General features: G+C 42.9%; 2 protein-coding genes and 1 non-coding gene across 5 annotated transcripts; 2 read left to right on the top strand and 1 right to left on the bottom strand.

Annotated features, from left to right (window-relative positions):
• Positions 1-32,980: 32,980 nt before the first annotated feature.
• On the bottom strand, positions 32,981-71,393 carry tti1 (TELO2 interacting protein 1). 2 transcript variants are annotated; one of them, XM_063041985.1, is made up of 8 exons: positions 71,321-71,393; positions 55,126-57,477; positions 51,369-51,533; positions 44,887-45,038; positions 40,452-40,592; positions 40,026-40,230; positions 37,655-37,742; positions 32,981-36,812 (listed from the first exon to the last, which is right to left on the bottom strand). In XM_063041985.1, exons 2-8 carry the CDS (start codon positions 57,431-57,433, stop codon positions 36,632-36,634), a joined length of 3,240 nt encoding a protein of 1,079 aa, XP_062898055.1. In that variant the 5' UTR covers positions 57,434-57,477; positions 71,321-71,393; the 3' UTR covers positions 32,981-36,631. The 2 variants fall into 2 exon arrangements, 1 of the variants encoding a protein (XP_062898055.1); XR_010017156.1 differs by lacking the exons at positions 32,981-36,812; positions 37,655-37,742; positions 40,026-40,230 and adding an exon at positions 42,150-43,250 and having other exon boundaries at positions 40,505-40,592.
• Positions 71,394-71,495: 102 nt separating this feature from the next.
• rprd1b (regulation of nuclear pre-mRNA domain containing 1B) lies at positions 71,496-104,792 on the top strand. 2 transcript variants are annotated; one of them, XM_063041983.1, is made up of 7 exons: positions 71,496-71,867; positions 73,918-74,047; positions 75,132-75,265; positions 95,277-95,386; positions 98,526-98,652; positions 99,243-99,418; positions 100,093-104,792. In XM_063041983.1, the coding sequence occupies exons 1-7, from the start codon at positions 71,717-71,719 to the stop codon at positions 100,240-100,242; spliced, it is 978 nt and encodes a 325-aa protein (XP_062898053.1). In that variant the 5' UTR covers positions 71,496-71,716; the 3' UTR covers positions 100,243-104,792. The 2 variants fall into 2 exon arrangements, with proteins under 2 accessions (XP_062898053.1, XP_062898054.1); XM_063041984.1 differs by lacking the exon at positions 71,496-71,867 and adding an exon at positions 72,561-72,585.
• A 31,262-nt stretch (positions 104,793-136,054) lies between these two features.
• Positions 136,055-136,126, top strand: trnaw-cca (transfer RNA tryptophan (anticodon CCA)). The gene has a single exon. It is a non-coding gene; the product is annotated as a tRNA-Trp (tRNA).
• Positions 136,127-144,179: the final 8,053 nt, after the last annotated feature.

Genomic DNA, 144,179 nt, shown 5'->3' with positions numbered 1-144,179 from the left:
ATGGCCACAACATTATAGGTCCAGGTACTGATACATGCTCTAAGCTCATGCACTTTGTTCATAATACTCCTTGCATTAAAACAGACACATCTCAAGCCATCGGTCTGAGTGCGTCCCTTCTCGATCACCTGCCTATCCTCCCTCTCGCACTGTCTCCAAGCTTTCTCTATTTGTGAGCCAACCGCCTCTTCCTCCGTCACTTCAGTTCTGTTCCCACCCCCCAGCAATTCTAGTTTAAACTCTCCCCAATAGCCTTAGCAATCCTCCCCACCAGGATATCGGTCCCCCTGGGATTCAAGTGCAACCTGTCCTTTTTGTACAGGTCACTCCTGCCCCAAAAGAGGTCCCAATGATCCAGAAATCTGAATCCCAGCCCCTGCTCCAATCCCTCAGCCACGCATTTATCCTCCACCTCATTCTATTCCTATACTCACTGTCACGTGGCACAGGCAGTAATCACAAAATGACTGCCTTTGAGATCCTGCTTCTCAACTTCCTACCTAACTCCCTGTAGTCTGCTTTCAGGACCACCTCCCTTTCCTGCCTATGTCAGTGGTACCAATTTGTACCACAACCTCTGGCTGTTCTCCTTCCCACTCCTGGATATCTTGGACATGATCAGGAACATCTTGGACCCTGGCACCAAGGAGGCACACTACCATCTGTGCTTTTTTTCCTGCATCCACAGAATTGCCTGTCTGACCCCCTAACTATAGAGTCCCTTATCACTGCTGCCATCCTCTTCCTTTCCCTACCTTTCTGAGCCACAGGGTCAGACTCTGTGCCAGAGGCATGGCCACTGTTGCTTCCCCCAGGTAGCATCCGTGACACTTCACACACTCTGGATCTTTTTAATGATTTCAATTTCCCTGGCCCCCCATCATCTTATTTTGACTATGGATGTCCAGTCCTTATACACCTCTATCCCCCACCAGGAAGGCCTCAAAATTCTCCATTTTTTTTCTGGACATCAGACCCAACCAACACTCTGGACATGCCCTACACCACCACTCTCCTCCACCCAGCGGAACTTGTCCTCACTCTAAACAGTTTCTCCTTTGGCTCCTCCCACTCCCTTGAAAAGGTATAGCCATATACAATCACACAGATCCCAGCTATGCCTGCCTCTTTGTCAGCTACATGGAACAGTCTATGTTCCAAACCTACACTGGTGAGCATCCCACACTTTTCCTACCCTACATCAATGACTGCATTGGTGCTGCTTCCCACCCCACTTTCCTTCACCATTTTCCTCTCTCACCTTCCCTTCTTGCCCACCCTTGGCCTCTTTCTGATGCTCCTCCCCTTTTCTTTCTTCCATTGTCTTTTGTCTCTTTCGCCAGTCAACTTCCCAGCTCTTTACCTCGTCCCTCCAGGTTTCACCTATTACCTTGTGTTTCTCTCTTCCTTTTCCCTACCTTTGAAATCTACCCAAGGTTTTTTTTCTCCAGTCCTGCCAAAGGGTCTCGGCCCAAAACATCGACTGTACTCTTTTCCTCGATGCTGAGTTCCTCCAGTGTTTGTGTCTCTGGCTCTGAGTTCCTCCGGTGTTACAATCATAATGAATTCCGGCAAAGAGCCACCTGCTTAAGAATTGGTGCCATCAATGAGGATATCAGCAGTAGTAAGTCAAGGCAACTGGACTTGCTGTGTTATCACCACTCAGCCAAGGGGCTTCTTCAGTTCTGATCCACAGTGGCTAGTTTTCCAGCTGAGAAACTCTGTAAGTGGTTTAAAGATATAGCAATCACATGAGGGTCGTTAAGAGTCGTAGAGGTAATGAGAGGGTTGTTAGTCTTATCTTTGCATGAATGAAAGTGTGAAATGTTGCGGAGACACTGGGGAAGAGATGTTAAGACTACACTGTAAGTTGCTGATAGGTGGTGTCTCCACAACAGTTGCAGTTTCTGAAGATTTTTTTGTAGTACCGAGGGTTCTTCAGAAACTGCAACCGTACTGTTAACTGGGGAATTGTAGGATGATGTCGGAGTCACTGAGTCATAAAATACGACAGCATGGAAACAAGTCCTTCGGCCCATCTAGTCCATGTTGAACTGTTACTCTGCTTAGTCTCATCAAGCTGCACCTGGCCCATACCTTGATACTCCTACCATCCATGTACCTATCCAAACTTGTCTTAAATATTGATATCGAACCCACATCCACTTCCATTGGCAACTCATTCCACACTCTCATCTCGCTCTGAATGAAGAAGTTCCCCTCATATTCCCCTTAAATATTTCACCTTGCACCCTTAACCTATGACCTCTAGTTCTAGTCTCATCCAACCTGAATAGAAAAAGCCTGCTTGCATTTATCCTATCTATACCTCTCATATTTTGCATACTTCCATCAACTCTCTCCTCATTCTCCTACTCTCTAGAGATTAAAGTCCTAACTCATTTAACCTTTTCCTTTCACTCAGGTCCTCAATTCCCGGCAACATCTTGTAAGTTTTCTCTGTACTCTATAAATCTTATCGATATCTTTCCTGTAGGTAGATGTTATGGTTGGTATCAATTCTGTGCTAGCTATCACCTCCCCATTCTCCCAAATGAGCTGAAGGTCATCCAGCTGCAGCTCCAGTTCTCTACTGCGGTCAGTAAGGAGCTGCACCCATGTGCACTTCTTGCAGATGTAACAAAAAGAGAGCCTGAAGGTCGCCCAGATCTTCCACATCTTGCATGAGTACAGGAAATGTTGTGAAGATGCAAGAGACTACCAGATGGTACGTGCATTAGACGATATCAGCTCTTCGAAAGAGCTATTCAATTGATCCCATGCCATGGATTTTCCCCTTAGCTATAGATGCAAAGTGAAGAGTACCCTGACTGGTTGCATCATGGCCTGATATGGAAACACCAATGAAAAAGACTAGAAAAAGTGGTGAATACAGCCCAGTTCATCACAGGAAAAGCCCTCCCCACCTTCCAGGGCACCTACAAAGAATGCTACCCAAGAAAGTAGCATCCATCATCAAAGACCCTACCATCCAGGCCATGCTCCCTTCTCACTGCCGCCGTAAGGAAGGTGGTACAGGAGCCTTAGTTCCCATGGCACCAGGTTTGGGAACAATTATTACCTTTCAACCACCAGGCTCCTGAACCAGTGTGGACAACTTCTCTTACCACAACGCTGAATTGATCACTGAACACAACTGACTTTCAACTCATGTTCTCAGTATTATTTATTTACTTATTACGATTATTTGTTTCTTTTTTGTATTTGTACAGTTTGGCTTATTTTATACTTTGATTGATCGTCAGTCTTTGTGTGTAGTTTTTCATTGATTCTATAGTATTTCTTTATCCTACTGTGAACGCCTGCAAGAAAATGAATCTCAGGGTAGTATATGCTGACATACAACTACTTGGATATTAAATTTACTTTGAGCTTTGAAATTTAATATTTTTCAGTTGAGTGTTACCAGTTTCACCATTCACTTTAATGCACTTCTGAGGTTCAGATTTAGTTACAAGATATTTTCTGGACCATTCATGATGATAAACACAAGAGATTCTGCAGATGCTGGAAATCCAGAGCAACACACACAAAATGCTGGAGGAACTCAGCAGATCAGGCAGCATCTATGGAGAAGAATAAATAGTCAATGTTTCAAGCCAAGCCCCTTCATGAAGACTGGAAAGGCAGGGGAAAGAAGCCAGAATTGGGAAAAGTACAAGCTGGCAGATATTAGGTGAAGCCGTGTGAGGGGGGAAGGTCGGTAGATGGGTGAGGGGATGAAGTGGGAAGCTGGGAGGTGATAGGGTGAAGAGGTAAAGAGCTGAAGAAGGAGAAATCTGATAGGAGAGGAGAGTGGACCTTGGGAGAAAGGGAAGGAGGAGGGTACCTGACATCTGTAAAATTCTGTAATCAAAAACACTCCCAAATTCTATATAAAGAAGAACTAACTTCCATTTCTAAATGGTCAAAACTGGCTTATCTTCCTGTCACATCCTGAATGATTCCTGTGGAGAAGCTGAAGCTGAAATCCAACTTCTGGGAAATAGCTTCAGAAGTAATCATCACAGTAGTCTAGCTGTTAGCCTAGCACCATTACAGTGCCAGCGGCCTGGGTTCTTTTCCACTGCTGTCTGTAAGGAATTTTACATTCCCTCCATGACCAAGCGGGTTTCCTCCAGGTGCTCTGGTTTCTTCCCACATTCCAACGATTTGCGGGGTAGTAGATTTGGGGGTAATTGGGTGATGTGGGTTCGCTGGGCTTGAAGGGCCTGTTACTATGCTCTATCATTAAGTAAATAATTTGAGGCACAACTCACAGTCAGATAAATCATAGATGGAGCGGAACAAACACGTTAAATGAAGCAACACTCACAACACACTAGAGGAACTCAGCAGGTCGGGCAGCAACCATGGAAAAGATCGGTCGATGTTTCGGGCCGGAACCCTTCATCAGGACTGAAGAGGGAAGGGGCAGAGACCCTATAAAGAAGGCAGGGGGTGGGTGGGAAGGAGAAGGCTGGTAGGTTCCAGGTGAAGAGCCAGTAAGGGGAAAGATAAAGGGGTGGGGGAGGGGAAGCAGGGAGGTGATAGGCAGGAAAAGTGAAGAAGGAATAGGGGAAAACAAAATGGGTAGTAGAAGGAGGCGGAACCAAGAGGGAGGTGGTAGGCAGCTGGGGGAGTTGGGCAGGGTGACATAGGGATAGGGGAAGGGAGGGGGAGGGAATTACCGGAAGTTGGAGAATTCTATGTTCATACCAAGGGGCTGGAGACTACCTAGACGGTATATGAGGTGTCGCTCCTCCAACCTAAGTTTTCTCCAGCCCCTTGGTATGTACCGTCTAGGTAGTCTCCAGCCCCTTGGTATGAACATAGAATTCTCCAACTTCCAGTAATTCCCTCGCCCTCCCTTCCCCTATCCCTATGTCACTCTGCCCCCTCCCCCAGCTGCCTACCACCGTCCTCTTGGTTCCGCCTCCTCCTACTACCCATTGTGTTTTCCTCTATTCCTTCTTCACCTTTCCTGCCTATCACCTCCCTGCCTCCCTTCCCCCACCCCTTTATCTTTCCCCTTACTGGTTTTTCACCTGGAACCTACCAGCCTTCTCCTTCCCACCCTCCCCCCACCTTCTTTATAGGGCCTCTGCCCCTTCCCTCTTCAGTCCTGACGAAGGGTTCCAGCCCGAAACGTCGACTGATCGTTTCCACGGATACTGCCCGACCTGCCGAGTTCCTCCAGCGTGTTGTGAGTGTTGCTTTGTCCCCAGTATCTGCAGATTATTTTGTGCTTACGTTAAATGAATGAGTTCCGGTTTTTCTTGCTTCAGTCAGTTCTGCAGAACAGGCCTAAAATTAGATCCTAAGTAATGAAGACATATCTTTGAAAAAGTGTGGGAATTTGAAAATGAGAAACATTCTGGCCAGAGTGAAACTAATTACATAATAGATGCAGGAGGAGTAATGAACCCCTGTGTGACACCTGCATGCTTCAAAACTTCATTAACAGTCATCAGTTACATTTACAGCATGGCAGCCCTGCTAACTACTGAACAAATAAAGCAGAAATCAGATGCTCCATCATCACTGGGGGACTGGAGCTGGTTGATAATTTATTTGCTTGCTTTTGTGCAAAATGGCAGTAAAAGAGATGTTTTAAGTCCATTTTCTCAAATGCAAGATTTCGGTATTATTAGTGACAGAAATTTAGCACCGTTTACCCTCAAGTTTAGAGTTTATTTTCTCATATTTTCCTTTTCTAGTTACTTTGCATACTTTCACTTCATTTAATGACCTCATCGCATCATCGAGGCCTGACATAGTGATTTTGTCAGCAACATCAAAGCGGGTGGTCATGGTAGAACTGACAGGGCATGAGGAGGCATTCGAGCCTAAAAGGCCAAATTCCAAGAGCTGGTAGTCTAGTGCCAGAGATAGGGGTGGAGGGCATGTTGTCAGCCTATAGAGGTGGCTCTAGAGGTTTAGCTGGCTGTTCACTCTGAAGAACCTACTGTCCTTAGCATCACCGAGGACTGAAGAGAGAAGAGTCATCACAGAGGCTGCTGAACATGCCTCCAGATGGCTATGGATCAAGTCTGGCCCTTAGACCAATGCTGCTGGGATACAAGCTGAGGTCTGATCAACCCTGTCTGGATCGCCTGGGTGAGTGTGTCTGATATTGAAAGATCCAAAACACACAATCACCCCAGGTTACATCAATGATGATGCATCTCAGCATATCCTAGATGTATCTCAGCATTAATTACTTACTCTTTATTTTTCTATTGCCATGGTAGCTTGGTAAATACACATCTCTAGCAAAATGATCACACATTTCCTGTCATGTCACCTATCCCTTTTAGAAGAAATTCAGTAATCTTTTACAAAGCTAATCATGGAAATATCATTCAATAGAAAGAACTGGCTATGTACAACATTATGTTTACAAAATACAATTAAAACTGCAATTACAATTGAAATACATTTGTGGTGGCACGGTTAATGTAGTGGTCAGCATAATGCTATTACCGCACCAGCAACCCAGGTTCAATTCTCACCTCTGTCTGTGGGGAGTTTGCTCCTTCTCCTTGTGACCATGTGGGTTTCACCTCGGTGCTCCAGATCCCTTGCACATTCCACAGTAGGTTAATTGGGTGGAGTGGTTTCGTTCAGACATGGTGCTGCATTTTTAATTAAAACACAAATAAATAAAAATTTAAAACCATTTGAGATCTAACGTAGATCCAAAGGACAATAGATCACCCATGAAGTGGATGAACAGTCCACGTTTCGGGCCACAACCCTTCATAGGAGTCCTATTCTTCTCCACAGATGCTGCCCGACCTGTTGAGTTCCTTCAGCATTATGTGCATGCTGCTTGGGATTACCAGCATCTGCAGACTCTCTTGTGTTATGAAGAACAGCAATGCCCTGATATTCTTTTAGCTGCACCCAGATATTTCCTTTTTTGCCAGGGATTTTGTTGCAAGAGGTCAGAGAAACAGAGTTAAAGTGCATGATGTAACGTTGTGAAATACCAGAGCCCCTAACTGTTTGCTACACAGTCATCATAATCCATAACAATCCATTTGTTTATTTAGGGATACAGCTGGAACAGACCCTCACAGCCCTTCCAACTGTGCAGCCTAACAACCCCCATTTTAACCCTAGCCTAATCACAGCATAATTTACAATGACAAATTAACCTATTGACCGGTACACCTTTGGGCTGTGGGAGGAAACTGGAGCACCCAGAAAAAACATGAGGTGGACTTACAGATATTGTGGGAATTGAACTCGGACTGCGCTGCCGTGAGCAGTAACAGTGCCATTCTCACCCCTATGCTAATGTGGAATGATTCATTTCATGATTATTACCATAATCATTTAAAATCGTAGAAAAATACAGCACAGAAACAGGCCCTTCGGTCCATCTAGTCCATGCTGAAAACATTTAAACTGCCTACTCCCATCAACCTGCACCGGCACCATAGCTCTCCATATCCCTACCATCCATGTGCCTCTCCAAACTTCTCTTAAACATTGAAACTGAGCTGGCATGCACTATTTGTGCTGGCAGTTCATTTCACACTCTCACAACCCTCTGAGAGAAGAAGTTTTCCCTCATGCTCCCCTTAAACTTTTCACCTTTCACCCTTAACCCATGACCTCTGGTTGTCATCCCAACTAATCTTAGTGGAAAAAGCCTGCTTGTATTTACTTCATAATTTTGTATACATCTATCAAATCTCCTTTCAATACTCTACATTCTAACGAATGAAGTCCTGACCTATTCAATCTTTCCTTGTATCTCAGGTCCTCCAGACCTGACAATATCCTTGTAAATTTTCTTTGTACTCTTTCAACCGTTCTTCCTGTAGGTAGGTGTCCTAAACTGCACACAATACTCCGTTAGGCCTCGCATAGTCTGCATCAAATCAAATCAACAAAAATTGGGCTTAGCAGCCCACAAGTGTTGCCACAGGTTAGTGGGTTGTGAGCATGCCAACATAACATGCCTACAACTCACTTAACCTAACTGCACATCTTTGGAATATGGGAGGAAACCAGAGCACCTGGAGCAAACTCATGCAGTCACAGGGAGAACTTATAAAGTTCTTATAAAGAACTTATACAGTCACAGGGGAATTGAGTATAAGAGCAAAGAGGTCCTTCTGCAGCTGTACAGGGCCCTGGTGAGACCACACCTGGAGTATTGTGTACAGTTTTAATCTCCAAATTTGAGGAAGAACATTCTTGCTATTGAGGGAGTGCAGCGTAGGTTCACAAGGTTAAATCCTGGGATGGCAGGACTGTCATATGTTGAAAGATTGGAGCGCCTGGGCGTGTATACTCTGGAATTTAGAAAGCTGAGAGGGGATCTTATTAAAACATATAAGATTATTAAGGAATTGGACACGCTGCAGGCAGGAAGCATGTTCCCGCTGATGGGTGAGTCCAGAACCAGAGGCCACAGTTTAACACTTAGGAGTAGGCCATTTAGAATGGAGTTAAGGAAAAACTTTTTCACCCAGAGAGTGGTGGATATGTGGAATGCTCTGCCCCAGAAGGCTGTGGAGGCCAAGTCTCTGGATGCTTTCAAGAAAGAGATGGATGGAGCTCTTAAAGATAGCGGAATCAAAGGTTATGGGGATAAGGCAGGAACTGGATACTGATTGTGGATGATCAGCCATGATCACAGTGAATAGTGGTGCTGGCTTAAAGGGCCGAATGGCCTACTCCTGCACCTATTGTCTATTGTCTAAACTATTTACAAACAGTGGGAGGAATCAAATCCTGATCCTACAATTGGCACTATAAAGCGTTACACTGACTGCAATGTTACCGTGCCAGTTCTGATCTGCTAGATCATTGTAGGCAAACGATGGATTACAGGGTCATCTCAGGATCAATTAGTTAGTAGAAGAGAATTCGATGATAATGGTGCCAGAATTTCTTATTTTTGATAAAATGGACAGAAGAACATAAGAGATCAGAATCAAGTTTAATATCACTGACATATGTTGTGAAATTTATTGTTTTGCAGCAGCAGTATAGTGCAGTACATAAAAATATTGAATAAATTACAATAAGAAATATATCTAAAAATTAAATTTAAAAAGTGCAAAAAGAGACAAAAATAGTGATGAGGTGTTCATGGTTGGTTCACTGGCAGTTCAGAAACCTAATGGTAGAGAGGAAGAAGCTGATCCTAAAATATTGAGTGTGTGCTATCAGGTCAGGCTCCTGTACCTCCTCTCTGACGGTAGTAATAAGAGGAGGGCATGTCCTGGATGATGGGGGTCTTTAATGATGAATGCTGCCTTTTTGAGACCTCGCCTTCTGAAGATGTCCTCGATGCTGGGAGGCTAGTGCCTGTGATGGACCTGGCTGAGTTTGCAGTCTTGCCTTACAAGGCGCGAAACGAAAGACTGTGTGGCGCGCCACTCCTCACACAGGCAGTAGGTGGCCATTGACTCACGAAGAGTTCATCCGCCCTTTGACAGGTTTTGCTTTTAGTCCTGCTGGGTGCCTACACACCCTCCTCCCTGGTTAACCGAAGTGCACCGTGGGTGTGCCGGTCGAGTCACCGACAACCCGACCCAAGGCAGGCAGTACAGGGCTACGTGGTACCAGTAGCGAGGCAAGGCCCTGACCTGACCCCCCCCCCCACCCCCAGGCCTGAGTCGATGTAGTAGTAGTAGTAGTAGAGTTTGTAGTTCTCTGCAGCTTTTACAACTCCTGTGCAGTGGCTTCTCCATACTAAACAGTGATTCAACCATGGTACTTCTGTAGATACTTGCTGGTGACTTTGGCATCGTACCAAATCTCCTCAAACTCTGAATGAAATATAGCCCCTGGCATGGCTGTCCTGGCCCAGTATGTAAACGAATTTATGAAGAAAGCTTAGCCACACCTCTTCATCTCAGGTTTGCAAAGATTCGGCATGACATCTAAGATGGTGACAAGCTTCTATAGATATGTAGTGAAAAGTATATTGACTGGCTGCTTCACAGTATGGAATGTTACAGAAACACCAATGGCCTTGAATGGAAAATCCTACAAAAAATAGTGGATACACCCCAATTCATCACCAGTAAAGCCCTCCCCATCACTGAGCACATTTACACAACATGTGGTACAGGAAAGCAGCATCCATCATCAGGGAACAGCAGCCACCAAGGACGTTCTCTCTTCTCACTGCTGCCATCTGGAAAAAGGTACGGGAGCCTCAGGACTCACGCCACCAGGTTCAGGAACAGTTATTACCCCTCAACCGTCAAGCTCTTCAACCAAAGGGGATAACTTCACTCAACTTCACTTGCCCCATTATTGAAATGTTCCCACAACCTATGAACTCACTTTCAAAGATTCTTCATTTCATGTTCTTGATATTGATTGGTTATTTATTTATTAGATTATTAAATTGTTTAAGATGGCACCGGTAACTGGCGACTTTGCACGTACTCTCCTGAGCAAACTGCCCTCTCCACTATCCTATACCTGAGAAACCCTTCTAATCCTCCGATCTGCTACATCTAGCAAGATCAACAACACCCTGGCGAAGCTACTAACCCGGCTGGAGACCACCGCGCCAGAATTGCTTCTTAAACTCCAGACTGCACCTGGACCCGACCAGCAAGGCCCACCACGTTCCCGGAGACCAGCGGTCTGCTACCGTGCCGGAGCGCTTGGAGACGCAGCCCATTCCGACCAGCACCTCTCCGGAGCAGACGACCACACAGAAGTGACGACAGAGACCTCAAGATGCCCCAGACGCTTCCCCGGAGCGACCACCGTAAAGCCCATCCACAGCTGCTGGAAGTGAGGCCTCTGCCACCGACCTCAGGAATCGAGCCCGAGGCTTGGCTGGAGCAGAGGCCTCCACAACAGTGACTCAGCTCACGGACTTGTTTCAGCCAGGAGCCTGGCCCTCCGGGATTAAGTGTCAGCATTGGGGCCCGACCCAATCGACAGCCTGGGCCCCTGGAAGCTGGAAGTGGCAGTGGAGCCTCCCCCGTCACTCAGCCTGACCCGGAGCGCCCAACGACGCGACCCGCCAATCGGACCCTGTGGGACGCGTCCACCTACCTCAAGGAGCTGACAACAACACACTGCATCAATGGAAACCTGGAAAGGTGCACTATTTACCGAGGAAGCATGGGAAAAGTGCTGGGCTGCTGGTCAGATTGAAGCTGAGGGGCTTCGGGGTCCCTATGCCCACCATCCTACTAGCTAATGTGCAAGCCATAGAGAACAAGGTGGATGATCTTAAAGGGAGACTCACCTACTGCAGGGAGATGCAGAACTGCTGTGTATTCTGTTTCACCAAGACCTGGCTCTCCCCTGCCACCCCCGACTGTGCCATCCGACCAGAGGGATTTTCAATCCATCGGATGGACCGTACGGTGTCTTCGGGCAAGACGAGGGGAGGTGGTGTCTGCCTACTGATCAACACTGCGTGGTGCTCGGACACAGTGGCACTGACAAGCTCCTGCAGCCCAGACCTGGAACACCTGTCGGTGAAGTGTCGTCCCTACTATCTGCCACGGGAATTCACCTCTGTCATACTGACAGCGGTCTACATTCCCCCCCCAGGCGGACGTGGAGTGTGCTCTGAACATACTGTATGCCAACATCAGTGAATTTGAGACCAGGTATCCGGAGGCTTTGCTCATTACTGCCGGGGATTTTAACCAGGCCAACCTCAGAAAGGCGCTGCCAAAGTTATACCAACATGTCTCCTGCCCCACTGGAGGTCCGAATATACTTGACCACTGCTACACAGCAGTCAAGGATGCCTACCGTTCCGTTAGATGACCTCATTTCGGAAAATCAGACCATCAGGCCATACTCCTCCTCACGGCTTACAAACAGAAACTGAAGCAGGAGGTCACGGTGTCAAAAGTAGTGTCGCATTGGACAGAGGAAACGGATGAGGTCCTCCGTGACTGCTTTGAATCGGTGGACTGGTTAGTATTCAAGGACTCGGCAGGTAACCTCGATGAGTATGCCTCAGCTGTCACGGACTTTATTTGGAAATGCACTGTGTGTCTCGCAAGACGATCTGGGTATTCCCTAACCGGAAACCTTGGATGAATTATGAGGTCAAGTCCCTTTTGAAGGCTAGTGCTGCGGCTTTTAGGTCTGGGGATACCAGTCGGTACACGGAATCCAGGTGTGAACTCCGGAAAGCCATTAAAGGTGCCAAGAGACAATATCGAGCCAAGTTGGAAGCCCAGGCTAACCAGAGGGATGCCAGTAGACTATGGTAGGGTCTAAATGAGATCATTGGGCGCAAAGAAAAGGCTGGGAATATCAATAACTATGGCGCTTCTCTTCCTGACGAACTTAATGTATTCTACGCAAGATTCGAACAGAAGAGGAGCGTCCTGCTCCCTCCAGATGAACCGGACCTGGTGGCATCGAGATTCATCGTCACCGAGGAGGACATTAGAAGGGCCTTCCTGAAGATAAATCCAAGGAAGGTGACGGGCCCATATGGTGTCCCAGGACGGGTTCTCCGGGCCTGTGCAAGCGAGCTAGCTTGAGTGTTTGCAGACATCTTCAACTGCTCCTTGCTTCAGTCTAAGATCCTCTTGTGTTTTAAGAAGGCAACGATAATCCCAGTGCCGAAGAAGAGCAAGGTGGCATGCCTGAATGACTATCGACCTGTGGCTCTGACATCAATTGCTGTGAAGTGCTCCAAGAGATTGGTTATGGCACACATCAACCACAGCCTACCGGTCAACCTCAACGCTTTGCGATTTGCCTACCGGAGCAATAGGTCAACGGCAGGTGCCATTTCTCTGGCCCTACATTCCTCCTTAGAACACCTGGAGAATAAAGATGCATACATAAGGCTCCTTATCATTGACTATATCTCTGCCTTTAATACCATCATTCCAAATAAACTGATTCCTAAGCTTTGGAACCTGGGCCTCAGCACACAGATCTGCAGCTGGATCTTCAACTTCCTCACAGACAGGACCCAGGCTGTAAAAATAGGGGACAAGCTCTCCTCTACAATCACTCTGAGCACCGGTGCCCCACAAGGCTGTGTACTCAGCCCCCTGCTGTACTCACTGTACACCCATGATTGTGTAGCCAAGTTTCCATCAAACTCAAAATATAAGTTTGCTGATGACATAACAATTGTAGGCCGTATCTCGGGTAATGATGAGTTTGAGTACAGAGAGGAAATTAAGAACCTGGTGGCATGGTGCAAAGACAATAACCTATCCCTCAACGTCAGCAAGACGAAGGAATTGGTTGCTGATTTCAGAAGAAGTAGTGGACTGCACGACCCAATTTACATTGGTGGTGTGCAAGTGGAACAGGTCAAAAGCTTTAAGTTCCTCGGGGTCAATATCACAAATGACCTGACTTGGTCCAACCAAGCAGAGTCCACTGCCAAGAAGGCCCACCAGCATCTTTACTTCCTGAGGAAACTAAAGAAATTTGGCCTGTCCCCTAAAACCCTCACTAATTTTTATAGATGCACTGTAGAAAGCATTCTTCTAGGGTGCATCACAACCTGGTATGGAAGTTGTCCTGTCCAAGACCGAAAGAAGCTGTAGAAGATCATGAACACGGCGCAGCACATCACACAAACCAATCTTCCATCCTTGGACTCACTTTACATCGCATGCTGTCGGAGCAGTGCTGCCAGGATAATCAAGGACATGATCCACCCAGCCAACACACTTTTCGTCCCTCTTCCCTCCGGGAGAAGGCTCAGGAGCTTGAAGACTCATATGGCCAGATTTGGGAACAGCTTCCTTCCAACTGTGATAAGACTGCTGAACGGATCCTGACCCGGATCTGGGCCGTACCCTCCAAATACCCGGACCTGCCTCTCGGTTTTTTTGCACTACCTTGCTTTCCATTTTTCTATTTTCTATTTATGATTTATAATTTAAAATTTTAATATTTACTAATTTTTCTATTTTTAATATTTAATATTTGTAATCCAGGGAGCGGGAAGCACAGAATCAAATATCGCTGTGATGATTGTACCTTCTAGTATCAATTGTTTGGCGACAATAAAGTATAAAGTATAAAAGTATTTCTTTCTTTTGGCACAGTTTGTTGTCTTTTGCACAGTAACTGAATGCTCAAGTTGGTGCGGGCTTTCATTGATTCTGTTATGGTTATTTTCTTGCAGGCATTCACAAATCCAAAGAATAAGAAATCCCAGGGTTGAATATGGTGACATATATGTACTTCAATAATAAACTGACTTTAAACTTTGAACTTCTTTGTAAATGCCTCAATATGTTGGGCCTAGGGCAGATTTGAGATACACCCAAGAATTTGAAATTGCTCACCCTTTCCACTGTTTAACCCTGGATGAGGATTGGTGTGTGTTCTCCCGATTTCTCCTTCCTGAAGTCCAGAGTTAGTTCCTTGCTCTTGAGTGTAATGTTTTGTTGCAATCTATCTCACTCCTCTACACCTCCTCGTCACCATCTGAGATTCTGCCAACAACAGTGGCATTATTGGCAAATTTACAGATGGCGTTTGGACACACGTGCAAAAAGTGGTGCCTTGGTATTGAAATGCTGGCTGGAGGGCTGGGAAATCACAGCAGCATGAACACCATTACTAATTCAAAATAAAAATAAAGGTGGTGTTGTTGATGTCTCCAAAAGAGAACATTCTATTGGTAGTCATACTAATAAGCACAACATAGCATATCATTGGGGTGAAAGATAATTATACATAGCAGGTTATGAATAAAAAGTGAAATGTACTGGTGACATTTATCTAACTAAATTAAGTATGAAGTTGCATGGAGCATTTTTTGCCTCAATAATTAGGGAAGTTACTTTCTGAATGTTAAATGCTAATGTTAGATAAGAATCCTACTTGAGAGGATGGCGATATATAGAATGAAATCTCATTTGGACATTTTGAAGAACTTGTTGTAATGCAATGTGATGGTTCTTTTAAATTGAGCCACAGTGTCCAAGAGACCTGGTTAATGAAATAAGCAAATTATCCGCATAATCAATAGCAAACGGTAATTTCAATAAATACAAAACAGTGAATTTCTTCATCTTCTGCATGATATAACATACAGAAGTTACCATGTCTAAAGTTCAATTAAACTTGACAGGTCAGAAAATAATTACGTGCAAATGCAATCACATCCAGGATTTCATACAGAAACAAATCATATTAAAGCAGCTTCAAGCCAGCAGTAATGGATAATTTTATTATTGTAGCCTCTGTGGATAGTACCAGCAAACCTATGTACTGACATTGTACAAAGATGTTGGTATACCTCAGGATAATGCCTGGGTCTGTTCAGTAATAAGTTTATTACAGTCATTATTCTGAATTGACTGCTGCTTTCTCATGTCACATATTTATCTATATCGCACCTCACACTGCAACATTCTTCCATTAATCTGAATAATGTGGATCTAAGCAAATCTTTCCCAACAGAGAACATTAATTTACTGCCAAGGGCAGAACCACATCTCAAGTGTTTCACAATACAGAGCTGAAGAGTTCAAGTGCACAGAAGGTCACAACCTCCATGAATAATAATATCAAGGTTTAAATTTGACTCAGTGTAAGACGTTAGTTGCTCAGATGGAGACAAAACATGCTGAAATTGCATTGAGAGAAGACAACCAATACAGGATTTTTAGCACAAAGACAGGTTGTGTTCAAAATTTCAGTCTTTGCTTCTGCCGTGGGAAAATGTGGCTTGAAGTCGCTGTTATAATTTGATTGATTTAAATCTGCTAACATTTTTGCCCATCCATCCATCTCTTCTTATTTTCTTGGCACCCGCCTCCGTAAAATATTTTATCACACAAGAAAGGTCAAGACCATTTCCTGACAGTTTTAAATCACTTGTCCAGGCTGGCATACATTTTGTAAACAATCCAGTTCTAAATTCTAGTACTAATCCTACTTCCAATAATAAATTTTAGAACATAGAATAGTACAGCACAGTACAGGCCCTTCGGCCCACAATGTTGTGCCAACCCTCAAACCCTGCCTCCCATATAAGCCCCCACCTTAAATTACTCCATATACCTGTCTAGTAGTCTCTTAAACTTCACTAGTGTATCTGCCTCCACCACTGACTCAGGCAGTGCATTCCACGCACCAACCACTCTCTGAGTAAAAAACCTTCTTCTAATATCCCCCTTGAACTTCCCACCCCATTTAGTATTAAGCTTAATAATAAACAGGGGTGTGTGCTCAGCCCACTGCTCTACTCTCTCTATATCCATGACTGTGTGGCTAGGTACAGCTCAAATGCCATCTATAAATTTGCTGATGATACAACTATTCTTGGCAGAATTTCAGATGGTGACAAGGCGGCGTACAGGAGCGAGATTTATGAGTTACTTGAGTGGTGTCACAGCAACAACCTTGCACTCAATGTCAGCAAGACTACAATGCTGATTGTGGACTTCAGAAAGGATAAGACGAGGGAACACAAACCAATCCTCATAGAGGGATCGGAAACAGAGAGAGTGAGCAATTTCAAGGTCCTGGGTTTCAGTATTTCTGCGGACCTAACCTGGACCCAACATATTGATGCAGCTATAAAGAAGGCAAGGTAGTGGCTCTATTTCATTAGGAGTTTGAGATTTGGTGTGTCAACTAAAACATTCAAAACCTTCTTCAAATGTACCATGGAGAGCATTCTGACTGGCTGCACCACCGTCTGGTATGAGGGGGACTAATGCAGAAGATCAAAGTAAGTTATAGAGACTTGTAAGATTCGTCAGCACCACCATGGGTACTAGCCTCTGTAGTATCCTAGACATCTTGAAGAAGCAATGCCTTGGGGTTATTGTCAGGAAGGAGATACAGAAGCCTGAAGGCACACACTCAGCGATTCAGGTACAGCTTCTTCCCCTCTGTAATCTGATTTCTAAATGGACATTGAACTAGCTCACTACTTTTTTATTTGTTTTGTTTTTGCACTACTTATTTTAATTATTTAAAAGACATATATATAATTACTGTCATTCAGCTTTTTCCTCAATATTTATTTATCATGCATTTCATTGTACTGCTGCCGTAAAGTTAACAAATTTCATGACATATGCCAGTGATATTAAGCCTGATTCTGAAGTACTAAATTCAGTACTTAATGCATGCTTTACTTTTGAGTTAGTTGAAAATAAAATCTTCAAGCTCATGAGACTGGAATTCAAGGCCTAGTATCCGGGGTCCTGACAATGGAGAGCCCAAAGTTCGAGGCCTAGTGTTGGTGATCAGTGTGTCCTGGGATCAATGGTGAGGGTCGAGCCCAAGGGTCATTTCAGACATGGGGAAGTCTGCATCGCCATTCAGTATGATCATGGCTGATCATCCAACTCAGAATACTGTACCAGCCTTCCCTCCATACCTCCTGATCCCTTTAGCCACAAGAGCCATATCTAACTCCCTCTTAAATATAGCCAATGAACTGGCCTCAACTGTTTCCTGTGGCAGAGAATTCCACAGATTCACCACTCTCTGCGTGAAGAGTTTTTCCTAATCTTGGTCCTAAAAGGCTTCCCCTTTATCCTCAAACTGTGACCCCTCGTTCTGGACTTCCCCAACATCGGGAACAATCTTCCTGCATCTAGCCTGTCCAATCCCTTTAGGATTTTATACGTTTCAATAAGATCCCCCCTCAATCTTCTAAATTCCAACGAGTATAAGCCTAGTCGATCCAGTCTTTAATCATATGAAAGTCCTGCCATCCCAGGAATCAATCTGGTGAACCTTCTTTGTACTCCCTCTATGGCAAGAATGTCTTTCCTCAGATTAGGGGACCAAAACTGCACACAATACTCCAGGTGTGGTCTCACCAAGGCCTTGTACAACTGCAGTAGTACCTCCCTGCTCCTGTACTCGAATCCTCTTGCTATGAATGCTAGCATACCATTCGCCTTTTTCACTGCCTGACATTCTGAATGCTATTCCTGAACTAAATCCCAGGAGATCAGCAGTCTCTGAGATACTCAAACCATCCTGTCTGGCACCAACAATCATCCCACAGTCTGTCATTTAGATCAAATTTCTTCCTCATTCTGATGCTTGGTCTGATCAACGACTGAACCTCTTGACCCTGTCTGCAATTCTTTATACATTAAGTTGTTGTGACATGACTGGCAGATGTATAGGTGTAACTAATGAAGTTGCCAATTTGTAAAGATATATAGTAGTCTTCTGAACATTTATCTAGAATGTCCACTGAAAGCCAAGTCTAAAATAAACATCAGGCCTGTCTTTGATTGGACAGTAGTGCAGACACACTAGAAGCATTCCATGCAGATCCGGAGCAGAGCTTGGAAAACCAAGTCTCCATAAAAGAGAGGTACCATCTAGTGAAGCAGTCATCGTTGGAGTGGTCTGAGTCAGAGTGGTAAGGCTTTTGCTCAACAGGCTTTCGGAGGGTGGGGGGATGACCTACCTGGGAAACAGTGGTGTGCTTCTTGCACTGAGTCTGGCCCTGTGGCTCAGAGGGGTAGGGAACCGAAGAGGATGACAGAAGTAACAGGGGACTCTATAGTTAGGGGGACAGATAGGTGATTCAGTGGATGCAAAAAAGAAACACGGATGGTAATTTGCCTCCCAGGAGCCAGGGTCCGCAATGTTTCTGAATACAATATCCTGGAAAGGGAGGGTGAGCAGCCAGAAGTCATGGTACATATTGGTACCAACTACGTAGGTAGAAAAAGGGAAGAGGTCCTGTAAACAGAATACAGGGAGTTAGGAAGGAAGTTGAGAAGCAGGTCCTCAAGGGTAGTAATCGCGAGATTGCTGCCTGTACCACACGGCAGTGATGGTAGGAATAGAATGAGGTGCCAGATAAATGTGTTGCTGAAGAATTGGAGCAGGGGGCAGGGATTCAGATTTGCGGATCATTGGGACCTCTTGTGGGGCAGGTTTGACCTGTACAAAATGGACAGGTTGTACTTGAAACCAGAGGGGCAGCTATATTCTTGCAGGCAGGTTTACCAGAGCTTTTTGGAGTGGTTTAAACTAATATGGCAGGGGGATGGGAACTAGTATGATAGAGCTGAAGATGAGCCAGCAAGGTTTACAAGTAGATGACGGGTGTGTAACATGAATGCAAGGAAGGACAAGCTAACGAATACAGACAAATACAGACAGTGCAAACAGTTCAATTGTGCCACTGAAGCAAAATTCAAAATGGTGAAGAACTCAGGACTGAAGGTGCTGTATTTAAATGCACATTCTATTCGGGATAAGGTGGATGAACTCGCGGCACAATTAGAGATTGGTCGGTATGATGTTGTGGGCATCACTGAGTTGTGGCTGAAAGAAGGTTATAATTTGGAGCTTAATATGAAAAGATATTGTATCTCAATGCACACAGAGTATAAGAAATAAGGTGGATGATCTTGTTGCACTATTACAGATTGTCAGGTATGATGTTGCGGCCCTTACTGAATCATGGCTGAAGGGTGGTTGTAGTTGGGAGCTGAAGGAACAATGTCACATATTGTATCGGGGGATAGGAAAATCAGCAGAGGGGAGTGTGGTTCTGCTGGTAAAGAATGGCATCAAATCAGTAGAAAGATGTGACATAGGATCGGAAGATGTTGAATCCTTGTGTGTTGAGTTAAGAAACTGTATAGGTATAAAGACCCTAAAGGCCTCCTAACAGTAGCTGGGATGTGGACCACAGATTACAACAGGAAATAGAAAAGGCATGCCAAAAGGGCAATGTTATGATATGGGAGATTTTAACATGCAGGTCGATTGGGAAAATCAGGTTGGTAATGGATCACAAGAGAGTGAATTTGTTGAAAGCCTATGAAATGGCTTTTTATACCAGTTTGTCATTGAGCCTACTTGGGGATCAGCTGTACTGGATTGTTGTTATGTAACGAACTGGAGGCGACTGGGGAGCTTAAGGTAAAAGAACACTTAGGAGGCAGTGATCACAATATGATTAAGCACAATTTGAAATTTGATAGGGATAAGTAAAGTCTGATGTAGCAGTATTTCAGTGTAGTAAAAGTTATTACAGTGTCATGAGAGAGGAGTTGACCTCAGAAAACTGGAAGAAGCTGTTGGCAGGGATGACAGAAGAGCAGCAATGGCATGAGTTTCTGGGAAAAATGAGGAAGGTGCAGGATAAATGTACTCCAAAAACGTAGAGATACTCTAATCACAATATAGTACAACCGTGGTTGATAAGGAAAGTCAAGGCTAATATGGAATTAAAAGAGAGGGCATACAACAAAGAAAATATTAGCGGGAAGATAGAGGATTGGGAAGTTTTTAAAAACCTATGGAGAGCAGCTAAAAGTATCATTAAGAGGGAAAAGATGAAATATGAAAACAAGCTAGCAAAGAATATCAATGACGATAGTAAAAGCTTTTTCAAGTATGTAAAAAATAAAAGAGAGGTGGGAGTGGATATTGGACCGCTAGAAAATGAGGCTGGATAAATTATAATGGGGGACAAGGAGATGGCAGATGAACTAAATGAGTATTTTACATCAGTCTTCACTGTGGAAGACACTAGCAGTGGGCCAGATGTTGAAGGGTGTGAGGGAAGAGAAGTGAGTGCAGTTACTATTACAAATGAGAAGGTGCTCAAAAAGCCAGAGGGTACATAAGTCACCTGGACCAGATGAGCTGCACTACAAGGTTCTGAAAGCAGTGGAGACAGAGATTGTGGATGCTTTAGTTAATGATCTTTCAAAAATCATTGGATTCTGGCATGGTGCCAGAGGACTGGAAAAATTGCAAAATGTCACTCCACTATTTAAGATAGGAGGAAGGCAGTAGAAAGGAAATTATAGACCGGTTAGCCTGACCTCAGTGGTTGAGAAGATGTTGGAGTCAATTGTTAAGGATGAGGTTATGGAGTACTTGGTGACACAGAACAAGACAGGAGAAAGTCAGCATGGCTTCCTTAGACCATAAGACCAGAAGACATAGGAGCAGAATAAGGTCATTCAGCCAATCAAGCCTGCTCCGCCATTCCATCATGGCTGATCCTAGTTCCGACTTACCCCATACACCTGCCTTCTCACTATATCCCTTGGTGCCCTGACCGATCAGGAAACAATCAACTTCTACCTTAGATATACCCACTAACTTGTCTTCCACCACAGTCTGTGGCAGAGCATTCCACAGATACACTACACTCTAACTAAAAAAATTCTTCCTTACCTCTGTTCTAAATGGTCACCCCTCAATTCTGAGGCTGTGCCCTCTAGTTCTGGATACACCCACCATAGGAAGCATCCTCTCCACATCCACCCTGTATAGTCCTATCAACATTCAGTAGGTTTCAATGCGATCCCCCCACATTCTTCTGAATTCCAGTGAGTACAGGCCCAAAGCTGCCAAACGCTCTTCATATGTTAACCCCGTCATTCCTGGAATCATCCTCGTAAACCTCCTCTGGACTCTCTCCAATCACCACACATTCCTTCTGAGATATGGAGCCCAAAACTGTTGATAATACTCTAGGTGCACCTGACTGGTGTCTTATAAATGCTGGGCGTTATCTCCTTGCTTTTATATTCTATTCCCTTTGAAATAAATGCCAATATTGTATTTGACTTTGTTACCATACTCAACTTGCAAACTAACTTTCTGGGAATCTCTGAAGTTTGAAACTTCTGCCGATTTAGATAATAGTCTGCACTATTGTTCCTTTCACCAAAATGCATTAACATACATTTCCCAATATTGCATTCCATCTGCCCACTTTATGGCCCATTCTTCAATTTGGCCAAGTCCTGCTGCAATTGCTTGCTTCCTCAGTACTACCTACCCCTCCACCTATCTTTGTATCATCCGCAAACTTTGCTACAAAGCCATCAATTCCATTATCCAAATCATTGACAAACAATGTGAAAAATACTAGTCCCAATACTGATCTGTGAGGAACACCACTAGTCACTGGCAACCAACCAGAAAAGGTCTCCTTTATTCCCACCCGCTGCCTCCTGCCTGTCAGCCATTCCGTTATCCATGCCAGTACCTTTCCTGTAACACCATAGGATTTTATCTTAAGCAGCCTCATGTGTGGCACTTTATCAAACGCCTTTTGAAAATCCAAGTAAATGACATCCACTGACTCTCCTTTGTCCACCCTGCTTGTTACTTCCTCAAAGACCAGATTTGTCAGACAAGGTTTCCCTTTACAGAAACCGTGCTGACTTTGACTTATTTTATTATTAGTCTCCAAGCACCCTGAAACCTCATACTTAATAATGGACTCCAACACTTTCCCAACCACTGAGGTTAGGCTAAAAGGCCTTTAATTTCCTTTGTCTTCCTCCCTTCTTTTGTCTTCCTCCCTTCTTAAAGAGTGGAGTGACGTTTGCAATCTGCCAGTCCTCCGGGACCACATCAGAATCAAGTAATTCTTGAAAGATCATGACCAATGCATCCATTATCTCTTCAGCAATCTCTCTCAGGACTCTGAGATGTAGTCCATCTGGTTCAGGTGTCTTACCCACCTTCAGACCTTTGAATTTGTCTAGGACTTTTTCCTTTGCAATAGCAATGGCACTCACTCCTGCTCCCTGACACTCACGAACCTCTGTTGATGGCTTCCATAGTGAAGACTGATGGAAATTACCCATTGAGTTCATCTGCCATTTCTTTCTCCCCCATTACTACCTCACCAGCATCATTTTCCAGTGGTCCAATATCAACTCTCAACTTCCTTTTACTCTTTATATCAGAAAAATCTTTCAGTATCCTGCTTTATATTATCGACTAGTTTGCTCTCACCTTTCATCTTTTGCCCTCTAATAGCTTTTTATTGCCTTTTGTTGGATCTTGCTTGATGAACCTGTTGGAATTCTTTGAGGAGATTACAAGTAGGATAGATAAAAGGGATACAGTGGATATTTTATATCTGGACTTTCAGAAGACCTTTGACATGGTGCCATGCATGAGGCTGCTTACCAAGTTAAGAGCCAATGGTATCACAGGAAAGTTACTGGCGTGAGGTTAGAATATTGGCTGATTGGTAGGAGGCAGCGAGTGGGAATAAAAGGATCTTTGTCTGGTTTGCTGTCCGTCACTAGTGGTGTTCTGCAGGGGTCTGTGTTGGGACTGCTTCTCTTTATGCTGTAGATCAATGACTTAGATGATGGAATAGATGGCTTTATTGCCAAGTTTGCAGATGATACAAACATTGGTGGGGGGGCAGGTGGTATTGAGGAAACAGGTAGGCTATAGAGGGACTTGGTCAGATTAGGACAATGGGCATGGAAGTAGTAAATGAAATACAATGCTGGAAAATGCATTGTCATTCGCTGTAGTAGTAGAAATAAATGTGCAGGTTATTTTCTAAATGGGAAAAAAATCCAAAACTCTGAGATGCAATGAATTTGTGTGTTATTATCACAGCTCTGTATATTCCACTGCAGGCTGATACTGACCTGGCTCTCAAGAAACTGTATGAGACCACCAGCAACCTGAAGACTGCAAACCCAGAGGCTGCCTTCATTGTCACTGGTAATAATAGAGTGTTGCTGACTAAGGTTTCTCCGAAGTTTTGCCAACACATCCTGGTGAGCACGCGGGGAGATAGCATACTCGACCACCGCTACTCTCCCTTCTGCAACGCTTACAAAGTGCTCCTCAGCCCTCTGTCTGGAAAATCAGATCACTCCTCCATTTTTATTGGTGCTAAAGTACAGGCAGAAGCTGAAACAAGAGGCAGCCATAGTAAAAACCGTCTACTGCTGGTCCGACCAATCAGCCTCCATGCTGTTGGACTGCTTTAATGACATCATCTGGAATGTCTTCCATGACGAGGATGTCTCCGAGTTCACGGAAGGGATCATGAGTTTCATCTAGAAGAGCATTGAGTATGTTGTCCCCAGAAATTGGTCAGGGTCTTTCCAAACCAGAAACCCTGGATCAACAGCTCTGTGCGAGCAGCACTTACCACATGACACAGAGCTTACATTGCCAGTAATCAGCAAGATCTCAAGAAACGCAGCTACAATCTGTGCAAAGTCATCAAGGCAGCGAAACAACAATACAGAGACAAGATTCAGACTCAGCTTTCCACCAAAAACGCACACAGCTTATGGCAAGGTCAGCACACCATCGCAGACTTCAAAGTTAAATGCAGTGGAGTTTCCAAAATCGATGCCTCTCTCCCAGACGAGCTAGATCTTTTTTATGCTCAATTCAATGTCGCCAATATTGAGCCCGAGGAGATCTGCAGATGATGCCACCGGCAGCTTGGTCATCTCTGAGGCCGAAGTAGGCCGGTGTTTCCAATGGGTGGACAGTCGCAAGGCTGCGGGACCGGACGGCATCCCAGGGGGAGTACTCAGGATGTGCATGGCACAACAGGCAGGTGTGTTTTAATCTCTCTCTCTCCCAGTGTAGAGTGCCCTCCTGCTTCAAAACATCCACCATTGTCCCTGTACCTAAAAAGACCAAGGTAACATGTCTGAATGACTGGTGTTCTGTCGCACTCACCTCAATAATAAGCAAATGCTTTGAGAGGCTGGTCAAGGACTACATCTGCAGCACCCTACCACCCACACTGGATCCCCTACTGACACAACCGATCAACAGATGACACAATAGCCGCAGCTCTACATATCATCCTTATACACCTGGAGAAGAAGGATGCTTATGTGAGAATGCTGTTCTTGGACTACAGTTCAGCATTCAACATCGTAATTCACTCCAGACTCAACAAGAAGCTCAGAGACCTCGGCCTTCACCCTGCCTTGTGTAGCTGGATCCTGGACTTCCTGTCAGATCGCCGGCAGGTAGTAAGAGTGGGCTTCCTCACCTCTGCCCCTCAATATAGGTACCCCTCAGGGCTGTGTACTAAGCCCCCTCCTTTACTCTCTGTATACCCATGACTGTGTCGCCACCCACAGCTAATTAGATTTGCTGACATCACTACACTGATTGGCCTAATCTCAAATAATAATGAGGCAGCCTGCAGAGAGGAAGTCATCACCCTGACACAGTGGTGTCAAGAAAACAACCTCTCCCTCAGTATCGCAAAAACAAAGGAGCTAGTTGTGAACTACAGGAGAAATGAAGACGGGCTAACCCCTATTGACATCAATGGATCTGGGCTTGAGAGGGTGAACAGCTTTAAGTTCCTCGACATAAACATCACCAAGGATCTCACGTCATCTGTACATACCGGCTGTGTAGTGAAAAAGGCACAACAGGACCTTTTTTTACCTCAGACAGTTGAAGTTTGGTATGGCCCCCCAAGTTCTAAGAACTTTCTACAGGGGCACGATTGAGAGCATTCTGACTGGCTGCATCACTGCCTGGTATGGGAACTGTACTTCCCTCAGTCACAGGGCTCTGCAGAGAGAGGTGCAGACAGTCCAGTGCATCTGTAGATGTTAACTTCCCACTAATCAGGACATTTACAAAGACAGGTGTGTAAAAAAAAGCCCAAAGGATCACTGGAGACTCGAGTCTCTCCAACCAAAAACTGTTCCAGCTGCTACTATTCGGGAAATGGTATTGCAGCATAAAAGCCAGGAGCAACAGGCTCCAGGACAGCTTCTTCCACCAGGCCTTCAGACTGCTTAATTCATGCTGACGCAACTGTATTTGTATGTTATATTGACTATCCTGTTGTACATAATATTTATTATAAATTACTATAATTGCACATTTGAAAGGAAAATTAATGTAAAGATTTTTACTCCTTAGGTCTTTGAAGGATGTGAGTAATGAAGTCAATTCAATTCAGAGGGACTTGGGAGTCGTTGTACAGAACACCCTAACAGTTAACTTGCAGGTAAAGTCAACGGAGAGGAAGGCAAATCCAATGTTAGCATTCATTTCAAGAGGTCTAGAATACAAGAGAAGGGATGTGATGCTGAGGCTTTATAAGGCACTGGTGAGGCCTCAGTTGAGTATTGTGAACAGTTTTGGGCTTATCTAAGAAAAGATGTGCTGACATTGGAGAGGGTTCAGAAGAGGTTCACAAGGATGATTCCAGGAATGAAAGGGCTATCATACAAGGAATATTTGATAGCTCTGGGTCTGTACTCACTGGAATTTAGAAGGATAAGGCCGGATCTCATTGAAACCTTTCAGGTTTTGAAAGGCCGAGAGATGGAATTACATCTGTAGAAAGAGGTGACGTAATGTGTGAGAATGTCGAATCTTCCTGGGTGGAGTTAAAAAACTGCAAGGGTAAAAAAAAATTACAGGAATCATATATAGTCCTCCAAATAGAAACCAAGATGTGGGGGTGAGATTGGAAAGGCATGTAATAAGGGTAATGTCATAATGTCACAATGGAATAAAGGGAATTACAGGGGCATGAGAGAAGAGCTTGCCCAAATGGATTGGAGTGGGATACTGACAGAGAAAGCTTAAGTTTCTGGGCAAACAACAGGAATTCTGCAGATGCTGGAAATTCAAGCAACACACATCAAAGTTGCTGGTGAACGCAGCAGGCCAAGCAGCATCTCTAGGAAGAGGTGCAGTTGACGTTTCAGGCCGAGACCCTTCGTCGGGACTAACTGAAGGAAGAGTGAGTAAGGGATTTGAAAGTTGGAGGGGGAGGGGGAGATCCAAAATGATAGGAGAAGACAGGAGGGGGAGGGATGGAGCCGAGAGCTGGACAGGTGATAGGCAGAAGGGGATACGAGAGGATCATGGGACAGGAGGTCCGGGAAGAAAGACGGCGGGGGGGGGGGGTACCCAGAGGATGGGCAAGAGGTGTATTCAGAGGGACAGAGGGAGAAAAAGGAGAGTGAGAGAAAGAATGTGTGCATAAAAATGAGTAACAGATGGGGTACGAGGGGGAGGTGGGGCCTTAGCGGAAGTTAGAGAAGTCGATGTTCATGCCATCAGGTTGGAGGCTACCCAGACGGAATATAAGGTGTTGTTCCTCCAACCTGAGTGTGGCTTCATCTTTACAGTAGAGGAGGCCGTGGATAGACATGTCAGAATGGGAATGGGATGTGGAATTAAAATGGGTGGCCACTGGGAGATCCTGCTTTCTCTGGCGGACAGAGCGTAGATGTTCAGCAAAGCGGTCTCCCAGTCTGTGTCGGGTCTCGCCAATATATAAAAGGCCACATCGGGAGCACCGGACGCAGTATATCACCCCAGTCGACTCACAGGTGAAGTGTTGCCTCACCTGGAAGGACTGTTTGGGGCCCTGAATGGTGGTAAGGGAGGAAGTGTAAGGGCATGTGTAGCACTTGTTCCGCTTACACGGATAAGTGCCAGGAGGGAGATCAGTGGGGAGGGATGGGGGGGAACGAATGGACAAGGGAGTTGTGTAGGGAGCGATCCCTGCGGAATGCAGAGAGAGGCGGGGAGGGAAAGATGTGCTTAGTGGTGGGATCCTGTTGGAGGTGGCGGAAGTTACGGAGAATAATATGTTGGACTCGGAGGCTGCTGGGGTGGTAGGTGAGGACCAGGGGAACCCTATTCCTAGTGGGGTGGCGGGAGGATGGAGTGAGAGCAGATGTACGTGAAATGGGGGAGATGCGTTTAAGAGCAGAGTTGATAGTGGAGGAAGGGAAGCCCCTTTCTTTAAAAAAGGAAGACATCTCCCTCGTCCTAGAATGAAAAGCCTCATCCTGAGAGCAGATGCGGCGGAGACGGAGGAATTGCGAGAAGGGGATGGCGTTTTTGCAAGAGACAGGGTGAGAAGAGGAATAGTCCAGATAGCTGTGAGAGTCAGTAGGCTTATAGTAGACATCAGTGGATAAGCTGTCTCCAGAGACAGAGACAGAAAGATCTAGAAAGGGGAGGGAGGTATCGGAAATGGACCAGGTAAACTTGAGGGCAGGGTGAAAGTTGGAGGCAAAGTTAATAAAGTCAACGAGTTCTGCATGTGTACAGGAAGCAGCGCCAATGCAGTCATCGATGTAGCGAAGGAAAAGTGGGGGACAGATACCAGAATAGGCACGGAACATAGATTGAACAATCTATGTTCATGCCATCAGTTTGGAGGCTACCCAGACGGAATATAACGTGTTGTTCCTCCAACCTGAGTGTGGCTTCATCTTTACAGTAGAGGAGGCCGTGGATAGACATGTCAGACTTCGCTACATCGACGACTGCATTGGCGCTGCTTCCTGCACGCATGCAGGACTCGTTGACTTTATTAACTTTGCCTCCAACTTTCACCCTGCCCTCAAGTTTACCTGGTCCATTTCCGACACCTCTCTCCCCTTTCTAGATCTTTCTGTCTCTGTCTCTGGAGACAGCTTATCCACTGATGTCTACTATAAGCCTACTGACTCTCACAGTTATCTGGACTATTCCTCTTCCCACCCTGTCTCTTGCAAAAACGCCATCCCCTTCTCGCAATTCCTCCATCTCCGCCGCATCTGCTCTCAGGATGAGGCTTTTCATTCTAGGACGAGGGAGATGTCTTCCTTTTTTAAAGAAAGGGGCTTCCCTTCCTCCACTATCAACTCTGCTCTTAAACACATCTCCCCCATTTCACGTACATCTGCTCTCACTCCATCCTCCCGCCACCCCACTAGGAATAGGGTTCCCCTGGTCCTCACCTACTACCCCACCACCCTCCGGTCCAACATATTATTCTCCATAACTTCTGCCACCTCCAACGGGATCCCACCACTAAGCACCTTTCCCTCCCCGCCTCTCTCTGCATTCCGCAGGGATCGCTCCCTACACAACTCCCTTGTCCATTCGTCCCCCCCATCCCTCCCCACTGATCTTCCTCCTGGCACTTATCTGTGTAAGCGGAACAAGTGCTACACATGCCCTTACACTTCCTCCCTTACCACCATTCAGGGCCCCAAACAGTCCTTCCAGGTGAGGCAACACTTCACCTGTGAGTCGACTGGGGTGATATACTGCGTCCGGTGCTTCCGATGTGGCCTTTTATATATTGGCGAGACCCGACGCAGACTGGGAGACCGCTTTGCTGAACGTCTACGCTCTGTCCGCCAGAGAAAGCAGGATCTCCCAGTGGCCACACATTTTAATTCCACATCCCATTCCCATTCTGACATGTCTATCCACGGCCTCCTCTACTGTAAAGATGAAGCCACACTCAGGTTGGAGGAACAACACCTTATATTCCGTCTGGGTAGCCTCCAACCTGATGGCATGAACATCGACTTCTCTAACTTCTGCTAAGGCCCCACCTCCCCCTCGTACCCCATCTGTTACTCATTTTTATGCACACATTCTTTCTCTCACTCTCCTTTTTCTCCCTCTGTCCCTCTGAATATACCTCTTGCCCATCCTCTGGGTTCCCCCCCCCCACTTGTCTTTCTTCCCGGACCTCCTGTCCCATGATCCTCTCTCGTATCCCCTTTTGCCTATCACCTGTCCAGCTCTTGGCTCTATCCCTCCCCCTCCTGTCTTCTCCTATCATTTTGGATCTCCCCTTCCAACTTTCAAATCCCTTACTCACTCTTCCTTCAGTTAGTCCTGACGAAGGGTCTCGGCCTGAAACGTCGACTGCACCTCTTCTACAGATGCTGCTTGGCCTGCTGCGTTCACCAGCAACTTTGATGTGTGTTGCTTAAGTTTCTGGGAATAGTTCACAAGATGTAGGATAGATATGTCCCACAGAAGAAGTTACTTTCAAATGGCAGGGGTAGGCAATGTGGATGACAAGGGAAGTTAAGGACTGCACTAAAGCCAAGAAAAGGCTATATAATGTAGCAAAAGAGAGGGGAAGTTGGATGATTGGGAAGTTTTAAAAATCCAACAAAAGGCAACTTAAAAAGCCATAAGGGAAAAGATGAAATATGAGGGCAAACTAGCCAATAATATAAAGCAGGATACTAACAGTTTTTTTTTCCAGTTACTTATTGAGTAAAAGGAAGGTGAGAGTTGATATTATACCACTGGAAAATGATGCTGGTGAGGTAGTAATGGGGGACAAAGAACTTAATAAGTACTTTGCATCAGTCTTTTCTGTGGAAGACACTAGCACTGTGTGCCAGAGGTCTGTGAGTGTCAGGAAGATATGAGTACCATTGCTGTTACAAAGGTAAACGTGCAAGGCAATCTGAAAGGTGTTAAGGTGGAAAGTCAGCTGGACCAGATGAACTGCATCCAAGAGTTTTGAATGAGGTTTCTGAAGAGATAACAGATGCATTGGTTATGATCTTTCAAGAAACACTTGATTCTGGCATGGTTCAAAAGACCAGGAAAATTGCAAATGTCTTTCAGAAAGGAGGAAGGGAAAAGAACACTGAGGCTGTCTACAAGGGTCAGAACCGTCGCTATTTCCTGAGGAGACTGAGATCCTTTAACATCTGCCGGACGATGCTGAGGATGTTCTACGAGTCTGTGGTAGCCAGTGTGATCATGTTTGCTGTTGTGTGCTGGGGCAGCAGACACCAACAGAATCAACAAACTCATTCATAAGGCCAGTGATGTTGTGGGGATGGAACTGGACTCTCTCACAGTGGTGTCTGAAAAGAGGATGCTGTCCAAGTTGCATGCCATCTTGGACAATGTCTCCCATTCACTACATAATGGACTGGTTGGGCACAGGAGTACATTCAGCCAGAAACTCATTCCACCGAGATGCAACATAGAGCGTCATAGGAAGTCATTCCTGCCTGTGGCCATCAAACTTTACAACTCCTCCCTTGGAGGATCAGACACCCTGAGCCAAAAGGCTGGTCCTGGACTTATTTCCTGACATAATCTACATATTACTATTTAACTATTTATGGTTTTATTACTATTTAATTATTTATGGTGCAACTGTAACGAAGACCAATTTCCCCCCGGATCAATGAAGTATGAGTATGACTATGACTATAAAAGGAAATTATAGGCCAGTTAGTCTAACCTCAGTGGCTGGGAACATGTTGGAGCCCATTATTAAGGATGAGGTTTCAGGGTACTTGGAGACTATTGATAAAGTCAGTCAAAGTCAGCTTGGTTTCTGTGAAGTGAAATCTTGCCTGACAAATCTGTTCTTTGAGGAAGTAACAAGCAGGTTGGACAAAGGGGAGGCAGTGGATGTCATTTATCAGACTTTCAGAAGGCATTTGATAAGGTGCTTCACATGAGGCTGCTGAACAAGATAAAATCCTATTGCATTACAGGAAAGATACTAGCATGGATAGAGGAATGGCTGACAAGCAGGAGACAGCGAGTGGGAATAAAGGTTCCTTTTCCGATCGTCTGCCAGTGACTAGTCGTGTTCTTCAGGGGTCAGTAATGGCACCACTACTTTTCACATTGTTTTGTAAATGATTTGGATAATAGAATTGATAGTTTTGTGGCAAAGTTTGCAGACGATACAAAGATAGGTGGAGGGGTAGGCAGTGCTGAGGCAGCAATGCGAATGCAGCAGGACTTAAGACAGATTGGAAGAATGGGCAAAAATGTGGCAGATGGAATACAGTGTTGGGAAATGTACGATAATACATTTTGGTAAAAGAAACAAAAATACAGACTTATCTAAATGGGGAGAAAATTCAAACATCAGAGGCGCAAAGGGACTTAGGGGGTCCTCATGCAAGACTCCCAGAAGGTTAATTTATAAGTGGTCTGTGGTAAAGGTGGAAAATTCAATGTTGGCATTTATTTCAAAGGGAATAGAATATAAAAACAATGATAATGTTGAGGCTTTATAAGACTCAAGTCAGGCCACACTTGGAGTATTATTAACAGTTTTGGTCTCCATATCTCAGAAAGGGTGTGTTGTCATTGGAGGGAGTCCAGAGGAGGTTCACAAGGATGATTCCGGGGATGAAAGGTTTAACATAGAGGAGCTTTTGGCAGCTTTAGGCCTGTACTTGCTGGAATTTAGAAGAAGGTGCGGGGGGGGGGGAATCTCATTGAAACCTACTGAATGTTGAAAGGACTAGGTAGGGTGGATATTATGAGGATGTTTCCTATGTTGGGCGTGTCTAGAACTAGAGGGCAGAGCCTCCAAGTTGAAGGGTGACTCTTTAGAACAGAAGGAAGAAGGAATTCTTTTAACCAGAGAGTAGTGAATCAGTGGAATGCTCTACCACAGAGAGCTGTGGAGACCAAGACCGTGGGTATATTTAAAGCAAAAACTGATAGTTTTCTGATTGGTCAGAGCATCAAAGGTTATGGTGAGAAGGCAGGAGTATGGGATTGAGTGGGATCTGGGATCAGCCATGACTGAATGATGGAGCAGACTCAATGGGCTGAATGGCCTAATTCTGCTCCTATGTCTTATGGTCTCATGGACAGATTGTAGCTTGGAGGAGTGAACAAGAAATTGCAGAATAGTCTGCAGAGACTGGAAATCCTGAGCAACAAACAAACTGTTCGTGGAACCCAGCAGGTCAGGCAGTATGTACGGAGAGATATAAACAGTTGACGTTTCAGGCCAAGACCTTTCATCAAGACTGGGGAGGAGCCAGAATAAGGTGGTGGGGGAAAGGGAAGGAGTACAGGCTGGCAGGTGAAATGATGGGAGGGGGAACGTAGGTGGAAGAGGTAAAAGGCTGAATGAAGAAGCAATCTGATAGGAGCGGAGAATGGACTGCAGGAAAAAGAGGAGGAGCAGCACTTGGGGAGGTAATAGACAGGTGAGGAGAGGAGATGGGGTAAGAGTGGTGCCAGAAAGGGGAATGGAAGATTTTATATTGGAACAGAAGAGCTTGACTCTTTTAATCAAGAGTTCATTGCATTTTCCAGCATGTCTGAAATAAATAAAATTGGTACTTTACTGTGTCTGGTAACACCTGCCACTTGGAAGTCACCATGTGATGTTTCATCAATTAACATGACTGGAACTGCAATAAATATGTTAGCCAACTGTTTCCCCGTCTTGACACTGTTCTTTTAGGGATACAAAAGATCCTGCAGTGGCATGAAATCTTCAGCAACACACACACACACACAATGCTAAAGGAACTCAGCAGGTCAGGCAGCATCAAATAAAGGGAAATAAATGTTTGGGATGAGACCCTTCAATCAGGCCTGACTTTCTGAGTTCCTCCAGCATTTTGTGTGTACTGTACTTTAAGGCATCTTTTTATGATTACAAAAAATGTACACATAAACAATTGACTAAAATTTAAAGAATGGAAATTTTACTTTTTTTAATTATAAAACATCATTTCAATATACAACCAGAATTGGGGAAGAAATATTTATACAATTTTAATAATCATCTGTTTGTTAATATGCATTTATTTTTATGCAGTCAAAATATGATTCACAAACCCTCTTCAGAATCTGATGCAAGAAAAAGTTTTTTAAAAATGGATGGCTATGAAGGAAAGGTTAGATTAATCTTGGAGTAGTTTGAAAGGTCAGAAGATTGTGGGCTGAAGGGCCTGTACTGTGATGTAATGTTCCATGCAACAGTTTTGAAATTAAACAAATTACAACTTATGACTTCTTATAGGCAGGAGATGGCATTTTATTTTGTAGGGGTTACATCAAAAAGGTAACCCCTACAAAATAAAACCCCAGCTTGAGTATCTCCTCAGCAGATGAATCCAGTGTAAACTCTGTACTGAGCTGTTAAACATACAGTACCTACAAATGCAGTAAGTAAAATAAATAACTTAAGAGATTAAAAAATGTAAGCTAGTACTCATAAGGAAGCAAACTGTCACTTAGGAGGCTTTAGTGGGATGGCGAATTAAGTATTAAATGGTCATAGTTCTAAAACTAGTTTTAAAAACTACGAGATGTGCACTTTGCTAGTAAAGACAGAGTTTATTGTCCAACCCTGATTGCTCCTGCATAAAAGGCATTTAAGAAACAACTACATAGAAAGGTCTAAGGTTACATGCAGTAGGTCCCCATGTTAGAGGGTTCTGTTCCCAAGATCTGTTAATCACCCAGAATGCTCATGAATTGGAAATGAACAAGATTGCTGTAGCAGGAAAATGAGCAGCTGCCAGCCAGCTTCACTGACTCAGTGTGAGTCTTCTGATTACTCCCAGCTCTGCTTGGCTCAGTCAAGCCCCACTGTTGTGATGCAGGAGATGAGGGAAAGGGCGAAGGGGCAGCATGCTGCATTTCTATCTAGCGGGTATCTGCAGCTCCGTAAATCCACTGCCATCCAACCTACCAGTCCACCAAATGCTTGTTTGTACACAGAAGTGCCCTCAAGTCGGCCTTCATCACCAGGGAGGAGTTTGACTGGGTACCATCACAAGTTTACTTTCATGCTGCTAGTTCTTTTTCTCTTAACTTAAAATCCAGTGCATTAATCTCCGTTGGTGTTTTCAAGATTATTTCAAATTTCCTTACTGCTACAGTGGGATTTGAAACTCAAGTACCAGCTGGAACAGACATAATCATTTTTTCTTTTTACTTTTGACACTGCAGAAGAGCCTTGGGATAGGGCTTGTATTTGACAGCTGAAAACTTGCTCCTAGACCATTGTATTAAGCATGCTGTAACCGTATCAGTGCATGGCAATCTGCCTATAAACCCACTCCGTTATATTTCACTTGCCACCATGCTAGGGGATGAACCTACAGAGATTTATTTTGTTTTGAAAGCGAATGCAAGGGTTGAGAGGATGCAACATCACAAGGATCAGTCATTTTGAACACAGACCATACATTTCCTCTGAGAGGCTTGCTGGCCTGTCAGAAGCCCCTAACCAATGATGAGATTTTTGTTCAGCACCAAGATATATTAGAGCTGAGAGGTCTTGATGGAACATGATTGAGATGCTTTTATGGGAAAAATAATTGAAATGGTCTAATTAAGGTCAAAAAATTATTGCGATAGATAACGCTTGATCCAACCTGCTCTATGTACATTGACATACTTTTCACAGTGCCACATCGTCCAAGCATCCTCTGGATTAAGCTGCTGTAGTTCTGTTCCATGATGCAAGGTCAGGTGAATTGCAGTGAGGGGTCAGGCAACAGACCCTACAGTCCTTCACCCATACCACCTTCATGGATTTTCCGCTGCTTGTACTGTTAAAGCCCTGTACATGAGTTCAAAGAGCCTCAGTTAAAGGCTCAAATTTTTAAAAATAATCTTGCTCCAATACATACAAATTTAAGTAGTGGAACTTAAGTAAATTTAAGAGTATTGGAGGAAAGTATAGGGGATGTCAGATTTTTTTTTTTAAACAGAGTGGCAGGTACGTGGAACACATTGCCAGGGATAGTGGTAGTAGGAGAGGCCACTTGATTAGGTACCTCCACTTGATTAGGTATGTTGGTGGTCTTCTGGTGCTGTATCCCAAGGTTTGACATGCATGTTCGGATATGCTCCTCTGACACCACTGCTGTAATGTGGGATTATGTGAATTACTGTCGCCTTCCTGTCAGCTTGAACCAGCCTGGCCTTTCTCCTCTGACGTCTCTCATTAACAAGGCACATTTTCACAGAACTGTAGCTCATGGATGTTAATTTTGGTTTTAGCACCTTTCTTTGTAAATTCTAGAGACTGCTGTGCATGAAAATCCCAGGAGATCGGCAGTTTCTGAAATACTCATACCAGCCTGTCAGGCATCAACAATCATTCCACAGTCAAGCTCACAGAGATCCCATTTCTTTCTCATTCTGATGTTTGGTCTGTGCCTCAAGCTGTAATAGCATCACGCTAACCGCTCCACTGCCCTGGCACCCACTATGATGGAATGGTGGAGCAGACACCATAGGTAGATTGGCCTAATTCTGCTATGTTTTCTGGTCTTGAAAGAAAAACAGCTATCTCCACCCATCACGTTTTGAAGGAACAGAGTCGGATTGAGCAATCAAGAATGTCTTTAACTCCTATTCTTTCTTGCTACCTGTACCACAGTGCAGTTAACAATTTATACATTCTGAAAAAAGGCCAAGTATACATGATACACACGAGGAATCTATTATGTTCCTGGTTCAAGCAATTCTGTAGATAACTAGTAGGACATACAAAATCCTAAAGATATGACATTCAGACTTATTAGTGGAGCAACCTTCGTTGCTTAGACTTGCAACAAGTAAGACAGAAAGTTGCTGCAATAACTCATGGCAGTTTGTACTTAATTCTCAATAGCTCAAATTTCAGCTACCTATCAGTAATGTACTTCCCTTCAGACTCTCTAAGGTGGACCTCTTGGGAACTAGTCAAGAATCGATCAATATCAAGTCACCAGCCTAAATGTGAAAAAAGCACATCTATGCTTCTGTGGTTTCTCCAAGGTCAGCAATACAGATCAGTTTCAGCAATAAACACATTATTATCCACAGCTCTTTGGTAAGAATCCTAAAATTGGTGAAATAGCTTTGAGACTCAACTCTATTCAAATCTGAAGTACGCTCAAGACTTTGAGTGCATATTCAAGGAGTTTGACAGGGTTAATACAGCTGTAAATCTCAACCCAACTACTCACCAATCAACTAAGTTCTTTGTGACTGCCTTGGGGTTCTCTAAAGTGCATGATTTATTTGTGGAGACAAGCAGAAGACAGCAAGCGTGTTCTAGCCTACCACAGGTCCAGCCTCTGCAGTAAACAAGATCACTATGACAGTTGTTTAATGTGTGAAATCCTTCTATGAGTCACAGATCATGAAGTCTGTGTACTTACATCTTTGGTGATGACATAAAATAAGCCGAGGAAGCTGGTGTTAAGTCCATCAGATAAAATTATGTACTGCAGTAACTAAGTTCCTGCACTCAATGCATTTCTTACACCAAAATGAATGTTCATGCAAAGCACCAAATGAGAGGATTTTTATGTTGAGATACCCAACATGTTTACAGGTACCACAACTTGTGTCATAAGCTCTTCAAAAGCCGAATCACATTATCAGTGAATTCGTTCCTTGGTTTTCCCATTCCAGTGAGCCGAATTGGTGGAAGGCTGGTGTGTGGTGGATTGTAAGCATCTGGACAATAAAGTTCATTCAGAATCAGCCAAATGGCATCAGGGTCAACTTCAGACAGATGGGAAAACACACTGGTGAAACAAAAGAAGGCATTAAACATTCGTAAGTGCCTTTGATACCAAGTGAAATAATTTTATATTGTAAGTGATTGTCATATACCGTATTTTCCATCAAATTTCTTACATTTGCTTTGATCTCAGCCAAAGACTCTTTACTATCAGTTCTCCCCTCTCCAACCCCAGGCATTGAGAACATTTGCAGAATCACTCCATCTCATGGAAATCAGACAATTTACCACAGGCTAAGATGCTCCTTGTCCAATTGGCTCAGCTATTTAGTCTTAATTATGGCGCCATTATTGGGTTCTTACTTTCAATTTTGATGCATGTGAGTGGGAATGTTAAACATACCTACAAAATACTTTGCGGGGGATGAATTTACATGTAGGCCAACCACGTAACACTCAGCGTTGTAACTTCATTCTTGGGGAGGCAAGTTGATTAGAAAGAACAATGGAATTTACAGCACCATTTACTATGTTTAACATGAGACCCAATAAATCTAAATTGGAATGCCTGAAATATACATTATGCCTTGATGCTGTCCAGACACTTAAAATGTATCCAATACTTAAAAAGGATATTAAAAATTAGAATTTATTTAAATATTATATCCATCCCACAATTTGAGGGGAGTAAGAATCTTTGTGTTATGATTCCGTCGCAATGTACAGACATGTTGATTTTAAAAAGTCGAATGGCTTGTAAAAAATAAACGTTCTGGCTTTAATGCTGCAGTACCCTTTGCCAGATGGAAGCAGCTGAAACAGTTTGTGGTTGGGGTGAATGCAATAAAAGTAGTTACAGGCAACAATTTCCTTATAATTTATTTAAATCTGTGACATATAAATTACCTGCAGGCTGCTTCCTGAAGTTTTATTGGCTGCCTGCTGCTCAGATATGATAAACAACTGCTAGCCACCATATCCAAGTCAACTTCACCTGCAATAAGAAAAACTGTGCTTTTATCCCACATCAAGAAGATCAAACCATTTTTATGCCACTTTTATACCTCAAACTCAGTCAAGTTTATTATCAAAGTACGAATATGTCACCATACACTACCTTGATTCATTTTCTTGCAGGCATTTACAAGAAAATTGTGAGAAACAATAGAATTTATGAAAAAATATACACAAACAAAAACAGGCAAACAACTAATGTGCAAGGCAGATTGTCCAAATAGAAAAGAAAATACTGGTAACACGACTTAAAAAGTGAGTCCATAGGTTGTAGAATTAGTTCTGAGCCGAAGTACTAGATATTAACGAAACTGAACAGTTGCAGCAGCTACGCCAAGCCGAGTTCAGATTTTAGAGCTGGCTGAAGACTGAAACCAGCCATCCAAATTCAATATGGTAATCTGCCATTTGTTACATCTGCCACTCTGTAACCACTGAGTGAGAAGCTAACTAAAATTATTTGAAAGCAAAAAAAAACTGCAGATGTTGGAAGTGTTCAAGAGATCAGAAACTATCTTTGGTTTGAAGCAGAAGTTAATGTTTCAGGTTGACAAAAAAGGTCATCAATAAAAAAAGTTAACTCAGGAGGGCGCAGCAGACAAGTTGCTTGACCTTCTCATTATCGTTTTCATTTATAGGTCCCTATTTCAACTACACAGCTAATTCAGCATTTAAACAAAAAAATAAAATCACCTTTCTGATAGACCAAGATATATATTAGATACATAGTCCTCAATTACAAAGGATAACATGGTGTGCATTTTTAATTCTTGATTGTAATAGAAATGAGAATTGGCATACAATTAGTGTTGCACTAACAACTACACAATCCTATATTACCACAGCCAGAAGAACAAGTAAACACCTTACCGAAATGACATGGATTAGATACTTCTAGTTTTAAAGTTAATGAAGAAAAACCATAGAACATAGAATAGTACAGCACAGTACAGGCCCTTCGGCCCACAATTTTGTGCCAACCCTCAAACCCTGCCTCCCATATAAGCCCCCAACTTAAATTCCTCCATATACCTGTCTAGTAATCTCTTAAACTTCACTAGTGTATCTGCCTCCACCACTGACTCAGGCAATGCATTCCACGCACCAATCACTCTCTGAGTGAAAAACCTTCCTCTAATATCCCCCTTGAACTTCCCACCCCTTACCTTAAAGCCACATCCTCTTGTATTGAGTAGTGGTGCCCTGGGGAAGAGGTGCTGGCTATCCACTTTATCTATTCCTCTTATTATCTTGTACACCTCTATCATGTCTCCTCTCATCCTCCTTCTCTCCAAAGAGTAAAGCCCTCGCTCCCTTAATCTCTGATCATAATGCATACTCTCTAAACCAGGCAGCATCCTGGTAAATCTCCTCTGTACCCTTTCCAATGCCCCCAACTTCTCTTACTTCTGTATACTTTATACTTTGAAAAGTACAAATCAATATGATCATTGATGAATGTGGATTTAAATAGGTAGATATCACTGTTTCAAATTCACTGAATACAGCCAGACAAAATGGCGTTTCTCCAAACCAAGGTGCACAATACATATAACTCACACAACACAAAGTAATATTACTACAAATAAGTTACCTAATATATATTCCAGAAGATTGACATTTTGCATAATGTGAATTTATGACACAAGTAAAACAGTAAACAGTATAATGCTACTGTACACATATGAAGAAACCCACTTCAACCACCTCCTAAACACGAGGAAATCTGCAGATGCTGGAAATTCAAGCAACACACACACACAAAATTTTCTGTGTGTGTTGCTCAACCACCTCCTAGATGAATAGTTGCACAGTTTTAACCATTAACAGATTATTTTAAGTAGCTATCTCCTTACAAGTTGTAATCTGAAATGCATAAATTTATCAAAATATATAGGCATCCGTTAGTCTCTTGAGACCATGGATTTGTGCCTTGGAAGGTTTCCAGGGTGCAGGCCTGGGCAAGGTTGTATGGAAGACCGGCAGTTACCCATGTTGCAAGTCTCCCCTCTCCACGCCACCGATATTGTCCAAGGGAAAGGCACTAGGGCCGATACAGCTTGGCACCAGTGTCGTCGCAGAGCCATGTGTGGTTAAGTGCCTTGCTCAAGGACACAACATGCTGTCTCAGCTAGGGCTCGAACTAGCGACCTTCAGATCACTAGACCAACGCCTTAACCACTTGGCCACGTGCCAACACAATCAAAATATAGCTGCATTAATAGCAATAGGTCACGCATTGACTTCAGAAGTATATACTTACTAAGTTCCAGTTTCTCACATAATTTTCCAAGTCCTTGAAGCACAGCTAGCTGAAGTTTATAGGCGAGTGTGTGGCTATAGATGGGCCCAGCCTTGACACTAACCAGGGCTTGACTTACTAAAGTTTTGGTCACCTTTGGCAAAACATCTTTAGAAACTCGGCTCCTCAGGAAATCACCACATATATCAGCCAGTGTGCACAGCACCTAAACAAGATAGAAACAATTCAATATCCTTCCCTATACATACATAACCAGAGAAAAAAAAATCGCTATGAATTTCTGATATCCAGAACATTATTTTTCATTCATAGGCATGCAAATATATGGTAATGAAGTCAGCCTAAAGCATCTTGCTCTAGTTTAATCTAAATCATGCGAGCTACATAAATTCACCAATAACAGCTGGTAAGAAATACAATTTTTACCTTGAATGCCTTGAGGACAACAAGGGCTTCATCATTGGTCAATCTCTGTACAAGGGGACTCCACGCACGGTGAACCATTGGAAGTAGTTCATTCAGATTATTCTGGAGAACAATTACACACAGCTCCAAAACATCCAAGATCTATTTGAAAACGAAATTCCATAGATGCAGATGAGGCAGTTGAAAGGGTTACAGAAAAAGCAGAGGCTTTTATATATTCATTCTAACTATCTTGCATTAAACACTTCAAACACTTGTTATTAAGAAATTTTACTGTGCTAAGACATGTTGATTAAAAAAACATTTATTGTTACAATTATCTATTAGATCTATAGGGCTTGTGGGTTCAATTGTTTTGAAATTTAAGTACTTAAATAAATTACACCTCAGTCACATAAGCAACTGGGGGAAGAGCAGACTGCAATTGAAAATGAAGATTTTAATAACAATATCTCTATTATTGCAAACTGTTGATTGGGGTGTAGAATTCATATTTTCCCTTGCATTTTTCTTGTAGTTTAACTTTGCTATGTTTGTTTGTGTTTTTATATAATCAATTATATACATGTAATTGTTCAGTGTATTTTCCAGTAATTATGGTACAACTGCTCCTGTATTTTTCTAGAAACTTCTGTTTTCTGCAGCAGGTATCACTCTATTTGAATCCAGCTATTCCACAGCTTAATTGCTATCACTGGAATTTTGTTAGATCTAGTCTGAGTACGAGACGACCATAACTACTTTTTCCTTTTTACACATCTTTGTTCTTTCAGCTCCTCTTTCTTGTTTGTTTCCTGCTCTTGTAATACTTAATGAAACTATTGTAAGCAGTAATCTTAATGCCTCATTATTGACTTCTGAAGAACCTCTGGATCACACAAGTAACAAGATCCAACAAAACCAATTCATCCCTCCCCTCCACCCACTTCCTCTTATGACATTCAGAACTCCTTGTGAACACTAAAGTTGCAAGCTTGTCGGCTGAGTTATTCCCATCTTCTGGTGTTGGAATCCACATAAAATCCAGTGCGGCAGGAAGAACCTGTTGCATTATAGCAGAGGATTTGCTAGCTGAACCAGACCCAGATTAGCGTCATACAGAAACAGACCCTTTGATCCACCATGTCCATGCCAACCAACAAGTTTCTCTGTGCGCCAGAGAAAGCAGGATCTGCCAGTGGCCACACATTTTAATTCCACATCCCATTCCCATTCTGATATGTCTATCCACGGCCTCCTCTACTGTCAAGATGAAGCCACACTCAGGTTGGAGGAACAACACCTTATATTCCGGTCAGGGTAGCCTCCAACCTGATGGTATGAACATTGACTTCTCTAACTCCCGTTAATGCCGCACCTCCCCTGTGTACCCCATCCATTATTTATTTATTTATTATTTAAATTTTTTTTCCCCTCTCTCTCCTTTTTCTCCCTTTGTCCCTCTCACTATACTTCTTGCCCATCCTCTGGGCTTCGCCCCTCCCCCTTTCTTTCTCCCTAGGACTCCCGTCCCATGATCCTCTCCCTTCTCCAGCTTTGTATCCCTTTTGCCAATCAACTGTCCAGCTCTCGGCTCCATCCCTCCCCCTCCTGTCTTCTCCTATCATTTTGGATCTCCCCCTCCCCCTCTCAAATCTCTTACTAGTTCTTCTTTCAGTTAGTCCTGACGAAGGGTCTCCACCGAAATGTCGACTGTACCTCTTCCTAGAGATGCTGCCTGGTCTGCTGCGCTCACTGGCAATTTTTAGGTGTGTTGCTTGAAATTCCAGCATCTGCAGATTTCCTCGTGTTTGAAGTTTCCATCCATGCTGCTTCCATCTTCCAGCAGTCGATTTGTAGCTTTTCACAGCTTGGCAATTAAAGTGCTTGCCCAGGTATTTAAATAATGAGCGAGTTCCTATCTCTATCACCTACTTGCGTTGGTGCATTCCAAATACCAACCACATTTTTCTTCAGATCATCTCAGAATCTCTTACACCTTATTCTAACCTTATGCCCTCCAATTTTAGACATCTATTCTATGGAGGACAAGCTTCTACTATCTATACCCCTCATAATTTCGTACACCTTCATTAGGACCCACTTCAGCCTCCTCCTCCTTTGCAAGGAAACAAACCTATTCAGCCTCTGTAAATACAACTAAAACATTCCATTTCAGGCAGCATCTGGGAAAATCCTCTCGAATGCAATCATATTTTTTCCTATACTGGAGTGACAAAAACTGCACATAATACTCCAGCAAAGGCTTAACTACAGCTTTATAATGTCTGTACTATGATCTCCTAGCTCTTATATTCTACTCCTTTGCTAATGAAGACTTATTCCTTGTGCGCATTTCATCTTCTTACCCATCTGTGCTGTCACCTTTATATACCAAGGTTTTTCTGTTCTTCAATACTCCCTGGAGACTGACTGTTCATTGTGTGCCCTACTCTTATCAGACCTCCAAAAGTGCATAATCTCACACTTACTAGAATTAAATTCCAGATGCCATTGCTCTGCCTAACTCCACTGTTTATAAATATCATTCTGTAATTTAAGTCTACCATCCTCACTTGCAACCTCTCCATCACTTCTTGTGTCGTCTGCATTTACTCATCATACGTCTTGTGAAATATTCAAGGCATTAAAACGCTTAAGAAATAGTAAGAGTCTAATCACAGATTCCTGTAACACACCACTGCGTACAGGCTTCCATTTGAAAAAGAAACCTTCCACCATTATTCTCTGATTCCTATAAACGAGCTATCTTTGGATCAAATTTGCCAGTTTAACTTGGATTCCTTGGTACGGAACAGCCTTGAGGAAGAATTACACAGTTAATACACAATTTTAAAATTGAGCTTAAATGCATTCTTAAACAATCAAACATTAATATTTTCATTACATTTTTCTTTGAAGTTTTGCAAACTTTTGCTGCTTTCAGGTTTCCAAATGTGAAGACTATTCAAAGACTTTAACATTCTTTGCCGCTGGTGAAGTTAGTGGACTTGCATCAGACCTCTCAGTTGAAGGTAACATCCGGTTGCAAGATCACAACTGAAGAATCCACAAAGGTCAGTAGCAGAACAGCAGCAAGTGCTCACTGCTCACTACTAGCATCAAACTCTGGGCCACTAAACCCACGTCTCATCTATTGTTGCTGACTGGTCTTATTTATATTTCAGCCTACATGAATTTCTTTTTGCAAATCAGGTCATGATTTCTCAACTTTTACAGACACAAATTAAAAGTATGTCACCAAAACTATTAATTTTTAGACCTATGAAATGTGTCTTGGATTTGAATCACAAAGCATCCCAATTTTGTAATTATGCAACCACATTTCAATGAGAAAAAACAAACATTTAAAAATAGAGAATTTCTCATAGAGGATTTTTGATAACACAATGGCCTCAATGCATGCTGGTGACCAATTCTATGGTTCGTATCAATGCATGTATGGTTGGCTGCATATTGAAAAAGAGGTTTCAACAACACATCTGCACGACTTAAGATACCACCCTGATTTTGTCTAACCCACTGCCTCTCACTGAACTCAACCTCCCTCCCCCCGCCTTCTAACCACTAACACCCTCCAACCTGTCTGCTGGTCCATCACAGTTCAAATACTAAAAATGTCTTACAGCCACTGAACAATTTCCAGACTGTCTTTATAATTGTCTAAAGCAATTCTTCAGGAAATGGAAACTGAAATCCACAACCAGTTTAATATTGAAAAGGTAAATAAAGATAAATGCATCATTCTGAAATGACAGGGAAAACAAGAGTAAAGCATTTTACATAATTTGAGGTTTCAAATAAATGCTTCAGCTGGATTTGTTCACCCTGAAGTTTAATGCATTTTGTTTTAAACAGAATATCAGATGACATTCACTCTTACTCTTAGAACAGTTTATCTTCAAGGTGTGGCATGGTAGCATAGTGGTTGGAAAAACACTATTACAGTGCCAGCAACCCGGGCTCAATTCCAACTGCTGCCAGGAAGGAGTTTGTATGTTCTTCCCATGACTGCATGGATGTTCTCTCATGTTCTTCCCGTGACTGCATGGGTGTTCTCTCATGTTCTTCCCGTGACTGCATGGGTGTTCTCTCATGTTCTTCCCATGACTGCATGGGTGTTCTCTCATGTTCTTCCCGTGACTGCATGGGTGTTCTCTCATGTTCTTCCCGTGACTGCATGGGTGTTCTCTCATGCTCTTCCCATGACTGCATGGGTGGTCTCTGGGTGCTCGGTTTCCTCCCACATTCCAGAGGCATATGGGATGATAGATTACTTTGTCATATGGGTAGAATTAGGCTGTGCGGGCTCATTGGGCTGCAGGGCCTGTTAACGTGCTGCACTTCTAAATAAATAAAATATGCAACTCAAAAGATACCCAGCAAGTGCTTAAAAATTTATATTCTATCTTCTGGACATAGAACAATACAAGACCTTCAGTCGCAATTTAATGCTTTTGTCTGATAAGAGGTGAATACATCTTTCCATCACATCCTTGGTAATTTGGATATGAGCCGGCAGTTCTTTCTTCACATCAGGGTGGTCATAGTTCACATTAGGTTCAGCTTGACTGGGAATTTCACATTCTGAAACAGAGCACATACAGACATACCTGAAGGCTGTTAGAAATCTCAACTATCATCAGCACACAAAGGATTCTGCGGATGCTGTAAATCCAGAGTAACACACACAAAATGCTGGAGGAACTCAGCTGGTCAGGCTGCATCTACTTAAAGGAATAAAGAGCCGAATCTTCAACGGGCACTGTTACACAAAGACTATCAAATAAACAAAGCCCAGGGTTGAATAGCAGGCATGATAAATCAGAAGGTCATAAATATAAGATTATTGGTTCTTTCACATAAAGCTATGAACTATAGACACAAAGTTCAAAAGCAGAAAACACCAGAATTCTGATGAAGGAATAATTGACTTGAATTGCTGACTCCATGTCTCTCCACAGGAGCTGCTTGACCTGCATAGCGGCTAGCATAACGCTTTAGTGCTAGCGATAAGAAGTCTGTATGTGTTTTCTCTCTCTCTCTCTCTCTCTCTCTCTGTGAGCTCCCTCTGGAAATATCAGTTTCCTCCCACATTCCAAAGACATATGGTTAGGGTTAGCAAGTCGTGGCCGTGCTATGTTGACACCATAAGCATAGCGACACTTGCTGGCTACCTCCAGCACACCCTCGGACTGTGTTGATGTAAACCACCCATTTCACTTTATGTTGCAACGTACATGTGACAAATAAAGCTAATTCTAAATCTTTGATAGTTCATAAACTGAATAGATTCCGCATATGCTGGAAGCATACACAAAATGCTGGTGGAACAAATACAGCGTCTGTGGAAAGGAATAAAGAGCTGACATTTCAGTCTGAGACCCTTCATTGGGACTGTAAAGGAAGAGGAAAGAAGCCAGAATAAGAAGGTTGGGGACGGGAAAGTGTATAAGCTGGTAGGTTCAAAGTTCAAAGTAAATTTCTTATCAAACTATAAATATGTTACCATATACAACGCCAAGATTCATTTTCTTGCAGACCTACTCAATAACCATCTAGTAACCATCATAGAAACATTGAACCACCGCACCAACAGGTGTACAAGATAATAAGAGGAATACATAGAGTGGACAGCCAGCGCCTCTTCCCCAGGGCACCACTGCTCAATACAAGGGGACATGGCTTTAAGGTAAGGGGTGGGAAGTTCAAGGGGGATATTAGAGGAAGGTTTTTTACTCAGGGAGTGGTTGGTGCATGGAATGCACTGCCTGAGTCAGTGGTGGAGGCAGATGCACTAGTGAAGTTTAAGAGACTACTAGACAGGTATATGAAGGAATTTAAGGTGGGAGCTTATATGGGAGGCAGGGTTTGAGGGTCGGCACAACATCGTGGGCTGAAGGGCCTGTACTGTGCTGTACTATTCTATGTTCTATGTTCTAACAGGGCAGACAGCCAGTGTGCAAAAGATAACAAACTGTGCAAATACAGAAAGAAAGAAATAATAATAATAATAATGATGATAAATAAATAAACAATAAATAGAGAATATGAGATGAAGAGTCCTTGAAAGTGAGTCCAAAGGTTGTGGGAACAGTTCAGTGTTGGGGCAATTGAAGTTATCCCCTCTGGTTCAAGAACCTGATGATTGAGGGTTAATAACTGTTCCTAAACTTGGAGGCGTGAGTCCTGAAGCTCCTGTATCTTCTTTCTGATGACAGCAGCGAGAAGACAGCATGACCCGAGTGGTGGGGTCCCTGATGATGGATGCTGCTTTCCTGCAACACTACTCCATGTGGATGTGCTTAATGGTGAGGAGGGCTTTACTCGTGATGGACTGGGCCATATGCATTACTTTCTGTAGGATTTTGCGTTCAAGGATATTGGTGCTTCCATACAAGGCTGTGACGCAGCCAGTCAATATACTCTCCACCACACGTTTGACAAAGTTTTGTAAGTCATTCCGAATCTTCGCAAACTTCTAAGGAAGCAGAAGCACTGCCAAGCTTTCTTCGTAATTGCACTTGTGTGTTGGGTCCACAACAGATCCTCTGAAATGGTAACACTGAGAAATTTAAAGTTACTGACCCTCTCCATCTCTGGTCCCTCAATGAGGACTGGCTCAAATAATCAGGTTGATCTTGCTGACATTAAATAAGAGGTTGATGTTCAGCCAGATTTTCAATCTTCCTCCTATATGCTGATTCATCACCACCTTTGAGAGGTGAGGGGGAGGTAGGTGGGGGAGGGAGAAGAAAGTGAGAAATATGGAGATGGAAGGTGGAAAAGATAAAAATTTGAAGGCTTTGTCTGGCCGAGAGTCAATCTAGGTTAGTGAACAACAAGTGGGATATGGGACAAGTGGAAGCTAGGGCAGAGTTTTAAATGAGCTCAGGTTTATGAAGGTGGGATCCGGCCAGGAAACGTAACACCTATAGTAAACAAAGAATATAAGAAGGTGTCAGCAATGGATGAGTTGGGACAACAGCAGAGAAGTAATCCGCTACAGGGGTGGAAAGTGGTGGATTAGTGACAGATAAAATAGAAGCAAGAAGCTCAGTCCACAGTCAAAACAGTTATGCTTTGGCACCCAGGGAGAAGTGTTGGAGGTGAAAATAAAACAATTTTCTGGCAGGTTTTAAAGCTAACACAACACCTGATCCTCTCAATTTTTTAAAAATTTAAACTCGGGGTTCCCAAACATTTTTTATGCATGGACTAACACCATTAAGGAAGTGGTCCATTGGAAACCCCTGATTTAGAGAAACAGCATAATAACAGGTTCTTCTATCGCAATGAGCTCAATCATACCCGTGTGACCAATTAACCTTCTAATCTGTATGTCTTGGGAATGTGGGAGGAAACCGGAGCACCTGGAGGAAACCCACATGGTTATAGGGAGAAGGTACAAACTCCTTACAGCTGGAGATGGAATTGAACCTGGATCGCTAGTGCTATAATCGCAGTATGCAAATCATTATGCTGCCGTGTCACCTTAACTGCTGCAAGAAATTTCAACGAATGAAACCGCATTCTATTTTGTTAGTTGGCTTTGCAGCTGTAACCGTCCTCCTTAAAGGTTAAACAAACACCAATTCAGCACAACTGTTTCAAAGCTACAAAGTCAAAGTAGTACGTAATTATACAGAACTTACTATTCAGCATATAAAAGGACTATATAAACTTAGTGCCCATTTTATTAAGTATACTTGCTCGTTAATATAAATATCTAATCAGCCAATCATGTGGCAGCAATTCAATGTACAAAAACATGCAGTCATGGTCAAGAAGTTCAGTTGTTGTTCAGACCAAACATCAGAATGGGGAAGAAATGTGGTCTAAGTGACTATCACCGTGGAATGATTGTTGGTGCCAGACAGGGTGGTTTGAGTATTTCAGAAACTGATCTCCCGGGACATTATGCACAACCAAATCCTGAGTTAACAGAGAATGGTGTGAAAAACTAAAACACGTCCAGTGAGCTGCTGTTCTGTGGGGGGGAAACATATTGTTGATGACAGCGGTCAGTAGAGAAAGGCCAAACTAGTTGAAAGTGACAGTAACTCAAATAACCACACATTACAACAGTGGTGTACAGAAGAGCATCTCTGAATGCTCAACACTTCGAATCTTGAAGTGGATGGGCAACAGCAGCAGATCACCATGAACATACACTCAGTTGCCACTTTATCAGGTACAGGAGGTAGCTAATAAAGTCACTACTGAGTGTACATGTTACTCAGAATGATTCTATTAGGGTTGAGCAAAACAGAGGGCATACAAGGAAGCCAAAGCTAGTGGGAATATAGAGGATTGGGAAGCTTTTAAAAACTTGCAGAAGGAAACTAAGAAGGTCATTGGGAAGGAAAAGATGAGTTATGAAAGGAAGCTGGCGACGAATATCAAAGAAGATACTAAAAGTTTTTTTAAGTATATAAAGGGTAAAAGAGTTGACGGTAGGTACAGGACCAATAGAAAATGACGCTGGAATCATTGTAATGAGAGGCGCAGGGATGGCAGAGGATCTGAATGCGTATTTTGCATCAATCTTTACAGTGGAAGACATCTGTACTACACCGGACATTCAGGAGTGTCAGGGAAGTGAAGTATGTGCAGTGAAAAGTATGACTGAGAAGGTGCTCAGGAAGCTTAATAGTCTGAGGGTGGATAAATCCTCTGCACCTGATGGAATGCACCCTTGGGTTCTGAAGGAAGTAGTTGGAGAGATTGAGGAGGCATTAACAATGATCTTTCAAGAATTAATAGATTCTGGCCCTGTACCAAATGTCTGGAAAATTGCAAATGTTACTCTGCTATTTCAGAAGATTGGGAGGAAGCAGAAAGGAAACTATAGACCTGTTAGCCTGACATCATGGTTGGGAAGTTGTTGGAATCGATTGTTAGGGATGAGATTACAGAATACCTGGAAGTACATGACAAGATAGGCCAAAGCCAGCATGGTTTCCTGAAAGGAAAATCCTGCCTGACTAACCTACTGTAATTTTTTGAGGAAATTATAAACAGGGTAGACAAAGGAGATGCAGTAGATGTGCTGAACTTGGATTTTCAGAAGGCCTTTGATAAGGTGCCGCACATGAGGCTGCTTAGCAAGATAAGAGCCGATGGAATTACAGGGGAGTTACTAGCATCAGTGGGACTTTGGCTGATCGGCAGAAAACAGAGAGTGGGAATAAAGGGATCCTATTCTGGCTGGCTGCCGTTACCAGTGGAGTTCCACAGGGGTCAGCGTTGGGACCGCTGCTTTTTATGATGTATGTCAATGGTTTGGACTATGTGATTAATGGATTTATGGCTAAATTTGCCGATGATACAAAGATACAAAGGAGCGGGTAGTGTTGATGAAACAGAGAGACTTAGATAGTTTAGGGGAATGGGCAAAGAAGTGGCAAATGAAATACAATGTTGTAAAGTGTATGGTCGTGCACTTTGGTGGAAGAAATAAACGGGCAGACTATTATTTAGATGGGGATAGAATTCAAAATGCAGAGATGCAAAGGGACTTAGGAGTCTTTGTGCAGGATACCCTAAAGGTTAACCTTCCGGTTGAGTCAGTGGTGAAGAAGGTAAATAATAAATGTTGGCATTCATTTCTAGAGGTATAGATTATAAGAGCAGGGATGTGATGTTGAGGCTCTATAAGGCACTCATGAGACCACACTTGGAGTATTGTGTGCAGTTTTGGGCTCCTTATTTTAGAAAGAATATACTAACATTCAGAGAAGATTCACGAGAATGATTCCAGGAATGAAAGGGTTACTGTATGAGGAACGTCTGGCAGCTCTTGGGCTGTATTCCCTGGAGTTCAGGAGAATGAGGGAGGATCTCATAGAAACATTCCAAATGTTAAAAGGCCTGCACAGATTAGATATGGCAAAGTTATTTTCCATGGTAGGGGTCTAGGACAAGAGGACACGTCTTCAGGATTGAAGGATGTCCATTTAGAACAGAGGTGTGGAGAAATTACCTTAGTCAGAGGGTGGTAATTCTGTAGAGTTTGTTGCCACGAGTGGCTGTGGAAGCCAAGTCACTGGGTGCATTTAAGGCAGAGATAGATGGGTTCTTGATTAGCCAGGACATCAAAGGGCATGCGGCGAAGGCGGGAGAGTGGGGATGATTGGAAGAATTGGATCAGCCCATGATAGAATGGCGGAGCAGACTCGATGGGCCGAATGGCCTACTTCTGCTCCTGTATCTTATGGTTATGGTCAGAGTTTTGTATTCTTTCTCAGCAATCTACATGGACCTAATGCAATATTACTTGTCTGAAATTAGACTGAACATGAAGGATGGCTGATCTGGGAAAAGAAGAACAAAGTACGCTGATTAGGAGACTGTCCCATTCTGATATGGAGAATTCTCACATACCACCTTCAACAATTCATATGACATTCAAGAATTAATGAATAAAAGGAGCTTAAACAAATGTGAAAGATGGAAACAAATTCGGAAAGGAAAAGGCAGATTTTGAGGAGGCACATTGAAGCAAATGACGATTGTAGAATGCCACAGAGCAGATGAGAAGGGATTAAATAATTCACTCAAAGTTGGGGCTATTCAGTCATTGCATTCAATAACTAATAGGTTAAATCACAGGAAAAGCTGGTACATTTCAAAAGAGCTGGCTGTTCATGCAACATGATTGAATTTTCACTTCCAAAATACATAAAATGGAAGTTAAAAACATTCAATTCAGTGAAATATAATAGTGTCAAGCTAAAGCTTGTACAATGCAATCTTTAGAGCATTAGTCTGCTACACAAACATGAATGGATCACAGGCTCCTAAGTGATAGCTGACGTTTTTCTACTGTATGTGCCTTGAGAATTATGTTTCCTATTGTAACTAGGATAAAATGCTTTCACTATGTGGGAGAGAAATCTTTATCCAGAAAAGTACCTGTTTGGTCCAGATCGATGCCTTCAATATCTCCTTCTGCTAGACGTTTTAGGTTCTGATATTCCTGGAAAAAGCACTGGATCTCTTCTGCCGTGGTACCAGACCTGCAGGCTTCATGAAATTGCCCCACTTTCTGATCGGAATCCGTGAGTGGAAACCAGCAAGCTGTTCGGTGATTAACGATCAATAGGTTATTTTGATCTTTCAGTAATATCTGACAAACTGATTTTGTGATTTCTCAATTTACATAAGTCTTCAGGAGCCAAACAGTTAAACAGAGAAAAATATCAGGGGAACATTTATCCTTGGATTCATGTCTCTATTAAATTTGGCAGTGATCATTTGCGATGGCACAGGAATTTAATTATAAGTAGAACAGGTAGCACAAATTGTTGTTCTATTTTAAATGAACATTGTCAATTATCAATGCTAGAAATGCCTGTTTAACTATCCCTAACATCAACATTTATTAAAGAACTAAATCACATTTACTGCAATGTGAAGCAGATTTAAAGTTAGATCTGTCAGATAAGTGCAACAGCTGAAAAAATAAAAATCATGCTGTGTGTTGTATTCAGCAAAACACACAGATACAGTTGAAAGAAAAAAATATTGGGCAGCAGCAAGCGGTACAAATGATGAAGAAAGTTCACCAAACATCTAAAACAAAAAAGCAAGCCTAGTAAATAGTGATATTCATGTAGGAATCCCAAAGGAAGTCAGAACACAATTAATACTGCATGTAATGCCTGGCTATTATGCTGTAGCTGATGAGGAAAAAGAACAAATTTCATGACAAATGTCAGTGGTAATAAACTGAATTGTGAGTTTCAGTCTAACAGAATTTAAAGATTAACCAGACTTTAAATGACCATTGATATAGATCACTGAGACACTCTAAAGAACCAAAATATATCTAGCTATGTTTAATTGTCTAATTTTTTCACTGTTTAATAATCTTTGTGAAAGATGGTCCTTCTAGCTGTTTTGTAAATGTAGCTTCAAGATCACACACCTCACTGTAACAGATGATATTATCACCTAAATTTCACACGTTTATTATCATTCTCTTATATGATGCAAAATTTGTTGTTTTGTGTTAAGTGTTACAGCGCACAATATAAAATTACTATAAATTGCCAACAAATAAACAGTGCAAAGAGGGTTGTGTCTATGGTGTTGCTGGCAAAGTATACAACCCTCTTCAGCATCTTGCAATCCTATGTATCATGTCAACCAGAGAGAAGGTTCTCCACCATACATCTGTAGCACAGCTCACTGAATGGTCAGGGAATTGGGAACAGCAGTGTAGCCACGTGGCTGAGTGTGGCACACTGCAAACAGTGGGAGTACAAAAACCAGGAAGTCGCATTGTGAAACCTTATAGAAGGACTGGCAACCCTAACCCTATCCTATCCTCTGGAGCTAACAACAAGCACATGATATCTTTTCACAGCTGTCTGAACAAAGCGAAAATCATTTTGGATACAAGATAATCACTTCATCAAATAGTATCTTGTTTACGAGTGAACAGACAGGCTTTTAGTTTAATGTCACATCTTAAAGATAGGGGAAGGCTTGGAAATTCACTTGGACAAATTAAAGAATCCTTCGTTCAAAAAAAACTGAGGTAACCTAGAGTAGAACAAATATGTGCACACTCCCAGTGTTTTACACTGAAACTGCCCTCATATTTATGTCCTTATGAGAACCAATGACCTCCTGACTGGAAGACCTGGCTGTAAACAGAGTCTCTATAACACTTACATATAAAGAATACACTTCCTATAGATACAGCATTTTACCAATAAGACTAGCCCCCTCCCCCTGCCCCTCATCAGGTCACTGGGAGCATGTTTCAACAATTTCCCATTATTGCAGTATCCACTCATTTAGCAACAACACTCCCTTTTGGTTCTAAGTGTTGTCTGTATGTGGTATACGCCTTTAAGAGCTGATCACAAATACCTCTCACTACGCTATTTGCTAAGAACAGTGAAGAATGCTATGTTGAAAATTGCAGCTTGACATTACATAGGGAAACCTGACCTCAACTACAGTTCTCGCTCTGTCAATGGCTTTTATAGACAGAGCCTGTGGGGCCTACACTAAATAATCTCTTGGCCTCACTTCCAACATTAATCTAAGGGGTTTCAGGGTCAGGCATAAGACCATAAGGCGTAGGTGCAGAATTAGGCCATTCGGCCCACTGAGTCAGCTCCACCATTCTATCATGGTTGATTTATTATCCCCCTCAACCCAAGTCTCCTGCCTTCTCCTGTTACCTGTTAGACTAGTACAGTGTCTAAGATCCAGATGAACTTGATAGCTACGGAAGGAAAACATAATGCAGTAACCAAGCAATGTACATGGAGGACCAAAATGCCAGAACGCCCGTAGAGAATCTGTTGTAATGCATAAGATATGACTTTTAACTGTTGCTTAAGTAGGCTTGTGTTCTGTGAGTGGGCCATCTTATTCAGGAAGGCTCTGATGTGTAAGTTAATTTAGCACGAATGACATCAAACCACATGTGCTGAGAAACATTGTGCTATTTCAAGCATAAACGATCTGCAATAATTGTTCACAATAAATCTAACTGCATCATCAAACGAGTTTCCATTAAACTCCTTCACATTGTGCAGTTAAACACTGCATCACACAAAAACATTTCAAGCCCATTTACTTTAAACTATAAAATTTAACAGAGCCAAAGAAACCAAACCTTTATTAGATCAACATAGAGTATCGTCACCCTCTAGTGGTGAAACCACATATTACTATTTGCATGAAATTTTATAGGTTATATTTGATTTAATTGAAATGCCTACTTGGCAACCTCTAAAGGTCTGATTTTCCTGAAACCATAACTAGATCAGTAAAATCTTCTCTAGAGCAGAATGCAATAGGTACAGGAGTCAGTCCCCAGCCCTTTGAACCAACTCCACCATTCATTAAGATCCTACTGAGGTTTTAAAATGCATTGGTCAGACTGCACTTGGAATACAGTGAGCAATTTAGGGCCCTTTATCTAAAAAAGGATGTGATGGCATTAAAAACGTTCCAATGGAGGTTTATGAGAATGAATCCAGGAATGCAAGAGTTGATGTATGAGGACCATTTGACGGTTCTGGGCCTGCATAAGCAAGAGCGAGGAGGGGGATCTCATTCGAACCTACTGAATATTGAAAGGCCTAGAGTGGATGTTTCCAGTAATTGGGAAGTCTAGGGCCAGGAGGGCACAGACTCAGAATACAAGGCATTCCTTTAGAAAAGAGATGAGGAGGAATTTCTTTAGCCAGAGTGATGTATCTGTGAAATTCATTGCCATGGACAATGGTGGAGGCCAAGTCATTGGGTATAATTAAAGCGAAGGTTGAAGGTTAGTAATTAGTAAGGGTGTTAAAGGTTACAGGGAGAAGGCAGGAGAATGGGGTTGAGAGGGATAATAAATCAGTCATGGTGGAATGCTAGAGCAGACTCAATCAGCCAAATGATGTAATTCTGCTCCTATGTGTTATGGTCTATCTTCTATCTTAGCTCCATTTTCCAGCATCACCCCAAAGCCCTTGATTTCATCAATATCCATGTCATGTCCTAGTTTTTACCCTCGAAACAGTGATGCTATTTATAAAATGAGAGAGCTGGTTAAATTTGGAATCTTTTTGCTATGGCACATTATTTGATATACATCAAAATTCACACACAAATTAACAACATTCTGGTAGTATACTTTTCCTCAATGCACATTACCTACCAATGGCTGTTAACAGGGAGTGGAGGACAGTAAAAATTAGCTGAGCATTTTCACTATGGTAATGATCAAGAGAGAGGAGCACATCCTGAACCACGTCATCAACTAGAGGCAGAAAGCTGGCATCTGAATAGCTAAACATAACGTTGATAACACAGGTTGTGTGAGGGTGCTGAGCTAATCTTCTCAAATTCAGTGAAATGGTGTTCACTAAATAGTCCGAATTTTGATTTATCAATTCCTGAAATGAATTATAGCCACATGATTGGCATATGTCTACCAATGTACTTCTTGCCATTTGACTAACAAGCACGGTTTCAGCTCCAAATTTTTCTAACACCGGGTAAAGAGTAGTCATCAAAAGCAAACGGAATTCCTTCTTTAACACACGAGCAAAATACCCAATCCCTTCGAGCTGGATGCAGATTTGCCAGATATTGCTGTTCATAGAGTGAACTGTTAAAGTTGAGTATTGGAAACTGCTTTGGATTCCTTCAGCGAAAACCTGACGTTTTGCATGATTTTTATGGAGGCCAACTTGATATTCTGACTCCAGACTTGTTACCAAGTGCCAGTTGTCCATGCTTGTATATTCTTCAACAACAGATATGATGGTTGCCTTCAAATCATCGGTGCTAACTGGAGTTCCTCTTTCATGCAGAACACTCACATCTAATCCAGCACCTCCCAGCAATAGTTCATTAATCACCAGTGCAGCCTGTTTCCTGTACATTACAGACTCGTGGTACAGTTCCATAAAGTGATCCACCAGTAGATAGAGGTTACCATAATAACCTAAAAGCCTGCAAACCTGTAGAAGCAATGTAAATATATGTCCTTCATTAAAATATTTGAAGTATTTTCTCTGTGTAGCAGGCTTGTCAATTGCTTGTAAATAACCCATGCTGGATGAGCAGCGTGTTGACTCCTGCAGATTTGCAGCTTCAGAAGTCGATTGTCTTTCTTCCACAATCTTCACATCTGTAACATCCAACTCTAGGATTTGCATCAGTGCTTTTGAAAGACGCCTAAGATGAACAGTTGAATTTAGAACGATGTTGACTTTACTACCTAACAATCTTAAGTAACCAAGCAACAAATTTAATGACGCCACTTTATTCTGGTCATCATGAGTTCTCATGAGTCTTGGAAGGGCTGTTGCAAATGCATGCAGGTTCTCTGAGAGTACATCCATGAAATCTCTGTTGTCACACACCACACACTGCACAGAGACATGCTTCAAAACTTCAGTACATCTTGTCTGCACCTCTAGTCTTTCGTCTCCTACAAGCCTTATGAGAACTTCCAGAAGATGGCTGATGGATTCCTTGAGTGATTTGTTACACTGTGACAGCAAATGGTGAAGCAGTTCAACCAATTCCAGTCGTACTTTCCAATGTGGATGACCAGCAGCACAACTACATAGCTTCTGCAGCAACACATCCAGTTTGCTTGCTGTGCTTTTTACCCATTCAGGCTTTCTGCAGATTACAAGTTCAGCATGCTTACTTTCCTTTGTACAAGCCAATTTTTTGCCAAGCTCGACATTGGACAGTTGTTCGTTGGCCATGACAATACACACCACCTTGTACCAAACCCTGATGGCATGAGTCGTTACTAAGTAACCCTGCTTGACGTCTCCAGAAATTATGCGTGTCATTCCTAAAGTGACCCCAGGCAAAAACGAGGCAAATGTGTCTCCAACACGAATCAGGTCACTGTTGTCAAAAGAACAGTGCGTATCTGAGCACTTACATTGCAAACTCAAGGTCAACAAACATTTCAGAGCATGAATTTGGAGCTGTCTTGATTTCTCATGTTCAGCAATGCTTAAGAGCACAGAAATAACATAACCAAGGACAGGAAGCATATTTGGCTCATATAAACTTAGAACAATGTCACCATATGCTGAATGCAGTAGGGCATCAAGTCCTTGGATGGCAGACATTTTAAGCTCTTCAGAAGTCTTGGCTAGCTTTCCATGGTTGCCCGGAGAGGACAGGGAAAGGGAAAGCTCAGAGAAGAGTTCATGGAGAAGTTGCTGACTCCGTACACATGTTCGAGAAATAATAAAATTTATGCACTCCACGATGCTTTGGAGAAGCCTGTCTTGCTTTGGACCAGGTGTCTTCAGTGAAAATCTGAGTGGAAACAGTACATATTCCTGCAGATCTTGTAATGCCGCATCTCCAACATTCTGCAGTTCTGACTGAAGGCACTGTATGTTACTAATAGTCTGCTCCTTCGTTATCTTAACACAAATTGGACGCAGAACATTAAAAGCCTCCTTTGGCGTGTCAAAGATGGCCATAACGCAATCCTTTGTGCTTCCAACACTTCATCTGCTGCTCTATCCTGTAAAAAAAAAAGAATGTCAGGTTCACTTCGCACTACAGAATCAGAAAGGTTACAAGAATAAATTTATTATTAAGCAGTTACACTGGATAGAGGAAATTATTTAGAATGGTGCACAGAGATGAAAACCAAATAAGCAATAACCACAGTGAAACCAATTCACATATCACAGTATGAGGATTTATGTACAGTCTGACAAAATGGTGCAGACATTACAGTCAGTTACTGATCAAAGCCGATGCTCTGTTCTCAAAATGCAGAAAAATAACATAACGATCTCTGTGAATTGCAGTTAACACAGATCTGAAAACACCTATTAGCCTTATTTATCATGTCCTGAAAAACCCCCAATGTCAACTCAGGACTATATTTCTTTTTTTTGCTCCCTCAACTTGAGCTAATGCATTAATGTTTGTTTTTATTTATTTTGTTGTGCTAGTTATATTCAATTAAGTTTATAAGACCATAAGACACAGGAGCAGAACTAAGCCATTCACCCCATTAAGTCTGCTTCCATCTTGGCTGATTTATTATCCCTCTCAGCTCCATTCAAATGGAGCACATGAGCAAAACTTCAAATTCTAGGTAAGGCTATCCAAGTAGCAGTATCATATATCATGGAAGTAACCATTCAGCCAATTTGTCCACATTAACTAGTGGGCACCCTCACTATACTAATCCCCTCTTACAGCAATTGGCCATTGCCTTCTGAGCACCAGCGATTTAAGTGCTTATCCGAACACTCCTTAAATGTTGTCGTTTATTTTTGACATATTTGTAATGTAATGTGCTGCTGCTACAAAAAGCTAATTTTCGTGGCATTTTCACCCTGAGTATATACACCTATGACAATAAACTTGAACTTGAGACCTTAGTGACATTGCATTCCTGGTGTTGCATTAAAAACATGGAAGTTTATCTGCAACCATGCAGCATCTATCATGGAGCATTCTCCACTGGAATTTACCTGAGAATGGTGCTGCACATTAAATATATACAACCTCAAGCTTTGTAATACAAGTTGAATACCCCTTATCTGAAATGCTCGGGGCCAGAAGTATTTCGAATTTTTGAATATATAATGAGAGAGCTTGGGATTGGCATAATTCCTGAATCTGAATTTATGTGCTATAGACAAGCAGTCATTGTCTGAAACTTATTCATCACATATATGTACTTAGTCATAAATTTAAGTCAAGTCAAGTCACTTTTATTGTCATTTCAACCATAACTTCTGGTACAGAACATAGGAAAAATGAGAGGTTTTCCAGGACCATGGTAAATGTTGTCTCATTTTTACTATGTTCTGTACCAGCAGTTATGGTTGAAATGACAATAAAAGTGACTTGACTTGACTTAAATTTACTACATAACATTAATGTAACGAAACTATAATGTGCACAGGGTAACAAAAGCAGCACAGCAACATCAGGAGAACACCTGAATCAGCTGTTGAACAACAACAAACAATGGTAGGTTTTCAGTCTCCACCTATGATGCCGTGTTTTGATTAAAAGGTTACAGTATATTGTGTCTGTATCTTACATATTTTTAGTTTGTGAAGGTATAAAACCAAACAGCATTGTAGACTTGTTCTGATGTTAAGATTTTCACCAGCGAAGATCTTCGCAAGCTTATCAATGAATTTCTCTGCTGCTTTCTGATCAGAGGCTTCATCTTCAAAGTGTTTAAAATCTTAAACTTCTGCAAACCAGCCTGCTGAATATTCACAATTACCTTCAATTTTCAGTTTGTTGTGATAGATTTTTGTTTCATGAAAGCATACTGTTAAATGGAATATGTTCACCGACAATTCTTTCAATACATGATCAAGATCTTTTTGCTTTATGTGGTGCTTTTCTACTTTTCATTAACTTCTGCTCATTGCATATGTGACTTCTCAAGCCTGCCAGAGCCTTGTGGAATTTTCCATTTGTGAAATTACAGATTTGGAGGTTTTTGGATTTTGGAATTTCAGATAAAGGGTACTCAACCTGTACTACCAACAGTGGAATTACCTGAAAATATTTTCACAACATTCAACAAAAGGTACAGAGGGCATCCCATGCCAATGGAGTTGAACTTCTGGAATAGGTGGAAGAAAAATATCTTCCTATTCATTACAACGGCTAAGAACAAGCAATGAATGAATGAAACAGAGCAAAACTATATATTTAACCAGTAATTTTACAAGATTATTGTTCATTTCAATCGAAGACTTATACCAGCATTGAAAATTTACAACTGTGCAAGCAAGAACCATCTAAATGAAATGTATTTTTCTGTACCTATGCAATTTCCAACTGTGAAATCCAGACCCTTTGAGGTAAAAAATCATCTTCTTCATCTGTCCCCTAATCCAACCAAAATTACTCTAAACCTTCCCTCCCACATAGTTCTCCATTTTTCTGTCTCTTAAATCTCCTTAGGTATCCACCTCTACCACAATGCATTTATCACTCTATGTCAAAAACAACCACCTCTGATATCCATCCCCCTATATTTTTCTCCAATCACCTTAAAATGATGCCCTCTTCTATTAGCCATTTCTGCTCGAGGAAAAAGACACTGTCCACTCTACCTATGCCCCTTATCAACTTTATACATACCTATCAAGTCACCTCTCATCCTCCTTTACTTCAACCTTTCCTCATAGGACATGCTTTCTAATCCAGGTAGCATCCTGGTAAAAATCCTTGTTACGTGACCAAAAATGAACCCAATACTCCAAGTGTGGTACAACCAGAGTTTTATAGATCTGCAACATTGATGAACCAAAGCCACTAATGAGGGCCAACACATAATATGCTATCTTAACCATCCTACCAACTTGTGCAGCAAATGCACCTGTACCCCAAGATCCTGCTGTTCCTCCACACTGCTAAGAATCCTACCATTAACCTACCTTCAAGTTTGACTTTCCAAAGTGTATTATTTCACACTGTTTCAGATTGAACTCCATTTGCCATTTCTCAGCCCAGCTCTGTATCCTATCAATGTCCCATTGCAACCTATGACAACCTTCTACACTATCCACAACACCACACCTACTGCTCTACCTTCAATTTGTTTTGTCACTTCTTCAAATAATTTAATCAGGCTTGTGAGACAACCTGTTCCTCACAAAGCAAAGCTAGTTATCCTTATTCAGACTATGCTTCTCCAAATGCTTACATCTCCAATCCTCACCACCACTGGTGTAATTATAGTCTCACTGGTCTATAATCCCCAAGATTACCCCTATTACTTTTCTTGATCAAAGGAATAACACTTGCAACCCTTCAGCCTTCTGGTACTACTACAGTTAGTGAAGACGCAAAGGTCATTGACAAAGGTGCAGCAATCTCTTCCCTGGTTTCTGTAGAAAACTGGGGTACATCCCATCTGGTACTTGGAACTTATCTATCCAAGCAACACACACAAAATGCTGGAGGAACTCAGCAGGCCAGGCAGCATCTAAAGAAAAAAGTACAGTCGACATTTCGGTCCAAGACCCTTTGGCATAGATGGAAAAACCCTTTCATCTGTTGCTTGGATTTCTAGCACCTGAAGATTGAACTTCATCTATCCTAATGCTTTTCAAAACTTCAGGCACATTCTCTTTCTTAATGTTGACATGTTCCCGCATATTAGCCTGTTCTTTGCTGGGCTCACTTTATCAAAGTCCCTCTCACTGGTAAATACTGAATGCACTTAACATTTAAAAAATAATTGGGAAATCTTAATAACTTACAATTGCTACAGGAATTTTAGAATAAAAATACATGATCAAAAATTTGAATAGAAAGAGGGATTGTGAACAGGAAGTTCAAAATAAATCCTAATAAATCAATCCCAGACAGAGAAACCCATGGTACAAGCTGTCAGGAGGAACACAAACAAAAAGTTGTGCTAATGTGCAAAGGGGCAGGTCTTCATAATACCACAAGCATGTTCTTCAATTCAACTGGATCATGGCTAACCTATAGTTTAAACTCACTATTGATAAAGTTATGAATATCCATCGAAACTGAAAAATATCAAGCAACAATACTGAAGAAACAGTATTAGGCAAAATTATAGGTTCACAAGATTATAAATCACCTGGATGCATCCTTGGTCTAAAAATTGCCCATCAAGACATTGGGTACATTGGTTGCAATCTACCAAACTGGAAATGTATTTTAAATGATAACTGAGCTAGATCTACACCAGTCAATTCAAACGGCAGAATCACATGAAATATTGTCCAAAAGAGTAATTCCTCACTCATTCCCACAGCCTGCACATTATTCCCTCACAAGTGCCCATACTAATCCCTTTTGAAAGACTTTGACAGTTTTCATTTTAAGCACTTCCTCAGTCCTTTAGCTTAGAGAGGAATTGGTGTGATATATTGGATTAAGGTGCATCCTTTAAGCAGGAATTCAATTGCATTCCTAATTTAGTCAATTGCATTTGGTACTCAGAATGCACTGCAGTAACTAAATACAGACTGGTGATCACTTTGCAGGACATCTCAATTCACTGCATAACATGTAACCGGAATTTCAAATGGCTGTCCCATTAATTCTTTGTACCTTTCCCACTCTGACCTCCATTACTATTGCAATGTTCAATGCAAGCTCAGAGAACAAATACTTTACCATCAGATCATAAGACATAGGAATGAAACCTTCTGGCCCATCAAGCTTGCTCTGCCATTCCATCATAGCTGATTCACAATCCCTCTCAGCCCCATTCTCCTGCCTTCACCCATAACCTTTCACGTCCTCACTAATCACGAACCTGTCAACCTGTTTTACATATACCTGACTTGGCTTCCACCGCTGTCTTTGGCAATGAGTTCCACAGATTCACCACCTTCTAGCCAAAGAAATTCCTTCTCACCTCTGTTTTAAAGGGACACCTTACTATGCAGAGGTTGTGCCTTATCCGATAAGATCACAAGACACAGGAGCAGAATTATTGCATTCAGCCCTTTGGGTCTGCTCTGCCATTCCATCATGGCTGATCCAATTCTTCCAATCATCCCCACTCTCCTGCCTTCACCCCATACCCTTTGATATCCTGGTTAGTCAAGAACCCATCTGTCTCTGCCTTAAATGCACCCAAATGACTTGGCCTCCACAGCCACTCGTGGCAACAAATTCTACAGATGTACCACCCTCCGACTAAAGTAATTTCTCCACACCTCTGTTCTGAATGGACGTCCTTCAATCCTGAAGACGTGTCCTCTTGTCCTAGACTCCCCTACCATGGGAAATAACTTTGCCATATCTAATCTGTGCAGGCCTTTTAACATTTGGAATGTTTCTATGAGATCCTCCCTCGTTCTCCTAAACTCCAGGGAATACAGCCCAAGAGCTGCCAGACGTTCCTCATATGGTAACCCTTTCATTCCTGGAATCATTCTCGTGAATCTTCTCTGAATGTCAGTATATTCTTTCTAAAATAAGGAGCCCAAAACTGCACACAATACTCCAAGTGTGGGCTCACGAGTGCCTTATAGAGCCTCAACATCACATCCCTGCTCTTATATTCTACACCTCTAGAAATGAATGCCAACATTGCATTTACCTTCTTCACCACTGACTCAACCTGGAGGTTAACCTTTTGGGTATCCTGCACAAGGACTCCCAAGTCCCTTTGCATCTCTGCATTTTGAATTCTCTCCCTATCTAAATAATAGTCTGCCCGTTTATTTCTTCCACCAAAGTGCACGACCATACATAGAACCATAGAAACTACAGCACAGAAACAGGCCCTTTGGCCCTTCTTGGCTGTGCCGAACCATTTTCTGCCTAGTCCCACTGACCTGCACACGGACCATATCCCTCCATACACCTCCCATCCATGTATCTGTCCAATTTATTCTTAAATGTTAAAAAAGAACCCGCATTTACCACCTGGTCTAGCAGCTCATTCCATACTCCCACCACACTCTGTGTGAAGAAGCCCCCCCTTATGTTCCCTTTAAACTTTTCCCCCCTCACCCTTAACCCATGTCCTCTGGTTTTTTTCTCCCCTTGCCTCAGTGGAAAAAGCCTGCTTGCATTCACTCTATCTATACCCATTATAATTTTATATACCTCTATCAAATCTCCCCTCATTCTTCTACGCTCCAGGGAATAAAGTCCTAACCTATTCAACCTTTCTCTGTAACTGAGTTTCTCAAGTCCCGGCAACATCCTTGTAAACCTTCTCTGCACTCTTTCAATCTTATTTATATCCTTCCTGTAATTTGGTGACCAAAACTGAACACAATACTCCAGATTCGGCCTCACCAATGCCTTATACAACCTCATCATAACATTCCAGCTCTTATACTCAATACTTCGATTAATAAAGGCCAATGTACCAAAAGCTCTCTTTATGACCCTATCTACCTGTGACGACACTTTTAGGGAATTTTGTATCTGTATTCCCAGATCCCTCTGTTCCACTGCACTCCTCAGTGCCTTACCATTAACCCTGTATGTTCTACGTTGGTTTGTCCTTCCAACGTGCAATACCTCACACTTGTCAGTATTAAACTCCATCTGCCATTTTTCAGCCCATTTTTCCAGCTGGTCCCAGTCCCTCTGCAGGCTCTGAAAACCTTCCTCACTGTCTACTACACCTCCAATCTTTGTATCATCAGCAAACTTGCTGATCCAATTTACCACATTATCATCCAGATCATTGATATAGATGACAAATAACAATGGACCCAGCACTGATCCCTGTGGCACACCACTAGTCACAGGCCTCCACTCAGAGAAGCAATTCTCTACCACCACTCTCTGGCTTCTTCCATCGAGCCAATGTCTAACCCAACTTACCACCTCTCCATGTATACCTAGCGACTGAATTTTCCTAACTAACCTCCCATGCGGGACCTTGTCAAAGGCCTTACTGAAGTCCATGTAGACAATATCCACTGCCTTCCCTTCATCCACTTTCCTGGTAACCTCCTCGAAAAACTCCAACAGATTGGTCAAACATGACCTACCACGCACAAAGCCATGTTGACGCTCCCTAATAAGCCCCTGTCTATCCAAATGCTTGTAGATTCTGTCTCTTAGTACTCCCTCCAATAACTTACCTACTACTGACATTAAACTCACCGGCCTATAATTTCTCGGATTACTTTTCGATGCTTTTTTAAACAACAGAACAACATGAGCCACTCTCCAATCCTCCGGCACTTCACCCGTAGACAGCGACATTTTAAATATTTCTGCCAGGGCCCCCGCAATTTCAACACTAGTCTCCTTCAAGGTCCGAGGGAACACCCTGTCAGGTCCCGGGGATTTATCCACTTTAATTTTCCTCAAGACAGCAAGCACCTCCTCCTTTTCAATCTGTATAGTTTCCACGGTCTCACTACTTGATTCCTTCAATTCCCTAGATTTCATGCCAGCTTCCTTAGTAAATACAGACGCAAAAAACCTATTTCAGATCTCCCCCATTTCCTTTGGTTCCGCACAAAGCCGACCACTCTGATCTTCAAGAGGACCAATTTTATCCCTTACAATCCTTTTGCTCTTAATATACTTGTATATATACACTTATATACTTAATATACACTTTACATTACAACATTGTATTTCATTTGCCACTTCTTTGCCCATTCCCCTAAACTATCTAAGTCTCTCTGCAGGCTCTCTGTTTCATCAACACTACTCGCTCCTTTGTATCTTTGTATCATCGGCAAATTTAGCCATAAATCCATTAATCACATAGTCCAAATCATTGACATACATCGTAAAAAGCAGTGGTCCCAACACCGACCCCTGTGGAACTCCACTGGTAATGGCAGGCAGCCAGAATAGGATCCCTTTATTCCCACGCTCTGTTTTTTGCCGATCAGCCAAAGCTCCACCGATGCTAGTAACTCCCCTGTAATTCCATGGGTTCTTATCTTGCTAAGCAGCCTCATGTGTGGCACCTTATCAAAGGCCTTCTGAAAATCCAAGTGCACCACGTCTACTGCATCCCTTTTGTCTACCCTGTTTATAATTTCCTCAAAAAATTGCAGTAGGTTAGTCAGGCAGGATTTTCCTTTCAGGAAACCATGCTGGCTTTGGCCTATCTTGTCATGTGCTTCCAGGTATTCTGTAATCTCATCCCTAACAATCGATTCTAACAACTTCCCAACCATGATGTCAGGCTAACAGGTCTATAGTTTCCTTTCTGCTTCCTCCCAATCTTCTGAAATAGCAGAGTAACATTTGCAATTTTCCAGACGTTTGGTACAAGGCCAGAATCTATTAATTCTTGAAAGATCATTGTTAATGCCTCCTCAATCTCTCCAACTACTTCCTTCAGAACCCAAGGGTGCATTCCATCAGGTCCAGAGGATTTATCCACCCTCAGACTATTAAGCTTCCTGAGCACCTTCTCAGTCATACTTTTCACTGCACATACTTCACTTCCCTGACACTTCTGAATGTCCGGTGTAGTACAGATGTCTTCCACTGTAAAGACTGATGCAAAATACGCATTCAGATCCTCTGCCATCTCTGCGTCTCTCATGACAATGATTCCATCGTCATTTTCTATTGGTCCTGTACCTACCGTCAACTCTTTTACCCTTTATATACTTAAAAAAACTTTTAGTATCTTCTTTTGATATTTGTCCTTCATAACTCATCTTTTCCTTCCTAATGACCTTCTTCGTTTCCTTCTTCAAGTTTTTAAAAGCTTCCCAATCCTCTATATTCGCACTAACTTTGGCTTCCTTGTATGCCCGCTCTTTTGCTTTTACTTTGGCTCTAACTTCACTTGTCAGCCACAGTAGTGTCCTTCTACCGTTCAAAAATTTCTTCCTATTTGGAATACATCTGTCTTGCACTTCCCTCACTTTTCGCAGAAACTCCAGCCACTGCTGCTCTGCTGTGCTTCCTGCTAGTATTCCTTTCCAGTCAACCTTGGCCAGTTCCCCTCTCATGCCACTGTAATTTCCTATATTCCACTGAAATTCTGACACATTGGAATTCACTTTCTCCTTCCCAAATTTCAAAGTGAACTCAATCATATTGTGATCACTGTTCCCTAAGGATTCCTTAAACTTATCACCTCCGGATCATTGCACAACACCCAATCCAGCACAGCCGATCCCCTAGAGGGCTCAAGAGCAAGCTGTTCTAAAAGGCCATCCCTTAGACATTCTATAAATTCTCTTTTGAGGTCCAGTACTAGCCTGGTTTTCCCAATCCACTTTCATGTTAAAATCCTCAACGATTATCATGACATTGCCCTTCTGACACACCTTTCCTATCTCCTGCTGTACTCTCTCACTAAAAAATTTCCTCCTTAACTCTGTTCTAAAGGGTCGCCACTCAATTTTGAGGCTGTGCCGTCTAGTTTGGGATGCTCCCACCATGGAAAACATTCTCTTCACATCTACCCTATCCAGTCCATTCAACATTCGGTAGATTTCAATGAGATTCCACTCACATTCTTCTAAATTCCAGTGAGTACAGGCCCAAAACTGCAAATCGTTCCTCAAATGTTAACCCCTTCATTCCCGGAATCATCTTTGTGAACCTGCTCTGTACTAGCTCCAATGACAACACATCCTTTCTGAGATATGGGGCTCAAAACTGTTGACAATACTCCAAAAGTGGCCTGACTAGTGTCTTAATAAAGACTCAGCATTGCCAACAATTGCCTTCTTTACTATAGACTGAACCCGTAAACTAACCTCCTTGGAGTCCTGCCCAAGGACTCCCAAGTCCCTCTGAACCACTGATGTTTGAACCTTCTCCCCATTTAGATCATAGTCTGCACCACTGTCCCTTTTACCAAAGTGCATTACCATACACTTCCCAACATTGTATTCCATCTGCCATTTTCTTGCCTACTCTTCCAATCAGTCCTGCTGCAAATGCATTGCTTCCTCAGCACTACCTACCCCTCTATTTATCTTCGTATCATCTACAAATTTTGCCACAAAGCCATCAATTCCAATATCCAAATAATTGACAAACAATGTGAAAAGTAGCAGACCCAATACTGACCCCTGTCACTGGTCACCAACAGCCAACAAGAAAAGGCCCCTTTTATTCCCACTCACTGCCTCCTGCCTGTCAGCCATCCCACTGTCCATGCCACACACGCAAAATGCTGGAGGAACTCAGCAGGCCAGGCAGCATCTAAGACAAGAGTACAGTTGACATCTCAACCCAAAACTTCCCCATACTCTTTTCCTAGCTGCTGCCTGGCCTGCTGAATTCCTCCAGCATTTTGTGTGCGTTGCTTGGTTTTCCAGCATCTGCAGATTTTTTCTTGTCCGATACCCATGCCAGTATCTTTCCTGTAACACCATAGGATTTTATCTTAAGCAGCCTCACGTGTGGCACTTTATCAAAATCTTCTGAAAATCCAAGTAAATGATAGTCACTACCTCTCCTTTGTCCACCCTGTTTGTTACTTCCTCGAAGAACTCTAACAGATTTGTCAGGCAAGATTTCCCTTTACAGAAACCATGCTGACATTGACTTATTTTATGGTTAGTCTCCAAGTACTTCAAAACCTCATCCTTAATAATAGACTCCAACATTTTCCCAACCACCAAGGTAAGGCTAACTGGCCTATAATTTCCTTTCTTTGTCTTCCTCCCTTCTTCAAGAGTAGACTGACATTTGCGATCTTCCATTTCTCTGGGGCCATGGCAGAATCAAGTGATTCATAAAAGATTATGACCAATGCCTCCGTTATCTCTTCAGCAACCTCTCTCAGGACTCTGGGATGTAGTCCATCTGGCCCAGGTGACTTATCCACCTTAAGACCTTTCAGTTTGCCAAGCAATGACACTCACTCCTGCTCCCTGACACTCATGGACCTCTGGCACACTGCTAGTGTCTTCCACAGTGAAGACAGATGCAAAGTAGCCATTAAGTTCATCTGCTATTTCTTTGTCACCCATTACTACCTCACCAGCATCATTTTCCAGTGGTCCAATATGAACTCTCATCTCCCCTTGACTCTGTATGTAACTGAAAAAGCTTTTGGTATCCTGCTTTATATTATTGGCGAGTCTGCCCTCATATTTCATCTTTTCTCTTCTTATAGCTCTTTTAGTTGCCTTTTGTTGGATTTTAAAAGTTTCCCAATAATCCAACTTCCCATTCACTTTTGCTACCTTATATGCTCTTTCCTTGGCTTTTATGCAGTCCTTAACTTCCTTTGTCAGCTGTGTTTGCCTAGCCCTACCATCTGAGAACTTCTTCCTCTATGGGATAAATTGATCCTGCACGTTGTGAAATATTCCCAGAAACTTCAGCAACCTTAGCTCTGCCGTCATCCCCACCAGCATCCTCTTCCAATCCACCTGGGCAAGCTCCTGTCTCATGCCTCTGTAATTCCCTTTATTCCATTGTGATACTGATACATGTGACTTATGCTTCTCCCTCTCAAACTGCAGTATGAATTGAATCATATTATGATCACTGCTTCCTAGGGTTTCCTTTAAATTAAGTTCCCTAATAAGATCTGGATTATTACACAACAGCCAATATATGACAGCCTTCCCCCTAGTAAGCTCAAGCAGAAGCTGCTCTAAAAAGTCATCTCATAGGTAATCAACAAATGCCCTCTCCTGCGATCGGACACCAACCTGATTTTCCCAATCCCCTTGCATATTCAAATCCCATTACAATTGTGACATCACCCTTCTCACATGCCTTGCCCAGCTCCCTTTGAAATCTCAACCCCACATCTTGGCTTCTACTTGGAGGCCATAATGGTTTTTTATCCTTGCTATTTCTTAACTCCACCCACAAAGATTCAACATTCTCTAACTCCCCGTCACCTCCTTGTAAAGATGTAATTCCATCTCTTACCAACAGAGCCACACCACCACCTATGCCTTCCTGCCTGTCCTTTTTGATACAAAGTATATCCTTTGATTTTAAATTCCCAGCTATGGCCTTCTTTCAGCCACAACTCAGTGATGCCCACAACGTCATACTGACCAATCTCTCACTGCGCCACAAGTTCGTCCACCTTATTCTTAATGCTATATACATTTAAATACAGCAACTTCAGTCCTGCATTCATCACCCTTTTGAATTTTGCCTCTGCGGTACAATTTAACTCTGCTCTGTCTGCATTTGCACCCATTCCCTTTTGTACAGGTCCCACCTGCCCCCGCTCCAATTCTTCAGCCACACATTTATCTGCCAACTCCTTCTACTCCTATCCTCAATGACACATGGCACAGGCAGCAATCCCAAGATTACTACCCTTGAGGTCATACTTCTCAGCTGCCTTCATAACTCCCTGTATTCTTTTTTCAGGACCTCCTCCCTTTTTCTTCCTATGTCATTGGTACAAATATGTACCACAACTTCTGGCTGCTCACCCTCCCTTTTCAGGATATTGTGGATGCATCTAGAAACATCTCAGACCCTAGCACCTGGGAGACAAACTACCATACATGTTTCCTTTTTGCGTACACAGAATCGCCTATCTGTTCCCCTAACTATACAGTCCACTTTTACTACTGCCGCCCTCTTCAGTTCCCTACCCTTTTGAGCCACAGGGCCAGACTCAGTGTTACAGGCTGTCCTGACGAAGGGTCTCGGTCTAAAACGTCGACTGTACCTCTTCCTAGAGATGCTGCCTGGCCTGCTGCGTTCACCGGCAACTTTGATGAGTGTTGCTGTTGCTTCACTCAGGTACACTGACCCCCTCCCCCCCACAAACAACATTCAAAATAGAGTACTTATTGTTGAGGGGGGACGGCCCTTATTCTTGAGTCTCGGCCTTCAACTTACACCAATTGCTTTCGCCCTCCCCCATTCTACTCTTCACTTTCATCCCCATGCCAGCTGCTACCAATCACCCTTGCTTCCTCAAAGCACCTCACCCTCCCCAAAACCTCCCTCTGCCACAAGCACCTCACCCCCTGCCTAGACACAGCTCAGCCTACCACAAAAAAAATCATCTCCTCCTTTAAATTTCTCAATGCCTCAGTAAAGCAGCCAACACATTTTTCCACTTTGCATAAGATACAAAATGGTGAAAGACTGTACTACTAGGCTCAAGAATGTAGATATAGTAAGACTCTTGACCTCACAATCTACCTTGTTACGACCTTGTACCTTATTGTACACCTGCAATGCACTTTTTCTATCACTTTATTCTGTATTCTAGGACAGTTATTTCCCCTCAACCATCAGTCTCTTGAACCAAAGGGGATAACGTCACACACCACGACACTGAAGTAATTCTACAAATTATGGACTTGCTTTCAAACACTCTGCAACTCCTGCTCTCGATATTCATTATTTAATGTTTTTTCTCTTTCACTTGTTATATGTAGTTTGTTGTCTTTTGCACATAGGTTGCTTTTCCATCTTTGTTGTGTACGGTTTTTTCATTGATTCGTAAACACGAGGAATTCTGCAGATGCTGGAAATTCACCAGCAAATTTGAGAAACGTTCACCAGCAAACTTGAGGTGTGTTGCTTTTTCATTGATTCTATTGTTTCTTTGATATTCTATTGTTATTGTGAAATTCCCACAAGAAAATTAATCCCAGGTAGTACTGTATATGGTGACGTACAGGTACTTTCGTAATAAATTTACTTTCAACTTTGCTTTCTTTTGTACTACACCAATGCACTGTGCAATGAATTGATTTGTACAGCGACATGTAGACAAAGTTTTTCACTCTATCTCGGTACACGTGACAATAATAAACCAATTTACCCTTCAGCCCCAAGTACCTCACCCTTTCGCCTTTCACCTCAAAGTTTACCTACACCAGGTATGTCCCTCTACCCTCCGTGCCCAGAAGGTAGGCCTGGACTTCCGCCAGGTCCCCCAGCTCAGCCGGTACCCCGACCCACCACGTTCGCCCCCGACCCACCTCAGTGCACACCCCGCGTCCAAGCGCGCTCCTGCCGCTAACCTCCACCGCGCACGCGTCAACCCCAAGCTCGGCACGCACACGCAGGCTCGCCCTTTGCGCCTGCGCGTTAACTTCGACGCTCTCCCCTCACTTTCGCGGGGATTCGCCCCCACCCCTACCCCTCAGATGAACAACGTGCACACCGGTGAAGTTTTCCGACCGTCGCAGAGCCCGCGAGGTCGTCTGTTAATGCCAGAAGCCCCCCGGACACCCGCTGTCACGTGATCCGATCCCCCGGCGGCGACACCCTCTGACCTCCCGGGGCGGGGTGAGAGGTCACGCCGCCATTTCAGCAGCCGGGGAGCGGAGCGCGGGGAGTCGGTATCTCGCCTCCTCTCTGTCCGCTGTAAGGAGATGTCCTCCTTCTCGGAAAGCGCGTTGGAGAAGAAACTCGCCGAGCTGAGCAACTCGCAGCAGAGCGTGCAAACCCTTTCGCTCTGGCTGATCCATCATCGGAAACACGCCGGCATTATCGTGCACGTCTGGCACCGAGAACTGAAAATAGGTGAGCGGGTCCCCGGTCACAGTAACCCCGCCTCTCGGCCCTCCGTCCTCGCTATCAGCGCTGCTCGTTATGTTGGTGTACGGTTCCGATATAGTAAGCTCCCACAGTTAGAGCAACATTACCTGTTTCTGTGGGAATTGGGAGAGAGGACAGCAAACTTTTATGAATGTTGGACATCTGTAAAGTGAGCAACAGTAGGTGCTGTGAGTACTTACAACGGTTAGGCAGCGTCAGCGAGGGAGAACGCAATTAATGTTTTAGTTGAGTAATCAGAAAGGGTCGTAGGGAGAAATTGAGGTGTTCAGGTCATTGGAGTGACTTTGTTTCTGCTTTTGCATACTGCAAAGGCATCTTTTACTTCCTGCTTACATGAAATAATGCGATACACACCGCCTGTGACGACCTCTCAGTAATATCGTGGATTGTCAGTTATGATTTCGCAGTAAAAAAAACTTGACTCCATAATTTTCTGACCTGTTGAAAAAGTAGATTGATGTGTATTAAAGTGCTGACATTTGTATTTAATAGTAAACCGTTAAATAGTATTCCTGGATTTGTAGTTAAGCTACAATAGGAGTCAATTTCAGAAATGTTTGTATGGTTGTGTGATGTACTCTTATAATCTAATTATTATTTTAATGCTGCCAGTATTACTCCAAACAGTGTTATTCTACAACGTTCATATGGAGTTGAATATTTTTCAAACGGATGGAAATAGGTAATATTTTAATAACCCAACTGCAAAAATATCAATACATTGTATTACTTCTGATAGCTTGCTTTATCTTACAGTTTTTTCTGCTTGTGATTGATTTTTCAATTTGACTTTTTACTTTTATTGTTTGATAGTCAATTTATTTTGGCTTTCTTTCTATTCAAATATATGAAATTGATGTTTTGCATTCAAAGGATGAGGAGGTAGAAAGTGACATTTGTGGAGGATGGGAGTAGGGTAGAGAGCAAATTATACAGAATAGCATCTTGGATTTCTATCTATTCTATCAGCTATGACCAGCTGATCTTTGTAACTTATTGCTCTGTGCTAAAGCTAAACACTATTCTGATTTTGAATTACAATGTCTATTTAAAATAGGTTTAGTCCCAGCATTTCTGTTAATGGACTGGCACAATTGTTTTAAGTTTACTGGCAATTGTTAAAACAGATTTAAGGACACAAACTACTTGAGATCAAGTTGTATCTCAGCTCATATATTGTGTGATCAAAACTTTTTAATACTTGCAAAGTTAGTTTTCAGGGATGCTTTCTCAGTCAAGTACTATATGCTTCTAACAAAATATTACCATTTTAAAGAATAATAAACTTGAGGCTGTCACCTACATATTCAATCAACTGACAAAGAATACCATTAATTGTAGATTTAGACACTATCAATCATAGTTGCTGCCTTAAATGGGTTGACTACAATTTGGAACAAAACTAGGGGCTTTTATAAATTTTTAAATGATTGAAACTGAAGTAAGTTGACAAGATGAATGTGGAGCTGATGTTTCCTCTCATGGAATAATTTAGAACTTGGGTGTCATTATTTTAAATTAATAAGTAGATAAGAGAGAATTTTTTTATTCTCCAAGGCTTGTGTTTAGAACCCTCCCTCTTCCTAAAAGTGCCTTGACTGAATAGCGTTTCAGTATTTTTAAGGTATGTTATCTTTGACCAGCAAGGTTACCATAGGTAAGCAGGAATTGGGTTACAATCAGATCTGCCTAGATTTTATTAAATGGTGGGGCAGGCTTGAAGAACACAGTCATCTCGTATTCTAAATTTGTATATGTGTAAAACAAAATAAGTTACTAGAAGTACAAGCAACACATATAAAAGTTGCTGGTGAACACAGCAGGCCAGGCAGCATCTCTAGGAAGAGGTACAGTCGACGTTTCAGGCCGAGACCCTTCACCAGCAACTTTTATGTGTGTTGCTTGAAATTCCAGCATCTGCAGATTTCCTCATGTTTGCGTTACTGGAAGTGCAGTTATGTTACCTTCAATGTTTGTGTTATCACTGATGGTGACTTTGTTAAACCACATCTAGCTAAACCAAGCAGGAAGCTGACGTTCATCTATCTGGCTAATGATGTCATTCAGAACAGTAAGAGAAAAGGTCCCGAATTCACCAAGGCCTTTGAAGGAGTTCTCGTGGATGCATTTTCGCATGTTGCCAGGTACGTTTTTTTTTACCTAAACCTAAAAGTATTGATGCCATTGGGTCATTGAGTGTATTCCTTGCTACTGATCAAAGTTAGAATGGTCCATTTGGAGTGCAAGCCAGTCCAATAAGGTACAGCATATCAGCTTCCACAGACTAGACTTTGTTAGGGTGGGATCTGCTTTCTCGGGCAGGGCTTTGTGCGGGTCAGCTGTAAGTAACCAAGGCAGTAAAGACTTATCAGTGCTTCTTTCGGTCGGCCGGTGGCGCAGTGACATCGGCGCCGGACTCCAGAAGGGAGGTTCCCGGGTTCAAATCCAGTGGGGTTGTTCCCGACTACGCTTTCCATCCATGCCGGGTTGACTGTTGAGCTCACAACTCGACCTCGTAAAATAGACAAAATACCGTATTGCGAAATGTCTGGGTGAGGAGTGGCGTGTCACACAGTCTCTCGTTCCGCGCCTTGTAAGGCGTGAAAATGCCCGATGCTGGCCTCTCAGGTCTGAGTCGACATCATCATCATCATCATCTTTTAGAAAAAAAATAGTGTGGCGTTTTGAGTGCAGTTATTCATGATGAAAAGCACTGATGTCTGATATACATTTATTTTGCGTTAAAGTGGTATGAAGTGCACTGTATCTTGTTGTGTTACTGTTTTAACACAGGATTCTACAGATGCTTGAAATCCAGAGTAACACATAAAATGCTGGAGGAATGCAGCAGGTCGAGCACACCTATGGAAAGGAATAGGCAGTCAGTGTTTCTGGTGGAAATCCTTCATCCATCCTGATGAATGAGAGGAATAATCTGGACTGTTTATTCCTTTCCGTAGATGCTGTTTGACATGCTGTAGGGCAGACAGTCTTAATGAATTCTTTCTATTTTCATCAGAAGAATAGTTTTCTGAAGGCTTAAACATACTAAACCTATCTTTACAAAAATAATTGTTATAGTCATTATGGGCTTTATATATCCTGCTAATTTCTCTACGCTGAGTATCTTTTAATGCTGAACTACTTTATAAAGTACCTCAGTATTGCCACATTCTTCAAAATGATGTTGTTACTGGTGTTTTTGTTGATCTTTCTTTCTTCTCCCAGAGAATCTGAACAGAGCTGTAAGAAGCAAATGGAACGAGTCCTGAATATATGGCAAGAAAGAGTTGTGTACGATGCTGATTTTATTCAGCAGCTTAAGTTGACCGTGGATGAGTCCAGCAGTCCAGTTTCAGTAGGTATGCACATAATAAACTGAAATCATATAACTTTGCATGCTATAATCTCAATCATATCACAAGACAAAGGAGCAGAAGTAGGCCATTCGGCCTATCGAGTCTGCTCCACCACTCCACCATGAGCTATACTATTCTTCCATCTAATTCCAGTTTCCGGCTTTTTCCCCATATCCCTTGATAACCTGACTAATTAGATATCTTTGCATCACAGGTACTTGGTTGCAATAAACTATTTAAGAAAGTTCACTGGCATTGCTTTGAGCTGGTACCTTGAGGCCCTCCATTGGTTGAGATTAACCATGGATGTTGTGCCCTAGTTGTTTACAAGATATGCGAGCCAGGGCAGAATGATAAGGAGCCCAAGCTCAGCCCATGCAGCAGTTTCCCCCTCTCTTTTCAGCTAATGAATCCAAAGGGATGACAGGGACCCATACAGCTTGGTACCAGTGGTGTCATAGGAGTTACCAGTTCAACTCAATATAGGACTGCCTTAGGGACTCCAGCTCCAGGTTTTTCCTCAGGGTTTATTTCCAGAGCTTCCCCATGAGTGGCTCCATCCCTCCCCCTCCTTTCTTCTCCTATCATTTTGGATCTCCCTCTCCCCCTCCCACTCCCACTTTCAAATCTCTTACTAACTCTTCTTTCAGTTAGTCCTGACGAAGGGTCTCGGCCTGAAACATCAACTGTACCTCTTCCTAGAGATGCTGCCTGGCCTGCTGCATTCACCAGCAACTTTGATGTGTGTTGCCACAAGGCAGCATAGGTTTGAGATCAGAGTTTTCCTTTTCCTTCTAGATGAGCCGCCAAACACAGATGGTTAGCTCCATCTGCCCAAAGCAACTTGTTTTAAGGCGTCAGTTACCCGCCTTTGCCCCTTCTCCTGTCAGAAATGGTTCTGCCATGCTTGGAAGCTAATGATGCGTGAAGGCCAGGGGCTGGATTTAGTTGTCAGGAAATTTAAGACGCATGCTATTGGAGCGTTTAATCAGTAGCAGATATCAAATTCAGTGTATTCATTATTGCGAAGTTTGAGACTACTGGAGGATCATCTATTCCAGTAGTCTTAAACTTTGCCTTCACGTATGTGGCTTTGTGGTTAGCAAGTAATGGTCTGAATATGTTTCCACTCTATCCTTTTAAAAGGAAAATGTGGAATCAAATCATAAGAGGTATCTTAAATGGTAGAGTCACAATGGGATTGTAAAATTTCAAGAACATAACTCATAACTCTGTGCTGTAGAAGGAATGGCACAGTTTATACCCTGCATGCAGAAAAGTTGCTCTGCAGTGATTTAATAGAAAATAATTGAGCCAAGGTGAAATGTTTACCAAAGTAAGGAAAATACTTTATGCAGTATTGTGGTAACGAAGAATGAATAAGGATGGATCCTCATGTACAGCACATGAATTTAATCATGTAAACTGAATTCAGATCAAATTGGACATTAGTTACTGGTTTGTCTCTTGGTTTGCACACGTGGATTTGAGTAATTGAAAGTACGGGAGAATAGTAATGGATTCTTCTGACGGTTTTGAACAGTAAACAGGTTGATGTCAGCAACATTTGCATGTTTGTGTAACTTAGGCAATTACAGAAACAGTGTGATATAGCAGTTACAATTGCTTTACTGCACCAGTGATCACTGCTTGCAGTTGGATTCCCATTATACATTCTCCCCGTACTGCATGGGTTTCGACCAAGTACTCTGGTTTCCTCCCACATTCCAAATACGTACAGTTGTGGGCATGTTAAATCAGCTCTGTAAGTAGGCATAAGTACACATTTCACTGTTTCAATGTACATTTGACAAATAAAGTTAATTGTTTTTTTTTAAATCTTTGTTATGAGCCACAGGAAGTAATGGTGAAGCTGTAAGAAATTTTGGGTTAACATTACAAAGCTCTCCAACATTGATTTTGGGAACAGTCAAACAGCTCTTGCTTTAGAAATATTAGTTGTTGGGATGTATCATTAAAGTATGGTAAAAACATTTTAAACTTCAGTTTATTCTGCCCTTCTCTGGTTGTCACAAATCTTAATTAAGTTATACTTGAAGTTAAGTTGAAGACTGAGTAGAGCCAATAAAACTGCATACTGCTTGACAAGTTATTCATTATATCCTTTGAAAATCACAGATACAAGTAGTTACCAGGTAAGGCTGCAAAAAAAGCACTTAATTAATCACTGATGTATTGTAAATAAGCATTTGAAAGAATTTGTAGGTGAATTTTTATCCTACTGGCTCATAGTAATATTAAGCTGTACAAAGAAAGGTAATAGGAAGGTTAAATTGATACTGTATTAACAAGACAATAATTTAAGTGGGTTTTAATGTTCCTGCTACATGGGAGGAAAAATGTTCTTGTTAGAGCATTTGGCTGTAATTGTTTCAGAAATGTTTAGTTGCTTTCTTGAATCCCCTTTGAAAACTATTAAAGCTTAAAAAATAATTACAGCTAATGAGAATTGAGACAATATTTATTTTGGGGAAAAGAATCGAGAATAGTGTTCAGCAAAAGTGAACTAAAATTTGACAGTAAAATTTAATGATAGTTTTGATCTTTAAAATTATTTTAATATAACAAAAGTGTTAATCTTCAGCAGTAAGGTAAGTATTTTTCTTAGAAATGTTACAGAATTCGGCACTGAAGATGAATCACAAAGAATATTACATGTGATACTTTCATTTGCTCTTTTGGGGAACTGTCTTGGCCATGTAATATCACTGTCCTGTTAGTTTTTTTTGGGAGGAATTAAAACACATCATAATAATTGCAAATGTAGCTGAGCTAGGTAGTGTATTTGCCTTTTCTGTTTGCCTCCCATATCAGATGATTATTTCACTGAATTCATCACTTTAACATTATTGGTTAATATTAAAATATGCTGGTAGCCAATTGTATTTTTTTTTGCAGACCTTCAATAGTGGCCTTTTTTTGTGACAAGAAAAGCTGACTGTGTGCGTGTATATCGTAATAAATTTATTGTGTGTCAGATGTATGTATGTCTCGCTTGGTGGCGCAATAATATCAGCGCCGGACTCCGGAGCAAAGGTTCCCGAGTTCGAATCCAAGTCAGGTTGAGCATCGAGCTAGCAACTCGGCCTCGTAAAAACAAGAATAACTTGCTATGGAAACACCGCCATGACGGTGCCCCGATAACTCCACTGTCGAGTTGAGGGCTATTCTTCCTTTTCTTCTTCAGATGTATGATAACTCAAAGCAAAATATATAGAAGGATCTCTAAGCATCTAATTTAAATATTCAGTTTGTTTTTAGTTGCCTCTTGACAAATTCAGTAAATTATCAGGTGAATTACAGCAAGGAGTTTGGGGAAACCTGTGAAGAGACAATACAGAAATGAGTAAATTGTAACAGTAGTGCTTGCTATAATTTAAACACCAGTACTTTTAAAAATATGGAAAACCTGTGCCACAGATTTTCTATGTGACAAAATGTTCCATGTCATTCAGTATCAAATAAATGCAGTCTTCAGTTTATAATGTGGTCCGTTCCTGAGAACTGTTCATAACCTGAACTATTTGTAAGTTGTAAATGTACAGATTATACTATGGGAGAGCAAGTAGGTTTGGGAAGAGTGGATATGCCGTTTGGCCTCACTGACTCAGTGAGTCTGTTCATCAGTCAAAGCGTGGGAATAAAGGGAGCCTTTTCTGGTTGGCTGGCAGTGACTAATGATGCACGGGGGTCTGTCTTGAGTCTGATACTTCTTCCGTTCTATGTCAATGATTTGGATGATGGAATTGATGGCTTTGTTGCAAAGTTTGCAGATGATATGAAGATTGGTGGAGGGGCAGGTTATTTGTGAGGAAATAGAGAAGCTACAGAAGGACTTGGGCTAGAAGAATGGGCAAAGGAATGGCAGGTGCAATATAGTGTCAGGAAGTGTATGGTCATGCACTTTGGTAGAGAAAATGAAATGAAAGGGTTAACTTTTCTAAACGGAGAGAATATACGAAATAAATTGAAGCACAAAGGGACTCGGGAGTCCTTGTGTAGGATTCCCGGAGTCTGTGGTGAGGAAGGCAAATGCCATATTAGGGTTAATTTAGAGTATGAGAGATATTTTGGGCTCCTTACTTTAGAAAGGATGTGCTGTAACTGGAGAGGGTTCAAAGGAGGTTCATGAAAATGATTGCAGGATTGAACGGCTTGTCACATGAAGAGCGTTTAATGGCTCTGGGCCTGTATTCACTGGAATTCAGAAGAATGAAACCTATCAAATGGTGAAAGGCCTTGATAGAATGGATGTGGAGAGGATGTTTCCTATAGTGGGAGTCTAAGGTCAGAGGACAGAGCCTCAGTATAGAGTGCTGTCCTTTCAGAACAGATGAAGAGGATTTTTTTTTATCCAGAGTGTGGTGACTCTGTGGAATTCTTTGCCACAGGCAGCTGTGAAGACCAAGTTTTTATGTGTGTATTTATAAGGCAGAGGTTGATGGGTTCTTGATTGATCAGGGCATGAAGGGATATGGAGAAAAGTCAGAACATGGGAGCTGAGAGGAAAATTGGATCAGCCATGATGAAATGGTGCTGCAGATTTTATGAGCCAAATGGCCTAATTCTGCTTCTGTGTCTTGTGGTGTATTAGTGCATATATTTGAAAACAAGGTTAAAGTGAATCATGTAAAACAAGTAGTTCTAAAGTACATTTGATTTCAAATATTTTTGCTGTAATAAAAATTTGTACATAAATTCTCTGACCAGGAGATGTAATTTATAAGCAGTAATTATGGTTTTGTACACTAAACATTCCTACAGCATTCAAGTGTAACTATCAGGCCTTTTATGATGTATTTATTAATGATTAAACTTCAACTTGGAGCACTAATTTATGAAAATTGAGCTGAAGAACACTGCAGAATTCTGGAAGAGAAAATCACTGGCAACAACAACTATTATGCTTAGTTCAGACATACAGTTTTGCTGTCAGCACAATTTCACAGTTCAGGTCACTTTGTATAAACTCCAGATAAATTGCCCAAGCTGTAATGAGAGTTCCCAAAGAAATTGCTCTTTTAAAAGATAAGCTGTGATAATATTGAGAAGAGAGGAGCTCTTAATTTATTTTGAAAACAAAGGAATTGGAGCTAGGATTCACTTAGGATGTTAACCATTAATACAAAAAAAACACAATTTTAGCAACAAAATAGGGAACTGTATACATTACAATTGTATAACCAGAAAGAATGTCTTTTCTTCTGCTTTGGATGTTGTGAAATGCAAATTTTGTTTTCTCTGTCTCAGCAGATGGGAAATCCTCAGACCTTTGTCTGTGATTCCGGGTTAGTGATTTATGTCAAAATTGTGATGGTCTAACATTAGAACCATATTTTTGATCTGTAACAATAACAATTCAGTGGAATTGGGGAAAATTTTTGGAGAGGGAAAAGAGGGAAAGGCTATGTTAAGGCTATAATCAAAAATGATCAGTTTTACTTTCCCATTCTTCCCACTACACAGAAGCATTTCTACCACTTAATCTTTTTAGTACTTGTTCAGAGCTTTGAAATCTGAAACTATTGACTAGGCTAAATGTAATGAAATTTAGTTATATTTCTCAATAAATATACACTGCCATATTGAGCCATAAATTGCACTTGTATTGATGTGAAATTTATCAAATACTTCACAGCCGGTGGTAATTTAAAACTCTTTTATAGTCTGCTTTCAGCAGTTTAGACTGGGAATCTGGGAATTAATTCTAAACAGTCTTGGCCATAAGACATTGCTTATGTCAAAGTATACTGGCTGTATGAAATACTTAAATTCTCGGTATCAAAATAGTACTTAATGACAACTGCTATGAATGCTGAATACCATTACTTCTCTTTTTTTTTCCTCCATATTTCTTAAACCAGTAGATGTTGGTCTTTATTTGTGTCTGCCGTGAGAGCTGTTCATTGGGTAAAATGCCCAAGAGCATTTTAACTCCACAATCATTAATCGGCTTCAAATCAGTAGTAATGCCTTGTGGCTGTTATCTGTCTTCTGCTAGTCTGAATCAGAATCAGCTTTATTGTCACTAACATATGTCATGAAATTTGTAATTTTGTGGCAGCTGTACAGTGCAAGAGAAAAAATACATTTTGCAAAAGCCGAATAGTAAAGTGTTTATGGGCCTGTGGGCAGTTCAGAAATCTGGCAGAGGGGAAGAGCTGTTCATAAAACATTGAGTGTGGGTCTTCAGGATCCTGTAACTCCTTTTGTGATGGTAATAATCAGAAAAGGGCATGTCCCAGATATTAACGGTCCTTCATGACACATGCGGCCTTATTGAGGCACTACCTTTTGAAGATTTCTTGGATGTTGAGGAGGATTATGCCTGTAATGGGAGTTGGCTGAATCTACAACCCTCTGCATCCTCTTTCAATCTTGTGTATTGGAGCCTCCAGAGTAGGCAGTGACATAACCAGTCAGAATGCTCTCTAGGATATATCAGTAGAAATTTGCTTGTCTTTGGTGACATGCCAATTCTCCTCAAACTCCTATAAAGTATAAGCGCTCGCTTGTCTTCATGACTGCATTGACGTGTCAGCCTAAGAACTTGAAGCTGCTCACTCTTTCCATGGCTGACCCCTCAATGAAGATTTGAGTGTTCTCCACAGTCCTAAAGTCTGAGTGTTCCTGAAGTTGACAATCAAGTCTTTAGTCTTGCTGATGTTGAGTTCAAGGTTGCTGTTGTGACACTAATCAGCTATCTCGCATCTGTATGCTTCATTGCCATTTGAGATTTTGCCAACAATAGTAAAAATCATTGGTGAAGTTATGGCATTTGAGCTGTGTTTAGTGACATCATGAATTTAAGGAGTAGAACAGTAGCACTGACTGCTCTCTTGATGACAGAATCAATGATGCAGTAGCAGAGGGAGATAGAGGCTCAGGGTTTGAAGTTTGTTGAGGGGATGATGGTATGTTTATTGAATTAGCCTTTTATGTAAAATTGGCTATGACCATGTGGAAACTAATAGGTGTGGCTCAGATTAGAACTTGGTTGGTGGTTAGGCTTTAGAAAGGTACATTGTACTTTATGTATTTTCATAATTAAGTTTTATTACAATTTGTTAGCTGTGGTGAGAATCTGTAGAAATGCAAGAATCTAGATATTATTGCAGGGGCTGTAAGAAGAAGATAGTTGCATGCTTATTGCACCTTTCAATCCTCTAGTCATGTAAAGGCTCTTCTATTTATCCATTACTTTATAGTTAATATGAAGGTAACTAAACCAATGAAATTAGTTCAAGAAGGTATTGCAAAGGCATTGAAATCAAGGGACACAAATACATTTGGGGTGACTTAAGTTCATTCAGAGAAGGAAAATGCAGTAGTACCTCAGTTAATCTCGATGTACACAGTGGCCACTTTATTATGTACCTCCTGTACCTTATAAAGTGGCCACAGGAGTGTATGTTCATGTTCTTCTGCTGCTGTAGCCCATCACTCAAGGTTCGATGTGCTATGCTTTCAGAGATGCTCTTCTGCACACCACTTGTAGCACTTGGTTATTTGAGATACTGAGTTCCTGTCAGTTGGAAGCAACTGGGCATTCTCCTCTGAACTCCCTTATTAACAAGAAGTTTCACCCACAGAACCACTGCTTACTGGATGTTTTGTTTTGTTTTTGTTTTTCACAGCATTCTCTGTAAACTCTAGAGACTGTTGTGTGTGAAAATGCCAGTAGATCAGCAGTTTCTGCAATACTCTAAACATTCCACCTTGCACCAACAATCATTCCACGGTCAGAGTCACTTAGATAGATTTCTTCCCCATTCGTATGTTTGGGTCTGAACATCAACTGAATCTCTTGACCTCGTCTGCATGCTTTTATGTATTGAGTTGCTGCCACGTGATTGGCTGATTAGATATTTACATTAATGCATTAATTTGCATTATTCACATATCAAACGTGAATGCTAAAGCAAGCTGACCAATACAATGATCAATTACAAAAACATGACAAATGTGAGGAAAATATTGCCAACACTGGAAAAGGAAAGCATATTATAAGTAGTGGTAGTGTCTTGAGCTAAAATTAGTATTAGTACTTTAGTATTTTTGTAAGTGCTGTCACCTTATAAATTTTGTTTCAGCTGTTTTAGAATGGGGAGCTGGTGATCAGAATTGATCAGTGGTGCTCAGGGCAATAATCAGTGGGGCAACTTGGACCATTACTTACACATCTGGTGGTTGGTGGCTGATTTAATATGCATCCACAAGGGCGTGAGCACCCTGTTCAGGGTAGGTGGGCTTGGGTTAAACACAATGAAAAGACTGCACCAGTTTATCATGACCTCAGCCATTACGGCATTTTTACCAAGCATCTTCATATCATTCTTTCATATATAACCATATAACAATTACAGCACAGAAACAGGCCATCTCAGCCCTTCTAGTCCATGCCGAAAGCTTACTCTCACCTAGTCCCACCGACCTGCACTCAGCCCATAACCCTCCATTCCTTTCCTGTCCATATAGCTATCCAATTTAACTTTCAATGGCAATATCAAACCGGCCTCAACCACTTCTGCTGGAAGCTCGTTCCACAGAGCTACCACTCTCTGAGTAAAGAAGTTCCCCCTCATGTTACCCCTGAACTTTTGCCCTTTAACTCTCAACTCTTGTCCTCTTGTTTGAATCTCCCCTACTCTCAGTGGAAAAATCCTATCCACGTCAACTCTATCTATCCCCCTCATAATTTTAAATACCACTATCAAGTCCCCCCTCAACCTTCTATGCTCCAAAGAATAAAGACTCAACTTGTTCAACCTTTCTCTGTAACTTAGGTGATGAAACCCAGGTAACATTCTAGTAAATCTTCTCTGTACTGTTTCTATTTTGTTGACATCTTTCCTATAATTCGGTGACCAGAATTCTACACAATACTCTAAATTTGGCCTCACCAATGCCTTGTACAATTTGCCATCCAACTCCTATACTCAATGCTCTGATTTATAAAGGCCAGCATACCAAAAGCTTTCTTCACCACCCTATCCCCATGAGATTCCACCTTCAGAGAACTATGCACCATTATTCCTAGATCACTGTTCTACTGCATTCTCCAATGCCCTACCATTTACCTTGTATGTCTTATTTTGATTAGTCCTACCAAAATGTAGCACCTCACATTTATCAGCAGTAAACATTATCTGCCATCTTTCAGCCCACTCTTCTAACTGGCCTAAATCTCTCTGCAAGCTTTGAAAACCTACTTCATTATCCACAACTCCACCTATCTTAGTATCATCTGCATACTTACTAATCCAATTTACCACCCCATCATCCAGATCATTAATGTATATGACAAACAACATTGGACCCAGTACAGATCCCTGAGGCACACCACTAGTCACCAACCTCCAATCTGACAAACAGTTATCCACCACCACTCTGGCGTCTCCCATCCAGCCACTGCTGAATCCATTTTACTACTTCAATATTAATACCTAAGGATTGAACCTTCCTAACAAACCTTCCATGTGGAACCTTGTCAAAGGCCTTACTGAAGTCCATATAGACAACATCCACCACTTTACCCTCGTCAACTTTCTAGTCAAAAAATTCAATAAGATTTGTCAGACATGACCTTCCACGCACAAATCCATGTTGACTGGTCCTAATCAGACCCTATCTATCCAGATAATTATATATATCATCTCTAAGAATACTTTCCATCAATTTACCCACCACTGATGTCAAACTTAACAGGCCGATAATTGCTAGGTTTATTCTTAGAACACTTTTTAAACAAATGAACAACATGAGCAATACGCCAATCCTCCAGCACCATCCCTGTTTCTAATGACATTTGAAATGTTTTTGTCAGAGCCCCTGCTATTTCTACACTAACTTCCCTCAAGGTCCTAGGGAATATCCTGTTAGGATCCAGAGACTTATCCACTTTTATATTCCTTAAAAGCGCCAATACTTCCTCTTTAATCATCACAGTTTCCATAACTTCCCTATCTGTTTCCCTTACCTTGCACAATTCAATATCCTTCTCCTTAGTGAATATGGAAGAAAAGAAATTGTTTAAAATTTCCCGCATCTCTTTTGGCTACACACATATCTATCCACTCTGATTCTCTAAGGACCAATTTTATCCCTCACTATCCTTTTGCTATTAATATAACTGTAGAAACCCTTTGGATTTATTTTCACCTTACTTGCCAAAGCAATCTCGTATCTTTTAGCTTTTCTAATTTCTTAAGATTCTTTTTACATTCATTATATTCCTCGAGCACCTCATTTACTCCGTGCTGCCTATATTTATTGTAGATATCTCTCTTTTTCCAAACCAAGTTTCCAATATCCCTTGAAAACCATGGCTGTCTCAAACTTTTAACCTTTCCTTTCAGCCTAACAGGAACATAAAGATTCTGTACCCTCAAAATTTCACCTTTAAATGATCTCCATTTCTCTATTACATCCTTCCCATAAAACAAATTGTCCCAATCCACTCCTCCTAAATCCTTTTGCATCTCCTTAAAGTTGGCCTTTCTCCAATCAAAAATCTCAACCCTGGGTCCGGACCTATCCTTCTCCGTAATTATATTGAAACTAATGGCATTGTGATCACGGGACCCGAAGTGCTCCCCAACGCAAACCTCCGTCACCTGACCTATCTCATTCCCTAACAGGAGATCCAACACTGCCCCTTCTTGAGTTGGTACCTCTATGTATTGCTGCAAAGAACTATCCTCAACACATTTTACAAACTCCAAACCATCCAGCCCTTTTATAGTATGGGCCTCTCAGTCTATGTGTGGAAAATTACAATCTCCCAGAATCACAACCTTGTGCTTACTATAAATATCTGCTATCTCCTTACAAATTGGCTCCTCCAATTCTCGCTTCCCATTTGGTGGTCTATAATACACCCCTATAAGTGTTGCTACACCTTTCCCATTCCTCAATTCCACCCAAATAGCCTCCCTAGACGAGCTCTCTAATCTGTCCTGCCAGAGCACTGCTGTAATATTTTTTCTGACAAGCAATGCAACACCTCCCCCTCTTGTCCCTCTGATTCTTATCACACCTGAACCAATGAAATCCAGGAACATTTCGTTGCCAGTCACACCCCTCCTGCAACCATGTTTCACTAATAGCTACCACATCATACTTCCAGGTATCAATCCATGCTCTAAGCTCATCCACGTTTCTTATAATGCTCCTAGCATTAAAATAAATGCATTTAAGAGATTTTCCCCCTCTTACTCTCCATTTATCACTAACGGTGCAAACAACTTTACTATTTTCTTTTTCTTCCTTTTCCCCTACATCTGTTCCTACACTCTTGTTCCCCTCCCCCCTTGTATCTCGTTTAAATCCACTGGAGCCTCTCTAGCAAACCTACCTGCAAGAATATTTGTCCCCTCCAGTTCAGATGTAAACCATCCCATCTTCCCTGGAAAACTGCCCAATTAGATTAGATTATGAAGACACTCAGTCCTTGTTTATTGTCACTTAGAAATGCATGCATTAAAAAATGATATAGTGTTCCTCCAGAATGATATCACAAGAAACACAGGACAAACCAAGACTAAAACTGACAAAACCACATAATTATAACATATAGTTACAACAGTGCAAAGCAATACCGTAATTTGATAAAGAGCAGACCATGGGCACGGTATAAATGTCTAAGTCCCGATAGCCTCGTCATCTCATGCAGACGGTAGAGGGGAGAAACTCTGCCTGCCATGAACCTCCAAGTGCCGCAAACTTGCCGATACAGCGCCATTGGAAGCACCCGACTGCAGTGGACTCTGAGTCTGTCCGAAAACTTTGAGCCTCCGACCAGCCCTTCGACACCGAGCACCATCCTCTGCCGAGCACTTCGACCCCTCCCCGGCCACCATGCAACAAGCAAAACCGAGGACTCAGGGCCTCCCCTCCGGAAATTTTGGACCACACAGTGGCAGCAGTAGCGAAGCAGGCATTTCAGGCGTTTCACCAGATGTTCCTCCGTGCTCTCACGTCCGTCTCCATCAAATCAGGATTGTGCACGGCACCCTACTTGACAAATAACAGACATCACCACCGGAGTGGCCACTGTGAGCTGTGTCGCATCGCCATCTTCTCCACTCCTATAGATTATCTATAAATCTGAAGCCCTCCCTCATGCACCATGTATTCAGCCATGTGTTGATCTGTGCTATCTTACTATTTCTAAACCTGCCCACACATGGCACTGGTAGCAATCCTGAGATTGCTATCCTGGAGGTCCTATCCTTTAACTTGGCGCCTAGCTCCCTAAACTCACCTTTCAACACCTCAGTCTTCCTACCTACATGGACCACAACATCTGGCTGCTCACCCTCCCTCTTAAGAATACTGAGAACTCGATCCGAGATCTCGCGGACCTTGGCACCAGGGAGGCAACAGACCATCCCGGATTCTTGACCTCTTCCACAGAACCTCTTATCTGTCCCCCTAACTATCGAATCCCCTATCACTACTGCTCTCCTCTTTTCCCTCCTTCCCTTCTGAGCTGAGGGTCCCGTCTCGGTGCCAGAGACGCAACCACTGCAACTTGTCCCTGGTAGGTCGTCCCCAACAACAGTATCCAAAATGATATACTTATTATTGGTGGGAATGGCCACAGGAGAGCTCTGCTCATTCTGTCTATTCCCCTTCCCTCTCCTGACAGTCACTCAGCTACCTGTCTCCTGACTTTGACTATCTCCCTGTAACTCCTGTGTATTTCTGCCTCTGCCTCCCGAATGATCAGAAGTTCATCCAGCTCCAGCTCCAGTTCCCTAACTCGGTTTGTCAGGAGCTGCAGCTGGATGCACCTTTCACAGGTGTAGTCATCAGGGACAATTGTGCTTGCCCTGACTTCTCGCATATTGCAAACGGAGCACTCAATTGCCTCCATTATCTACTCCTAAGTTAATTAAATTAATTTAAGGAACTTACCCAGCCTTACCTCACTTGGAGTGAAGCTGGTCCTCAACCTCTGCTCACCAAAGCCTTCCTACTCTTGTCTCCCTCTACTCCGTCGCCCGCTCCGTTAACCTTCTGACTTTTAAACACTCCTGCTGCCTCACAGTCCGACTTAACACACGCTTGCGCAGTCGTACCCCATTCAACTGCCGAAGAAATCATGTATTTATTAGAACTGTCAATATGTCACGTACAGTGCTTTTCACTGGGCATTTGTGAACTTCATTTCAGTTTGGCAGTTGCATGAACTCCTATGGATTGGGAAGCACAACACTGGAAAGAAATTGGACCATAAGATATAGGAACAGAATTAGGCCATTCGGCCTATTGAGTCTGCTCTACCATTTGATCATGGCTGATCCATTTCCCTCTTAATTCCATTCTCCTGCCTTCTCCCCGTAACTCATCACACCCTGACAAATCAAGAACCTGACCTGTCAACCGTTGCCCTGCATACACCCAATGATCTGGCCTCAGAGCTGCCTATGGCAACAGATTCTGCAGATTCACCACCTTCTGGCTAAAGAAATTCCTCCTCACTCTGTTCTAAATGGACGTCCCTCTAATCTGAGTCTAAGCCCTCTGGTCCTAGACTCCCCCACTAAATGCACTGTCTAGGTCTTTTTTCAAATTTCAATGTGTTTCAATGAGATCCCCCCTTATTCTTCTAAAGCCCAGAGCCATCAATCACTCTTCTACGATAAGTCATTCATTCCTAGAGTCATTCTTGTGAACCTCTGAACCTTCTCCAATGTCAACACATCCTTTCTTAAATAAGGAGCCAAAACTGCTCTCAACACTCTGTGAGGCCTCACCAGTGCCTTGTCAAGCCTCAGCATTACATCCTGGCTTTTACACTTGTCCCCTTAAAATGATTGCTAACATTGCATTTGCCTTACTCACCCCAGACTCAACCTGCAAATTAACCTTTAAGGAAACCTGCAGAAGGATTCCCAAGTTCTTTGCACCTTAAATTTTTGAATTTTCTCCCCATTTAGAAAATAGTTTATGCTTTTATTCCTCCTCCCAAAGTGCATAACTACACTTCCCAACACTGTGCCATTTGCCACTTCTTTGCCTATTCTCCTATTCTGTCAAAGTCCTTCTACAGCCTCCCTGCTTCTTCAACACTACCTGCACCTCCACCTGTTTTCATATTGTCCACAAACTAGGCCATTAAGCCATCAATTCCATCATCTAAATCATTGACATATAATGTAAAAAGAAGTGTTCCAACACCGGCCCCTGTGGAACACCTCTAGACACCAGCAGGCAATCAGAAAAGGCTCCCTTTATTCCCACGATTTGCCTCTTGCCAATCAGCCAATGCTCTATCCATGCTAGTCTTTTTCCTATAATACCATGGGCTCTTATCTCGTTAAGCTGTCTCATGTACAGCACCTTTTCAAAGGCCTTCAGAAAATCCAAGTACGCAACATCCATCGATTCTCCTTTGTCTATCCTGCTTATAATTTAGTTGAGGGATTCTAACAGATTTGTCAGGCAAATTTTTTTCCCCTTGAGGAAGCCACGTTGACTTTGATCTATTTTATCATGTGCCTCCGAGTATCCCAAAACAACATCCTTAACAATCTGCTCCCAACATTTTCTCAACCACTGATGTTGGGCTAACTGGCCTTTGATTTCTTTTCTCCAGCCATCTTCCCTTCTTGAACAGTGGAGTGACAATTAGGAGCTATCAGATCACCAGGAGGGTTCCTTTCCTGGAACTCCTTGCGAGCCAGAAGAAATGAGTTTGCTCCCTTAGATGTTTTCACTTTTTTTTTTGTTCCATTTCACTCTTGTGCTCTTTCCACACACTCTTACTTTGATCATAGAATTCCCCAGAATAGCTCTTTTGATTGCTGCTCATCTGTCATTTCCATACTTCCACCTTTTCCCAAATGCCTCAGCTGCTGTCTTGTATAGTTGTTTGTCAGCTGGTCTGGTTGTCATTCTGTCAAGATGAGAAACAAGAAACTAAAGAAAGAAGTGATTGACCATCTTAAATGGCCTTGCTGGATTTGCTGGTTCCTCTGCTGTTTTCTGTCATCTCATAAATGGTATACATAACAGTTTACAGATTATTTGTTTTGCCACTGCTGTTTGAGCAACAGGTGTTCACCAGTATCCAACTAATCAAATTGTGCCATGGGAATTTTTTTCCCATACTACTGTAATGTATCATCCAAACCACTGCACCTCTGACAAAATATAATTTGCTTATTACTGTATTGACTTATCACCCAATATATTGCAAAAGCTAAAAGAAATATTCCACACTTCCTTTTTTGTATGTGGCTTGGATTTGCCGCATCTGCAGATTTTCTCTTCTTTTCTCACTTCCATATCTAGCTTGGCCTTAATGGTAAGTTATTAACTAACATTTTCAGAAATAACTGCTTTCCCAAAATTTCTGTATTACAAATTGCACAACTTGAGTTGAATTTCTATAACAGTGGGGAATATTTTTTGCATTCCAATATTTTTGACAACACACTTTACCACTGTTATACCACCATCAAGAATGCTTACCATGCTTTGGCAAATCCGATCACCCAGCTGTACTTGTACTCCTGGATTGTAGGCAGAGACTAAAAACTCCAGTAGCAGTGGTGAGGACCAAGAAGTTATGGTCAAGGGAAGCAGAGGAGTGCTTATAGCACTGCTTTAAATCAGTGGATTGGACAATCTTCAAGGAGTCCTCTTTAAATCTGCATGAATATGCTACAATTTGTCACCGATTTCAAGACCTGTGTGGCTGAGTGTTGCCTTTTGACATACCCAAACCAAAAGCCATGGTTGAACTAGGACACTTGAGGGCTAGGTCTATGGCATTCAAGACCAGTGATTCAGAACCAAACAAGAAGTCCGGGTACAACCTATAGAACACGGTTTAAGAGAAAACAATTTTAATTGATGTTAGAGATTGAAGCAGATGTACATCAGAGGAGAAGGTGGCAGCGCGACACAGTGCGCAGCAGCCACTCCCGTGAATGATATCTGTTATCTGTCAAGTAGGGTGCCGTGCACAATCCTGATTTGATGGAGACAGACATGAGAGCACAGAGGAACATCTGGAGAAACTTCTGGAATGCCTTCTTCGCTGCCGCTGATCCAGAATCTCTGGAGGAGAAGGTCCTGAGTCCTCAGCTTTGCTTGTTGCTTGGCGGCCAGGGCGGGGTCGAAGCGCAAAAGGGCAAGAATCATACCAGCACCCAAGAGCAGGGTGCGCTGTCTCAACAACTATCACCCAGTTGCACTCACATTTACTGTGATTAAGTGCTTTGAGAGATTGTTCAGTTGCTGTCTAAGCAAGGACCTGGACCGGACCCACTGCAATTTGCTTGTCGTCACAACAGGTCTACAGCAGATGCAGTCCCTCTGGTTCTGCACTCGGCCTTGCATCACCAGGAAAATTGTCATATCTACGTCAGGCTGCTGTTTATTGATTACAGCTCAGCATTCAACACAATCATACCCTCAGTTCTAATGAACAAGCTCTAAAACTTGGGCATTTGTACCCCCCCTCTGCAATTGGATTCTTGACTTCCTCACTGGATGTCATTGTCTGTGTGCATCAGAAATGTCATCTCCTCCTTGCTGGCAGTCAGCACTGGCGCATCTCAAGGATGCCTGCTTAGCCCACTGCTTTACTCTCTACACCCACGACATCGGTAACTTTGAGAGAGATGGGTCAGCTGGTGGTATCGTGATAACAGCCTTGCACTCAATGGCAGTAAGACCAAGGAATTGACTGCGGACTTCAGGAAGGGGAAGTTGAGGGAGCACACACCAGACCTCATCGAAGGATCAGCAGTGAAAAGAGTGAGCAGTTTCAAGTTCCTGCATGTCAACATCTCTGAAGGTCTTTCCTGGGCCCCAACATACTGATGCAATTACAAAGAAGGTATAAAAGTGGCTAAAGTTCATTAGGACTTTGAGGAGACTTGGTATGTCATCAAATACACTCACAAATTTCTTTAGATGTACTGTGGAGAGCATTCTAATTGGTTGCATCACTGTCTGATATGGAGGGGCCACTGCACAGGGAAGTTGTAAACTCAGACAGCTCCATCATGGGGACTAGCCTCCCCAGCATAGACAGCATTTTCAACTAACATGGTTACAAACAATATTGCTAATGTGGTTAGAGCATTGGCTGATTGATGGGAAGCAGCAAGTGAGAATGGAAGGATCCTTGTCTGGTTGGCTGCCAGTGACTATGGTGTTCCGCAGGGGTCAGTGTTGGACTCTTCCTTTTTATGCTGTATATCCATTATTTAGCTAATGGAATAAGTTTGCAGACGATACGAACATTAGTGGAAGGGCAGGTACTGAGGAAGTTGGAAGGCTGCAGAAGGACTTGGACAGAATAGGAGAATGGGCAAGAAAATGAAATCGTGCTTGAAAATGTATAGTCATGCATTTTGTTAGGGGAAGTAAATGTGCGGACTATTTTCTAAACTGAGAAAATCCAAAAATCTGGGATGCAAAGGGACTTGGGAGTCCTAGTGCAGAACACCCTAAAGGTTAACTTGTAGGATGAGTTGGTGGTGAGGAAGGCAAATGCAATGTTACCATTCATTTCTAGAATACAAGAGCAGGGATGTGTTGCTGAGGCTTTACAAGGCACTGGTGAGGCCACATCTTGAATATTGTGAACAGTTTTGGGCTCCTCATCTAAGAAAAAATGTGCAGGCATTGGAGAGGGTTCAAAGTCGGTTCACGGGGATGATTCGGGGAATGTAAGGGTTATCATGTGGGGAGTGTTTGATGCCTCTGGGTCTGTACTCGCTGGAATTTAGAAGGATGAGGGACATCTCATTGAAACCTTTCAAATGTTAAAATGCCTGGACAGAGTAGATGTGGAAAGGATGTTTCCCATAGTGTGGGAGTCTAGGACAAGAGGGCATTGCTTCAGGATAGTGGGGCGTCCATTTAAAACATATGTGGTGAAATTTCTTTAGCCAGAGGGTGGTGACTGTGGAATTTGTTACGTAGGCAGCTGAGGAGGCCAGGTTGTTGGGGGTATTTAAGGCAGAGGTTGATGGGTTCTGGATTGGGCATGGCATCAAAGGTTACAGGGAGAAGGCTGGGGAAATGGGGTTGAGGAGGGGATAAAAGGATTAGCCATGATGGAATGGCAGAGTAGACTCGATGGGTCAAATGGCCTAATTCTGCTTCTATGCCTCAGAAAGGTGCATTCATCATTAGGGACTCCCATCACTAGTACATGCCGTCTTGTCATGGCCACACGCTCAAAGTTTCAGGAGAGCATTGCCCCTCTGCCATCAGGTTTATGAATGGACAGTGAACCCATGTGCACTACCTCACTATTTCTCTCTTTTTTTGCTCATTTTGCATAATTTAATTTTTTAATGTACTTTTTACTATAATTTATCATTGTTATTTTGTACAATTATAAAAACATTGCCAGTGATACTAATTCTGATTTAGATTTTTCTTTCTTTTAGATGCTATCAAAACTTAATGGTCTGCATTTCACCTTTTTTTTGTTACCTATATGTTGTAATATACTTTTAATCCAAAAAACATCTACAAATAGAAACATAGAAACATAGAAAATAGGTGCAGGAGTAGGCCATTCGGCCCTTCGAGCCTGCACCGCCATTTATTATGATCATGGCTGATCATCCAACTCAGAACCCAGCCTTCCCTCCATACCCCGTGACCCCTGTAGCCACAAGGGCCATATCTAACTTCCTTTTAAACATAGCTAATGAACTGGCCTCAACAGTTTGCTGTGGCAGAGAATTCCACAGATTCACCACTCTCTGTGTGAAGAAGTTTTTCCTAACGTCGGTCCTAAAAGGCTTCCCCTCTATCCTCAAACTGTGACCCCTCGTTCTAGACCTCCCCAACATCGGGAACAATCTTCCCGCATCTAGCCTGTCCAATCCCTTTAGGATCTTATACGTTTCAATCAGATCCCCCCTCAATCTTCTAAATTCCAACGAGTACAAGCCCAGTTCATCCAGTCTTTCTTCATATGAAAGACCTGCCATCCCAGGAATCAATCTGGTGAACCTTCTTTGTACTCCCTCTATGGCAAGGATGTCTTTCCTCAGATTAGGGGACCAAAACTGCACACAATACTCCAGGTGTGGTCTCACCAAGGCCTTGTACAACTGCAGTAGTACCTCCCTGCTCCTGTACTCGAATCCTCTCGCTATAAATGCCAGCATACCGTTCGCCTTTTTCACCGCCTGCTGTACCTGCATGCCCACTTTCAATGACTGGTGTATAATGACACCCAGGTCTCGTTGCACCTCCCCTTTTCCTAATCGGCCACCATTCAGATAATAATCTGTTTTCCTATTTTTGCCACCAAAGTGGATAACTTCACATTTATCCACATTAAATTGCATCTGCCATGAGTTTGCCCACTCACCCAACCTATCCAAGTCACCCTGCATCCTCTTAGCATCCTCCTCACTGCTAACACTGCCACCCAGCTTCGTGTCATCCGCAAACTTGGAGATGCTGCATTTAATTCCCTCATCCAAGTCATTAATATATATTGTAAACAACTGGGGTCCCAGCACTGAGCCTTGCGGTACCCCACTAGTCACCGCCTGCCATTCTGAAAAGGTCCCGTTTATTCCCACTCTTTGCTTCCTGTCTGCTAACCAATTCTCCACCCACACCAATACCTTACCCCCAATACCGTGTGCTTTAAGTTTGCACACTAATCTCCTGTGTGGGACCTTGTCAAAAGCCTTTTGAAAATCCAAATATACCACATCCACTGGTTCTCCCCTATCCACTCTACTAGTTACATCCTCAAAAAATTCTATGAGATTCGTCAGACATGATTTTCCTTTCACAAATCCATGCTGACTTTGTCCGATCATTTCACCGCTTTCCAAATGTGCTGTTATCACATCCTTGATAACTGACTCCAGCAGTTTCCCCACCACCGACGTTAGCTCCACTTTAGCCAGATTTAAGCAAGTTACTATACTACTTTGGTTTAACTGTGTCTGCAGAACTATAACATCTAAAGCTCTTGTTTTCAAAGGTGAAGAGAAAAGAACACTGAAACGCAGTTATCCAGTTGTTGAAGATGATGAAGATGACGATTATAGAGTCAACTATTCCCCTATTGACACTGGTGCAGGTCCAATGTTGGTATGTTTTTGAAGCCAAAGAGTTATCGCATGTGATGCTAAAAATCCTGACGACTTCAGTGTGTATATTGTCTTCGCTACACAAGTGTGACTTAATTATCATTGCATATCAATAGCCAGTAAAGTTGGGTATTACTATTGAGGACAAAATGGTTATGTTGTAAACATTCGTTATAGATATGATGTCAGCCCTTCCCATGCTTGAGATATTAAGTTTACCTGTCTAACTTGTGCTAGACAAACACAACAGTATATGTTCTGTATCTGCTTACAATACATTTCCATTAATTGTGAAACTTAGAATAACTAGAATAAAAGTTCAATGTACTTATTGGCTAAATAGCCAGTATCCACACTTATGTTTCTGATGTTATTTTTCAAATTGCCCATACTGATGTGTGTAATTGCAATATTTCATCTTGTATTTTCAAAAAAAACTTGAATCATTCATCCAGTTCAAATAGCTTACTATAGGCTATCTATTTTTATAATGTCAGATTAATTTTATATAATTATTTCAATAATGTCAAATTTGATTTTTCCTTAATTATACCTTCTGCATGTATAGTTGTGAAGCCTTTGCAATTACCTGGTTTCCTGCATTAATTACTAATAAAATATTAGATTAGATTAGATTATGAGGACACGCAGTCCTCTTTTATTGTCATTTAGTAATGCATGCGTTAAGAAATGATACAATGTTCCTCCAGAATGATATCACAGAAACACAAGACAAACCAAGACTGAAAAACTGACAAAAACCTCATAATTATGGTCTGATTTTCGAAGTTACAATAAAAAACAAACACAATCTGCCTAAACTAATAACACAAACAACTGTACTTTTTATGTCTTTATTGAACACATTGTTTAATAATTCATAGTCCAGGCTAGAAAGAGTATGTGAACTCTTGTATTTAATAACCGCTGGAACCTCCTTTAGCAATAATAACCTCAACCAAATGTTTCCTGTAGCTGCTGATCAGACTTGCACAACAGTGAGGGATTTTGAACCATTCCTCCATATAAAACTGTTTCAGTTCATCAATATTTCTGGGATACCTTGCATGAATGGCCGCCTTCAGGTCTTGCCACAGCATTTCAATTAGGCTAAGATCCAGACTCTGACTTGCCATTCTAAAACATGAATTTTCTTCTTAAACCATTCTGGTGATTTACTCGTGTCTTTCAGATCATTGTCTTGTTGCAGCATCCATCATCTATTAAGCTTCAGGTGATGCTACCCTGACATTCTCCTGTCAAATGCCTTGATACAGTTTTTAATTCATTGCTCCCTTGGTGATTACAAATTGTCCGGTCCCAAACCATGATGCTCCTCTACCACGCTTCACAGTTGGGATGAAGTTTTGGCGCTGGTGTGCCAATGCCCTTTTTCCTCCAAGCATTTTTGCATTTCTGCCGAAAAGTTCTACTTTTGTCTCATCTGTCCACAGAACATCATCCTAGAAGTGTTGTGGAACATCCAGGTGGTCTTTTGAAAACTTGAGACATGCAGCAATGTTTTGTTTTGGAGAGCAGTGGTGTCCTTCCATAAACAACATTCTTGTTCATTAGGAGTTTGAAGAGATTTGGTATATTAACAAAAAGACTCAAAAGCTTCTATAGGTATACTGTGGAGAGTATTATGACAGGCTGCATCATTGTCTGGAATGGGGCGGGGGGCACTGCTCAGGACCAAAAGAAGCTGCAGAGGGTCGTAAATTTAGTCAGCTCCATCTAGGGTTGGGTACTGGCCTACAGAGTACCCAGGACATCTTCAAGGAGTGGTATCTCCAAAAAGCAGCATTGGTTTATTAAGGACCTCCCAGCACCCAGGGCATGTCCTTTTCTCACTGTTACCATCAGGTAGGAGGTACAGAGGCCTGAAGGCACACACTCAGCGATTCAGGAACAGCTTCTTCCCCTCTGCCATCCTATTCCTAAATGGATATTGAACCCATGAGCACTACCTCACTTTTTAAATATATATTTATGTTTTTGCCCAATTTTCAATCTATTAAATATACATATACTGTAATTGATTTTTTTTCTATATTATGTATTGCATTGAACTGCTGCTGTGAAGTTAACAAATTTCACAACACATGCAGGTGATAAACCTGATTCTGATTCTTGTTCAGTGTTTTTCTTATAGTGGACACATGAACAGAGACTTCAAGTTCTGGAGATTTCTACATGTCTTTTGCTGTTGGCCTTGGGTTCTTTTTCACCTCCTCAGCATTGCACATTGTGCTGTTAGTGTGATATTTGCAAGAAACCCATGCCTAGTGAGAATAGTAGCAGTGCTAAATTTTTTGCTACTGTAAGACAATTTCTCTTACGGATGAATACTTGGGTCTTCAGAAATGTTTTCGTGGCATTTTCCAGTTTCATGTATCTCTACAATTCTTCTAAGGTCCTCCAGTAGTAGTTCTGATTAAGGCGTGGTGCATAAACAGATCTTTCTTGAAGAGCGGCTCGTTCATACATTTATTTGTTGAGAACACAGCATGGAGTAGGTCTTTTGGCCCCTTCAAGCTACACCACCCAGCAATCCCACAATTTTAATCCTAGCCTTATCACAGGACAATTTACAATGACCTATTAACCTACCAATCAGCCCATCTGTTGGACTGAGGGAGGAAACCAGGGCACCCAGAGGAAACTCACGCATTCATGGGGAGAACGTACAAACTCCTTACAGGCAGTGGTGGGAAATGAAACTGGGTCACCTGTACTGTAGTGTTGTGCTAACTGTTACACCACCGTGCTTCCTAAGCAGAGCATCTCTGCACCCCATGCTCCAATCTCACCTCATTGATGGAACACCTGACTCCAAATAGCTTTTGTAGGAGGCATTACCCCAGAGGATCGCATACATTTTTTTTAAATGGTGTACTCGGTACTGACAGGAAGAAGTATAATTGTGTGTTATTAATTTAGGTAGATTGTCTTTATCTATTGTGACAGATGAAGATCAGACCACGGTTTATGAGTAATTAATGCAGAAAACCAGGTAATTGCAAAGGGTTCATAAAGTTTTTCTTGCAACTGTAAATATCTTATTGTACGTACCATTAACTGTTCTTGTTTACACCAGCAAGTATATTCTTAATGTACTTTTTTTTGTTAAAAAAAAGACTGAAAATCTGATTAAAGCTTTGCAAGACTTGGAAAATGCAGCATCTGGGGACGCAACTGTTCGTCAGAAGATTGCATCGTTACCTCAAGAAGTACAAGACGTCTCACTCTTGGAGAACATTGCAGGTAATTAGTTTGCGATGTAATTCATAGCTTGGCTTGGATGGTATGTCTTTATTGACCAGTACTGTTAATGTATAAAATAAGCAACTTAATTTGCCGTTATGCCAGTGAGTAACATTGTTAGAAGTGTAAATTAAAATCAAACTGGAAATTCACATCTGTTGTTGTCTGTCAGGTACAATTGGTAGGAGGAACCAGAATATTACCTTTAGTTTCTTTATAGTTGCTTTTTATTATTTAAATTTTACAATAACCATTACAGTATATAGATTAATAGTTCAGAGGAACTTGTGTAGTTCCCATTTTTAGTTAAAGTAGGTTGAGTATACGCACATGAACTTTGTCCTTATTTTTGACATAATTACGTAACTTAGCCTAGGTTAACCACATTGGTACTTTGCACACAATTTCAGAATATTGTTTTCTACTTAAACTGTTAATGTGGTTTCAGGCATTGTGTTGTCCACAAATCCAAGTAGTTTTATTTCTTTTAGCAGCTGAAAACATTTGGCAGCAGAAAATTGGTTTTAATTTTCCGGACTCTAAATCTGAAATTTGCTGCAGTGTTAATTTTGCCTGTCTCTTACACCTAGATAAAGCAGCTGCTGAAAGGCTATCAAAAACAGTTGATGAGGCTTGTTTGCTGTTGGCTGAATACAATGGGCGACTTGCAGCAGAACTGGATGACCGAAGGCAGCTGGCAAGAATGCTGACTGAGTACATCAGTAGTCAGAAGGAGATCCTGGGAGAGAAAGAGAAAAAGCTAGCAGTGGGTACCTCCTTCTCTACAATCTTAATCTAAACAATATCTCCTCATCTGCTTATCGCCCTTGTCACCTCCCCCTTGTGCCCCTCTTCCTTCTGTTTTTCCCATGATCCACTCTCCTCTCTTAAAAGATTCCTTCATCAGCTTTTATTTTTTCTCAACCTGTGTTACATTAAAATCCAAAGGGTTAATCTGTGTTTTATATAAGCTGCTGCTCTTGCTCAAAACTGGAGAGTTTTATGAACTACTGTTCAGCAATGTTGCCTCTTAAACAGGTAGTATTTTTGTTCTTGCCTGCAAATGTAATAGATCAAATTTTTTTTAAGCCTTCATCCAAAAGCTTGAAATGCTGATTCATTTCAATTGATAATATTTAGCAATCCAAGCAGAATCTTTTTTTTCCTTTGGGTACAGGAGGTACCTAATGTAGCGGCCACTGAGTGAATTTCTGTAGGTTCATGATCTTCTGTTGTTCTACTTCAAGGTTCAACATGTAAATTCAGAGATGCTCTTCTGTTGGCAAACATAATTATTGGACTTACTGTTGCCTTCCTGTCAGCTTGAACTCACCTGGCCATTCTTCTGACCTCTGGCTGGTTAGATTTTTGCATTAATGAGCAGGTGTACCTAGTAAAGTGGCCATTGAGTGTAACTTTGGTTTGTTTGTTTTTTTGCAGGAATATAAGCAGAAACTGGCTCAAGTAACACAAGTTCGGAAAGAGCTGAAATCGCATATCCAGAATTTGCCGGACCTATCGTTGCTTCCCAACGTTACTGGTGGTTTAGCACCATTGCCTTCTGCTGGTGACCTTTTCTCCAGCGACTGAACCTCTACCCATTTCTCAGGCGTCAAACCACAATACCTCCACTGTGTGACTTCTTGATGGTGTGGACTTAGAATAAATGATGGAAGTGAATCAGCAAGGCCAAACTTAGGCACAGCATCTGTGTGCAAACTTCATTAGAGCTGTAGTAACCCTAACATAATGGCTTACAACAGATTGAAGCATACAGAGGAAAATAAACACTATTCACCTGCAAGTTCCAAACACAACTTCAGTCCTAGACCAGGGATGGTGGGAACTCTGTAACCAGGATGGCAAGTGACACCTAGTATGAATCAAATGAACAGTGTTAGCTGTGCTCATGAGTCCATTGTACAGAACATGCTGTTCTTCTCAGGCTTTAATATTCAGGAAGCGGGCAAATTGTTGGCAGTAAAGGTGGTGCACTATTGCTGGCTGCTTGTATACATTTCCTGTTTGACAGATTAATTGCAACTGAATTTGACATAATAAATATGCATTTCTCCAGGTTGACCAATCAACTTGCCCTTTTTAGCCAAATCATTTTTAAATTTTTACATGTCTCTCCAAGAGTAAGGAAACTTTAACCATGACTGTTATGTAAACTGGAATAAACATTTAGTATGTAGCTGGTCCTGATGCCTTTTTGGCTTGTGGTGAAAAGATGTCTTAATAAAAGCTGTTCCTTCCAGTTTGTGGTAAGAGCACAAACTCTTTCCCAATTTAATCAAACAATGAAAGGAAATCCAAAAAAAAAAAGACTTTTAATGTTGGAAGTGTTGTTTCCAGAATGGAACAAGAATTACATTGGGGCTTCCAATCTGTCTGACAATACTGCTTTATCTTTAGTGCACTGTGACAGTGTTCAGACATTAAGCAATTTGTCCAGCTGTGTGACTGCTATGTTTGGTTTTATACTGTGGGCTCATAATTCAGCTTTTTCCTCTCTAAGAGCTACATAGCCTACGGTAAAGTCTGCTCTGTTTATACAGTGGCATGCAAAAGATTTGGCACCCCGGTCAAAATTTCTGTTACCGTGAATAGCTGAGTAGAAGATTGAACTGATCTCCAAAAGTCATAAAGTTAAAGATGAAACATTCTTTTCAACATTTTAAGCAAGATTAGTGTATTATTTTTGTTTTGTACAATTTTAGAGTGGGGGGGGAGGAAAGGAGCACCATGCAAATGTTTTGACACCCCAAGAGATTTGAGCTCTCAGATAACTTTTACCAAGGTCTCAGACCTCAATTAGCTTGTTAGGGCTATGGCTTGTTCACAGTCATCGTTAGGAAAGGCCAGGTGATGCAAATTTCAAAGCTTTATAAATACCCTGACTCCTCAAACCTTGTCCCAACAATCAGCAGCCATGGGCTCCTCTAAGCAGCTGCATAGCACTCTGAAAATTAAAATAAATGATGCTCACAAAGCAGGAGAAAGCTATAAGAAGATAGCAAAGCATTTTCAGGTAGCCGTTTCCTCAGTTCATAATGTAATTAAGAAATGGCAGTTAACAGGAACAGTTGAGGTCTAGAAGACCAAGAAAACTTTCCGACAGAACTGCTCGTAGGATTGCTAGAAAGGCAAGTCAAATCTTTCTTCAGGAAGATTTAGCAGACTCTGGAGTGGTGGTGCACTGTTCTACTGTGCAGCGACACCTACACAAATATGACCTTCATGGAAGAGTCATCAGAAGAAAATCTTTCCTGCATCCTCACCACAAAATTGAACGTAAGACGTTTGCAAAGGAACATCTAAACAATCCTGATACTTTTTGGAAACAAGTCCTGTGGACTGATGAAGTTAAAATAGAACTTTTTGGCCACAATGAGCAAAGGTATGTTTGGAGAAAAAAGGGTGCAGAATTTCAAGAAAAGAACTTAAGCACGGAGGTGGATCGATCATGCTTTGGGCTTGTGTTGCAGCCAGTGGCACGGGGAACATTTCACTGGTAGAGGGAAGAATGAATTCAATTAAATACCAGCAAATTCTGGAAGCCAACATCGCACCGTCTGTAAAAAAAAAGCTGATGGTGAAAAGAGGATGGCTTCTACAACAGGATAATGATCCTAAACACACCTCAAAATCCTCAATGGACTACCTCAAGAGGTGCAAGGTGAAGGTTTTGCCATGACTCTCACAGTCCTCCGACCTAAACATCTTCAAAAATCTGTGGATAGACCTCAAAAGAGCAGTGTATGCAAGACAGTCGAAGAATCTCAGAACTAGAAGCCTTTTACAAGGAAGAATGGGTGAAAATCCCCCAAACAAGAATTGAAAGATTTAGCTGGCTACAGAAAGCGTTTACAAGCTGTGATACTTGCCAAAGGGGGTGTTACTAAGTACTGACCATGCGGGGTGCCCAAACTTTTACTTCGGGCCCTTTTCCTTTTTTTGTTATTTTGAAACTGTAAAAGATGGAAATAAAACAGTAATCTTGCTTAAAATAGTAAAGAAATGCGTCCTCTTTAACTTTTATGCCTTTTGGAAATCAGGTCATCTTTTACTCGTTTAGCTATTCACAGTAACAAATTTTGACCAGGGGTGCCCAAACTTTTGCATGCCACTGTAGCTCTCTGTTGCATAACCATGTGTTAGATGTTCCAGGTATTTGACGGTATGGAACCAAATCAATATTGCCTGAATAGCTTTTCCTTTAATTTAAATCTAGCATTATTTTAAAGATCATCCACCTGAATGAAATCAGTTTAGTTGTGCAAACAAGACTTGTACTGGACTAACTTTTTGTTGAAAAGAATTCTTATTTCAAGTTTAAACATTTTTGAAGCTGCAGTTTAGAAGTATTGTGACTGAAGTTCAGCCTTTTACAATGTAAAGGTACGAGGTGGTACGCCATTTTTACTTTTCATTAATTTGATTATAAGCATACTTTAGAAAAAAATCAGCTGAGAAGCAAATTAATTGAAACATCATTATCTCACACTGAATGTACAAGTTTTTGAATGAATTCAGTGGGTTAGAAACTTGTGTATTTCAAGACCACCCCCCCCCCACCCCACCATGGATTTTGCTCCAACAGTTCTGAGAAAAGATTTTAAGCTTTTTTTTTAAGAAAAGGTTTCAGCAGCCATTGTAGTACATTTTTTTTGGCATGTCCACTTCACATTGGTTTCTGTTTGATGGTAGAGGTTTTTTTAAGCATGTTGCACCAGTCAGCCAGCCATTCTTGTCTGGCGTGTGGTGTCAGGATTGGTCTCCTTTTGGATTAACTGATGTGAACGTTCCTGACTCGACCCTGTTTTTTTTATGAGGCTGAGTGGCTAGCTTGATGCTCAACCCGGCACAGACGGAAAGCGTGCTCTGGGGGTGGCTCAACTTGGATTCGAACTCGGGAGTCTTCGCTCCGGAGTCCGGCGCTGATGCCATTGCGCCACCAGCCGGCCACATGGTAGAGATATTAAGAAGGAAAGTATAGTATTCACTCTTTAGATGACATTTGAAAAGCAGTTGTTTCTCAAGTATTAAAATGCTAATCTTCTGAGTTATCCATGGAAAATGGACGCATTATCATTGGGTTTACATGGTTTGGAAAGATTGATTTAACTGAAATGCCCCCCCCCAACCCCCTGCAAGTACTCAGTCATAACTAATAGCCCTCTGACCACATGAAATTGGAATCATTAGTATCATAGGCATTTCTAACCAGCCATAGTGGGAAGTGCAGGTCATAGAGTAATCTGAATTAATTTGAGAAAGGAACAAAAGCTTTCTAATTTTATATTTACACTGTGTTTGTGGCCTACAATTGGAACTGCCTGTCACAGTGTCACAGAGTAATTCATTCATTTTAAAAGGACTGACTCAAGATTTGACTGACTAGTGTCAGTTGTTAGTTTTCTTTATGATTGATACCTTTCCGTTATCTCTGCAATCTGTACAAGGGTCATCATTGCCTTTTCAAAGTGTTTTCTTCAAAAATTACTAATTTCTATAACTAAAAAAATTACTAGCATTTGAAATGTGTTTCAAGAATTCACATACAAGTTTGCCTGCATCACACATGCATCCCGTTATTTGGCACATCTATTAAATATGTACTTGAAAATTTTGCTTGGTTGAGGATAAGTTCTTTGCAAAGCATTTTTTTTCTTCAGGAAGCTCTGACAAAAGTAGTATTTTCACAATTTATTCTGGGCAAGCTGTCACTTCTGCTTTCACAATTTTTTCCCCAAATATGGCACACTTACACGAAGTTTGAGCATCTCGGTGTTTGATCTCCATGTAAATATGCAGTATTTTCAGTGGAATCGCATATTTTTCCTCCAGAAGTGTACTTTGTTGGGATCAACATCTTTTTGGACGGCTATTAGTGAGTGATTTCTGTTTCAAATAATGAGTCATAATGTGGATACAATGGAATACAACACAAATTGTCATGTTATCTTTAACACCCTTCAGAATATGCCTTGTCAAAGCCATGCATAGTTTTCCAAAATGAAGCATTCTGGAATAAAAGATTATTTCTTTATTTTGTGGGAAATTTCTCCACTTTGAAAATGTGCAGAAACTTTTGAATGTATTTTAAGAAACCTTAATAAAACTAGTAATTTTGAATAGAACTCAACTTGCCAGCAAATGTATAATGGGTTCATTTTGAATATATTTAAAAAATGGATAAATCATCATATTTTGAGGCACTAATTAGTCAATACATCTATTCTTAGATTGATTGGAAAAACACATCCAGCCAGATCCAGTAAAGGTTGGAAGGTATTCCTCTAGGTATAGTGGGATGCAGACACAATTCATAATGAGTTGCACACATTGGTTGTAAACAAATAACAACCAATTTGTTTGAATGAAAGTTCCAGCAAGAAAACACACAACTTGAATCAAAAATCTTTGTATACTGTGCAGACATGACTTTTTAAAGTTTATTATGATTATTTTGCATAAGCTGAGCATCAGAAAGCATAAAAGGCCTTAATTTGACCAAAACGGAAATGCAACTTTTCTTGCAGATCCCACCTTTCCAACAACACCATATTAGGTAGAAGTTGAGGATCAGCCCTTGCAATTCAGCCTTTAGCTTGATTTAACTGATCTGCCTGGGCTTACATATTAAAGGAAAAAGAGACGGAATACTCCAATATGGTCATCTACAAATTTAAACTGCACCCTAGAATGTAACCTAGGATATTGAAATCTTGCATGACAGGAACTCCCTCACTATCTGACCACGAAGTGGGGAGTGTCGGGGCTGTGCAGTGACAGGTAGGAAAGGTGCACGGACAGGTTAGATTTCTGCTTGACGTTTGGGGTCACTCATTGCCAGCCACCAGCTGACAAGTTGCATAATTTGCTGGATGGGCAGGAAAGCGGAGGAGTGGGGGGGGGTGTGGAATTGTAGTAAGGTGATGGAGCGGGACAAGGAAGGGACAGGAGGGTTGGGGTCTTGGGAAGTTGGGAACATGTGGAGGGATAGTTGAAAGGGAGAAGGGGTATCAAGATAGGTGCAGGTGGAATGGAGTGAGAAGAGAAATGAAACAGAAGAAGGGGAGATGGGGTTCAACAAAAATGGGAAGGTTTGGGGAATAGGCTGAGGGGGATGGGTATTTGGGTATCAGATAATGGGCAATGGGAAATATATCTATCTTGTGTTTATTGATCTTGTTACTTCAGATTATTTTCCAGCAGCCCAATATCGAATCGCTTCTCTTAATTTTTATATAGCTGAAAAAGCTTTTGCTATCCTCGTTGACATTAGTGGCTGGATTACTTTGGTTCATCTTTTCTCCCCTTATGGTTTTTCTAGTCGCCTTCCGTTGGTTTTTAAAAGTTTCCCAATCCTCTAACTTCCCACTAACTTTTGCTCTATTATATACCCTCTCTTGTCAGCTACCGTTGCATCATCCTACCTTCAGAATATTTCTTCTTCTTTGGGATATATCTATCCTGCAACTTCTGATTTGCTCCCAGAAACTTCAGCCACCGGTGCTCTGCTGACATCCCTTCTAGTGTCCCCTTCCAATCAACTTTGGCTAACTGCTCTCTCATGCCTTTGTGAATCCCTTTACTCCACTGTAATACTGATGCATCTAACTTTAGCTTCTCCGTCTCAAATGGCAGAGTTCTATCATTTTATAGTCATAGTGCCGGGGGAAATTGGTTATAAATGAGATTTCAGCCGGGGTGTCCGCCGCTCTGTTCGCTAAACCGGCCGGCATAAACTCAATCAGCTGGTCCCTGGAAGAAACAATGCGGCCATCCTGCTGCCACGCTAATGAGACGTGTCCGAATGTAACTATTTCCAGCGCTTAAAAAAAAACGAATAGAACTCTCTCCACCAGCATGTTAGAGAGGGTGCAGCTTCAACGTGTTACCGTGAGAAAAAAATACAACAAATAACCTAAGTTAAAAAGTTTAAAAAGTAAGAATCTTGACGGAGCAACTGTAACAGGCGGCACACACGACCGGCGCAAGCGCACTATTATATTATGATCACTACCTAAAGGTAAGCTCCCTAATCAATCTGATTCATTGCCCAAAATTTAGAAGGGTGAGAGGGTACCTCATTGAAACCTCAAATGTTGAAAGACATGGTAGATGTGGAAAGGATTTTTCCCACAGTGGGAGAGTCTAGGACAAGAGGGCACAGCCTCAGGATACAGAGTTGCAGAGAAATTTCTTTAGCCAGAGGGTGGTGAATTTGTGGAATTTATTACCAGAGGCAGCTGTGGAGGCCAGGCAATTGGGTATATCTAAGGCAGAGCTGGATAGGTTCTTGTTTGGACATGTCATCAAAAGTTACGGGGAGAAGGCTGGGGACTGGGGCTGAGGGGGGAGGAAAAAAGGTTCCGTCAGGATGGAATGGCAGAACAGACTCAGCAAGCCAAATGGCCTCATTCTGCTCCCATGACTTATGCTCTCGTGGCCTCATCATCAATCTAAAATAGCTGATTCTTTCGTGGGCACAACCACAAGCTGCTCTAAAAAGCCATCTTGCAGGCATTCGACAAATTCTCTATTTTGGGTTCCAGCATCAACTTGATTTTCCCAATCTACCTGCAATCTATTGTCCTTGTGACATACATTTTCTTCCGCCTATTGTATTTGTAGTTCACATCCTGGCTACTATTTGGAGGCCTGTATAGAACTCCCATCAGGATCTTTTTACCCTTGCAGTTTAACTCTACTCACAAGGATTCCACATTTTCCAATCCTATGTCACCTCTTTCTAAGGATTTGATTTCTACTCTTACCATCAGAGCCACTCCACACCTCTGCCTACCCGTTCGTCCTTGGATGTTAAGCTCCCAACTATAATCCTCTTTTAGCCACAAGTCAGTGATGCCCACAATTTCATAACTGCCAATCTCTAACTGTTCTACAAGGTCATCTACCTTATTCTGTATTCTACGTGTATCCAAATATAACATTTTCAGTCCTGTATCTGTCACCCTTATCAGTTTTGTTCCCCTTTTATACTGCAACTCATCCCACTGACTGCAATTTTGCCTATCCTTCCTGACAGTCTCATTGCACACTACCGCAGCTTGCAAACTGATGAGCCTATCCTCAGCATGATTTCTCAGCTTCCCATCCCCCTGCCAAATTAGGATACTGGTTCCCCTCAGGTCAGGTGTAACCTGTCCTTTTTGTACAGTTCATACCTTCCTCAGAAGAGATTTCAATGATCCATAAATCTGAAACTTTGCCCCCCTGCACCAGTTTCTTGGCCACATATCCATCTGCCAAATCCGCCTATTCTTACCCTCACTGGCACATTGTACAGGCAGCAATCCAGAAATTGCTACCCTGGAGGTCCTGCTTATCTGCTTTCTACCTAGCTCCATAAATTTTCTCTTCAAGGTCTCCTCGCTTTTCCTACCAATGTCATTGATGCCAATATGTACCATGATTTCTGGTTACTCACTTTCCCCCTTTAGAATGCTGTGGACCCGATCTGAGATGGCCCTGACCCTGGCTTCCGGGAGGCAACATACTATCTGGGAGTCTCTTTCACATCCCCAGAATCTCCTGTCTGCTCCCTTCACAGTTCAATCTGCTATCACCACTTCACTGCTTTTCTCCCCAACCTTCCATTCTGAGCTACTGAAGTCAGGCATTGCCAGAAATCTGATCGCTGCAGTTTCCCCCTGGACAACAGCGTCCCAAACAGTATATACCTGTAAGTTTTCAAAAATAAAATGACGTGAGGCATTTTATGTTTAAGAAAAGCAGTAACAACTCATTTATTGTACTCCAAACGCCGACCACAAAAGTGCAGTAACAGTACTTCACATAATTATGTCATCACGTTAGACTAGCCTCTAAAAAGTGAACCCCAACTCAATAACGGAGGTTGCGATCACGTACGAAAAGGAAAGGTAAGTCGCATCTGGAGTTTCTCCGGTTAGCAGGCGACTCTCTGATGTAGTGGGGAACCGCGTACGAGGCAAGTTACAGCAGTGGTTTGCCATTGCCTTCTGCTGGGTGAGTTTCCAAAGAGATCACCAGCTGGTAACCCAGCATGGATGGAAAGCGTGCAGGGGAGCCGGCTGGATTCGAACTCGGGACCTTTCGTCCTGAAGTCCGGCACTGATGCCACACCACCACCAGCCGGGTCTGAATTATGTACATTTCCACTAACTACATTAGCCTACACCCCCGCCCCCCAGAATTCACTAAAACCAGCATCATGAACAGTCTGGCTTGCGTCCTGTGTTCCATGGGTGGAGGACCAGCAGGTGCATCTGGCTCATTCAGAGGTGTGTTCACACACTTATGGTCAAGTTGTGACGGCAGGTGCATGGCAGCAGAATCTTCCAAACCTTGGTGAGTTGGTTTAAGGTGATCTACCAGAGTGCATTCAGATTTACCTCACTTATCTATGATAAAAGTCTTTTCTCTCTGTTCCAAAATGTGGAATAGGCCATCGTTAGGGGGCCTAAGGGGATGTTGGTGTGCGTCATGACGGACAAAAACAAATGAGGCAGAATGAAAGTCAACAGGAACCCAAGAGTGCTGTACTCTTGGTAGTGCAGGAACATGGGAGCAAGGAATAGATGCAAAGGAATTGAATTCACTGAGGAGGGTGGAATGCTGTTGAGAGGCCAATTACATGGTCAGGGATAAAATCACCTGGCACTTGTAACAGCTGCTGTATACTGGTTCAGCCTTGGTGGTCCTTTTTTGGAGCTGATCTGAGCCACAGCCAGACCCATGGGAGACGATCAGGCCAACTCTCAGGGAAACCCTCAGAGCAGCCTTTAGGGAGTGATGAAACCGCTGGCATAAGCTATTGGACTGTGTGATGTAGCCTAATGCAGAGGTTCTGGGCCATCACAGCCCAGAGGTCTGATATGAATTGGGGACTGGTCATAGGAAATATCAGATGGGGTGCCAAACCGAGCTGATGAATGCCCAAGCCATGTCTGCGGCAGTAATCAATGTCAGAGGGACGACCTCTGACCACCTGGTGGTACTGTTCACCATGTGTGAAACTGCGGGAGGGGGCAAGCCTTGGTCAAACCGCCGCACAGGGACCTTAAGCGGTGCCAATGACACGTGTACAGGGCGATTAATCTTTGCCCGCTCACACTGCCACTCCACTTCTGGCCCGGAGGCGAGAGGTCATGTATGGAGTTAAAAACAGTCCGCCTCTATGGCGTGAAGGCGACCGGTTGAGACATCGCGCAGGAGAGAAACCCCAGTTTCCCCGAACCTAATGTCAGCAAACCACAGACCCCTGACCGCTGTTCGGTAAGCCTGGGCCTGTGGCTCAGTAGCCTGGTCGGATGCCCTTATGAGTATAGATAGCCTCAACGGGTGGCCGTGAGAGGCCATCAGCCACGGCATTATTTTTCCCCGTGGTATGTTGTATATCAGCAGTGAATTCGGTTAGTTGCCGTTGCTGCCGTATTTTGGCTATCGCCTGTGGTCGATCAACGCTGTGAAATGGCGACCCTCGAGAAGAAAACGAATATGACGGACCGAGAAGCTGACGGTCAACCATGCTGTACTTGCTGTCGGGGAGGCGGACGTGCTGGCTGAAGAGGGCGGGTGGCTGCCTCACAGCGTTAGCAGTGGCGCCTATGGGTGCGTTAGGGAGCAGGTACGCCAGCAGGGCAGCTTTGGAAAGAGCTCGTCTGTTAGGAAATACCCTGATCATGCCCGTCAACCAGTCAAGCATGTGATTAGGGGTATTGCCTTGAAGCGCACTATACAGGGGAAGCTTAATTTAAGCGGCTCATGGAATGAAGCGGTGATAGAAATCCGCCGTACTTAAAAAGACTTGTTTTTTTTAATAGTGCGGGGAGGTGGGAACTCCATATGAGCGACTAACTCTGACGGGAGAGGTTTCGCACCTTTTTCGGAGATGCGATGGCCAAGAAAAATCAATGGTTGACCATCCGAACTGGCGTCCAGAAGCGTAAATAATCAGCCTGTGTTGGTTTAGGCAGTTGAAAAGTGAGCGGAGATGAGATCACGGGCTCGGATTAGGCTGCACTGTCGACAAGTATGTCATCCAGGTAAACAAAAAGAAAATCTAAATCTTTCATCGGCCGTTGGACAGTCTGTGCTGCATTTTCAGCCCAAACGGCATGCAGAAAGTCAGAGAGGCAGAACGGGGTTATCACAGCCATGTCCTGGATGTCCTGAAAGCACGCAGGCCCCTAACTAGATTGACTTTGGGAAAAATTAACTTTCCGACTAAAAGTGCCAAAAGACTTGGATTTGTGGGAGTGGGTAATGATCGGGGGTGGTGGCCTCGTTAAGGCTTTGGTAATCACCACTTGGAGGGCAACCACCATCGGTCTTAGGGGCGGTGTGGAGGGGCGAACCAACTTTCCTGTTTGGTTGAACCAATAGCATTCTGGCCCTACATGTGTGTTGCTTATTGAAGGCAGCCTTCTCACTGGTTCCTGAGTCCCATGGCTGTTAGCCAGAGCTAGCTAATGAGCCAAGTTTGTTACGAGCCCCAGTGAGAGGGTCACATTTTATTTTGTACTATTTAGAGAAACTGTGCCCATACAGATCATTTCAGAACATCAGAATGTCAAGGGGGTACAGATGTAGAATAAAGTGAGAGTTACAGAGAAAGTGTGGTGCAGGCAAATAAGTAGCAAGGTCATTACGAGGTAGATTGTGGGATCCCGTGTCTACCTTTCATTCTAGGGAACCATTGAAATATCTTATAGCAGCGGGACGGTATCTGTCCTCGGGCCTGGTGATACATGCTTTCAGGCTTTTGCCCAATGGGAGAGGGGAGAAGAGAGAATAAAATGCCTCATCCCATGCTGGGAGGAACAGACAAGATAAGAAATGAGTGGGGGGGGGGAAGGTGGTTGGTAGGCAAGGGGCAGGTCTAGCCCATATATTATGGGGGTGAGAACAACTCTCCTTCTCCCTTACCATACATCCCCACGTGAGCTCTCCAAGGTGTTCTAGTCTTGTGACATCTCCCTCTCTGGGACGTCGTATAGCTCTCCTGTCCTGGTATCTGGGGAATTGGTGAAGACCTGGACAGATATTTCTGAGGTGACCTAAGTGAGTCAGGAACATCATAGAGCCTCTCTCCAACATACTATTTGATTCCAATGCGGAAGATGTGTTAACTTTGAAATTGCTGAACACATCGCCGATGCGACCTACGTCTGCCTACCAGACCACAGAGAGAAGGTGGAGTACTGCAATTTGAGAGGGAGAAGCACAAGTCAGATGTATCAGTATTGCAGTGGAATAAAGGGGATTACAGAGGCGTGAGAGAGGAGCTTTCCCAGGTGGATTGGAGGAGGATGCTGATGGGGATGATGACAGAGCAGAGATGGCTGAAGATTCTGAGAAAGGACATATTTCTGGGAATATGTCCCACAGAAGAAGTTCCCAAATGGCAGAGATAGGCAACCGTGGCTGACAAGGGAAGTTAGGGACTGCATAAAAGCCAAGGAAGGGGCATATGAGGTAGAAAAAGTGAGTGGGAAGTTGGATGTATAGTAAGCTTTTAAAATCCAACTAAAAGGCAACTAAAAAGGCTATAAGAAGAGAAAAGGTGAAATATGAATACAAACTAGCCAATAATATAAAGCAGGATACTGAGAGCTTTTTCAGTTTCGAGGGGTGATTGATAGGTTCGTGGCCCAAGGTGGAAAGAGTCAATTTTAGAAAACCTAGCACATTTATTTTTCCTGCATTTACACACTTAGTCCAGCGGTCATGGAGCATACGGATCCCTTCTTTGTGGAAGTTGGCATCTTGGACCTCCAGAAAGTGGTCCACAGCAGGGGTGATTGATAAGTTTGTGGCCTAAAGTAGAAGGAGATTAGAAGAAACCTCAAACTTTCTGCATTTTCACTCAAAGAGTTGAACTGCACATGCATGTAACCAGAGCTGTATAACTCATCTCCTTCTATCTTAGGCTATGAACTTACCAGTCACCCCTGCTGTGGACCACTTCTACAAAGAAGGGATCCGTATGTTCCACGACCGCTGGACTAAGTGTGTACATGTAGGAAGGGACTACGTTGAAAAATAAATGTGCTCAGTTTTCTAAAATTGACTCCTTCTATTTAGGCCACGAAATTATCAATCACCCCTCGTATATAAAGAGTAAAATGGAAGTGAGAGTTGATATTGGACCACTGGAAAATGATGCTGGTGAGCTATTAATGGGGAACAAAGAAATGGCAGATGAACGTAATGGCTAATTTGCATCTCTCTTCACTGTGGAAGACACCAACAATGTGCCAGAAGTCCGTGAGTGTCAGGGAGCAGAGTGAGTGTCATTGCTATTACAAAGGAAAGTGTACTAGGCAAACTGAAATATCTTAAGCTGGATAAGTCACCTAGACCAGATGGACTACATCCCAGAGTCATGAGAGCAGTTGCTGAAGAGACAACAGATGCATTAGTCATGATCTTTCAAGAATTACCTGATTCTGGCATTGTCCCAGAGGACTGGAAGGTTGCACACGTCACTCCACTCTTTAAGAAGGGAGGAGGGCAAGAGAAAGGAGATTATAGGCCAGTTAGTCTAACCTCAGTGGTTGGGAAAGTGTTGGAGTCCATTATTAAGGATGAGCTTTCCGGGTACTTGGAGACTAATAATAAAATAAATCAAAGTCAACATGGTTCCTATGAAGGGAAATCTTGCTTGACAAATCTGTTAGAGTTATTTGAGGAAGTAACAAGCAGGGTGGACAAAGGGGAGGCAGTGGATGTCATTTACTTGGATTCTCAGGAGGTATTTGATAATGTGCCACACATGAGGCTGCTAAACAAGATAAAATCCTGCAGTGTTACAGGAAAGATACTGGCATGGATAGAGGAATGGTTGACAGGCAGGAGGCAGCAAGTAGGAATAAAGGGGACATTTACTGGTTGGCTGCCAGTGACTAGTGGTGCTCCTCAGTGGTCAATATTGGGACTGCTACTTTTCACATTTCTTGTCAATGATTTGGATAATGGAATTGATGGCTTTGTGGCAAAGTTTGCTGCTGATACGAAGATAATGGAGGAGTAGGTAGTGCTGAGGAAGCAATGCAATTGTAGCAGGACTTACACAAATTGGAAGAATGGGCAAAAAAGTGGCAGATGAATACAGTGTTCGGAAATGTAAAAGGAACATTTTTGTAAAAGGAACGATAGTATGAACTGTTTTCTAAATGGGGGAATGTTCAAATATCAGAGGTGCAAAGGGATTTGGGAGTCCTTGTGCAAGACTCCCAGAAGGTTAATTTACAGGTTGAGTCTGTGGTAAAGAAGGCAAGTGCAATGTTGGCAGTTATTAAAGGCAAGGAATCTTCAGCGGTTTTAGATGCGGAGCGAGAAGGCTGCGAGAGGAATGGCTAAGGATTTCCGGAGTGAAGGCATTTTACTACCCGGAGTAAAGAGAGACAAGACCGCACAGGCACGTGACATCCGCCAGTGGAACGGGAAAAGTTTAAAAAGAAGACTGCCATATCCAGCAGGCAGCGGAGTGAGAGGGTAGCAGAGTGAAAGGGCTTTGGCTCAATAGGCTTAGGCAGTAATGGGACGAGGCGTGGTATTACTTTTTTTTACCTGTGTTAATTGCGGAAAGGTATGTGTGTGAGGCCGGTGTTCTGTGCTTGGTGTCATATGTGGGAAATCCTGGAGTCTCCCAGCCTCTCAGGCAGCCATATCTGCACCCAGTGTGTCAAGCTGCAGCTCCGAAGGGACAGCATTAGGGAACTGGAGGCTGCAGCGCAATGACCTTCGTCTGGTCAGGGAGAGCGAGGAGGTGATAGAAAGGAGTTATAGGCAGGTGGTCACACTGGGGCCAAGGGAGGCAGACAAATGGGTAACAGTCAGCAGAGGGAAAGGGAAGAGTCAGGTACTGGAGAGTACCCTGTGACTGTAACCCTTGACAATAAGTAGTAGCAGTATTCATAGTCATACTTTATTGATCCCGGGGGAAATTGGTTTTCGTTACAGTTGCACCATAAATAACAAATAGTAATAAAACCAGAAATAGTTAAATAGTATTGTGTAAATTATGCCAGGAAATAAGTCCAGGACCAGCCTATTGGCTCAGGGTGTCTGACCTTCCAAGGGAGGAGTTGTAAAGTTTGATGGTCACAGGCAGGAATGACTTCCTATGACGCTCGGTGCTGCATCTCGGTGGAATGAGTCTCTGGCTGAATGTACTCCTGTGCCCAACCAATCCATTATGTAGTGGATGGGAGACATTGTCCAAGATGGCATGCAACTTGGACAGCATCGTCTTTTCAGACACCACCGTGAGAGAGTCCAGTTCCATCCCCACAACATCACTGGCCTTACGAATGAGTTTATTGATTCTGTTGGTGTCTGCTACCCTCAGCCTGCTGCCCCAGCACACAACAGCAAACATGATGGCACTGGCTATGACAGACTCGTAGATCATCCTCAGCATCATCTGGCAGATGTTAAAGGACCTCAGTCTCCTCAGGAAATAGATACGGCTCTGACCCTTCTTGTAGACAGCCTCTGTGTTCTTTGACCAGTCCAGTTTATTGTCAATTCGTATCCCCAGGTATTTGTAATCCTCCACCATGTCCACAATGACCCTCTGGATGGAAACAGAGGTCACCAGTACCTTAGCTCTCCTCAGGTCTACCACCAGCTCCTTAGTCTTTTTCACATTAAGCTGCAGATAATTCTGCTCACACCATGTGGCAAAGTTTCCTACTGTAGCCCTGTACTCAGCCTCATCTCCCTTGCTGATGCATCCAACTATGGCAGAGTCATCAGAAAACTTCTGAAGATGACAAGACGCAAACACGAGGAATTCTGCAGATGCTGGAAATTCAAGCAACACACATCAAAGTTGCTGGTGAATGCAGCAGGCCAGGCAGCATCTCTAGGAAGAGATACAGTTGACGTTTCAGGCCGAGACCCTTCCTAACTGAAGGAAGAGCTAGTAAGAGATTTGAAAGTGGGAGGGGGAGGGGGAGATCCAAAATGATAGGAGAAGACAGGAGGGGGAGGGATGGAGCCAAGAGCTGGACCCTTATTTCTGATGAAGGGTCTCGGCCTGAAACGTCGACTGTACCTCTTCCTAGAGATGCTGCCTGGCCAGCTGCGTTCACCAGCAACTTTGATGAAGATGACAAGACTCTGTGCAGTAGTTGAAGTCCAAGGTGTAAATGGTGAAGAGAAAGGGAGACAAGACAGTCCCCTGTGGAGCCCCAGTGCTGCTGATCACTCTGTCGGACACACAGTGTTGCAAGCACACGTACTGTGGTCTGCCAGTCAGGTAATCAAGAATCCATGACACCAGGAAAGCATCCACCTGCATCGCTGTCAGCTTCTCCCCCAGCAGAGCAGGGCGGAGATTACACAGCATCAACACAAACTGGGGCTTGGGGTGGGAGGGCCGTCTCAATCTCACGGGTTTGGTGGTACCGGAGTGTCTCTTCCCGACACCTACATAGCCAAGGAAACCAGCAGGGGTTCATTTTGAAGCAGGGGAGCACTCTACACTGGGAGAGGGAAAGATTAGAAATGTCACAAAGACACCAACCAGTTATGCTGCTCACGTTCTGAGTACCCGCCCTGGGATGCTGTCTGGTCTCACAGCCTAGTAGCTGTCCAATCATTGGAACCACCTGCATACTTCAGCCTCAGAGATGACCAAGGTGCAGATTGTATTGGCAGCTCTGCTCGAGCTAATAGAAATCTAAGATCAACGTTTTCATCTCAGAACCCGGTCAGTATATGGAACAAGCTGCCAGATGAAGTGGTTGTACAATAACAATATTTCGAAGGCAATTGGACAGGTACATGGATAGGAAAAGGGATGTGGGCCAAATGGTGGCAAATGGAACTGGCTTAGATGGACATCTTGGATGGCATGGAACAAGTTGAGTCATAAGGCCTGTTTCCATGCTAGATGACTCCTGAGAAAATGTGGTGATAGAGTAATATCTTACCCCTGTGCAAGAATGCCAGTACATTTCATTTGTCTTGCCGTGCTCTTTTTGAGGATAATGGTGCTCGTCATCTTTGATAGACCAATGCTTTTTGATGACTGGGCCAAGACTGTCAGAACTCACTTCACGTAGGACTGCTCACAGCAGTGGAGAGATGTAATCACCATCTCATCACTGTGGGCAGGATTTAAAACTATCCAATCCCATCATTAGAGGTTTTAAGGAATAGGCACAGAACAGCTGAAGGAAGTAGAGAATGAAAGGTCACCTTTAAAATAAAATTGATTTGAAAATACATTTCACACAGCTGACTCCTACAGCTGCCAGGTGGGTGTTGCTGTTATTTAATTAACTTTGTGGAAGTTTGTATGAAGTATAAATCAGTACATTTTATAAAAGCAGTATCCCATCCATTTAGTCAGTCAGGCTTATGGTTGCTCTGCATTCTCCTCACGATGACTTGTTTCTCAAACCAGGTCAGGTGTGAAACTGTGAAACATTATCAATCAAGTTCGAGATGCAATCATCTTGAATTGTTTTGCAGAGGCAGGCTGCAGGTTAAAGCAGTCAATATATGTACAGTACATTGACGTTACCTTGACCACCATCAACTCACTAAGCCAACCACTACCAAGGGCTGTGTGTAGTTTGTACAGTCATGTGCTTTATATCATGAAGCTAAATATAGAATAGGAGAAAAGTCTACCACATTTCTTTCAACCTCCACCTTCTTCCCCTCTCAACCTCTCACCTACAGTGGTTAAGCAAGCTGAAACCATTTTACTTCAGATAATGAATCCATCCCATATGATTTGACTGCATTGACTTCTGTCAGAGAGGAACCATTAAATTGGTAAATCGGTTTAATATTGTCAAAGCACAGAGCAAAAGTGAAAAACTTGTCTTACATACTGTTCATACAGATCAATTCATTACAACAGTGCATTGAGATAGTACCAGAACTTCTGCTTCCTGGGGGGGGGGGGGGCTAAAGAAATTTGGCACGTTCCCTTTAATCCTCATCAATTTTTATTGATGCGACATAGAAAACATCCAATCCAGATTCATGACGGTTTGGTATGGCAACTGTTCTGCCGGAGACCATAAGAAACTGGAGAGAGTTGTGGACACAGCTCAGCCCATCACATAAACCAGCTTCTCCTCCATGGATTCTGCTGGCAGTTCTTGCTGGCTTGATAAAGCAGCCAGCATAATCAAAGAAACATCCCATCCCGGACATCGTCTATGTTCAACCCTGACATCAAGCAGAAGATACAAAAACCTGAAGGCATGTACCATAGGCTCAAGAACAACTTCTATCCCCTGTTATTGAATGATCCCTAGTACAACAAGATAGGCTCTTGATTTAATAATCTACCCTATTATGAACTTGCCGGCTGGTGACGTAGTGGCATCAGCGCTGGACTTCGGAGCGGAGGCTCCCGAGTTCGAATCCATCCGGCTCCCTTGCACGCTTTCCATCCGTGCTGGGTTAAGCGTCAAGCTAGCAACTCGGCCTGGTAAAAATAAGAAAACCTGTTAAAAAAAAACGCTGTCATGACAGCGTCCTGATGACTTCACTCGGAGTTAAGGGCTTTCTTCTTCTATTATGACCTTTGCATCTTATTGTCTGCCTGCGCTGCACTTTCTCTGTAACTGTAATACTTTCTTCCGCACTCCTTTATTTTTTTACCTTGTCCTACCTCGGTGTACTGAGTAATAGTTTGATCTGTGTGAATAGTATTGCAAAACAAACATTTCACCGGACCACAGTACATGTGACAATAATAATAAACAAATGAGAGACATGGTAGGAAGCGGTTAGCGTAATGTTATTATGATGACAGTGACTCTGGTTCAATTCCGGTGCTGTCTGTAATGAGCTTGTACATTCTCCCCATAGCTTGGCTTTCCTCTGGGTGCTCCCACATTCCGACCACACCCGTCACATGGGTGCAATGGGTGACATGGGCACATTGGGCTGGAGGGGCTTGTTACTGTGCTGTATCTCTAAATAAAATACCTGTAGCCACTGATGCTGAAGGGGCTGAATGTTTCTAGGGGTGTATAGGACTCCAAAAGTCCAGGTTGCATGGTTTTGGATGTTACCAGACCTAGCGATGACCTTCTGATGTATGGAATATAATTGGAAGCAGTGGGAAATGGCTGGACAGCTGAGAGGTGAGAGATACTCCTGCAGCAGTGCCCTGCAGATGAAATAATTTACCTCTAAGAAGCATGCCTATTTTTATCCATGTTGCCTGAAATTACGCAGGTTTCTCTGTCCACGGATGCCTTCTGACCTGCTAAGAGTTTTCAGTCATTTCTATGTTTTGTTAAAGTTTCAGATTTCTACAATCCTAATTATTCCCTGAGTAGTGTTCCTATAGATTCCTATTGACTACAGTTGTGCGGAACATGTTAATGTCCAGCTCAGTTTAATGCTGAAACCAGACTGTGTACTGTCAGTTCCCATAAATGCTAAACACCAGATAATTGGTTTTACTGAAGGGAGAAAGTATTGACCAACAAATCTGGGAAACCTGCCCACTTGTTTTCAAACTAACAGCATTGCATCTTTTGAATCCACAGCTATCTTGTTATTCTTCTGTGGCTGTTACCTAAATGACAGAAGCTAGACAGGTGCAGTCTGTTCAGTGTACCAGAATATCATCATGAATGCACTTATTCAACCAAATAAATGACATAGTACAGTGGATTCCAGTTAATTGGAACACATCAGGACCGGTACATTTTGGCCCAAATAAGGGGCTGCCAAAATCAAAGTTCGAAGTAAATTTATCATTAAACTATATACTGTATATGTCACCAGATACAACCCTGAGATTCGTTTATACTACGTATAACCCTTGGGGGCATACTTAGTAAATTCAAGGACCTTAAAAGACTTGTGAAAGGTGAAACCCAACAACCAATGTTCAAAAGACAAATATGAAAGAAAAAAATAATCATCTTAAATATGTAAGCAATAAATATTGAGAACTTGAGATGAAGAGTCCTTTAAAGTGAATCCCCATAGGTTGTGGGAACATTTCATTGATAGAGCATTGAGTGAAGTTATCCCTACTGGTTCAAGAGCCTGATGGTTGAGGGGTAATAACTGTTCCTGAACCTGGTGATGGGGGTCCTTAGGCTCCTGTACCTCCTTCCTGATGGCAGCAGCAAGAAGAGAGCATAGGCTGCGTGGTGGGTGTCCCCGATGACGGATGCAGCTTTCTTGTGATGACACTCCATGCAGATGAGCTCAATGGTGGGGAAGGCTTTACCCATGATTGGCTGGGTTTTATCCACTACTTTTGCAGGATTTTCCTTTTAAGGAAGTCAAAGTTTAATAGAACTAGTTATAAAGGTATAAAAAAGACAAGTTACCAATTAATTGTGTAACAAATTACATATTTAAATGAAGTACAGAATAAATTAGAACACTATCAATGCTGCTACAGTCCTATGAAACTGCATATTATTTACTGATATTTATCGAGGGAGGAATTAATCCAGTGTCTGTGTTAAGAAGTACAGCATAGAAAAGGCCCTTTGGCCTGTCTAGTCAATGCTAAACCATTTAAACTGCCTTCCCTCAATGACCTGAACCTGGACTGTAGCCCTACTATAAATGTATCTATCCAAACTTCCCTTAATTGTTGAAATGGAGCTCACATGCTGGCAGCTCATTCCATACTCTCATGTCCCTCTGAGTGGAAAAAGTTACTCCTCATGTTCCCTTTAAACTTTTGATCTTTAAGCCATCACCTCTGTCTGTAGTCCCACCAAACCAAAGTGGAAAAAAGCCTGCCTTCTTACCCTCTCTATACCCCGCATAATTTTGTTTACCTCCTCTCAATCTATTACGTTCTAAAGAATAAAGTCCTAACCTATTCAATCTTTCCTTATAACTCAGATCCTCCAGTCCAGGCAACATCCTTGTAAATTTTCTCTGTACTCTTTCAACCTTATTTACATCTTTCCTGTTCGCAGGTGACCAAAATTGCACACAATACTCCAAATTAGGCCTCACTAATGTCTTATTCAACTTCAACACAACACCCTATCTTGTGTACTCAATACATTGATTTCTGAAGGCCAATATGCCAAAAGCTTTCTTTATGACCCTATTTACCTGTGACACCATTTTAAAAGAATTATACACCTGTATTCTCAGATCCATTATTCTACCACAGTCCTGTTTCCAACCATTCACTGTGTAAGGTAGCTTGGTTGGTCCTGCCTAAGTGCAAAACCTCACAGTTGTCTGCAATTACTTCTTCCATTTTTCAGCCAATTTTTCCAGCTGATGTAGATCCCTCTGCAAGCATGATAGACTTCCTCGCTGTCCACTACACCCCAGTCTTAGTCTCCTCCACAAAACTTGCTAATCCAGTTGACCAAATTACCATCCAGATCAAAAAATCAAAGGATCCAGCACTGATTCCTGTGGCACACCACTAGTCACAGGCCTCTAGTCAGAGAGGCAACCCTCCACTACCACTCTCTGGCTTCTCCCACAAAGCCAATATCTAATGCAATTGACTACCTCATCCTGAATGCCAAACAACTGAAGCTTCTTGACCTGCCTCCCATGCCAGACCTCATCAAAAGTCTTCCTAAAGCCCATGTAGACCACATCCACTGCCTTGCCTTCATCCAATTTCCCGGAAATTTCCTCAAAAAAGTCTATAAGATTGGTTAGACATGACCTACCACACACAAAGCCATGCTAACTATCCTTAATCAGTCTATATCTGTCAAAGTACATATATCCGTTGCCTTAGAATACCTTCCAATACTTTTCCACAACTGATATCAGACTCTCTGGCCTGTAATCTCCTGGTTTCTGTTTAGAGCCTTTTTTAAACAGCAGAACAACATTGGCTACTCTCCAATCCTCTGATACCTCTTCCGTCACTAAGGATGTTATAAATATGTCAGCTGGACCTCGGCAATTTCCGATCTTGCCTCCTGTAGGGTCTGAGGAAAGATCTTGTCAGGCCTTGGGGATTTATCCACACTGATTTGCCTCAGGGTAGCAAACACCTCCTTCTTTGTTATCTGTATAGTGTATATGAAGTTAGTTCCACTTTGACTCACTTCTGTAGACTCTGCATCCATCTCCCAAGTAAATACAAATGCAAAGAGAGCATTTAATATCTCCCCCATCTGTTTTGGCTGCACACATGGACTACCATTCCGATCTTCCAGTGGACCAATTTTGTCCCTAGCAATCCTTTCACTCTTCAGGTCCCTGTAGAATCCCTTAGGATTCTCCTTCACCTTGTCTGCTAGAGCAGCTTCATGCCTTCTTTTGCCCTTCCTGATTTCTCTTTTTTAAGTGTTCTCTTGCATTTCTTATACTTCATAAGAACCTCATTTGTTCCTACTTGCTTATACCTGCTGTGCACCTCTGTTTTCCTCTTAACCAGGGTCTCTCGAAAACCAAGGCTCCCTGCACTTGTTATCCTGATGTATTCTGACAGGCACATACAGCTTTATGCTGCAAAAAATTCATTTTTGTAGGCCTTCCACTTTCCAAGTAAATCTTTGCTGGAAAACAGCCACACTTGCTAGATCATTTCAGCTACTGTCAAAATTGACCTTTCTCCAATTTAGAGTCTCAACCCACTTACCACATCTATCCCTTTGCATATTTACTTTGGAATTAATGCCATTGTGATCACTGGAGGCAAAGTGCTTCTCTACACAAAGTTCTGTCATCTGCCCTGTCTCATTCCCTAATAGCAGATCCAGTATTGCACACAATCTCGTAGGGACTTTTGTGTACTGATGAAGAAAAGCTTTCCTAAAAACATTTGACAAACTCTATCCTGTCCAGCCCTTTTACAGTATGGGATTCCCAGTCAATACGTGGAAAGTTAAAATCACCTATTATAACAACCTTTCTTGCAACAGTCTGCGATCTCCTTACAAATTTGTTCCTCTAAATCCCTAGGACTGTTGGATGGTCTGTAATATAGCCCCATTAATGTGGTCATACCTTTCTTATTTCTCAGTTCCACCCATAACACCTCACTAGTTGCTGTGGATGTTCTTCGAGTTTGTGGTGGCCAGTGCGATCATGTTTGCTGTTGTGTGCTGGGGTAGCAGGCTGAGGGTAGCAGACACCAACAGAATCAACAAACTCATTCGTAAGGCCAGTGATGTTGTGGGGATGGAACTGGACTCTCTGACGGTGGTGTCTGAAAAGAGGATGCTGTCCAAGTTGCATGCCATCTTGGACAATGTCTCCCATCCACTACATAATGTACTGGTTGGGCACAGGAGTACATTCAGCCAGAGACTCATTCCACCGAGATGCAACACAGAGCGTCATAGGAAGTCATTCCTGCCTGTGGCCATCAAACTTTACAACTACTCCCTTGGAGGGTCAGACACCCTGAGCCAATAGGCTGGTTCTGGACTTATTTCCTGGCATAATTTACATATTACTATTTAACTATTTCTGGTTTTATTACTATTTAATTATTTATGGTGCAACTGTAATGAAAACCAATTTCCCCCAGGATCAATAAAGTATGACTATGACTATGATGGTGTGCTGGGGCAATGGCATCAACATGGTGATGCCAACAGGCTCAATAAACTGTTTAAAATGACTGTCTCTGTTATAGGAGTCAAACTGGACACACTGGAGGCTGTGGTAGAACAAAGGACACTATGGAAAAATCCTGACAATTCTGGGCAATGTTTCACACCCTCAGTGTGCCTCCTTGGCTGAACAGAGGAGTACTTTTAGTAATAGACAAAGACAACTGCACTGCTCCATAGAGCACTATATGAGGTCATTCTTACCCTCGGCCATTAGGCTTTATAATGAGTCAATCTACAGCTGGGGAAGTGATGACCCCCTCCTGTTAGACAGTTTGTGGTAATTTGTTTTTTATTCTTTCTACTTCTCTTCTAATATTTTTATCTGTGCACGTAATGCTACTGTGACACTGTAATTTCCTTTGGAATCAATAAATTATTTATCTAACTCTCCTCTACTAAGTTTTAAGTGGTTAAACAGTCAGCTCTGCACAGTCTATTTACTTGAACATTTGGCATAATCTAACCAGCTGTGTACAGTCCATTTGAATTTTGACCACACGTTCTATTGATTTAGGCTTTTAGCGCCCATTAAGTAAACAATTGTTCTATATCTACATGTGTAGTAAGAGAAGGATCAAAGCCATGGACAAATTAAAGAGGAAACCTACTTCAGGAGTGAGCCTGTAGTAGTTACGTGTGAATGGATGACTGAGGGTTTGAGTTCTTCCAACTGATAAAACTATTGAAGGAATCAGAACTAAATATACCATCAATGCTGAACCTAATGTAACTTAACTCCTAATGTCCTCAATTTCCTCACTTGCAGATCGCAGTCAGTACAGACTGGCAACAACACAGTTGTGGAATGATTAATACAATGTTATTATAGCTCAGGGTGTTAGAGTTCGGAGTTCAGCTCCGGTGCTGCCTGTCAAAGTTTCCATGCCCTCCCCCTGACAAGGTGTGTTTTGTCTGGGTGCTCTGGTTTCTTTTCATAGTCCAAAGACGTACTGGTCAGTTGGTTAATTGGTCGTTGTGAATTGTCCAGTCGTTTGGCTGGTGTTAGATAGGTGTGTCGCTGGGATGTGAAACTTGTTGAGCTGGAATGGCCTGTTCTACGCTGTATCTCAAATAAACATCCTCTCCACAATCACCATCAGCACAGGTGCACCACACGGTTATGTGCTTAGCCCCCTGCTCTGCTTGTTTTCTACTTATGCCTGTGAGGCCAAGTACAGCTCCAATGCCATTTTTAGGTTTACAAGTAACACAATTGTTGTTGGCTGAATCAATTGTAGTGATGGAGGGAGATTAAAAATATGGTTGAATGGTGTCACAACCTCTCACTCTCTCAAAAGCTCACACCTCTCAAAATCAAAGAGCTGATTATTGCTGATAGGATGTCATGGTCCGGTCCATGAAGTCCGTATTCCGGTTCACAGTCCAGTCCATCGACCCTTCCTCCAGGTTTTCCTGTCTACTCTGTTTCTGTTCCTGTTAAGCACTAATTAAGGCAGCTGATGCTCGTTGAGGCTGGCTGCATAAATACCGAAGATTGGGGAACTGCTTTGTCGCTCCATCCGCAAAAAGCAGGATTTCCCGGTGGCTAACAATTTTAATTTCAGTTCCCATTACCATTCGGACATGTCGATCCACGGCGTCCTCTACTGCCAGTATGAAGCCACCCTCAGGTTAGATGAGCAATCATTTGGTCCAGGACTGCAGAGCGGTGTGGGAGCTGAATTCTGAAGGAAGGCAGGTTTTTTAAAAACTTCGAGTGCAAGAAGGGCGAGACTGCGCAGGCGCATGATGTCAACAGGACAGCGCGGAGAGTTTAAAAAGGAGACCACCCTATACAGCGGGCAGCGGAGTGAGTGGGAGCAGAGTGTAGGGCTTTGGCTTCAGCGGGCTTCAGCGGTAAACGGGAAGAGGCGAGAGCGAAGCACCAACTCTTTTTTTCACTCCCCCCCCCCCACTTTCGCGAATCGGCCCGGACAGACAGGAACAGCAGGGCTCTCACAGCTAACGGTTCGAGCAAACGGTTTAAAAAGTTCGTCTGTTTGGCGAGGTAAGTGGGTGAGTAGACTTATTTTTTCCTGTTTCATTCCTGTAGAATTAGATAGCATGCCTGCAGGGTTAGTGCTTTGTTCAGGGTGTCAGATGTGGGAATCCTGGGAGACCTCCAGCCTCCCTGATGGCCACATCTGCGCCAGGTGCACCGAGATGCAGCTCCTCAGAGACCGTGTTAGGGATCTGGAGCTGCAGCTTGATGACCTACTGCTTATCAGGGAAAGTGAAGAGGTGATAGACAGGAGCTACAGTGAGGTAGTCATCCCTAGGCTACAGGGGTCAGAAAACTGGGTTACTATCAAGAGAGGGAAGGGAAATGCCCGGATAGTGGAGAGCACCCCTGTGGCTGTCCCCCTCAGCAACAAATATCTTGTTCTGGATGCTGTTGAGGGGGATGACCTGACAGGGGACGCCCACGGTGACCGGGTCTCTGGCACTGAACCTGGCGCTGTTGCGCAGGAGAGAAGCAGGGTGAAGAGAAATGCGGTAGTCGTAGGGAATTCCATAGTCAGGGGAACAGACAGGAGATTCTGTGAGCCTCATAGAAATACCCTCATGGTGTGATGCCTCCCAGGTGCCAGGGTACGGGATGTCTCAGATCGGGTCCTGAATATTCTAAAGGGGGATGGGGAGCAGCCAGATGTCTTGGTACATGTTGGTACCAATGACATAGATAGGACAAAGGAGGAGGCCCTGAAGAGAGATTTCCAGGAGTTAGGAAGGAAGCTGAGAAGCAGGACCTCCAGGGTAGTAATCTCGGGATTGCTACCTGTGCCACGTGCTAGCAAGGGCAAGAATAGTAGGATCAGGCAGATGAATGTGTGGCTGAGAGACTGGTGCAGGGGGCAGGGCTTCAGATTCTTGGATATTTGGGATCTCTTCTGGGGGAAGTATGACCTGTTCAAAAAGGACAGGTTGCACCTGAACCAGAAGGGGACCAATATCCTGGCGGGAAAGTTTAACAGAGCTGGTAGGGAGGGTTCAGACTAATTTGGCAGGGGGATGGGAACCGGAATGATAGAGCGGAGGAAGGGGAAAACAGAAATAAATCTAAGATAGTGAGCAGTAAAGATGTCAGGAAAGACAGGCAGGTGATGGGGCAAATTTGTAGCCATTGCGATGAGTTGCAGTGCAATAAAGTTGCAGTGAAATCAAAGCGAAAAGTACCAAATACTGGTCTTAAGGTGTTATACTTAAATGCACGCAGCATAAGGAATAAGGTGGATGATCTTGTCGCACAGCTACAGATTGGCAGGTATGATATTGTGGCCATTACTAAGACGTGGCTAAAGGATGCATGTGTCTGGGAGCTAAACGTCCAAGGATACACAGTGTATCGGAGGGATTGGAAGGTAGGCAGATGGGGAGGCATGGCTTTATTGGTAAGAAGTTATATTAAATCATTTGAAAAAGGTGATATAGGATCGGAAGCTGAAGAATCTTTGTGGGTTGAGCTAAGAAATCGCAGGGGTAAAAGGACCCTGATGGCAGTTATTTATAGGCCTCCAAACAGCTGCAGTGATGTGGACTACAAATTACAACAGGAAATAGAAACGGCTTGTCAGAAGGGCAGTGTTAGGATAATTGTGGGGGATTTTAACATAGAAACCATAGAAACCATAGAAACTACAGCACAGAAACAGGCCTTTTGGCCCTTCTTGGCTGTGCCAAACCATTTTTTGCCTAGTACCACTGACCTGCACACGGACCATATCCCTCCATGCACCTCCCATCCATGTATCTGTCCAATTTATGCTTAAATGTTTAAAAAAAACCGAATTTACCACCTCGTCTGGCAGCTCATTCCATACTCCCACCACTCTGTGTGTGAAGAAGCCCCCCCAATGTTCCCTTTAAACTTTTCCCTCCTCACCCTTAACCCATGTCCTCTGGTTTTTTCTCCCCTTGCCTCAGTGGAAAAAGCCTGCTTGCATTCACTCTATCTATACCCATCATAATTTTATATACTTCTATCAAATCTCCCCTCATTCTTCTACGCTCCAGGGAATAAAGTCCTAACCTATTCAACCTTTCTCTGTAACTCAGTTTCTCAAGCCCTGGCAAAATCCTTGTAAACCTTCTCTGCAGTCTTTCAACCTTATTTATATCCTTCCTGTAATTTGGTGACCAAAACTGAACACAATAATCCAGATTGGGCCTCACCAATGCCTTATACAACCTCATCATAGCATTCCAGCTCTTATACTCAATACTTTGATTAATAAAGGCCAATGTACCAAAAGCTCTCTTTACGACCCTATCTACCTGTGACACCACTTTTAGGGAATTTTGTATCTGTATTCCCAGATCCCTCTGTTCCACTGCACTCCTCAATGCCTTACCATTAACCCTGTATGTTCTACCTTGGTGTGTCCTTCCAACGTGCAATACCTCACATTTGTCTATATTAAACTCCATCTGCCATTTTTCAACCCAATTTTCCAGCTGCTCCAAGTCCCTCTGCAGGCTCTGAAAACCTTCCTCACTGTCTACTGTACCTCCAATCTTTGTATCATCAGTAAATTTGCTGATCCAATTTACCACGTTATCATCCAGATCATTGATATAGATGACAAATAACAATGGACCCAGCACTGATCCCTGTGGCACACCACTAGTCACAGGCCTCCACTCGGAGAAGCAATTCTGTACTACCACTCTTTCGCTTCTTCCATTGAGCCAATGTCTAATCCAATTTACCACCTCTCCATGTATACCTAGCGACTGAATTTTCCTAACTAACCTCCCATGCGGGACCTTGTCAAAGGCCTTACTAAAGTCCATGTAGACAATATCCACTGCCTTCCCTTCATCCACTTTCCTGGTAACCTCCTCAAAAAACTCCAATAGATTGGTCAAATATGACCTACCACGCACAAAGCCATGTTGACTCTCCCTAATAAGCCCCTATCTATCCAAATGCTTGTAGATTCTGTCTCTTAGTACTCCCTCCAATAACTTACCTACTACCGACGTTAAACTTACTGGCCTATAATTTCCCGGATTACTTTTCGATCCTTTTTTAAACAACTGAACAATATGAGCCACCCTCCAATCCTCCGGCACCTCACTGTAGACAGCGACATTTTAAATATTACTGCCAGGGCCCCTGCAATTTCAACACTAGTTTCCTTCAAAGTCCGAGAGAACACCCTGTCAGGTCCCGGGGATTTATCCACTTTAATTTTCCTTAAAACAGCAAGCACCTCCTCCTTTTCAATCTGTACAGTTTCCATGATCTCACTATTTGTTTCCCTTAATTCCATAGACTTCATGCCAGTTTCCTTAGTAAATATAGACGCAAAAAACCTATTTAAGATCTCCCTCATTTCCTTTGGTTCTGCACATGGCCGACCACTCTGATCTTCAAGAGGACCAATTTTATCCCTTACAATCCTTTTGCTCTTAATATACCTGTAAAAGCTCTTTGGATTATCCTTCACTTTGACTGCCAAGGCAACCTCATGTCTTCTTTTAGCCCTCCTGATTTCTTTCTTAAGTATTTTCTTGCAATTCTTATACTCCTCAAGCACCTTATTTACTCCCTGCTTCCTATACGTGTCATACAACTCCCTCTTCTTCTTTATCAGAGTTACAATATCCATTGACAACCAAGGTTCCTCATTTCTATTCACTTTGCCTTTAATCCTGAAAGGAACATACAAATTCTGCACTCTCAAAATTTCTCCTTTGAAGGCTTCCCACCTACCGATCACATCCTTGCCAGAGAACAACCTGTCCCAATCCACGACTTTTAGATCCTTTCTCATTTCTTCAAATTTGGCCTTCTTCCAGTTAAGAACCTCAACCCTAGAACCAGATCTATCCTTGTCCATGTTCAAGTTGCGAGTGGATTGGGAAAATCAAGTCGGCACTGGATCTCAAGAGAGAGAATTTGTAGAATGTCTGCGAGATTGCTTTTTAGAACAGCTTATATTCTAGAAAAGAAAAAATTTTCGAATGGAAAAAGGATACAACCGTGGTTGACAAGAGAAGTCAAAGCCAAAGTTAAAGCAAAGGAGAGGACACACAAGAAAGCAAAAATTAGTGGGTAAACAGAAGATTGGGACGTTTTTAAAACCTTACAAAAGGAAACTAAGAAGGTCATTGAGAGAGAAAAGATTAACTATGAAAGGAAGCTAGCAAATAATATCAAAGAGGATACTGAAAGCTTTTTCAAGTATATAAAGAGTAAAAGACAGGTGAGAGAAGATATAGGACCGATAGAAAATGATGCTGGAGAAATTGTAATGGGAGATAAGGAGATGGCAGAGGAACTGAACGAGTATTTTGCATCAGTCTTCACTGAGGAAGACATCAGCAGTATACCGGACACTCAAGGATGGAAGGGAAGAGAAGTGTGCGCAGTCACAATTACGACAGAGAAAGTACTCAGGAAGCTGAATAGTCTAAAGGTAGATAGATCACCCGGACCAGATGGAATGCACCCGCGTGTTCTGAAGGAAGTAGCTGTGGAGATTGCAAAAGATTGATGATCTTTCAAAAGACGATAGATTCTGGCATGGTTCCAGAGGACTGGAAGATTGCAAATGTCACTCCGCTATTTAAGAAGGGGGCAAGGAAGCAAAAAGGAAATGATAGACCTGTTTGCTTGACATCGGTGGTTGGGAAGTAGTTGGAGTAAATTGTCAAGGATGAGGTTACAGAGTACCTGGAGGCATATGACAGGATAGGCAGAACTCAGCATGGATTCCTTAAAGGAAAATCCTGCCTGACAAAGCTGTTGCAATTTTTTGAGGAAATTACCAGTAGGCTAGACAAGGGAGGTGCAGTGGATGATTGGCAGGAAATAGAGAGTGGGAATAAAGGGATCCTATTCTGGTTGGCTGCCGGTTACCAGTGGTGTTCCACAGGGGTCCATGTTGGGGCCGCTTCTTTTTACATTGTACATCAACGATTTGGATTATGGAATAGATGGCTTTGTGGCTAAGTTTGCTGATGATACGAAGATAGGTGGAGGGGCTGGTAGTGCTGAGGAAACGGAGAGTATAGGAGTAGGGATGTGATGTTGAGGCTCTATAAGGCGCTGGTGAGACCCCACTTGAAGTACTGTGGGCAGTTTTGGTCTCCTTTTTTAAGAAAGGATGTGCTGACGTTGGAGAGGGTACAGAGGAGATTCACTAGAATGATTCCGGGAATGAGAGTGTTAACATATGAGGAACGTTTGTCCGCTCTTGGACTGTATTTCTTGGAGTTTCGAAGAATGAGGGGAGACCTTATAAAAACATTTCCAATGTTGAAAGGCATGGGCAGAGTGGATGTGGCAAAGTTGTTTCCCATGATGGGGGAGTCTAGTACGAGAGGGCATGACTTAAAGATTGATGGGTGCCCATTCAGAACAGAAATACGAAGAATTTTTTTTAGCCAGAGGGTGGTGAATCTATGGAATTTGCTGCCACGGGCAGCAGTGGAGGCCAAGTCATTGGGTGTATGTAAGGCAGAGATTGATAGGTTTTTGAGTAGCCAGGGCATCAAGGGTTATGGTGAAAATGCAGGGGAGTGGGACTAAATGGGAGAATGGATTAGCTCATGATAAAATGGCGGAGTAGGCTCGATGGGCCGAATGGCCGACCTCTTCTCCTTTATCTTACGGTCTTATGGTCTAACATCCGTTTGCGTTCCCTCCAACCTAATGGCATGAACGTAGGTTTCTTCATCTTCCTGCATTTTACCCCTTCCTCTTCCCTCTTCTTCCATTCCACACTATGCCCTCGCCCCATCTCTTCTCTCCTCCTCAACTTCCTATCAACTCCCTTTGGTGGCCCTCCTCCTTTCTTTCTCCCATGGTCCATTCTCCTCTCCTATCAGATTCCTTCTTCTCCGTCCCTTTATCATTCCACCTGTCACCTCCCAGCTTCTTAGTTCATACACAGTGCCTCACCTAATTGGCTTCACCTATCTTTGGATTACAACCCTTTGGATTGTTGTCCTACCTACCTATTCTGAATTATTCACCCTTTCTACCCGTCCTAATGAAGGGTCTCGGACGGAAACGTGTAATACTTATTCAGTTCGATATATGCTGCCTGGCCAGGAGAGGCCCTCCATAGTTTTGTGTGTGTTGCTTTGCTAATGTGTAACGTGCGTGCAGGGAAACGGCGGGAAGTAGGTGATGAACTGCTGTCGGTAGTGAAAGGATCAACAACTACATTTAAATGAATATACAGTGGCATGCAAAAGTTTGGGCACCCCTGGTCAAAATTTCTGTTACTGTGAGTAGCTAAGCGAGTAAAAGATGAACTGATTTCCAAAAGGCGTAAAGTTAAAGATGACACATTTCTTTAATACTTTAAGCAAGAAAGCTTTTTTTATTTCCATCTTTTACAGTTTCAAAATAATAAAAAAGGAGAAGGGTCGAAAGCAAAAGTTTGGGCACTCTGCATGATCAGTACTTAGTAACACCCCCTTTGGCAAGTATCACAGCTTGTAAACGCTTTCTGTAGCCAGCTAAGAGTCTTTCAATTCTTGTTTGGGGGAATTTCGCCCATTCGTCCTTGCAAAAGGCTTCTAGTTCTGTGAGATTATTGGGCCGTTTTGCATGCACTGCTCTTTTGAAGTCTATCCATAGATTCTTGAAGATGTTTAGGGTGGGGGACTGCGAGAGCCATGGCAAAAACTTCAGCTTGCGTCTCTTGAGGTAGTCCATTGTGGATTTTGAGGTGTGTTTAGGTTCATTATCCTGTTGTAGAAGCCATCCTCTTTTCAAATTTTGATTTTTTTTACAGACGGTGTGATATTTGCTTCTAAAATTTGCTGGTATTTGACTGAATTCTTTCTTCCCTCTGCCAGTAAATGTTCCCCGTGCCACTGGCTGCAACACAAGCCCAAAGCATGATCGTGAAAAATAGGGTGCTGGGAACGGACCCAAGTGCGAGACACAGACACTGAGGTACAAGGAACAGGACTTGGCTAGAGTACGGACGTGACAGGATACAGGCAAGGAGCAGGGACAAGAACGCAGACTAGGGCTAGGGAAAGCGGGACCAGGACTAGAAACCATGGACTAGGAGACAAGGTTTCGACTCCGAGCCCGAGACCGGACAACGACCCAGAACCAGGGTCTTGCCTCGGACTCGGACCCCAGAACCAGGCAAGGACATGACATGGTTTCAAGACAGGACGTGGCTGGGGTCTAGAGGCCTGAGCTTGGAGACAGGCCGAGGTCTTTGCTCTTGAGGCTTGAGGCTGGGCTCTTGGGACTAGAGGCTGGAGTTTGGAGGCCGGCTGGGCTCTTGGGTCTGAGGCTGGAGCTTGGAGGCCGGTTGGGGTCCTGGGTCTTGAGGCTGGAGCTTGGAGGCTGGCTGGGGTCTTGGATCTTGAGGCCGGAGCTTGGAGGCTGGCTGGGGTCTTGCGTCTTGAATCTGGAGCTTGGCTGCAGGATCTTCGAGGCTTGGGTTCTTGGAGCTTGGCTGCGGGATCTTGAGGCTTGGGTTCTTGGAGCTTGGCTGCGGGATCTTCGAGGCTTGGGTTCTTGGAGCTTGGCTGCGGGATCTTCGAGGCTTGGGTTCTTGGAGCTTGGCTGCGGGATCTTCGTCTTGAAATGCGGAGGCTGATAACTTGGAGGCTGGAGCTGAGAGACCGACTGGGAACTGAACATCAACATTGAGCCAGGACTCCTCCTTCAAAGAGCCGGGACTCATCGTTAACACGACACCAACATGAGACAGGACAGTACATAGACATAGAGCCGGAACTTATATTTAGACACGCCGGGACTCAACCTCTCCACACTCAGGTGGGGCAGGTCCACCTGTTGGGTAACGGCAGAACGGCCGGACTTACCCAGCAGAGGCAAAGGCAAAACAGACATGTCCCCCCGCAGGGTAACGGCAAAACGGCCTGACCTACCCCACTGAGGCGTGGACAAGAATAGACAAACACCAAAGAACGACAGACAGTTCCATCTCTGCTTCAGGGTAGCTCCGAGTCTCAGTTCGGCCAGCAACCTCGGCTGGCTACGGAAAGACCCATATCCCTACCTAGCTCGGAGTGGGGGACAGCCACTCAGCTGGCCCGAGAAACAGTCGAATCCATATCACAAAGACTACTCCAATGAGTGACAACAAGGCTCCATGAAGTGGTGGTCCTCCAACCAGGCCTAGAGATCACGAGTGGTTTCGCTAGCCTTCCAACAGCAGTTTGCTCCAAGGGGGACTGACAAGACAAACCAGCAGCCCACACTGAACCCCAAGGCTACTAATATTCCAAGCCCACTAATATTCCAAGTCCAATGATGGGAATCAGGCGCCTATGATTAACTCAACTAAATGAGGAACAGCTGGAAGACCCGGAGTCCTGAGTCCACGGACCGGACCATGAACCGAAATGCAGACTTCCCGGATCGGACCATGACAGATTGATCCACCCCCATGCTTAACAGTCGGAGAGGGGTTCCTTTCATGAAATTTTGCACCCTTTTTTCTTCAAACATACCTTTGCTCATTGCGGCCAAAAAGCTCTATTTTAACTTCATCAGTCGACAGGACTTGCTTCCAAAATGCATCAGGATTGTTTAGATATTCCTTTGAACCTTTTGAATAAAACAAGACCTGACAAAGGGCGGATGAGCTCCTTGTGAGCCAACAGCCATCTTCCGTGGAAGAGATTAAAGCCTCACCACGTATCTACGAATCGTATGCTATGCACCTAGTTAGAAGAGACATGTTGAAGTTGGATGCTGCACCGTGTGCCTGGACCTGCCCAAGGCCTCCGCCTAAGGAAGGGCCGAGCTCGAAGAAACGGCCGCGCATGGAGGCCGACACGGCCTTGGGGTCCAGTTCGGCGGAGGCGGCGGCGGGCGGTGCCAAGGCGGACAGCGAAAACAAACTGGAGGAGAGGCTATACTCTGTGCTGTCGCAAGATCGAAGAAGATGGAGGTGCATAGCCGCCGACCCCGGATTTGGGACGGCACCCACTGACTGACTGATGTTTGAAGAAAAAAGGGTGCAGAATTTCATGAAAGGAACACTTCTCCAACTGTTAAGCACGGGGGTGGATCGATCATGCTTTGGGCTTGTGTTGCAGCCAGTGGCACGGGGAACATTTACTCGTAGAGGGAAGAATGAATTCAATTAAATACCAGCAAATTTTGGAAGCAAACATCACACCGTCTGTAAAAAAAGCTGAAGACGAAGAGAGGATGGCTTCTACAACAGGATAATGATGCTAAACACACCTCAAAATCCACAATGGACTACCTCAAGAGGCGCAAGCTGAAGGTTTTGCCATGGCCCTCACAGTCCCCTGACCTAAACATCATTGAAAATCTGTGGATAGACCTCAAAAGAACAGTGTATGCAAGACGGCCCAAGAATCTCACAGAACTAGAAGCTTTTTGCAAGAAGAGTGGGCGAAAATCCCCCAAACAAGAATTGAAAGACTCTTAGCTGGCTGCAAAAAACGTTTACAAACTGTGATACTTACCAGAGGGAGTGTTACTAAGTATTGCCGTGCAGGGCGCCCAAACTTTTGCTTCGGGCCCTTTTCCTTTTTTGTTATTTTGGAACTGTAAAAGATGGAATAAAAAGGGTTTCTTCCTTAAAATATTAAAGAAAAATGTCAACTTTAACCTTATGCCTTTTGGAAATCAGCTCATCTTTTACTCGCTTAGCTATTCACAGTAACAGAAATTTTGACCGCGGTGCCCAAAATTTGCATGCTACTGTACATCTGGTTCTGTCCAATTCCTGTTATTCAATCCAAAAAAAATCGGAACGCTTCTGTTTACATTCGAAGCAGGAATATTTCGCGTGTGAGGCGAACGTGCTGACCACTGCACTACAGAAATACTGGCCGCCGAATACTCTGTACCGCTTGAGTGGACGCGAATATCCTCTATCCAATTCACACTGCCAGATGTTTGTTCAGCTCTCCAGCATGAAAGGACGGCTAAAATATCTTTAAAACTCATTCGCGGTGCCAATAAAATAGTGAATCCACGCGGTCATTTCCACTGACAACATCCGAACAACCCCGCCGCAACTGAACTGCATCATACGTTTCAAATCCCGCTCGTGGTCCTGTGGGTTCCTTCCTGTGTGTTTAAGTCGGAGGTTTCAATCCGAAAAGCAAAGAAAAAGAAACAGTACTGTGCAAACGGAAGGAAATAAATGGTGAGAGAGAGAGAGATACTCACGAGGAGGCGAAACGCTGGCTGTTGGCGAGGCTAAAGTCTCAGGCACGATGAGAACAAAGTGAGATTAATTGTGTACTTCTACAATTAAAGTACGTGGCTTTGCACTGGTCCAGTACTTCGGCCAGCCACAGGTGGTCGTCGTCGTTTGAGAGTTTGTTGAGGTGTTTTCAAACTGAAAGTGTATTCCCATGTTTCTGCAGCAAGACTTCGGGAACCTGTTGTAACAGCCTGACATCCTCTGCTTGGTCAATATCGAACTTGGAAACTTTCGCGTGTAATGGAAAGGTGATAACTACGACACTACGAAGACGTCTATGTAAAGATACAGACCATGGAACCTAGCTGGGCGTAAAAGATGAAAGGGAAATATGCAATTTCAGTCAGCTGATCGGTAGCAGAAGCTGTTGAAAGGTTTTTACACAGTCTCAGCTAATGAATTTCTGTCCAATTTGTTCGCTTCCGTACCACTTGGAGCTGACGACGCCTGGATGCAGGAATGTACACACAAGTAGGGGTGCGTCAACTTAAACACAGCAGGCCGGCCACTAAAGTTCTGCAAACCGAGCCGATGAACTATAAACAACGGCTACCTTCTGCAATTATCAATGCTATATGACCGGTGAACCTCACTCAATCCGGCGGAACGCCCGACCTCGTGGCGCAATGGTAGCGCGTCTGACTCCAGATCAGAAGGTTGCGTGTTCGAATCATGTCGAGGTCACAAGCGCAGCCTTCGGATTTTCTCATCAAAATGTTTGCTGCGTGTCCGCTCAGTTGTTCTTTCCGGAATTCGACGCACTTTACCCTTCGGAAAACAACTGGCAGAAGTGGAGCTGTGTGGCTAATTTTAACAATATAATGCCGTGTCGAAAATTAAACACTGTGTCGAGAAACAAAATCGTCTTTTCTTTTATTGCAAAACCTTCAGTTGCTGTGATTTTGAAATAAAAGAAAAAGAAAGATAATGGTGTGAACATTCAGTAGGTCATTCAGCATCAGTGGAAAGGAGCTACATTTCAGCACATTCCACGTTCCCGCCATCTCCTCGTTATTATGAAAGGTCACCACCCTGACACAGTGGTGTCAGGAAAACCTCTGTCTCAACGGCGCAGAAACAAGGGAGCTGGTTGTGGGCTGCAGGAGGAACGAAGACAGGCGAACCCCTATTGACATCAATGGATCTGGGGCTGAGAGGGTGAACAGCTTTAAGTTCCTCAGCAGACACATCACCGAGGATCTCACGTGGCTGTGTGATGAAAAAGGCACAACAACGCTTCTCTCACCTCAGATGGTTGAAGAAGTTTGGTATAGGCCCACAAATCCTAAAAACTTTCTACAGGGGCACAATTGAGAGCATCCTGACTGGCTGCATCACTGCCTGGGTATGGGAACTGTACTTCCCTCAATCGCAGGAGTCTGCAGAGTGGTGCGGCTAGCCAGTCTGTAGATGTGAACTTCCCACTATTCAGGATATTTACAAGGACAGGTGTGTAGAAAGGGGCAGAAGGGTCATTGGGGACCAGAGTCACCCCAACCACAAACTGATCCAGCTACTATCATCCGGGAAACGGTACCATAGCAGAAAAGCCAGGACCAACAGGCCCCGGGACATCACACTGATTAATTCATGCTGATACAATTGTATATCTATGTTATATTGATTGTCCTTTTGTATACCAACGTTCAGGGATATTCAATATTCAGGAGGGATAGACACGAAGGAAGGGGAGGTGGGGTGGCGTTGCTGGTTAAAAAAGAGATTAACGCAATAGAAAGGAAGGACATAAGCCGGGAAGATGTGGAATCGATATGGGTAGAGCTGCGTAACACTAAGGGGCAGAAGACGCTGGTGGGAGTTGTGTACAGGCCACCTAACAGTAGTAGTGAGGTCGGAGATGGTATTAAACAGGAAATTAGAAATGTGTGCAATAAAGGAACAGCAGTTATAATGGGTGACTTCAATCTACATGTAGACTGGGTGAACCAAATTGGTAAAGGTGCTGAGGAAGAGGATTTCTTGGAATGTATGCGGGATGGTTTTTTGAACCAACATGTCGAGGAACCGACTAGAGAGCAGGCTATTCTGGACTGGGTTTTGAGCAATGAGGAAGGGTTAATTAGCGATCTTGTCGTGAGAGGCCCCTTGGGTAAGAGTGACCATAATATGGTGGAATTCTTCATTAACATGGAGAGTGACGTAGTTAATTCAGAAACAAAGGTTCTGAACTTAAAGAGGGGTAACTTTGAAGGTATGAGACATGAATTAGCTAAGATAGACTGGCAAATGACACTTCAAGGATTGACGGTGGATATGCAATGGCAGGCATTTAAAGGTTGCATGGATGAACTACAACAATTGTTCATCCCAGTTTGGCAAAAGAATAAATCAAGGAAGGTAGTGCACCCGTGGCTGACAAGAGAAATTAGGGATAGTATCAATTCCAAAGAAGTAGCATACAAATTAGCCAGAGAAAGTGGCTCACCTGAGGACTGGGAGAAATTCAGAGTTCAGCAGAGGAGGACAAAGGGCTTAATTAGGAAGGGGAAAAAAGATTATGAGAGAAAACTGGCAGAGAACATAAAAACGGACTGTAAAAGCTTTTATAGATATGTAAAAAGGAAAAGACTGATAAAGACAAATGTAGGTCCCCTGCAAACAGAAACAGGTGAATTGATTATGGGGAGCAAGGACATGGCAGACCAATTGAATAATTACTTTGGTTCTGTCTTCACTAAGGAGGACATAAATAATCTTCCAGAAATAGTAAGGGACAGAGGGTCCAGTGAGATGGAGGAACTGAGCGAAATACATGTTAGTAGGGAAGTGGTGTTAGGTAAATTGAAGGGATTGAAGGCAGATAAATCCCCAGGGCCAGATGGTCTGCATCCCAGAGTGCTTAAGGAAGTGGCCCAAGAAATAGTGGATGCATTAGTGATAATTTTTCAAAACTCGTTAGATTCTGGACTAGTTCCTGAGGATTGGAGGGTGGCTAATGTAACCCCACTTTTTAAAAAAGGAGGGAGAGAGAAACCGGGGAATTATAGGCCGGTTAGCCTAACGTCGGTGGTGGGGAAACTGCTGGAGTCAGTTATCAAGGATGTGATAACAGCACATTTGGAAAGCGGTGAAATGATCGGACAAAGTCAGCATGGATTTGTGAAAGGAAAATCATGTCTGACGAATCTCATAGAATTTTTTGAGGATGTAACTAGTAGAGTGGATAGGGGAGAACCAGTGGATGTGGTATATTTGGATTTTCAAAAGGCTTTTGACAAGGTCCCACACAGGAGATTAGTGTGCAAACTTAAAGCACATGGTATTGGGGGTAAGGTATTGGTGTGGGTGGAGAATTGGTTAGCAGACAGGAAGCAAAGAGTGGGAATAAACGGGACCTTTTCAGAATGGCAGGCGGTGACTAGTGGGGTACCGCAAGGCTCAGTGCTGGGACCCCAGTTGTTTACAATATATATTAATGACTTGGATGAGGGAATTAAATGCAGCATCTCCAAGTTTGCGGATGACACGAAGCTGGGTGGCAGTGTTAGCAGTGAGGAGGATGCTAAGAGGATGCAGGGTGACTTGGATAGGTTGGGTGAGTGGGCAAACTCATGGCAGATGCAATTTAATGTGGATAAATGTGAAGTTATCCACTTTGGTGGCAAAAATAGGAAAACAGATTATTATCTGAATGGTGGCCGATTAGGAAAAGGGGAGGTGCAACGAGACCTGGGTGTCATTATACACCAGTCATTGAAAGTGGGCATGCAGGTACAGCAGACGGTGAAAAAGGCGAACGGTATGCTGGCATTTATAGCGAGAGGATTCGAGTACAGGAGCAGGGAGGTACTACTGCAGTTGTACAAGGCCTTGGTGAGACCACACCTGGAGTATTGTGTGCAGTTTTGGTCCCCTAATCTGAGGAAAGACATCCTTGCCATAGAGGGAGTACAAAGAAGGTTCACCAGATTGATTCCTGGGATGGCAGGTCTTTCATATGAAGAAAGACTGGATGAACTGGGCTTGTACTCGTTGGAATTTAGAAGATTGAGGGGGGATCTGATTGAAACGTATAAGATCCTAAAGGGATTGGACAGGCTAGATGCGGGAAGATTGTTCCCGATGTTGGGGAGGTCTAGAACGAGGGGTCACAGTTTGAGGATAGAGGGGAAGCCTTTTAGGACCGAGGTTAGGAAAAACTTCTTCACACAGAGAGTGGTGAATCTGTGGAATTCTCTGCCACAGCAAACTGTTGAGGCCAGTTCATTAGCTATGTTTAAAAGGAAGTTAGATATGGCCCTTGTGGCTACAGGGGTCACGGGGTATGGAGGGAAGGCTGGGTTCTGAGTTGGATGATCAGCCATGATCATAATAAATGGCGGTGCAGGCTCGAAGGGCCGAATGGCCTACTCCTGCACCTATTTTCTATGTTTCTATGTTTCTATATGCTATTTATTATAAATTACTATAAATTTCATATTTAGACGGAATCATAAGGCAAAGAATTTTACTCCTTAGGTAGATGAAGGATGCAAGTAATAAAGTCAATGCAATTCAATCTTCCTTCGTAAAGCCGATGGAAGCCACCGCCTGCCCAAGAGCAGATTGTTCAATGTAACATAGCACATAGAACAGGACAGCACAGCACAGGCCCTTCGGTCCAAAACGACTAGCTCAAAATTATCCTATTCTAAGATCAATCGAAGTCTCCCCTACCACAGAGCCCTCCAATGTTCACAATTTTGACCAGATCGAGGAAATTTTTAAAGTTTCGTCAGAGAGGAACGGGTTCTGAAAAAATGCAAAATTTGCAGTGAGTGAATGAAAAGAAAAGAGAAGTCAAAGCCAAAGTTAAAGCAAAGGAGAGGGCATACAAGGAAGCAAAAATTAGTGGGAAGGCAGAGGATTGGGAAGTTTTTAAAAGCTTACAAAAGGAAACTAAGAAGGTCATTAAGAGGGAAAAGATGAACTATGAAAGGAAGCTAGCAAATAATATCAAAGAGGATACTAAAAGCTTTTTCAAGTATATAAAGAGTAAAAGGCAGGTGAGAGTAGATATAGGACCGATAGAAAATGATGCTGGAGAAATTGTAATGGGAGATAAGGAGATGGCGGAGGAACTGAACGAGTATTTTGCATCAGTCTTCACTGAGGAAGACATCAGCGGTATACTGGACACTCAAGGGTGGCAGGGAAGAGAAGTGTGCGCAGTCACTATTACGACAGAGAAAGTACTCAGGAAGCTGAATAGTCTAAAGGTAGATAAATCTCCTGGACCAGATGGATGCACCCTCGTGTTCTGAAGGTAGCTGTGGAGATTGAGGAGGCATTAGCGATGATCTTTCTAAAGTCGATAGATCCTGGCATGGTTCCGGAGGACTGGAAGATTGCAAATGTCACTCCGCAATTTAAGAAGGGGGCAAGGAAGCAAAAAGGAAATTATAGACCTGTTAGCTTGACCTCGGTGGTTGGGAAGTTGTTGGAGTCGATTGTCAAGTATGAGGTTACGGAGTACCTGGAGGCATATGACAAGATAGGCAAAACTCAGTATGGATTCCTTAAAGGAAAATCCTGCCTGACAAACCTATTTCAATATTTTGAGGAAATAACAAGTAGGCTAGACAAGGGAGATGCAGTGGATGTTCTATATTTGGATTTTCAGAAGGCCTTTGACAAGGTGCCACACATGAGGCTACTTAACAAGATAAGAGCCCATGGAATTACGGGAAAGTTACATATGTGGATAGAGCGCTGGCTGATTGGCAGGAAACAGAGAGTGGGAATAAAGAGATCCTATTCTGGTTGGCTGCCGGTTACCAGTGGTGTTCCACAGGGGTCCGTGTTGGGGCCGCTTCTTTTTACATTGTACATCAACGATTTGGATTATGGAATAGATGGCTTTGTGGCTAAGTTTGCTGATGATACGAAGATAGGTGGAGGGGCCGGTAGCGCTGAGGAAACGGAGAGTCTGCAGAGAGACTTGGATAGATTGGAAGAATGGGCAAAGAAGTGGCAAATGAAATGAAATGTTGGAAAGTGTATGGTTATGCACTTTGGCAGATGAAATAAACGGGCAGACTTTAAGTGGGGAGAGAATTCAAAGTTCTGAGATGCAATGGGACTTGGGAGTCCTCGTGCAGGATAACCTTAAGGTTAACCTTCAGGTTGAGTCTGTGGTGATGAAGGCGAATGTAATGTAGGCATTTGTTTCTAGAGGAATAGAGAATAGGAGCAGGGATATGATGTTGAGGCTCTATAAGGCGCTGGTGAGACCTCACTTGGAGTATTGTGGGCAGTTTTGGTCTCCTTATTTAAGAAAGGATGTGCTGACCTTGGAGAGGGTACAGAGAAGATTCACTAGAATGATTCCGGGAATGAGAAGGTTAACATAGAAACATAGAAACATAGAAACATAGAAAATAGGTGCAGGAGTAGGCCATTCGGCCCTTCGAGCCTGCACCGCCATTTATTATGATCATGGCTGATCATCCAACTCAGAACCCAGCCTTCCCTCCATACCCCCTGACCCCTGTAGCCACAAGGGCCATATCTAACTTCCTTTTAAACATAGCTAATGAACTGGCCTCAACAGTTTGCTGTGGCAGAGAATTCCACAGATTCACCACTCTCTGTGTGAAGAAGTTTTTCCTAACCTCGGTCCTAAAAGGCTTCCCCTCTATCCTCAAACTGTGACCCCTCGTTCTAGACCTCCCCAACATCGGGAACAATCTTCCTGCATCTAGCCTGTCCAATCCCTTTAGGATCTTATACGTTTCAATCAGATCCCCCCTCAATCTTCTAAATTCCAACGAGTACAAGCCCAGTTCATCCAGTCTTTCTTCATATGAAAGACCTGCCATCCCAGGAATCAATCTGGTGAACCTTCTTTGTACTCCCTCTATGGCAAAGATGTCTTTCCTCAGATTAGGGGACCAAAACTGCACACAATACTCCAGGTGTGGTCTCACCAAGGCCTTGTACAACTGCAGTAGTACCTCCCTGCTCCTGTACTCGAATCCTCTCGCTATAAATGCCAGCATATGAGGGACGTTTGTCCGCTCTTGGACTGTATTCCTTGGAGCTTAGAAAAATGAGGGGGTCCACATGGAAACATTTCGAATGTTGAAAGGCATGGACATAGTGGATGTGGCAAAGTTGTTTCCCATGATGGGGGAGTCTAGTACGAGAGGGCATGACTTAAGGATTGAAGGGCGCCCATTCAGAACAGAGATGCGAAGACATTTTTTTAGCCAGAAGATGTTGAATCTATGGAATTTGTTGCCACGGGTGGCAGTGGAGGCCAAGTGATTGGGTATATTTAAGGCAGAGATTGATAGGTATCTGAGTAGCCAGGGCATCAAAGGTTATGGTGAGAAGGCGGGGGAGTGGGACTAAATGGGAGAATGAATCAGCTCATGATAAAATGGCGGAGCAGACTCGATTGGCCGAACGGCCAACTTCTGCTCCTTTGTCTTATGGTCTTATGGTCTTATGGTCTAGTTCTCTGAGTGGAGGCCTGTGACTAGTGGTGTGCCACAGGGATCAGTACTGGGTCCATTGTTATTTGTCATCTATATCGATGATCTGGATGATAATATGGTAAATTGGATCAGCAAATTTGCTAATGATACAAAGATTGGCAGTGTAGTGGACAGTGAGGGAGGTTTTCAAAGCTTGCAGAGGGATTTGGACCAGCTGGAAAAATGGGTTGGAAAATGGCAGATGGGGTTTAATACAGACAAATGAGGTATTGCACTTTGGAAGGACAAATCAAGGTAGAACATACAAGATAAATGGTAGGGCACTGAGGTGAGCAGTAGAACAGAGGGATCTGGGAATACAAATACAAAATTCCCTAAAAGTGGCGTCACAGGTAGATAGGGTTGTAAAGAGAGCTTTTGGTACATTGGCCTTTATTAATCAAAGTATTGAGTATAAGAGCTGGAATGTTATGATGAGGTTGTATAAGGCATTGGTGAGGCCGAATTTGGAGTATTGTATACAGTTTCGGTCACCAAATTACAGGAACGATATTAATATGGTTGAAGGCGTGCAGGGAAGGTTTACAAGGATGTTGTCGGGACTTGAGAAACTCAGTTACAGAGAAAGGTGGAATAGGTTAGGACTTTAGTCCCTGGAACGTAGAAGAATGAGGGGAGGTTTGATAGAGGTACAGTATATAAAATTATGATGGGTACAGATAGAATGCGTGCAAGCAGACTTTTTCCACTGAGGCAAGGGGAGAAAAAAACCAGAGGACATGGGTGAAGGTGAAGGGGGAAAAGTTTAAAGGGAACATGGGGCGGGGGCTTCTTTACACAGAGAGTGGTGGGAGTGTGGAATGAGCTGCCAGATGAAGTAGTAAATGCGGGCTCACTTTTAACATTTAAGAAAGACTTGGACAGGTACATGGATGAGAGGTGTACGGACGGATATGTTCCATGTGCAGGTCAGTGGGTCTAGGCAGAAAAATGGTTCGGCACAGCCAAGAAGAGTGAAAAGGGCTGTTTCTGTGCTGTAATGTTCTATGGTTCTAAAAGTATTTGGCCATTTTGACTTCACAGACAATCTCTGACAACGCGATTGCTCGTGAGCTCAAAAAGCTCCTCGCATGTTTTAGGTGAAATATATGAAGGGGTGCCTAATCCTGCATTTTCAAATTTCTGTATGTGAGCCTTCAAAAACGGGTTAAACTCACTTATTACCTCTAGAATGCCCCTGTCATTGCCATTAACAGGCCTGCCAAATATGTCACTGGAGCCTCGGATAGCCAGTA

Source organism: Mobula hypostoma, chromosome 2 (genome assembly GCF_963921235.1).
Source record: "Mobula hypostoma chromosome 2, sMobHyp1.1, whole genome shotgun sequence".
Lineage (NCBI taxonomy): Eukaryota > Metazoa > Chordata > Chondrichthyes > Myliobatiformes > Myliobatidae > Mobula > Mobula hypostoma.
Note: the sequence above shows the minus strand (reverse complement) of the source record. Positions and strands in the feature narration are given on the sequence as shown.

Excerpts from the sequence above, each read along its gene's own strand:
- tti1 (XM_063041985.1), bottom strand. The coding sequence starts at position 57,433 with ATGGCCATCTTTGACACGCCAAAGGAGGCTTTTAATGTTCTGCGTCCA. Across the intron at positions 45,039-51,368 it reads CATCGATCTGGACCAAACAG|AATGTGAAATTCCCAGTCAA; the intron begins GTACTTTTCTGG and ends GCTCTGTTTCAG. Across the intron at positions 37,743-40,025 it reads ATGTGAGAAACTGGAACTTA|GTGAAGTTGACTTGGATATG; the intron begins GTAAGTATATAC and ends TTCTTATTGCAG.
- rprd1b (XM_063041983.1), top strand. The coding sequence starts at position 71,717 with ATGTCCTCCTTCTCGGAAAGCGCGTTGGAGAAGAAACTCGCCGAGCTG. Across the intron at positions 98,653-99,242 it reads ACTCTTGGAGAACATTGCAG|ATAAAGCAGCTGCTGAAAGG; the intron begins GTAATTAGTTTG and ends TCTTACACCTAG. Across the intron at positions 99,419-100,092 it reads AGAAAGAGAAAAAGCTAGCA|GAATATAAGCAGAAACTGGC; the intron begins GTGGGTACCTCC and ends GTTTTTTTGCAG.